General features: G+C 42.3%; 2 protein-coding genes across 2 annotated transcripts; both read right to left on the bottom strand.

Moving 5' to 3' along the window:
- Positions 1–47,894: 47,894 nt before the first annotated feature.
- CRISPLD2 (cysteine rich secretory protein LCCL domain containing 2) lies at positions 47,895–76,816 on the bottom strand. Its single transcript, XM_009981115.2, has 15 exons — positions 76,794–76,816; positions 72,374–72,699; positions 66,915–67,033; positions 64,128–64,260; positions 63,884–63,999; positions 61,923–62,023; positions 60,258–60,416; positions 59,356–59,416; positions 58,668–58,734; positions 57,602–57,732; positions 57,414–57,457; positions 56,416–56,488; positions 54,824–54,899; positions 50,072–50,205; positions 47,895–48,025 (listed from the first exon to the last, which is right to left on the bottom strand). Exons 2-15 carry the CDS (start codon positions 72,614–72,616, stop codon positions 47,971–47,973), a joined length of 1,512 nt encoding a protein of 503 aa, XP_009979417.1. The 5' UTR covers positions 72,617–72,699; positions 76,794–76,816; the 3' UTR covers positions 47,895–47,970.
- A 7,767-nt stretch (positions 76,817–84,583) lies between these two features.
- Positions 84,584–139,649, bottom strand: USP10 (ubiquitin specific peptidase 10). Its single transcript, XM_086620986.1, has 14 exons — positions 139,574–139,649; positions 118,935–119,003; positions 115,936–115,981; positions 110,022–111,044; positions 104,220–104,311; positions 102,445–102,554; positions 101,950–102,005; positions 100,443–100,546; positions 99,573–99,672; positions 98,092–98,272; positions 94,344–94,509; positions 89,305–89,449; positions 88,041–88,106; positions 84,584–85,690 (listed from the first exon to the last, which is right to left on the bottom strand). The coding sequence occupies exons 1-14, from the start codon at positions 139,592–139,594 to the stop codon at positions 85,503–85,505; spliced, it is 2,367 nt and encodes a 788-aa protein (XP_086477112.1). The 5' UTR covers positions 139,595–139,649; the 3' UTR covers positions 84,584–85,502.
- Positions 139,650–144,179: the final 4,530 nt, after the last annotated feature.

Genomic DNA, 144,179 nt, shown 5'->3' with positions numbered 1-144,179 from the left:
TGCTCTGAGGTGGTCTACCAAGTAATCCCTGCAGGTGAGATAGCATTCTTTTATGGTCCTATTACTAAGTTTGAAACTTCCAACTCCTCAACACTGTCATATTTTAAGCAATTTTAAGGTCCCAGACACTGGTATTTAGCTGTTTCAGAACATCTACACGTGGAAAGTTAGACTTCTTTGGCAGCTGAGCATGGGTTTTGAAGCTGTAAAGTTTAACTAAGCCCCTTTAGGAGTGGTAAGATAGGAGTAATTCTTCTGCCCCAGCTTAAAGTAACTTGGCAGACATTGCTTGGGCAGCAGACAGAAAAACAGGGAGCTTGACACATCTCCCACACTTGGCTGAAGACCTTGGTGCAAAAAAGACAAACTCCCCGTTGACCTTATTGAGTCTGTGCACTCTCCACATCATGAACAAGAACACTAAAGTCGTTCAGAAAACTACAGATCTACCTACCCTCGAGGATGATTTTTCTTGTTTAATTTGACTGCCCTAAAATTTGGAAGTGTAGCTGCCGTTTCAAACTGGTAATTACTTGGCAACTAAATAAACTACAGCATTGCTGGACCCTGAAAAGCGACTACCATGTGAGCTTTCATTATATACTTTGTTCATGCCCACATTCTAGAGAAAGCTCCCAAACTTGAAATAAAACCAAAGGGAGAGTCAGCATGTGGAGAAAGTGCAAACTAAGTGCATGCTATTTTTTTACTTTTATTTGCTGCATTATGGGCGAGAAGCCAGGAGCAAATTATTCAATAAACATCAAGCAATGTTATGCTTTTGGTGTCTCACTACAATGATTTTCAGACATAAAATAATCCCACATCAAACCATAATCAAGAAATGTGACATGTTGGTTTTAACCGTTTATGATGTCTCCCATCAGGTATGGTCCAAGAGAAGCAGATATGGAGGAAGTGGTGAAAGGGAGGATAAGTCATCTAGCCAAAACCCACTCCCAATTCATCCAGTTCATTCCAGTGGGTAGGGAAGATTATTAACATCCGTACCTTGCCACTGAGCGATATTTTTCAGGATATTCTTCAAGCAAAATTCCCAAAAGTTCGCCACTGACAGAAGCATTCTGTTGTAAAGCAACATCAAAGAGCTGCGAAACAAACTGGTTTTCCAAGAAGATCAGAAGCTGAGATGGGCAGGAAGATGCTGCAGATGAGACTTGCTGTGCTGAAGATAAGACCCCCAGTAGGAATTACTATTGCTCAGAGGCACAGGGATGTAAACTGCATTTAGATGTAACCAACAGAGATTGACATTGACATTGCTCCTCTCATTGGAGGAACATCAGACAAGAGTATTCCTGCAGGTCCCATCAGATCATCGACTAATCCAAAATTCAGGTGATCAGGGTTTGACAGAGTGGCAACAGAGAGAAGAAAACCGAGGCTTTGGGCAACCTGGTGTAGTGGAGAGTTTCCCTGCCCATAGCAGTGGGGTTGGAACTAGATGATTTTTGAGGTCCCTTCCAACTCTAACCATCCTATGATTCTGTGATTCTAATTGCAGGACAAGCCTCTATTCACTTCACTATGAGAAAGCAACAGACACTTTAAACCCTTAGAAGTCCATGACTAACACTTTGTGACATTAAAAATCAGCTTTCATGTTCCCAGTTGCAAAGACACCAGTGGTCTTCTGTTTGTACTAACTTTTACTCCAATGATATAAACAAGAAAGAGTGGCTGGAAGCATTAGGCTCCAGAAAGCTGTGTTTAGAAACAACAACAAAAATGACCCACCTAAAAAACACTGCGGAGTCTCTTTTTCAGTTGTTGGCTTTCCAAACATGTTGTGGACAATGAACGTGGTTGATAGAATTGCTACATCTGCTTCTTGACCTGTTTGACTGAAAAGTTACTTAAAAGAACTCTGAGTCTCTTTATTCCCACTCATTCTTTCCCAGTATTAACAGAGACCTATAAATTACAAATGACCAATTTTCAACTGAAGCACAGAGGATGAAAAGAACATATTCATCCAATGGTATGTTACAGGTCAGATCTTTAGGGCAGGCTAAATCTCTCCAAAGTCCTCCACTTCCAAAGTCAGATTTCTGTATTTGCAAAGGATTTTTACTCCTTTAGCCATGACCATTAAAATGACCTGGACCTGGACCTCCTGACCTGGAGGTACTGATTCAGAAGAGGAATGTGAATTCCAGTAAATATCAATGGAAGAGCAGAATTCCTGTCCCACCCAGCTGTAGGAGACAAAAGCCAAGCTGTGTCTATTCCAGATAATCGTTTCAACACTTCTAGGAAGCAAGTTACCCATAAAGTTAGGCATGACACTACGACATTCACTTCCATCCTGAAAAAAAAAAATAACAAGAAGGAATTTCTTGCCTTACCTTTCCTGAAATCTGAATCGCTGTTAACAGGGCCTGTTGAGCAGCAAAACCATGGTCACACCACACATAATATCTCTGGCTTCAGCAGAAGGAAGAAGGAAACCTGTGATTTCTGTCTCCAGAGAGGTGTTCACTTCTGACATTCTCTTGCCAGCCACAGGATACACCATAATTCGTGTTCTTCACCACAGACCTTTTAGGAGCAAAGGAAGATGTTTCTCCAAGACTTGTGTCTTCCAGGAATGAAAACATGAGATCAGATTTATTCAAGAGGTTCTTCCAGGGATGGCAAAAAAAAGAAGGAGAGTTGGAAAGGAGCGAGCATTCCCAGTAGGTGAGGTCCCTTCTGAAAGGTCCAGCATAACACATGTCAGTATTATCCTAATAACATAGCTCACATTGAATACTTCCTTTTAGCAACGAAACTGAAGGCTCAAATCTGAGCTCTCATATCCCTGCAAGCTTGAATGCCAGAATAAAAACTCAGCTCTACACCTGCTCTTTTTTTTTTTTCAGATATGAATATGAAATATGAAAATTTGAAATTGCAACCAAAATGCTGACCTTACTCTGCAGGTAGCCTTTCCTCTTTCAGGTGTAGAAAAAAAGGAGTCTCCCTGGAAACCTTCCATTGTCCTAACTGCTTGAAGATAATCTAGCAGACCACCTCCCTTTCCTTATTCCGGAATTTTGTCCTATGTGGCTGGTGAGCATGTGCCAGGGCAGGTCTGAGGGTTGTTCTGCTCCAGCTGACATGGAGGACTGTTGTAGCCGGTCTCATTGTAGTTTCATACCTTGCATGCTGCATAAGAGATGTGCCCTCCTTGGTTAGCCCATGTCCTCAGGTTGGCAGGTCTCCACCTCATGACATGGGCTGAAGTTAGCAGCAGGAGCGTCTCCTAGCCTGGGCGTTTCTCTGCCAGGAATAACCACTTAGCAGAGGTGCTTCTTGGGGTTAAGGAGCTTTTTGGAGCAGAGAGTGCCTCTTTTACTGCACAATGGACAAAATGAGTCCCAGCTCTCAGGAATCTTCTAGCCACTACAGGCATGCAACACAGTAAATCCTTCATGTTATTTAACCTCCTCCGTGGGGTGGCTGGAGACAGGAACAAGAGAACCACAGTGGGTGTGCAGGAAGAACAAAGTGACCTACAGCTCTTCTAAGATGGGTGTTTATGACCTTCCCAATACGATAAAGCTGAGTTCAGTCCCTTTCATGCCAGCACTAGTGAACTATTGTTGTTTCCTGCGTGTGGAGGTGGAAATGTCATACTTTAGCCCTGATTTGCCTTTTTCTTATTTTGTGGTTTCCATGCGCTAAAGCTAACGAAGAGGACTAATACGTCCCCTGTAATGGTGAGAAGCAGCTGCTTTCATGTGATCTCATAGCCCATTAAGCAATGCCAGTCTTGAAGGTGTTATTGCAGGAAGCATTTTTATTGCCAGGATTTCTCGTGTCTCGGGGGTTGAGGCACCAGAGCAGACTGTTACCACTGCTCCGAGCATCAGCAAAAACCTCCTCGCAGCTATTTAGACCAAAACTGGCAGAGTTTCATGTTAAAATGGATTCGTGTGCCTTTATGATCTGCATGGGATTTTATCACAGCATGCAAGTCTTGGTTTTCTGCCCTCAGTGCAGAGAATTCAAACCCAAACACACATCTCCTTGTCTGCTTTGTCTTTCTGGAGCCAGCGCTGGCACAAACAACTCTCTTCCAGTACTTTCGTTACCAAACCAGTAACTTATACTCGTTTTTTTTTCAAACCAGCTGGCTTGGGTTTGATTACAGTAAGGGCTGATTAACCCAGCACTCACTGCTCTGCACTTCCTAAGGGCATGAGGCCAGCAGTGACATATGATAATAGCAAGAGTCACCAAAGAAGGTCTGTGCAGAAACCAACTGCCAGAGATAAGATTTCAAACCTCAGCATCAAAGTTATTCTCCTGCAATACATGGAAGTAGCTTCACGAATCTGAGAAATACCACACAAGGGAGAGCTGGACGACGAAGGCCCTGATCCAGTGAAAAAAACTGACCAAGTGTGACATTATAATGACATTAGCAACTATTATGACTACGTCAGTAGTTTTACTACGGAGATGATTTCTACTTCTCATCATGACCAATGCAAAAGGTAGACTTCAATTTATCTGCTTTCAGTGACAAACATCTCTAAAATGGCAAGACCTTCAAGGACACAATAGATAACCTATTTACACGTACAAATCACCAAGAGAATGACCCACATCTGCACCTTTACATAAGCAATTACACAGTATCTGGCCAGCCAAATATCAGCTAACCTGTTATCAGCACACCTTTGCTCTCGGTGGATCTCCTATGAGGAAAGATCAGACAAAAAAGGACAAGTCTGGCAGTATGATTTCTTTCAGATGCCAGTCAAACTTGCAGTGGGGACCAGTATGCACAGCAACAACAGGAGAAAACCCAAGGGCTTCACAATGCAGCCACCGTTGCCCTGATATAAGGTGAAATCATCTGATGGAAGAGAGAAACCCAAGCGACTAAAGTCCTTCCTTGTAAACTTACAGCCCAATTAGGGGAACTCCAGGGAGACAAGACAGCTCTTCCTGGAAGAAAACCTAGCAACTAGTAAACCCCCAGCAAAAATTACCAGACTTTCAAAGTCATATCATGTAATTTAAAGCATCTGTTTGGATACTGAATGAGGGAAAATCTTCCATAAGAAATAGATCAGGAACAACTTATTTGCTGCTTTTTAGAACTCTCCAAGGAAGAGACTTTCCTAATATTCTTAATTTTTAGAGTATTATATCCTCATCAAAAGCTAGAGTATTTTATCTGGAAGTTTATTTTTCTCCAAATAATGATTTAAAAAAAAAAAAATTAAGGGAAGAATTTTATATGCCTAATTTCTGGCTGCTTTAGTTCCTTTAGTCTTCCTGAGATGATATTGCAAGAGTGGTTTACATGTCCTTTAGCATCTTCTAGAAATACGAGAAAATCAATAATCTGCCTTCCAGGGTTGTTGTTTTTTTTAAGCAAAACCAGAAATAACTCCACTTTGCCCTCTACTTTTGCCAAAGTACTTCAGAAACATAAGGCTTCCTACAAGCCCAGATGAGGTGCTAACAGCAGAAATAAATAGAAGTGCGTTAATTACATCGCAAACCTAAATCAAACAGTGACTCAGTGGTGGCCAAGATGTCACCAGTGATGGGCAAATCTCTCAGTGGCAGCAGAATCGATTGGCTCATATATAGCACGACATGATGCAGGGCCTGAAGTCAGGACCAGCGCGGTGTGGCACGGTGTACCCTCGAGCTGTGGCACGGTGTACCCTCGAGCTGTGGCACGGTGTACCCTCGAGCTGTGGCACGAGCACTTTGAAGGCCACCCAGGCAGCCCTGGGGCTCAGAAAGGGCTCACTGCAATCAATGCAGCCCCCATCACTTCTCAGGCTGGGCCCTGTGCCAGCACATAGCTGAAGTCATTACCTGTTTAAACTACAAGGAATTTCTCTTGGTCCAGCCAGGAGTGCTCAAATACTCTTTCTTTTTTTTTTTTTTTTTTAATTTTTGGTCTGGAATTCCTCAAGAAAAACTTTGCAATGACAGAATGTCTACGGGAAAAAAAGAGTCATGCCTGTTCCTGCCAGGGCTGAGGGAGACCTGAGCAGCCACTATGGTTGTGAGGGTTTCTGTGTCTTCTCCCCCTCCTATGTCTCCATACATCCCCATTTGGGTCACCTCCTGTCGCAGGGACACACACATATAATTCCTTTCCCCATGCACTGGAATGCCTATGGCAACTGTCCGTCACTTTCCAGAACCAGCAGGTTTAGGAGTGTATGGATGCTGTTCCTTCAGGAGCCAGAGATCAGGGATATAAAATCTAAGACCACTTTTAATTGAAAGAGTTTTAAACTAAAGTCTCATTTCTGCAACTAGATAAATTAGAAGTTCTTAGGGAACAGGAGAGGGCATCACTATGGTCCCTTCTGGAAGCCTGGCTAGAGACAGTGTGTCTGTTCGCTGAGACACAGCCTCTTCCCATCCTCTGCAGTTTCCCTGAAATAACTCCAACCAAGCAGTAATTCATGGTTCTTGACTAAGCTATAGAAAATCTCATGGGAATGTAGGAGATAAATGGCCTTTGGTTTTCCATAAATAGAAGTGATGGAAACAGAACGTTTATGTTGCCTTAGACACTGCCAGGAGGGTTTGCAGCTTCTCTGCAAATCTGTAGGATTATATTGCTCTGTGCCTAAAAACATATTTACACTGGGAACAACAGACTATGTGGAAATGGCATCTTTTTATACTGACAAACCACTGGAAAATTAAGCCACAGTCCTTGATAGACTTTTGGATCACATTGAAAAGTAGAGTTTCGGAAAACATGATGAAACCTGAATTGACAGCAGTAACGGTGAAAACCTCTGGCTTTGTTAGCAAGTGTCTCTGAAAAGCAGCTCCTAATTGTGTCCAACCTCCCACAGCCCATTGCTTTGGTCTCCTCCGATTGCCCCCTGTGGAAATCTGGTGCTGAAAGGATAGAAGTCAGATATGACCCACCTCTTCTCTGCCTATTTTTATCTTTCTGGGTAATACTTGGATTATTCCAGCTAGGGAGGCTATTGGAGCAAGGTTAAGTCTATTAGATACAACTGCCCCTGTGGTTGCTCACAAGATGGGATTGCTATTGCGTGAGCAACACTTCATCCTTGTTGCTACAGCCTTAGGCTTCCTTTCAAATTCACTATTTGGATTACAGACACAAAGGATGGTTTTCCTCAAATTGCAACATAATTTCTGTGTACAGAGTACATATTGGGCAGAGATTAGTATTAGGTCTTGTAGACTATGGGAAGGTCAATGTGTGCAACACGTAAGGGGAGCAATACTCACTTTTGATTCAGTGCTCATGATGCTTCACTGACCAGCCACACCAGATGAGCAAATGCTGCATCAGATGAAAACTGACTTCAGGTGACATCTATGTCTTTGGATGGTGACATGTAAAGGAGAAACCTGTGCAAGCAGCAGAAGACCGATGGTGTTATCTCCCCTGACCCTTTGTCAGCAGTTGCAGTTATGTGAAGGATACAAGAGGTAATAAATCAGATCCTTCCAGTCCAGAAGCTAAAACAGAGAGCTCTAGTAAATAGTTGCAGCTCGTTGATCCTCAGCACTGATTCATGCATGCAGCCTGGATGTACATCAAATCCTCCACTGAAAAAGCTGTATTAGTCATTGTTTCCCGAAAAAATAGATCTTGCAGCAGACACCACAACGTACCTCTTTCCTTCTGCGGTTACTCATGCAATCATTACTTACAGTCTTCATTGGCTGATTTTTTGAAAAATTCAAACATGAGATTAATTATGTCGGTCATTAATTACCCTGATCCTGGACAAAACTCCCACATACACAGCAAAGGCTACAGAATCTTGTCTGACATGACTGGGGGAGTCTATTGCTCCTTTATAGGGTTATACAGCTCTCCCCAAGGAAAGGGGTCAATCTTTCTCCAGGGGAGGGGAAAAATACTTGGCACGAGGGCAGGAAACACTGGGTTTTCTTTTTATGTCACATCCCTCTCTCTGGGAACATTTCCCCTCTTCCAAGGGCAGAGCTGACAATGTTCAGCCTCCAGGTTTCAGCTGTAATCCCTCTTTGAACAAGCTGCCATTACCCTTCACCAGGACTGTTCTTCCTGACACTGGTAACATTTATTTGTCATGGCTGAGGAAAAGAAGTGAACTGAATCACACATATATCCATTTCTAAGGAAGGCTTTTAAAACCCTCCAAGACGCTTTCCTCTAACTGTTCATATGTATCGTCTGAACAGCTGCCAGACCACCAGCCATGAGGCACTATCAAGTGTAACAACTCTTTTGTTATTTTATATATTCCTCCAGTTGGAAATAATCAAATATTGCTAGCGTGCTGTGGAAAAGCAGTCTTGAAACATTAGTGACGCTTTAAGAAGGAATTAAGACTTTCATCACATAATAATGGGGAAGATCATCTTTACATCTGTCATTCCTGCCACTTTTCCTAGAACACCACTGAAAGGAAATGAATTCAAATTCATCCTAGCTGGACTGGATATCAACACCACCTTTGCTTCCATCACTGCTGGACTTGAGTAATGTTTTTTCTGTAAGTATAGCTAACAGAAAATAGGAAAAATGCAAAGATATTCACAAATTCTAAGTGTTTTGGATCGCGTGAGCCCTTGGACCTTGATAAACATGCATAGGGTTACTATTACCATGACAAAAGCATGCCCAAAACTCCATCACTGCGGGGAAGTAGACACTGCAAAGATCATAATTTTATAAATACGTGCCTATTTCCATATTTTTTGGTTTGTTTCCACTTGCATACATTTTGCATACATATTTTACCATTTCCTCTGCATACCTCAGAGGCTGCAGTCACAACAGCTCCCATTCCAGAGCCTCTGCTTTTGGCTACCAAGCTGTGACAAGCTCAATGAAATCAGTATGAGAAGAGGTAGGTCTGTTATGAAGATCTCATCCTCATCCAGTGCAGGATACTGCTGATTCAATACTGCATTTGGATTTTCAGGTCACCCAGGTGCTCTGGAGAGATTTCTTGGATGATGGACAAACCACAGGAGTCTCAATATGTTTGGGCATTTAGTTGGTTCTAGCTGGTTGGAGAGACAACCAAGAAAACATCCAATGGTGATGGACAGCTGCATAGCAGAGAGCTGAGGAAGATCAGGTTCTCCTGTCCTTAAGTCACACTCTTCTTTAAAATGCAAACTATTAAAAGCCACAGTTTCTCTAAATGTGATCTTACATTGAGCAGAAAGTGCGTCTGCTGCTTTCATTCCTGGTCTTCTAACTCAGATTAAGTCAATGATATCAAAGACTGCCAAAACGTAGCCCTCTTCTTCACCCTGAAAAATTTACAGCTTAAGCTAGATTAGGAAAAAAAATTTATGAAAAGAATGAACAAGACAGATAAGATAAGCAACAATTCCTGGGGAGAACGTGAGAAGATTTTTAGAGATGGTATTAAGAGGAGATTTGAAGGAAAGGAGAATATACAAGGTATTACAGCTGTTAGGGAAACGAACTGAAGACATTTCTTCCCGCTGCAGAAAAGGTTACCCCTTTGTTGAAAAACATAAAAATGAAAACAAAGAACCTTTTGTTTTCAAGCTGTGTCAAAAGCACTTTCACTGGTTTTGACAACCTTGTGAGGAAAAGGTTTTGACAAATCCCATGCTCAGCCTAATGAAGAGGGATGAAGGAGCAAAGGAGAGCAGAGGTGCTGGGGTACGACACAGCCATTAATGGGGGGCAACAGTGAGTTGCTGCAGAGAGACAACACCAGGAGGAGATAACACTGAGTTCCATGTGGCCTAGATCCTGGTTTTCCCCCAATTTTTTGTCTTTGGAATTTGGAAATAATCTTAAATCCTCTCTCTTTTGCATTTTAAGAGGTGAGTGGTAGAAGGATCCCCCCAGCATCTATTCCAGCCACTCCACCAGCCTACAGAGCAAAGAAGCCCCTTAGTCCAACAGCTCAAACTCTCACACACAATAATGCAGCATGCCACAGGAAAAAAAAAACAACAAAACCAAAACCAAAACAAACAAACAAACAAACAAAAACCAGAAAGGGAATGGCCAAGTGCTTGGTTCCTCACTACATGGAGATGTGAAGGTCTAAAAGTCAGCTATGGGGGAAGCCAACAGGGTTTCCCTTTGCTGCTGACAGCCCCATCACCAAAGCAATGTGAGGATCGCAGGAGACAAAAACAGTCCTTGCATCATGGCTTTGATAAGAGGTAGTGAGAGGATGGACAGGCAGCATTTTGGCTGCTATAAAGAGCACTTCAGAAAGGGCAGGTTTAAAGAAATAAACTGTTTCTGAGGGTGGGTGCAAGATAAATCAGCTGAGGGTGGGTGAAGAAAAGCTGTAAGCTGCTCGGTGTGCTACTTTTCAGGTTGTAAAAAGAAATACGCTGCACATGAGAATTTGTTCTTACCTCTGCTTCATGAACAGGCACCAACAGCCTTAAAGAAGTCACTGTTGTTTTTATAGAAAGAATATTTTCTATCAAGACGTTCTGTCCTTAAACAGAGGCTGTTCTCTGCATCCCTGGGCACCTGATCCCCAGAGCCAAAGCGAAGCGTGTGGGACTGGAAAACAAGCAGAAGAACAGCCATGGCCTCCCTGTGGCACACCAGTTGCCAACAGGAACTGCTGAAGTGGACTTTTGTCTTGTCAAACACAGCACAAATCTCTGCTCCTGAAACAGCTCCCTGAAAATTGGCTGTTTGTACCCCAGCCCACGGGGCCCTGAGGCAAGGCAGCAGGGAGCATCGCTGCCAGGGACCAGGTCCATCCATTGGGCGTTGGATACATCTGCCAAACCATTGACAATGTCCCTCCACTGCTGCTACCTCCAAGCTCTCAGCTTGGAAAACAAGAGTAGCCCTCAGGATAAACTAGGTGCTTTCCCATGCAAGAACACTTTCTGCCTCGGTGACTACATCAGGTAAAGTGTTGCTGGAGTCCAGCCAGTCTCTCTCCAGCCACCATGTGAAGGGCTGATGGACCCATCAGGAGATTAATTAACCCAGCAGGTCTCAGCAATGTGCCTATCTTTCCCCCTGTGTGAAGGACAGGAGACGGATTATTCTGCTGCCAGGCTGTAACACGGGGTGTTAACAGGCTGGATGGCCTGCCCGGATGATCGAGGCATCATCCCTTCCTCCCTCTGGGTCAGCCACTCATTTCCTTGTGCTGTGGGTACAGCCAGCATCCTTGCAACACCCCTCGGAGATGCTTATTCCCCTTTTAGGGATTAATAGCCTAAATTTCCACGCTCAAGGGCAAGCTGGCAGAAAAGCCACATCCTGTGCATCAGGTTCAACAGTGCATGTAAAATGTACAGTGACCTTGTGATTACATCAGCTGTGATGTGATATCCTGGGCAGAATCCTCCTGCTTCTGCATGTCCCATGTTTATGAATATGCCAAAAGATAACACTGTCCCAGCAGCCTTCGCCAGACCCTGTAAGCTCTTCAGAGTTTTGGAAATGCATATAAATACACTTGTGTTCGTTCAGAAATAAATATAAATAAACGTGATGTTTTGCTTACTGTTTCTGGCTTTGGCATGTGTAAGACTTTCGGGTGGTACAGCGTGATACGAGGACAGTGATGGGACCGTCCTGTGGGACCCATCGGAGACAAAGCATCAGCCAGAACATTTGGGCAAAATCTGCACTTGTCTCCAAGCCATAGCATTTCTTCAAAGCCCAGTGTAAAGGTATTTTTCTTTCCAACAGCTCATGATTTGTGCTAGATTATTGTTGGCTACTCTGTATTTGAAGATATTTTCACATCTGTTACCCTGTCAAGAGAGACATTGTTCTCTCCTCTCTCTGTTTCTGTAGGTGAGATTGTTTTGGAAAGGACACCTTGTAGGTTAGATAAGCTTCACCTTGACCTCTAACCATGTCAAAACTCAGGTGGCCAACATAACATATATATATGTAAAAGAAAGAGCCAGTTTCAGTTTTGGAATTTTCAGGGATACCAGCACTTTTTTACTGATGTCCATCTGCAGAGTCAAAACCCTCTTGGCCATTTTCACCAATTCTCTGGGATGACCAAGAGCAGTTCAAAAATGACAAGAGCAAAGGCACTTTGACTGCAAGATGGCTTAATTTTAACCGGTAGAAGTTTCAGGGGGAAAAAAAAAAAAGAAAAATAATTTGGTGACATGAAGCATGGGGAGTCACTCATCTAGCATTGTGTAAGGGCTATAAATCTGTCTGGAAATGAGGCATGAAATGCATCATAAAAAGTCTATAATCAAAACTATAAGATCAACATAAAATTTATGGCAGGTAACTTATGGAGAGCATTACATGTCTGAACTTTCAACCAAATGTTCTTCAACTGTATATTTCTGCAAGCTGTTGTATAAAACACTTCTCTCTTCTTTCCCTTTACTTGAAATAAGCCTAAGCATTAAAAACCTGATACGGTTTTCTATAAATTCAGCAGTGAAAACTATGTAATCTAAAAGACAATACAGAAAGTTTCAGTAGAAAGTTTCAGTAGAAAGCATCACTGATTGAAACTTTGGGGAAAAAGGTCATTCAATAACATAAAAGAGAATTCATCCTCTCCTGCAAAGATTGACTCAACTCATGTGTCTCTCTATTTTACTTATTACTTTAAGATGTTCTTCTGACCTTTATATCCCCGCTATAATTATCTTCTTGGTGTTAGTTTCTCTCTCTTCCTCTCCCAGAAGACTACTATTGTCTTTCTGTGAGCAGATGAAAACCAGATGGGGAGAATAGGGAGGAGATACTGAGATCTGGGCTATCTACCTGAATTTTGCTGTGCTTGGTGAGTATGGGTAATCATTATCAAAATTAAATTATTAAATTACTCTCTAAAACCTACTAGAAATCTTTCCTTTGGTTTTAATATTGTGCCAAGGGAACAGTAGTCATGATCCTTCCAAAGTATATGGGGCCAGCGTTTTATCTCATCTAAATTTCTCTGCACCACAAACCAGCCAACAAATTGCCCAGCACAAATATACAGGAGATTTAGTCTGCAATGGTTCACCAAGAAAAGGCTGCAGCGAGCAACGCAGGAAAGATTCTCCCACCCATAGAAGAAACACAAGAGCAATTTCCAAAACAAATCAAAGGCTCGTCTTTTCCAGCTGATATCTGTTGTAGCTAGACTTCTTGATGCTTGTCTGGTAATTCTGGAAAGATTCAGTGAACCACAGTCCTTACACCTGGTACATGGAGAGGTTCATGGCAGGTATAGAGAGAGAGAGTTATGAAACTGTTTCATCTAGATGCTAGTTGTGACGTATCTGGGATGCTCTTTGCCTTTTCCCTGCTGCTTGGCTCACGGGGAGATAGTGTTGTGCAATCTTTCACGCGCAGTTACATTTCTGCCAGTTATAGTGGAAAAGTTTTAGCAAGGAGAAGTTCCTTGGCTAGACACCAAACACACTCTTAAAAATTAATCTCAGGGTTTCGCTGAGGCTCAGCACCGGTGGTTAGAAAGAGCTGATGTGCCTTAGATTTCAGTGCACCAAAGGAGACTGCTGACACCTTCATCCATCCTTCCTTAGACTGTCTCACCATGCGTTTCTCTGCAGGGGTTACCCCCTGTTTGCTTCTGTTCTCCAGAAGGCTACGAGTGAAGTCTGGTTTTGGTTGAGTATTTCCTTACTTCGACAGCTAATCTGTACCTTACAGTCTGATGTTACCTCGCGACGAGTTTATGGTCCCGTTAGCATCATGTAACAGCATCTTCCAAGGAAACAGAAAGGTCCCTTCCAACCTGGTATTCCATGATTCTGTGATTCTAATCACCATGCCAAAGTCAGGTTTGCAAGACAAAGAGGAACACAAAAGCCTCCACTAGACAGCATAAAAACTTTGTGAGTAAGCTAATTCTGCGTTCCAAAATGAATACCCATGTTTGAGTTAGACAACATGAAAGCTGATAAAACCTGACCTATTACGAACATGTAACATATGAAATAAATTTTGCTGAGTAGTTCCAGAATAAACTGGACACTGCTGCCACTGGGCAGTACAGATGGCCCTTAGGATTAACAAGCAATCCAATAAGTAGAGCAGAAATTTGGAATTTATAGATGAGTAGTAAGTCCTGTGCAACCACTGAGGAAGAAGATAGTGTGTAGTAGTGGTGGCTCAGGAGCTGTGTGATCCCAAGACTCACAGGCTGGTGCTCAAGGTCTCTCCTGGACAAGGTGAAGAGGACCAGATATTACCTTCATCCCTTGCTCAGCTGCACTGGTGGGCTTCTCAGTCTGGATACAGAGGTAAAGGCTTCTCAGCCTTCGTCCACCTCCAGCTACACATGGGAGAAACCAAAGTGGTTTCCCAATGCCTCTTCTTCCCACAGCTGTGGAAAAATCTGGATAGAGGAGAGACAAATGGCCCTGTGATCATAGAATCATAAAATCATAGAAAGGTTTGGGCTGGAAGGGACCTCAAAGGTCATCTAGTTCCAAACCCCCTGCCATGGGCAGGGACATCTTCCACTAGATCAGATTTCTCAAAGCCTCATCCAACCTGGCCTTGAACACTTCCAGGGATGAGGCAGCCACAACTTCTCTGGGCAACCTGGTCCAGTGCCTCACCACCCTCTGAGTGAAAAATTTCTTCCTTAGATCTAATCTAAATCTCCCCTCTTTCAGTTTAAATCCATTGCCCCGTGTCCTGTCACTACATGCCCTTGTAAAAAGTCCCTCGCCAGCTTTCCTGTAGCCCTTTTAGGTACTGGAAGGCTGCTAGAAGGTCTCCTCTTGCTTGATACAAAGGTTATCCTCGCCAGGCCCTGGAGAGAAGCCGGCATGGTCAGCCAGGGTCATAGCAAGTTTTGCTCTTCTTCAAAAGACCCAGGAAATACTAAAATAAAGTGAAGATGAAACATAGAAGAAAAGCACAGGAGCACAAACAGGAGGCAGACTCAGGGGAAAAAAAAACCAAAACACCACAAAAAACCAAACAGCCACTAAATTGCCAAGAGTGTAGTCTGTATATCTTTTTTTACAGACTCATTACATTATCCCCTGCCATCTGCACCTCACACCCTGTCACTCACTCTCTACAGATTTACACGGGGGATTTTCTCCTGAACGCTTTTGGCGTTCGGACCGATGGGGCGACAAGTATTGATCTCTCTGGAGTGACTCCTGATTCCAGGACACAATGTCCCGCGCTGCAGTCCAAGGCTCCGGCTGCCTCTTTTGTTCCACTTTATCACTGATGTCTTGGCTGCATCTTCCGCCTTTTTTTTTTTTTTCTTTTTGCACTTTTGCCTATTTCTTTTTTTTTTTTTTTTCATTGAGCTTTTCTCTAGAAATCTGTTGAAATGAATAACCCCCCTGCCGTTAACGTCAGCTGGAATAGCGTTGAACGTGGAGCTGCGATTTATACGGGCTGAAGGCTCAGACAGTTGTTTGGGATGGAAAATTTTAACCTTCAGAGTCTGACAGTTGATTTTAAGCAAACCTCTCTCTCGAATCTATTTATATGAACCTTCTCACTGCAGCACCTTTACATGTAAATCTTGTAGATGTGTTCACCAACAGCCACAGCACTAGGAGCTGCACAGACTAGCAGCTAGGCTGGGAAGTTGAGGCTTGAGCCCGTTGCTCTGCTGGCACCACTGGCTGTACCCTCCCAATGCCTCAGTTTCCCCACAAGGTCCCTGAATGAGTTTGGGGCTGGATTTTGCTGGGTTCAAGACTGTCCACAACTTCTACAAGCATTTGATCTGCTCAGGAAGAAACCTAGCTCCAAGGTGTGAGGTGTTTCAGCACTTTACAGCCAGGTTTTGAAATGGCTTGAGATCAAAAATATTTTTCAGGTGCCCTAATGACAGCAAATACTTTTCAGTCCAACCCAATGCTCACCCGTCACAGTCATATAACCCTAATGGCTGCAGCACTGGAGATGTCCCTGGGCCCTTCATCTGCACCAATCAAACCCCCTGCAGAAAAAGGGGACCCACTGACGTCACTTCTCCTGACCTTTCCAGGCACCTTGGGACCTCTGGCATGTCAGGGTAGCCCCAGGTTCTGGGAACAAATTAGCTGACACTTGCTGGTTTGATTTTGGGTTGTTTTCTTTCCTTCCAAAGGATCTTCCTTGGCTTTAAAAGAAAAATATTAAAGAAGGGAAATTAATGTTTCCCCAGGGAGAAAACACTGTCTAGCAAGAACATAGAAGTTATTAGATGTTAAAAGAGGTTTACTCCTTAAACCTTTCATTTGAGGGCTGCAATTGCTCTTGTTATGCTCAAAGGTGGAAACAGCAGGCTCAGAAAATTCAGAGTAGAGGCAGGAGGATTAATGACTTCAACTCTCTTCTCCCAAAGGGGTATTGCAAAGCTTGTTTACCTTTTCCCTCCTTCTTTCTTAACCCAAAGCACTTGAGGTCACTTCAGCAAGTCTGAGTCGGGTTGGATAGGAGGACATTTGCAGGAGAAGAGCTCTACACCGGTCACAGGGGAGAAAAGTTTAAGTAAATGGATTTACTGCTTTCCAGGGAATGAATGGGGCTGCAAAAAAAGGACTGGAGGAGTTGTCACTTGTCTGCCCCACTCAACGGCATGCGGGTCCCACTGCATGCTGCAGAGCACAGGGAGCAGGAGGCACCCTGATTTTGGGTGAGGAATGCCTCGGGGGAGCTTGTTGCAGGGCCTTGAAGGAACTTCTCATGTTTGCAATTCCCTTTGCATGAAATAAAAGGCATCAAGACTGACTCTGGCCTGAGCTTGGCTCTTTGCCTGTGGAAAACATAACAGTATGTAATATTCCTGATGCCAGTGGATAGCCCAATAACTATTTTAATTACTGTTTATGGTAACTGAATCGCAATAGAGAATTCAATAGCACATTTTTAGGTTTTTAACTCATAGTCAATACATTCCTCCTACATATCCTGGGTAGGATGCTGTATTCAGGACTATGCTGGTTCAGAGACACTTGAAACAGTTATGTCTAAGGGTAGTCGTGGCACACTTGCCCAGTCTTAAGCAAATTCTACCCAAGATCCTCCCAAATAGTTCTGGTTAGTTTGAAGGGCTGATGGGACCAGAAGTACATTGCAGCTCCAAGCTTTTTCAATGAGCACAAAAAGCAACCACGATGTTCTAACAACCCCTTGAAGATCAGCAGAAAAATTATTTTAGAAGGATTGTGGAAAGCATGACAGCTCTACAAAACTAAGGCAATTATGTGAAGCTCTGGTGGGGCTGGTGAAAAGGAGATGTGAGGCAGAACTACTGCACTGTCCTACCACGATTGACTGTCAAAGCCTGCACAGACACAGCCATGGTTGACAGGTTGGTGATTAACAGGCAGCAAACAGAGGACTTAGCATTACCCACCCCTCCTTTCCTACCACTTATCCTCATGCTTTCGGGTTTTAATGTTGTCACCCTCTCATTTTAATTAATTAGAGCCAGCTACAGTGCAAACTTTCCACCTATTCCCCTCCAACTGCAGTGAGAGTCCATTAGTAACCAAAACACAGGACACACATGAGCTTTCCAGCAATGAAACAAAAGCCTAGGAAATACCTTGATACCGTTGTCCCAGGGAACACTGACTTTCATCTCTGTTCCTTTCTCTAACATCTGGTATGAGTTGCTGGGGAATGATGCTCCGTTCAGCCTTGGACTCCTTCCACCCTGTGGGTTCAGTAGCAGAGTCAAGACACCTGTACCTAAAAGCAAAGCCGTCCAAGGCTGATCGGATATGCCGCGGAGAGATATTATTCTTTTCAGATGAGAGGTAACTATTAGGCCCTGGCTATACTGGGAAGACAACACTATTTCTTGCAAGAACTGGGATATTAATTTCTGGCACAATTCAGAGTCAGGACATTTTTTCTCTCCTAAAATTCCCCCACCCTGAGTTTACAGTTGGTGGTATTAATCTTTATTCCCCCACCAAAAAACACAAACTCAGCTTCTGTTGCCTTGCCAGTATCGTCTGGCTGTACAGCCCCAACCCAGAGTTACAATGGTGAAGGAATGTGCTGCAATGCCGTGTCTTGCCAAGCCTGAGGTAGGATTGTTCTGGCCTCTCCAGGCCTTTAAAAACACCCATATTTTGCTACCTACCCCACTTTCCTGATGAAAGCGACTCTGCAGCAGGCAGGAGGCCACGAGCTCCCTCAGATGTGTTGCCAAGAAGGGGATATATGCTGCACCTCAGCTGCTGAGGTGGTAGGACTGATGTCCAGAGAAGGTGGGATGGCAGTGATGGATCAATCCGTGCATTGGCACAGCTCAAACAATACACATATTTTTGAAGTCGCTGTTCTGGGGGTCACCCTGGGCTGTCTGCTCACTGTAGACCCAACGGTGGCTGTTGTGGTGGAGTAAAGACTAAAAAGAAGAGACACGGCAGTGACAGCTCAGGTCACAGAGCATCTGTGATGGAGGAGCTTTGGCCACAGTCCTAGACAGGTGGGATCATGAGCTGAAGCTGCCAAAGCGACATATTTTACTGATGTAATATTATCACCACATAAATAACGGTGCAAATAGAAAACAACTTCATTTATAACCGTCAAAAACGACACTCTAAATCTCAATCTGTCTCCAAGTAAAACCTCTCAACGCCATTGCTCAGATATGCGCTCTCCACCGCAGGCTTTGTCTTGCAAGAGCTCAGACTCAAATAAATACCGCTAACGCCAAGCTCACAAAGCGCGTCTTTCCAGTCCGAGGCTTGGACCACCCGGGCCAAAAGGCAAAAATCATCTCAGGTAGATCTGAAACGCCTACAGGCATCGAGCAAATGGCTTTGCAAGAGCTGAGCACAGCAGACAGAGCTATTCATCATAGGCGGGGGCCAGACACGAATGAAGTGACCTGTAAAACCAAACACTTCTGCGGCTCTGATTGAGAGCGCGCAGGATATTCCCGTTCCAGGATCCGACACAATGGCTGTGTCTAGCCGGACATGCCTCGAAGTGATTGAACTCAAGCTCTGTCTGGGCAAGGCGTCAAACTCCACAAATCTCTATCCAAGCCTCACACCTGATGGCACTTTGAGCTAGTCCAGACAATAATCTGGAGTTTATGTTCCACTTCTTCGAGCCCCTCCGTCCCCACTGCCAGGCAGCCTCAGCGAGAGCGGAGGAGATCAAATGCAAGCAGAGCATTTCGAAAAGCAAAGAAGCCCTGTGAAAAAATCAGACTTCTGGCATCGGTGCAGATCTGAGACTGCGGAGGTGTGAAACCATGCGGCCAGCAAGCACCTCCTGGCTGCAGGAAATACAGCGTCACAGAGCAAAGTGGGATCAAAGGGGCCTCTGGTGGGATCAACTCCCTGCTGAAAACAGGGATAACTTCTAAATTACATCAGGTTGCTCACGGCCTTCTCCATCCAAGCTTTGAAAACTCCAAAAATGGGGATTTCACAGCCTCTCTAAGACTTTGTTCCAGCATCTGAGTGCACTTGTTGAGTGGCCTCCTGTCATTGTTGACTCTCATGCGGATGCAACAGCATCAGTTCCTGACGATTCTTGTTCCCACTGGACATTACATTACGTAGAAATATCAGCACTGGGCATGATCTCTAGGGAGAGAGAATTATGTAAAATTTGAAATGAGGCCTTTATTGATGGACTCAAACTATTCAGAAGTCAAAGATATGCTAGTTTGGTCATGATGACTCTTTTGGAGGTTCCTTCTCTGACATTACTGAAGTGTCAGGATTGCCATCATCTTGGCAATAACACAAAGTCTACAAATCACTGTCACTGTCACTGCATTTAGCAGAGACACAGGGCTTCAAGGTGAAAGGAGGAAAACACAATTTCCCTGTTGTCCCATTCACCTCAGAGATATAAAAGAAAAACTGAAGTCCTGATTCAGAAAAAAACATTAAACAAAATCAGCACCTAAGTTGCTCCTAAGCAACCTGCTCTTGTTGACCTCACTTTGAGCAGAGATTCCCTCCAACCTCAACTATTTTGTGTGATTTTAGTGGAACGTCAAATAATTTTTCACATTGTTTTGAATTTAACTGTGTTTAAACATGCATTTATGTGCATTCCTGAAATGCAACATCGGTGGGTAACTTGTTGATAAAGCCATGGACCAAAACCAAGACCTTTTTTTCCAATCAGATTTTATGTAACTCCAAGACTGGTCTGGAAACAAATTTAGTTGCTTTAGCATTTTTCTGCGTCAGCTCCCCAACTCAATGTGTTTACCAGTGTGGCTGTATGGATTTCATGGGAGCAGTTATGATTTACATTCTCTGAGACACTGACCCCACTTTGTTATGCCCACGCTCGTGTTGTCTCCCTACCAAAGCCATGCACCTTCTTTACTTAATTTTTTGCACCAATCTCTGAATCCATATAACTCCCCTGGATTCTTTCTAATGCCTTCACACAGCTGACTTTCAGCAGGAAAAAAAAAAAAAAAAAGTCAAAGAAAAGGAAAAACACTCTTCTCACTGAGGAAGAATAGCCTGCAATCTTATATATGTGGCTTCCAATTTTTGGCAAAAGTAAGCACACAATTTGCATATTCTAATCTGCATTATTTTGATAGTAATTACACTGCCTGAGGTGCACTTTGAATGAGCCATCCTTGGTGTCCTGACACAGTGAGTTTCCAGAGGGAAATGTCTGTTGTATCCCCAGCAAAAGACGACCCTTAAAATGTATGAAATGTTGTCTAGACGTTAAGTTCTGGGAAGGGATGGAGGTTCAGGGAAGGGTAAGATGGACACGGATATGGATTTAAAAAGGGAGAGAGGAGCAGAGGGTGGGCAGCTGGAGGGTCTGGGCATAAATGCACAGAGTGCACAGGTAGTGTTACTGTACTGGGGGACATCATCTGCCCTGTCTTTTGCTCCAAATGTCCCATCAGTCCCACATTTAAGTAAGTTGCAGACAGAAAATGCTAACATTTCCAAAACCTAAACCCTTCTGCAGCCCAGCTCATGCTAGAGAATGATTTGGTTCGGGAAGAGATGGGAAGAAGATGGCTCACAATCAGAAGGTCATCTCAGCCTTATTGTTAGAAGGACTACAAGGCAATAGCTTGTCCCTGAAGATAATCAAGTCCTACAACTATGACAAAAAAATGGGAATAATGCTGGCAACAGAACAGACAGTCTCTTCCTGGGGACAAAAGCCAGAATACATTGATTTATGGTAAGAAGAGCAGGGGTTTTATTTTATTTTTTTAACCCAGCCAATCTGAATCATTGTGGAAGCAAGAACTTAAAAATAAAGGCCAGATCCCATGTCCTTTTCTCAGTTTAATTGCAGTCGTTTTAACAGGATTTTGTTGGAACAAGGATGCCTGATATTATGTCTACCCTGAAAAGAAAAAAATGTTTTTATTTCAGTTTGGTTAGCCTCAGTGAGCTAGCCCGGGTTAAAACAGAGGTAAAAAGACTTCAAGATCACAAGAACATATGGACTGGTTCAGATCAAAGGTCCGTATGTACTCAGGGAGGAACACATAAGCTTGGAAAGCAGTGACTATTTCCCATACTATATTCAGCCCTTAGAAATCCATAGTTTGAGAAATGGTTGAAGTCAGAGGTCTCAATCAATGGACATAGAATCATAGAATAGCATAGGCTGGAAGGGACTTAGAGATCATCTAATCCCTCGTGGGCCTGTGCTTCATATGACGGCTCAACCTTCTCAATATCCCACAGAAATAAGCTCCTCAGTAGGGTGATGGATGGTGGGACAAATCACCACTTCTCAATTGGTTTAAACCTGCTGTGTGGACACCCCAGCTTCTTCAGTTATAAGAGTCAAGGGGTGATTTGGGGTTTAGGTTGGGTTTGAATTCAAATTGCTGAACTGAATCAAGGCCTATGATATTTTTCCTCCTTTTCCTTCACCCTTAGTTTCATTACTATTAATTAATATGAAATGGTTAACTGGTATTAAAAACATATTTTTCTGTTTCTGCACGTGTATAAACATTCCTTACATTAAACCAGAATCAGGATCCAAGCACACTCTAGGCTCAAGGAAAGCCCATGCTCCAAACTCCATTTTCTGCTTGAAATCGAGAAAACACCCCAGAAATATTTGAGATTAGTGAGAACAGTTTTTTAGTCTACCTGGTTTTTATTTTAGCTGAGTCTACATGATTGCAAGAAGGATGAATGATTGCTTTATTTTTTTTTTTCTAAGGCTCCAATCCAGGTAGCATACAACTCTTCATTTTTCTTTCTTTTTTTTTTTTTTTTTAATATATTTTTGGCAAATAATTTCCTTTTCTGGCTTCTTACACCATATTTTGTATATGAAGGCTAAGGACATGCCTGGCTACATGAAGGGGTCACCATCCAGGTTACAGATTAGGAAATAGTACAGTTTGTCAACATTTGGCCCTGACAAACTTTTAAAATATAAATACAGATGGTTTTATTTAAAAGAGAAAAAGTCCAAATTCTACTAAAGGTTGAGGCTTGTTTTCTTTCCGATCTCATTTTTTTCCCCTGAATGTTTAGTACATTGTGTTCCATTGTTATCAAGTTTAATCTCATTTATATAATAAAATGTAATTAGGAAATGGAAATAGAAATTGAGAGTCCTTTGGTTTTGTGGTTTATTCAAGAAATTCCTAGCCCAAATTGAGCAGAAATCATATATGTCAGGCATTCCTGGGAAGGTATTCCTATGTGAGGAGGGAATACAAGCCCCAGTAGATGAAAAAGGGTATCTCACCTAATTGCTATATCTGTGGACCAGACAATTAGTTCCCTTCATTCAGAGTTTGACTCCGAACCGCCGTGGCTGAACCACTCTTCGTGTGAGCTCTGATCCTGGCCAAGTTGCACAGTACCTCGAATGCAGTTCATGTTTTAGCAGTTCTTGCTCAGGGAGAGATTTCTGCCCCAGAAAATAGAAACTGAAGCCTTTACACTCCAGCTCTGCAACATATCTCTCTGCATCAGACTTCACAGGCTGACAGTGGGGTCCTGAATTACCCAGCGAAACTGCACAATGAATTTTGCATAACAAGAACAACCTCTCCACCAAATACCTATAGCTCAGGCCAACATAATTCATGTTGATAACCTAACAAAAGGCTTTCAATAAACCGTGTGACCCAGCTCTTGAACTTCAAGAAATCAGTCTAACATGAATCTCATGCCTGACACTTTCAGTGACCTTTGGATGCTACTACTTTAAAAATACCATGTCATGCAAACTTCATGCCTCAGGGCTAATAATCCAATAAACCCACATCTTGTCATTGCTTCCTGTTTTGTTGAAGCTTTTCATCTCTCTCTCCCCTAACAAAAGCAAAGGGATTCATTCGCTATGTGAAGCTCAGAGTAGATGATGGGCCTGCGTTGAATAAAGTAAAAAGTGTTATTGCTCAAAAAAGGGACACATTGAGCAGTACAGAATCAACATCATGAAGAAAAGGTCTGGTTTAAGACCACTGCTTTTATCAAGAGAGGTGAAAAAATATGGCATTCCTTAGCTAAGAGCTACATAACGTTCATAGCAGAACACCAGCAAGTGTGAAGCAGAAACAAAGTTTTGGAGATTTATTTCCCTGGGAATCTTACTGTGACTCTGCGTGACATTTGGATAAGCTAACACGGGTAAATGTGGTGGAGACAAAACCCCTTTAACATGAACGTGAAACTGATTAAAACATCCTGCTCAATTTTATCAGTTCAGAGTCAGGTCTTCAGGGTAGACGCATGAATCTGTTCTAGGTAGTATTTGTGCTCAGGACTTGGATAAAGAAACAGAGAGTGAACTTGCAAAGGCTGAGATTGTATCACAGCAGGAAGGTTTGCAAGAGATTTACCAGCCAAGATTAAATTCCAAATATTCTTGGCAAACTAGTAAAATGGCCCGGAATGAAAAATCACCGAATCGCACAAAGAGAAGAGCAAAGGATTGTACTTGGAAAGGAGAAATCAAGTGTGAATGGGGAGCTGGTGGCAGGGGCTGTACTTGGGTGTGAAGAACCCAGGAGCGAGGTGAAGCCTCAGACCTGGTGAGTCAGTGGGATGAAGCTGCTTGAGACAAAGCCAACCTCGTGCAGGGTTGCAGTAATGTGAGTGGTCCAGGGTCACTCCATCCTGCTCAGTGCTACTGGCTCTGAAACTCAACCATCACCTTCATTGGGGAATGGGAAAAGTGATGAGAATAAACACAAAAGAAGACAGAAGAGAACAGTTGGGGAAAAAAAGACTTTGGAAAACACAATGTATGAACAAGAATTTAATTTGTCTAAACTAGAAAAGAGACAACAGGAGATGGGAAATGTGTGTTCACAGCTAAGCACATAACGTTATCAAGAAAAGAGCACCCAGCAGGTCTCCAAGACTGCTGCGAGGAGCGCACGAAGCAGTTGGCTTTCTTTGCAACAAACAATACTGAGGTTGGGTGGCATAAAACATTGCAGATCCTAAGAATAGCCGTGGACAGGCTCAACAGTGACAGATACCTGTCCAAGGTAAGTCAGATATATCTGATCCTGCCTCAGAGCAGAGAGGACCAAGCAGCATTTTGCCACCCTCCTCAGCCAAAAACATATTTCTGGAATTTCTCCAGCTGTGAACCCTGAATGTATCTTCAGATTTAAGCACTGTATGTAATTGTTACTTTGATGGGATTTTTTTTTTTTCCCCTTTACATCAAACATCCTGAAGGCAGCAGTAAATATATATTAACAACATGCTGGCTTAGTCATCCCTCTCGCAGAAAAGCTGGAAAAACTTCAGTTTGGCACAGATGCAAAGACACTCCAACCTCAAGAAGAACGTGGTCTTTTTTGCCACGAGGACACTTTGTTTTCAATGCAATTTTTGTACTGAGTCCATAATAACTATGATACCTGTCCCCTAGGACCAGTAGCTGATGGAGCAATGAGTTACACATTGAATTTTCTGTCATCAACATATAAAGCTGGTTTGTGTTATGCAGAATGCATGGTCCAAATGCATCAAGCAGCACAAAGCAGGAGCATTACTTCAAATTTTGATTAAAATACAGTTTTGATTCTCTTCATGATTTTGAGACCTCAGTTTTAAAGAAAATTAAAAGAAAAGTGGATCGGAAGGGGTAGGAGGCAGCACTTACTAACCTGCAATTTGGAACTGGAATGTCAAAAGCAAAAACTTGTGTTTCCTGTTAATGTGTGAAGAAACATCAGGGTTTGTGATTCAGCTGTGATTGTGCCATCCAGTCTGGAAAGAGTTATTTATTTTTTAAAAAGTGTACAGAACTGGAAGCCACATTTGCTGCAAGAAAGGCTAAAAGGCACCATGACAACCCTGCTGCAGCCAGTGGGAACAGGGTCAGTAGCAATGTCGGCTGGAAGGGCATGTAGTGATAGGACACAGGGCAATGGCTTTAAATTGAAAGAGGGGAGATTTAGATTAGATCTAAGGAAGAAATTTTTCGCTCAGAGGGTGGTGAGGCACTGGACCAGGTTGCCCAGAGAAGTTGTAGATGCCCCATCCCTGGAGGTGTTCAAGGCCAGGTTGGATGAGGCTTTGGGCAACCTGGTGTAGTGGAGGGTGTCCCTGCCCATGGCAGGGGGGTTGGAACTAGATGATCTTTGAGGTCCCTTCCAACCCAAACTGTTCTATGATTCTATGATTCTAAGTTATTGTCCCAACCGACTGTGGGCACTGCCTTTTCCTTCTTCCACTACCCTGCCCCACATCCTGCTAATGCCCTTGAGGAGCACAATGACATTAAGGCAACATATTCACCCTCACTATCTGAATGGAGACAAAATGTGTCACTGAAACGAGCTGAAACTCCCCTGAAGCCTCAAAAACCTCCAAAGCTTCCTTTGCACAAGATGCATCTTCCCCAAAAATGCTCATTTTGTCCCTCGTTGCAAAATTCTTGCAACACCTGCTCTCCTGCAGCTCCAGGCAAACCTCAGGGGACATTCCAAGCTCCCAGCATAGTTCCTAAATAGGTTGCAAACAATCAAGGTTTGACTCCATGACGTATGATCGCGTAGGGCAATGTTTCCCGAAGCGATCTGTCCCCCGAACCAGACGGGAGGTGCTCTAAAAGCTGACAGATGCTGCAGCTAGCAAATCATACTGGAGATTTAGGAGACTGTAGAAAACATTCCCGAAGCTTTCAACTCCATGTGCAGCTGCAGCACGGAAGGCAAACAGGATATCGGTTGCACTGATAGAGGAATGTAATATAATTGAAAAGATTTGGTTATTATTGGATGAGGAAATGATAAGATCTTGTGCAGAGTATGGCTTGGTCAAGAAATGATATGAGAAATAAATTATATCAATTCTCCAGGCTTAAGACAGGAGAAACATTCAGGACAATGGGCTTATTCTCCTTTCTAACAGATAGACCAGCTATAATGTTCAAGAGAATGATGGTTTGTGTCTATTTGCTTTGTCCAGCTGCCAAATGTGAAGAAAGCTTTCAAGAAAAGTCTCAAAAAGTTTCCCATCCTGTGTCAGCACAGCTCTGCAACCACACACCCAGCCCCACCAGTGCTGCCAGAGCCCGCTCCAGCATCCAGCGCTGCAAAGCACCTCTACCCTGAGCAGACTGCAATGCAACGCCACCACAAATAGTCCCAAGGACAACCTCAAAAAAACAAATACAAGGAAGAAGCTGTCTCTTAGCATAAGGTAACACTCAGGGTCACCTCTGGTGACGTGACCTCAGACAACTCTGGTTTTCGTTTGCAGATGTCATGCAAGGGACTGCTCTCCAAAGATCTCTGACGCGGCAAAGCGTTGCCAGCTTGGGCTTCACCTGGAGCTACATTTCACGCTTTGCCACATGCAACCCAAATATTTTGCAAACATTACTTCAGCAACTCACCCATGCAAGAGAGGAAAAAGAACAAAACAACAGCAAATGACGTAAGGTTGATTAATGAAAGAGGGGATTACTGCACCATCGGCCTTCTGTGAGGTCAAAACCAGAATGCGTTTGTTGATATACCTTCAAAAATAGATGTAGCAACAAGAACAGATGTACTCACATTCATGAAAATACAGTTGGGGACAGATGTTGGCTTTGCTGGGTCAGCCGCACACGATGATTTGTCAACCACGGCTCTGAAAAAAATTCATAAAGACACATACTTCAACCTGTACATCTCTAATAAAGGCAGAACAGCTCTTAGGTTTGGTTATGGAGAGAAAGCAGCAATGACGACACCTGGAGATATCAAATCCCACTTTTCAGATGAGATGACAGGACCAGGAAGGGCTTGTGGGATCCCTACAAACTCTATATCTCCCTTGGGGCTTCTCAGACAGCCAACTCAAACAACATAACCTGAGTGGTGACTGCCCTTAAAACCAGTTTAAACTGCCTTAGCCTCCTTGTTCCTCCATAACAGAGACTTTCCTTACCTCAATTAAGAGGTGACCTCTTAAGGACAAGTCTTCAAGCAGCTTCTAAATAATGAGAGATCCCATGTAAGGTAATGAGCTGTCCTCCTTCTCTGGTCTCTCAATCATCAATGGAAGACCTTTGGGATCCCCAGGGATGTTGGTCTTTCTTCAGGGATGCAGAAGCAGACCCAGATGCTCAGCATAGACGTCCCGACTCTCATTAGGTACCGGAAGGATGTATGACCTCATGGATCCCCATCCAGGCCACCAAGCCATAGCAAGCCCAGTTATAACACTGTCCTGGAGTCTTTGGTAATAAATGTTTGTGCTATTGAGTTCACTTCAGGGAGGAAAGTCACCAAACTGTGCTCTTCTCACTATTATCGGGCGTTTTTTTAAAAGGTTTGGTGTTTCAGTGAAAATGCTGAAGTTCAAGCAGCTGTCTAAAACTTTGTGTCTACCAAAGCTTTATTGGGTGATAGGTGCCAGATTTTAGATCCCTTATTTCACCCGGGAACACCTGACAATAATCCATGGAAATCAGTGGAAATTATCATGGTGTTGTCTACTGCTTAGTGATGTTGTAATCCAGTTAAGCATAAGAGTAAACTTCATCCTCCTTCTCCATTTGACTTAAGCACAACTACTTCTTTTTTCCTTCTCTTCCATATTTCAGTCCCTGTTTAGATGATAAAAATGGAAAAGGAAAAAAAACCCAACTCAAAAACTAAAAACAAACCCCAGAAGTATAGGCAGAGACACAGAGTTTTCTCAAAGCCTCAGTAGGTTTTTTCCTTACTTTTACTTCTTCTGCCTTTTACATATCATCTCTGGTTCTTTTGGAGTTTACCATGATTGCTTTACACATTTTCACAGTAGCAGAGATTTTACGCAAGCAGCTTGTGTTTTCCAATATCTTCCAGAAAAGAACAAAGAGAAAACTATCCGTGATTTTTGAAAGATTTCCTTGTGCTCTAGTTTTGCAAAAGACCAAGCCAAATTTCTGCCAAAAAAAAAAAAAATCAGCAAATGGAAGAGATTTGAAGGAAACTTGAAAGTGGTAGAATAGAGAAAGAAAATAAATTAAGGAGATTTGTTTTAGTCCATTTTTTCATCCCCCAAGTCTTATAAATGAACATTATTTGACTATAGACATAGAAACAGCGAATTTTTTTGCTAGAGCATTGAGCTGTTTATCTTTTCTGCTCTGTGCACCATGATATTTCTGGCCAGAAAAAGGCTGTATATCAAATTCATACCTTTCTACTCATTGCTTAATAAAAATCAGCTAATTGCATCACCTTCTTTCCCTGCCAAATGGAGACTCGTTTTACTTGGCCTACTCCAACTTGTTTTCTGTAGAAGTCATGATATTTCTGGATGTTTCTTCCTCATTTGAGAAAATAAACTTTGCAAAATGGCATAAAGCTTCCACAAACACAAGCTGATTTGGACCTGAAAAATGTTCAGACTGGGACATTTCTACTGAGGCCAGTGGAATTATTACTCACTGTTTGCCAGTGACACGTTAAAAAAAAATAAAATAAAAAAGGCACATGTTTAATTCTGTCTAAATCTCCTCAACTTGTATTACATTGGGCTTCAATATACTGCTTCAATATTTCAATGAAGAAATTGAGTAAATGGAAGTGTTCAAGGCCAGGTTGGATGAGGCTTTGAGCAACCTGATCTAGTAGAAGGTGTTCCTGCCCATGGCAGGGGGGTTGGAACTAGATGGTCTTGAAGGTCTCTTCCAACCCAAACCATTCTAAGATTCTATATGGAAGTATTTGCTGACTCAGTAGATCTTATCTTGCAGACCCACCACATGAATTGATGCAAGCACAATCGTGCTTCAGAAAAGAACATCCAAACTTGGCTAAATGGCTTCTCAGATTATACAACTTTTTTACCTCTTCCACACAAAAAACACACAAAATATTTTGTGTTATCACTATTACTTTTACCCTTCCAACTAGCAGAAAGCCATGTTCCTTTCTGCATCTCAAGGCTTTTGGAGAAACATTCATTAGAAGAAAAAGTAGTCTTAGAGGATGGGGTTTGCCTTGTACCACCTTACGAAGGACACCTCAGCTACCCCTGATTTGTTGCTGCTTGAAGGAGCACAAAGTGCTGCTGAAAGACAGGCTTTTGCATGGACCACCAGAAGTACATACGCATGTTATCTGCACGTGTGGCTTCTCCTCATGGCTTTTCAGTCCCTCAGATCACTACCAGAAACACAACCATTGCAGTCTAATGATATAGTTCCCTATGAGCAACCATCAAGCCTGACAGACATCTTCAATTTGCCATGCTTGATCTTTCGTGTTGGCTCTTTTTTTTCTAATTATTATCTCTAATGCTGACACCTGCCCCACATGAAACATGGCAGACACTTACTGCACATTTGTATTTGATGAGTATCTGTTCTGGGAGGCCATCCCATGACTGAAGTCTTCTGCAACTTCTACATGAAATGGCAAGACAAAAAACAGTGGCCATACTTCCCCTGCAAGGCGCTGAGCTGCTTTATTCAATTACACACAACTGCTTTGAATAATGTGGTCCTGCTTTTTCCTTTGGGAAAGTCTGGTCTGCCTATATCCAAACAGGAACCCTTTGATGCTCATGAGCTGCCATGGCTTTGAGGCTGCCAAAACCAACTGTCGAAGTGCAAACAAGAATAGATTCACCCGTCCCACCACAGTGCCCTGTCTGCAGATGTTGCCCTCAAAGACACTTTCTTTGGGCTATGCTCTTCCCTCGGTTACACAGCCTGGAAGAGAAGTTGGTTTGCCCACACAAGGGCTGGGCAGCAGAGGAAGGCACCATCTCCCTCTCCTGCCATAGGGCTGGTGGTAGACCCATACGAACCTCTCTATAATTAAATCCCACTAAAGAGAGGCAGGATAAGCAAACCCTCAGCACAAGCTGAGTGGAGGTTAGGCTGACTTCCCCCTTGGTATCTCCCTCAGGACCTCCACACAGACGTGAAGGGCTCCCACCAGGCACAGAGCTGCAGTCCACACTGATACATCCTCTCTGTGTCTATCCCTTTGGTTCCCAGCCCTCTCAGCTGCATCCTGCATCCTCATGAACAAGCTGGAGGACACCTCATTAACACTTCAGCAGTAGGATCCAAGTCCACAGACCCTAGTTCCAGGACAGGTTTCTTTCTGCAGGAAGATAAGAAGAAAGAATAACAAGAATGCAAACACCACTCAGCACTTCCAGTGATAATGGAAGTATCCACTTTGGGGATAAAGCCTTTCCTTTCTAACCCAGACGCTGAGAGGCTGAATATGATCTGCTGCTGGGAGTTCAGCCTGATTTTCTAAGGAAACAACAAATCAAATACTGCAAAAGGCAGTAAAGGTTGGCTCTGGGGTTGTGTGGGTGTTTGGCTGCCTCTGTCTTCCCCTCTTTGCCTCCCTCCAACTCCAATTTCAGCTAACTCCAACAATGTGACCCACGCCATCTGCCCTGGTTGCTCTTCCAAATTACAGTCTGCTTGCAAATATGCTTAAATTCTACTCTTATTGATTGGCAGTGTCCAAAAGCTTATTCTGCAGGTGATCCCTGCACCTCAGCATGTTCAGCTCACCTCCATGGGCACCTCTGCCGCTCCCAGCCAGTGGAGCATCCCAGCACCAGCCCTCATGTTGCTACTTCTTTGTGCTGCATACTAGCAAGAGGATTTGGCCCCAGAGTTTCAGCCAAAGCAAAACTCTGTGCAGATGCCCAGAGTGATGAAAAACACAAATGGTTTGCATTGGCCTGCTGAAACGTTGGCCATGTTGTATAATTGTACCTTTGCACACCAGTTTCCAAGGAAAAAAAAAAAAAAAAAGCAACTATGTGCATTTTATTGCTGAGGTCAGGTTCCTGTCTTCCCAGTCCTGTTTCTCATTCTTTAATCAAACCATTACTCTTAATATGACTAGTTCCTAAAAGCCTGTTTTGCCGTAAAGTGCTTTAACTTTAGGATCGTATTTACTATGACCTTAATTGAAGGGTTTATTCAGACTTAGTCTATAAACTGTTCTGTGTGATCAGCCAACAACTCGAGATCAGCAGCAAGTCCTGGGCCTAGAAATCAGCTGTGCCAAGCCCAGCCACTCTCAAGGTGACCTTAAACTGGGTTGAAATAACACTCTTTGGAAGTGTAGAACAATACAGTAGACTACAGTACATTTTAAAGAAGCCATCCCAGCTACAGCAAGAACAAAAAAGCCTTTCATGAGGACGTAAGGCTGACCTGGAATAAGTTGGGTCCGGACCACCTCACTTTCAGATCTAATTTTTCAAGTTCTCTCATGGTGAAGCCAGGGAGAAACCCACCTCTCTGCCTCGCTTGGGAAAAGGGACCAAGTATCAGGCATGCACTCAGAAATTCTCCCAGTGAAAAGGCAAGATCTGATAAATAGGAGCTTTTTTGTGATGATTTCATGCTGCTGGGAGCAACATAGCAGGGACATTGAAATGCTGTGCTCTGGTCACCCATTTCTGAGAAACGATCATCACGAGAATATCTTACTCCGGGCCGCTGTAGTGCATCTGAAGGTACGATTCTTCCCTATACATCTCAAGCTATTGGTTTGATATATGAGATGGTTTTTGCTGAATTTAATAAGAAAGAAACCAGATTAAGTCTCTCGTGCAAGTGGCCTTGCAAGGTTCCAGTGTCTTTTTACAGATCACACATTGGTTCCCATATGGAAGGAAGCTCTTACTCAGCACGAAGCATTCAGCATCATGAACAGTCACGTCTTTACAGTCACAACTTGAACTTTGCACAGCTTACTTTAAAAAAAAAAAATAATTGTGCCCAAACTTTCATGTTTGCTAGAAACATTTTGATTTTTAAACTATTTGGGTACTCTGAAACAAGAAAAGTACTTGACAAAGAAGAGCTGTTTATTGAAAGCACTACTTGATTCATATTTCAAAGAGAAAATTGAAAACACTTACAAGGGTGTAGCTATTTACCAGTCAAGAGTGTTCTTATAAACAAAATAATATAAAACACATCCTCTTTGCTGTTTTGCTGTTTAATATCTTCCAGTGTATCACCATGTAGAGAGCAGAACAGAAGAGAAAATAGAGTCTATTTCCAAGAAGCCGTGCAATGGTGTGGTGGGTTGACCCTGGCTGGGCACCAGGTGCCCACCAAAGCCACTCTGTCATTCTCCTCCTCAGGGAGACAGAGGACAGAAAATAAAAGGCTTGTGGATCGGGATAAGGACAGGAAAAGATCACTCACCAATTATCGTCACAGGCAAAACAGACTCGACTTGGGGAAAAACAGTTTAATTTATCACCAATCAAATCAGAGCAGGATAATGAGAAGTAATAACTAAATCTTAAAACACCTTTTACCCACCCCTCCCTTCTTCCCAGGCTTAACTTTACTCCTGATTTTTCTCTACCTCCTCCCTCCCAGTGGCGCAGAGGGACGGGGAATGGGGGTTGTGGTCAGTTCATCACATGTTGTCTCTGCCGCTTCGTCCTCCTCAGGGGGAGGACTTCTCACACTCTTCCCCTGCTCCAGCTTGGGTCCATCCCATGGGAGACAGTTCTCCATGAACTGCTCCAGCTTGGTCCGTTCTATAGGATGCAGTCCTTCAGGAACAAACCGCTCCAGCATGGGTCCCCTGCGGAGTCACACGTCCTGCCAGCAAATCTGCTCTAGTGTGGGCTCCTCTCTCTCCATGGGGTTACAGCCTCCCTCAGGCAGCCACCTGCTCCATCATGGGGTCCTCCATGGGCTGCAGGTGGATCTCTGCTCCACCGTTAACCTCCATGGACTGCAGAGGCACAGCCTCCCTCACCATGGTCTTCAACATGGACTGAAGGGAATCTTTGCTCCAGTGCCTGCAGCAACTTCTCCCTCTCTTTCTTCACTGACTTTGGTGTCTGCAGAGTTGTTTCTCTCATGTGTTCTCACTCCTCTCTCTGGCTACAATTGCTTTTGCACAGGTTTTTTTTCCCCTTCTTAAATATGTTATCTCAGAGGCCCTACCACCATCACTGACTGGCTCTGCCTTGGCCAGTGGCGAGTCCACCTTGGAGCTGGCTGGTGTTGGCTCTATCAGACACAGGGGAAGCTTCTAGAAGCTTCTCACAAAAACCACCCCTTTAGTCCCCCAGATAGCAAAACCTTGTCATGCAAATCTGGCACAAATTGATAAAAAGGGTAAAGGACTGTAGCATGGCAGCGATGTGTTTGAGCTTTATACGCACAGGAATCACAAGACATGAGACAGATATCAATTTTACACCAGGAAAGCTGAACAGACTCTCTCATTACACCTACCTGCAATTCCAGTTGGGTGCATCAGGAAAAGTGAATAAACTTGAAGGCCAAGAGGAGCTGAGTTCATCCAATGGACAAATGCGTGTAGGAAATCCTTGAACTTCTTTGACAACCTCTTCGGTGAAACTCAGCTCTGGAAAACAGAAGTTCATCATTAAATTATTCTTGTTAAACAATGTTTCCCATTTTATTTACAGCTGTTATGTTCATTGTAATTGCTCTACTCACATAATTTTGCCCACAAAAAGTCCTGAGACTATGAGAAATATATTCATGCCCAAAGCCTAAAACACATCTCTCGCAGATGGGTTTCCAGCAGTGAAAGCATGGGGAAGATATTTGTTCTTTCTACTGGGGTGGAGAGGCTGTGACAGTGCTTAAGAGACTGCATGCTGAAGTGAAGGAGCTGGTTTGTTTCAAAACCAGACAGAATCAAACGGCTCTCTATCATTTCACATCTGTAGAACAGCTGCATTTACCCAGTGCTCCATCCAACCATTTTATCAGGTTTCTGTTCTTTGTAAAAGAAGCAAACTTCTAGAAATAACATTGTAGTAAGTGAAGAGTGATGCATTTGCTGACGTTGGTCTCTTGATACACCGTATACCTCGGAGGAGCGAGCAGTCAGTCAGAAGAAACGCCGTGTGAAGTTTATTTCTGTTTCCAGGCCCGTGTGATTCCCTGGAAGAGGGCAGCTCTGCCTGAATCCATGCAACCTTTCCAACCATAACAGGAAACCGCCGTCAGCAATGGCATAATTCATGACTAAGACTTGCAAGCCCCACCAGGTCATGTTCCGAACCTCGGAGAGTGATGAGATTGCTCTTAGTCTAACTGCTCTGGAGTATAGGGTTGGGTTTAGCATGCGTGACATTATATATCTTACTCTGCTAGCAGCCACAGTGTGTGGGTTTTGGGGCTGCAAACACCCACAGCCCAAATGTGAAGTAGGTCCATCAACTGCAGTGAGGTCGTGCCAATTTACACCACCTCGGGTACTGCCGACGAGGGCTCACTGTGCCTTGCAAAACTGAGTGTCCCATTCAAACCCTGAACAAGTCCTTTACAGTTTCAGTCTCATGCAGAATTTACAGGCAAGAACACAGTCTGAGCCACGTATTCAAGTGCTGCAAATCCAAAGCAGAAAACTGGTCTTCTTCTATTAGGGAAAAGGAATTTCTAAGATTAAACTTTCCTTTAAGATTGTCATTCATCTGGCTAAGAAGTTGGATTACAAATCCTATTTTTCAGATACCTGAGACAAGTTATACAGATTCTCCAAGACATCAAAACAGATCAAAGAAATTATTGCAAGGCAGAGAAATTGTGTTTAACAAGGACATTCTCCTACAAAAATCAGAAGTACCCCAGTAGTAGTAGTAATTGTCAGAGCATAATGCAAGACCTCTCTCTCCTACTGTCTGAATCCATACCATGTGATGGCAGAAGTCAGGCTGACACGTCTACAGGACAGATTGGAAGGGTTTTCTTTAAGGCAAGAGAGCAACACACAGCAACTGCCCACCAGCTTCCTGGAGCATGGAAGAAGAGTTTCAAGCAATATGTGACTTCCTCTAGTATTTAGATTGGGCATGCTCTCATCTTCCTCATGACAGAGATAACTAAAATTTTCTGGAGAAAAAGTCAACTTCTTACTTAAAATGCCACAAAATTCAGATGTTAGAAGTCCAACTTTCCCAACAGAAAAATGTGAATCAGAAAATGGCCATGCATTTGACCAACAATGGTAAAGCAGGCACCAAAGCTCTCCAAATGACTTGTGCATCTCTGTTCAGTATTATACATAGAATCATAGAATGGTTTGGGTTGGAAGGGACCTCAAAGATCATCTAGTTCCAACCCCCCTGCCAAGGAGTTAGTAGCATAGAGCTACTGCATGCTCTGCTGTCCATTGACAAAAACCCAGTTGCTTTCTCAGGGCAAATAGTTCACAAAGGAGAGCATAAAGATACGCTTACCTGCTTTATGTTCAAAAGAGTGTCCTGAGTTAATATATTTTTTTGGAAAGGTACTAGACAATCTTATCTTCATTCCAAAAATAAATCTCATATTGATACTAGTGGACATTGTGTCAAAGAGGACAAGACTGGTGGAGTAAAATGTGCAATATTGAACTGTTTGCTGTTTGTATCCTTTGATGACTACTGATAGGAAGTTTTAGTTGGAAATCATCCAGAAAAGAAACTTGAGAGTTCAACGTGGTGGTTTGGGTGTAGTTGCTAGCAGTTGGCTTTCTGAGCAGGCAATACCTATTTCTCTTGTTCCCGAAGCCATGAGTCAGGCTGTGTACTGGGATCCAACACAAGTAAAAGCACAATGAAGGAAAATCCAGTAAGCTTCAAAACATGGCTGCCTTTTCTATGTCTCAGGACATGGCTCTAGTTTCTTTGGCTCAAAAATCTCATGGTTAAGATTAGTTCCTCTGGGTGAACAAGGATGCGAGAAGCTCTTGCTTTTATTGTGATGAGGCACAAATACTGGAAATCTTGAATCAGTAATAACTTCTTTGACGTTACTGGAAAGATGTTTCATGTCTGCCTTCCTTACTCCTGGAAGGGAATAACTGGCCTCATTACTAAGGAGACAAGCAACCTTTCTTCTTCCCAGCCCTCCTGTCCAGAACCCACATCTCACTGACCCAGAGCAGTACGGGCTCCTGCTGACAGGCAGTACTTGGAGGCTGATTTCACCTCCTGGCCGTTTCCCATGGCACATCATGAAGACCTCCACGTCTGCTCTTGATAACAGTCAAGAACTACAGTAGTTATATTACTCTCTTGAGACTTTCTTGCTTTTCTCATACATATTTCATCAAAATGAAAATAGTCTCTCAAAATAGTCTCTCTTCCTAAAAGTTCATTTCATTCCCTCCTACCTTGTTATTGGCTACCCAATACAAACAAATCTATACCCATGTCTCTAGAGCACTAACTCTAAGCTCTGCTATGATGAGTTTGTGGGCAGCTGTCCCAGCTGGCGTGAGACAGAAGGGTGACTGAACATCTAAGAGGATGCAACCAACTGTCAGACTCATCACAGTCATATCCTGTTCCCTGAAGTCAAGGCATACTTGGAAATGTCCTTCTCACTTTTGCTATGCACCACAGGTCATCTCTCACAATGCCTTGATTTTGAATTTGGAATAGTAAACGCCTTTCCTGCCCCGTAACTGCCGCTCCTGCCATAAATCAGGTTAAGACACCAGAAGCTCTTGTTGCACTGTGCACTGGGGCTGCAGTGTAAGGTATGATGCCATCTCATCACCTGCTGACTCACTTGCCTGAGGGCTGGCTCCAAGCCACCCCGCTGCCAGCAGACTACTAGGGCTTAAGGAGGGGTGCTTATGTTCAGGAAGAGGAACTACCATGCCTAGAGGGGACCGACTGTGCAAGACACTCCATTCACACACCAAATGATGCAAGACCTCCACATTGCTCCACATCAGCCCACCAACACTCTGCAATTGTTTTAACGATGGGCCTAAAGCAGACCTCAAAAAAATAAACGAGGAAATGAGCATCAGGACAGTTGGGATTTAGTCACAAAACAGCGCATCACGTCTCCGTGAATCAGAGCAGCGGAGTTTGCAGGCTGGGATTTACGCAGCTGCGGTTTGAGTCTGTGGTCTTCCTGTGGCACCTCTTTTTTTTGTCATGCAACATCCTCCAACAAATTTTGAGGACCACTCGTGACCCTTAAATTAGAAAATCCATTGGTGAGTCTGTGTCGCAAAGCCCTTCCCACAGCCCTGTAGATTCCCACAGGAGACATTGCCCATACCCTTTTCTTAGTGCCAGCTGTAACAGCACAGCCATCAACAGCCAGAGGCATGGTTCAATGCCGTCTCCTGTCCTGCTTCTTCCATGGTGGAAATCATTTGCTCTGTGAAGACATCCTCACCAAGATTTAGTTCCACCCCTCCTGCCATGGGCAGGGACACCTTCCACTACATCACATTTCTCAAAGCCTCATCCAACCTGGCCTCGAACACCTTCAGGGATGAGGCATCCACAACTCCTCTGGGCAACCTATTTCAGTGTTTCACCACCCTCATTGTAAAAAATGTCTTCCTTAGATGTAATCTAAATCTACCCTCTTTCAGTCAAAACAGATGTTGAAATCTACAGTAATTTTCAGTACACTCATTAAAAAAAAGAATCAGTGGTTTAATTTTGCTTCCTCTTCTAATAGTTTCCTTGCCACTCTGCTCTCCCAGGAAGAATTTCTCTCACTGCTAACGTGACGCTGTACTCTCAGCACAGCCTGTGCCTACAAGTTGCTGCCTCTGCGGCCCCTCTGTGCTCAGCACAGCCCCACCTGCCCCTCTCTGCCATCGGGGAAGGGAGAGGGAATGCAGAGGGGGTGGAAGTCCCAGGGGTCTCCAGTCTGCTTTTAATTAAAGGTGGAGATCATAGAACACTAGACTGGTCGGTAGGCGATAATGAGAAGGGACGGGAGAGCTCAGCACTTTGATGAGAAGTTCATGTCTGCCAAAATTACTGTGCCCAGAGGGCTGGTAGGTAAAAGACATTGGTGGGAAGAGGATTTCTCTCTGTTTTGCACGCCTCAGCTGTGGGAATGACTCCTTTACCTATCTACCAAAAATGAGATGCTCCCACGGATGGGACGCAGCTTATTGAGACACAAAGCCTTGCTGTGCCCCAGTAAGGGAGCAGATCAGCATGCTTAAACCGGGTCTACAAATGAAGTAGTTACAAGGGATCATCTGCTTGTCAGTCATCAAGCACAAAACTAATGATATCTGTCACTGACGTAACAGCAGAAGTTGGGTTTTTGTCCAGGCTTCTAATCCTCAATAGTTTTCCTGGTTGCATGTGTCTCAGTGCCATTTGGCCAGCTGCATTAGCTGTTCCACGTCATTTTCTCTGGGAAGCTATGGATACGAAGAGGTAGAAACAACGTCCATGTTTTCTGCCCACCCACCAAGCTGGAAAACCATCCATTTCTAGAAAGTCCGAACGCTAGCTCAGGAAAAGCTAGGCTGCTTGTGTCTGTCTTTTCCTTGTGAGATATTTCCTTTACACTGCATTTAGCTGAAGTGAAGAGTATCGTGGTCTGGTATCTCACAGAAGATGGTTTTCCTGGAAGAAGGCAGAGCAGATAGTGATACTCTTCCATGTGCTTTAAGGGGAAGGGAGAAATGTGATTTCTCTGCATTTTTTGTCCGCATTTGTCTGCATTTTTTGGACAATTTCAGCATCATATGAGACCTTTCAGTAGAAACCATCCAGAGCAAGTTTGGAAGACATGGACTTATCCCCTGAGACCCTCAGGCTAAGATGAAAGAGGAAACTGGCTCCATGTGTACTTGCTGGCCTCTCCGTGCCAATACAGCTCTCAGCTCAGTAACAAGTATTTTTCCCTAGAGCCACAGTGTGCCTTTTCTCTTTGCGTTGGACCAGATTCAGGGTCAGAAAGCAAAATCTGAAGAGCCACATCCATTCTCTGTTCCCGTAAAGGGACCTCCACCTGCACTGCCACACGGCATCAAAAAGCTACCACCAAGAGGTGCTGACCTTCAAGCTAATGAGTGTGCTAATTAATGAATCAGCTGCTCAGATTGAAAAGCTCTCACGGAGTACTTGTGAAGCTGAGGTTTGGCTTAGAGGAGTTGAGGAACAAGAAACAAGAAGCAATTTGGGACCACCTAAGTGGCAGCAGGCTCCCCACCGCCGCGACGGACCAGCTTCGGCAGGACGGCAGAGCCAGGGCACAGCGTCATTAAATTAGGCACCAATGATGAAACTGAGTCTTTCATAACTGGCAGAATAAAACGCTTTTCTTTTGGGGAGGAAGAGGAAAATGTGTTTGTGGCAGTTCAAAGCATCGCGATCACCTCACATCCTGGTTTCCACTCACCCCTCTGGTTTCTGGGGACTGGCTTTCGTTCAACTTCCAAGGCAAAAACCGCCCTTAGGTCTGACAAAAATAAGGCCTTAGACTCCAGTTTGAGTCTTCATCATAGCCTCTTGCTCTTCACTTCTCCTTTTGCTCTATTCTTCCAAGAAAAGCTTTTCTCCTTCGCAGTTCCACCTGGAATCTCTTTTTTCTTTTTTGTTTTTTTCCAGTTGACACTCTTTTTCAATTTCAACAAAGAAAATTGCTCCCTTCTTCACCCAGACAGCTCCTCAGTCTCCACCATGAGTCAGCAGATGACAGTTATACACCATGGGAAACTGAAAAAAAAAAAGCCAAACCACCTAATTAAAAATTTCCATTAGTGCTTTTCAGTGCCAGCAAACATTTAAGAAGCCATGCTTTCAAACATGAAAAGAAATGACTGAAATAACTGCAATTTCACTTTTTAAAACTCTATTTTTTTTTTTTTTTTCATTTTGATCAACAAAACCACTTTTTACTTAAAACTGCCTCACTAGAAAAATGAGAGGTGGCTCTCACTCAATTTTGTTCCTTAATGTGACAAACGTGTTTTGGGGGATTGGGTGGTTGCATAAACTTTGCATAAATGTGGTTGGTTTGGGCTTTTTTTTTTTTTTTTTCCAGAGGTCAGTCTGGCAATGAAAAAAAACCTCCTCATATATCTGCAATATGTAAGTATGGAGTCAAACCCTCCAGTTCTCCAGAAGTGCCCCACTAGTGACCCATGGTCAAGGAGAGCTGCTCAATGTCCTCCCTACTTGGACACCTTCAAGGCAAGCTGCTCCCCTCGTGGGACTGACACCAACCATCTCCGCTGACCCAAGACCTTGGAGCAGCTCCAAGCCCGCATCTCAGATGTGAAAGGTTGGCACAAGCAAGACAAAAAAAAAAAAAAGAGGAACACATAACCAATTCTGCAATATTGCACGTAAAAAGACCTGCCTCACAGATCCTACTAATATTTCTGTTCCCAATGTATGAATTATTAATATTTAGTATCTGAGACTCACTAATATTTACTTTAGGAAGTATTTTTATAAAGTTTGACTGGTTTTCTCAACGTAGAAGCTAATGGAGGCTCCTGCTGTCACCGGCCAGGGAGCCCTCCCTGAACAAACTTTCCTGGTCACTGTTCAAACTGGGCTGCTGGGCTCTTTTATGGCCCCGAACCTCGAACGCCGAGCGCTGAGGCTGGCACGAGTCGCTGCCGATGGCTCTGCCGAGACACAGCTAATTTTAAATCTGGATCTCACAGCAAGGGAAAAAACCTCTTTTTTACTGGCAAAACTGTCACAGTCGAACACTGTGTTCAGATTACGGGAAGCGACTGCGAGAGAGAACACACACAATTCCCTTTTTTGGGTACTTGGAATTAATTTTATCTGAAGTCAGGGATTATATAAGAGAAGAGCAGAGACCTCACACAAGCATCTTCTGCGTCAGCGCGGGACACCCGGGGGAGCCGGGAACCCCCTCCGCACCGAGCCCGTGCCATGCACATGGCCGAGGGGCCAGTGCTTGACCACTTTTCCAGTAACTATCCTAAAAAGAGGATCACAAAAATCTTCTGGAACTGCATCCTGAGCTGTCCACAACATCAACTAGAGTCGGCTTTTCAAGTCCTTTTCTTGGTCTAGACTAAAGGGTTCCGAGCTCATCAAAACTCAAGCGTTCTCCTAATTTTATTGCTCTCATTAAAACGGTTGGCATGCAAACAGATTCCTATTCAGTGCTTTGGATTTACAAAAAGTCATGATTTTCTGATAAAGAAGCTGTTCCTCAGAAAACTGTTGACCAGCAATAGGCTACTTAACGCTGTGCATCTGTTTTGCTGTAACGGTTTAAGGCAGCTTGACTTCACTCGTGTGTTTGGAAAGGGGAACGCAGCCTGCTGGGCTGGCCGGCTGCCCTCAGATGCCTGAGATTGTTTCATGACTCTGCAGATGAGAAAATTTCCATGGTCTCCATCTTCCCACCGAAAGCCTGTCCTCAGATGGTGCTACATGCCTGGCACTGGTACGAGATGCCTCCTCCGCATTTCAGCGGTCCGTGCTGCTCTGCAGCAGCCAACGCTCAGTCTGTTACTCTGCTCAGTGACATCCCCACTGGGATGCCCTAAGCCACCCCTCGCCAGCATTTCAGATCAACATTTTTCCAGCTTTGTCCCCAGTACTTTACCTCAGACGTGGCAGGAGGTCCACAGGTCCGTCTGCAAACCCACCTCAGGATCCCACAGGACTCTCTTGTCTGCACCATCCATCCCTGTGCAGATTTTTAAAAAGCACAGTCTTTATTCCACCAAACAGATTATTAATAAAAAGATCGGTCAGAATCAGGCTGAAATTTTGCCTGCAGAGGACAGCTCCCCACAGATTTAAACAGATGGAACAAAACTATTGAGAATTACTCTCCAGATAGTCACAGTTACTGATCCAGTTTTGGAGCCCCTTTGCATTCATCTAAACCATGTTTTGGTCACAAGTACTTCAGGGAGATGGTACCAAAACCTCCCCTACAGTCTATATCAGGTTTTTAATCTCTTTTTCCTACTCATAAGGCCTGTTAAGCTGGTGGAAAAGGAAATTAGCCTGCTTTTAAGATTTATTTCTGACAAACTTGTCCTCTGGTCCCTTGGCATAGTTCACAGATGGTGTTTTCTCAGCTTCCACGAGTGCTGGGAAATAAAAAAAAAAAAAAAAAGAAATAAAAGCCTGAGGATCAGTATCAAGCAGTTCTCAGGACAGCGTACGTGTTGGCAGGTCCTCTCTTGGGGTCATGGTCACCCACAACCCAGAGGATCCCCAAGCCTGTGAGAAGCAACACTACTTGCAAGGCATTCTTAAGCACTGAATTTATTTGACAAGCCTGTGCTCCCTTCTCCTTCAGCTTTCAGCTATAACATTCCACCTGAGCCTCCTGGCTTTCAGCCCACTATAAATAGCCTTCTATTCAATTTGACACTCAATAGCACCACGATGTGCTCGGCTACGCAGCAGGATGATGAGGGAAACTGCTTATAGCCCTTGCCTGCTCACATGGCCCAAAGGGTGAGGAGCAAACACTGCAGAGAAGAGTCCTGCATAAGGGAGACCTTGTCTGTTGATTTAACTCCATAACTCTATTTGAACCACTGTCAACAAGATAGAAGGGTGGTTTCTGTTTACACTGAGGCTTCTTTACACTGCTCTGTCCACACCCGAAAGTGGCATAAACGTCTTCTAAGTGCCTTAAAGTAGGTCCTTAGTATAAATGAGAACTAACCCCCATGGTTTGCAAAATGGTTTTGAAAACATTGCCTGGGTGCATCCTATAAATGAATGTGGGTTTTTGGAAGAACACCCGTCCCAAGGTATGCCCGTGCTATACATAGCCTCTGATGAGCTCTGCATGGGATGAGGAGCAGAAGGCAGAGCAACAGGCAACAAGACTTTTCTCCTGAAACAGCGAGCAGGGAGAGCCCTGCATCCTGCTCATCCCGGAGGATTACCAGCAAAGTGGGAAAACAAGGTTGTCATATCCGTGCCTTTTGTAGGCTGCGTCTGCATTGGTTTCTCTTTCCTTTCCACTCTACTTACATTCAGCCTTCCAGTTTTTATATCCTCTTCACTAAAGCATGAACCTGAATCGCACCCCTGGGGGAAAAAAATAAAAAATTAAATTGTGCTCCTACCTCGTTGTGTGTTACTCTCAGTCTTCATTTACCTGTTCTGCATATCTGCTGTATAGAAAGAAGACACAGCTTTGTCTGCAATGTTCATCACCCACAGCACTCCTGATAACACTTTTTTTTGTTGTTGACAAGCATAGGGTCAAGTACATGGCTCGAGCAGGAGGAGGCAACAGCTAGCAAAACCACAGCCAGCATCAAAGGGATGGAAGCTAACACAAAGAACAGGAATATCAGCCTTGAGTTTTGGGTGTTATGCTATTGTCCTCCCTACATCAACCAGGACCCAAATTTTGCAATAGTATTTTGGGGCATTTTGTAGTGCTAGCAAATAGGAAACCAAGTAACTGTTGCAATTAATAGGACAGTCTAAGCAGCCTCAGCATGACCATGAGCATTAGTCTGTATATCCCTCTCTGCTTACTTTTAAGCTTTGCTTTTGAAAATCTTCCCCAACATTTTCAGCAAGGGAGATGTTTTTGCAGCAGTGACAGTGAGGAAAATCAAGCACAAATTGGGCTTGAGTAAGTTCAAATGTGCGGTTTGTAACTGTAGAGCATGCGATAGCTGCAAAACTTTCTGTTTGCAGAAATCATTGGCTGCTCAATAACCTTGCTACCATGTCAGTCCTTGGTTTGGGTTTTACAGGAAAATACTGTTCGACTATAACTGCATCAGGCCAGCCCTGGAGTAGTAAAACATCTCTGTATTTTATGTTGATCATCTTGTATATGTAATGGAAAACACAAAATTTCATGATCTTCCTGTCAATCAAGACTCCCTCCCGTGGCTCAGTCTGCATTTCTGGTCAAAAGCCATATGGTGCTCATTGCTGGAGGCTGAGTTGTAAACCTCCTTGTCATGCTGCTCCTTTAACCAAGATGGTGTTGAATTACCATGAAACAACTCGGTTTGATTTGTGGTGCTGTCGGCAAGTAGAAGCTTAGAGAAAATTTCAGAGGGAATTAAAAAAAAAATCTGTATACTTTTCCCTTAAAAAAAAATAAAATTATACATTTAACAACAGCCTGGTCAGGTGAGGAGGAGTTCATCTCAGCTGTATTTTGCAGCACTACTTCATTAAACATTTTTTCCAACCCATTAATCTACTTCAGTCCGTATATTGCAGGGGTTTAGAGACAAATGCTGATTTTCCCTTACTCTCAGGATGTTTCAGGGAAGGATACTTCTTATTCTTGATGGGCATAAAGGTTGAGTTTTAATGCCTGGGTACTGCCCAGTTGTATTTATTTGTTTGTGGAACAGACTCTGCACATCCCGATCTCGCTTGGGCTCTCCAGGGGATGGATACTCCAGGATTAATCCCAAATAGCTCTTCTAAATTCAACCCCAGCTCTGGCTGAGCATTAAAGACAAGGGAAGTATTCATTCTGGGAAGGTTTTATTTCACAAATAATTCAGAAATCAAATTAAAATGGAAGGGGAGGGGGAGATATCTTACAATTCTGTATTTAGAAAAAAATTATAGTTTATAAACAAACACACGGCCCCTTGAAAAACATGCAAAGGCACACAAAAATTTACAAGAAACTTTTATACATAGGAAGTAAAATACATCATTTTTCATAGAAAAAAAGCAACTCTATGAACTGGCCCTAAATATTTAGAATGGACAACTGACCAACTGGAGATTCCTTGATCAGTTGTTGGCTGAACGTATTAAAATAAAGAAATTAAGGAAGCCAATGGACTTGACAGCACACTGGCCGTTGAAGTGTCGTGCTTTGATTTTAGCATTGGTTGTGTTTTCTGGAGATTTGGTTATGCTGAGCCAGATGTTCTGCAGTGGCAGTGTCTGCCCTGGCAGTCTTGGATTTGAAAATGTATTTACTGGAAAAAAAAAAAACAACCAGGCAGCACTGGCTTTCCTAGGGCTTTAACCAGATGCTCCAGTAAGGCTACACCTGGGTGCTTCAAGTTGGCACGTGCTTACTAATCTGCTGAGCTGGAGTCCAAGAAGGAATGGATCTGGTGATATAAAGACGTGCTGCATCTTTAAGCTGCATTGAAACATGTTAGGCTGAGAAATGGGTTGGTATCAGAAATAAAATCAGTAAATATTAGGCTAAAAACTGGTACTGTCCCACCTATATATGAATAGCTAGCGCACACGGTTGCGAATAATTGATATATCATGACTGCCTTGGAGGACCTGATCACCCCTAATTCTGGTGGAGGTATGTTTAAATTAATAGCACCCAGGACCTCAAATAATATTTGTGTAGTAAAGTCACAATTTCTCTTTTGTACAGCAAATATAAAAATAGACAGATACAGACTTAAATTAACATCGGTTTCTAAAAATCCAAACCAGTTGGCTGAAGATAAAAATATGCAATCGTAACTTGAAATAAGCGTTTTAGGATATTTCTGTTGGAATAATAATTCTTCCTTCTCCCCCTTTCCTTCAGGTAGATACATCCCAAGCTGTTTGGATTTTTATGTGCTCACGATAATCCCCTGGACTTTTCTTGAAGAGTCCTCACATTTATTTCTACCACTTTACAGCATATGTAATCGTCACGGGCAGCGTATCAGAGGTGGGATCCTACGTCAGCATCGAAGTGTTTTAGGTGCTTTTGCAGTCCCCATACCCGATTGCATCTCCTACACCTTCCAATTCGGTATATAGCACTGTGGCTACCATTTGGCCCACGATGGTCCTAGACTCATGCTGCAGTATTTCAGGGGTTTGAACCAGACCATGTATAGCACAACTGTTCACAGAGGGCAGAAACAGGGAAACCTTATCCCGCTGCCGTAATCTCAAACGCTTCCAACCAGCAGCTTTTCTAAGATATAGTCCAGCTGTTTGTAACATCAATTTACCTATTGAGAAAACAAAATAGCTCAGTTTTCCTATCTGAAGCAAATACTGTACACCTTGGAAGACGATACTATATAAACAGAGACGACACATAGAGCCATTTCTCTCTATCCACCTCAAAGGTAGGTTTGCTGTGCAGCACTTTTGGAGATGATGCAAAGCAGCTCCAATTTCGTCATTTACAAAAGGGCTCTTTCCAAATTCAGATTTCACAGAGAAAGAAACCCCATCGGTGAGACAAAGTGAGTGATAAAAGTAATTTCCTTGCTGATTTCACGGTGTTCGCAGAATTAAAGAAATGCTTAATCATATAAACGTTTTTGATCTGCGTTTTGAAACAGTTTGAAGAAGAGATGGCTTTTACATGTCTAGATTAAACCAAACATAGTCTGACTGTGAGAGCAGCTATGAGACATCTGTCAAATAGAGGGAAATATATTCCCATTTGTTATACAATATTACAATCAAGTTACTGAGCGGAAGGACTATGAATTTAAAAGAATTGAAGAACTAATGTTTACGTTGTCTTTTCATGAGCAATGGACGTATGTGCATCAAAAGACAACCAGATTTGTGTTTAGACCAATTCTAAAAATTCATTTCCAGAGAATACTCTCCTGCCTTAAAGAGCAGGTTGTGCTAGGCTCTTCTCTTGGCTTTGAAAAGCATCTGGATGTATGTTGAGACATAAATAACAAGATATTAAACAATGTCATTACAACACCACGGGTTTTGCAAAGCATACCATCCTGGATGACAAATGCTCATGAGTACAGAGTTTAGACTGGAAGCTGGGATCTGTTGATGTTACAAATTGGACAGGAAAAATTCATCTACCTCAATTTAAGCCCTGTCTTTAAAGTCTCAGAGCTGCACACACCAAAAAGGACTTCACGAAGATGAAGTGAACGTGCCTCCTACGGATGCCACCATTCTTAGCAGAAATAAGGTTAACTTTATAACTACTTAACTACTACAGATAAAACAACCAGCACTGCTGTATAAAACAATACACTGCATTTAACTGAAATCTTATTTGAAATGACGGGTAGCATAGGTGGAGATGTGCCAGCACAGGAGCCCCGATTCACTGACTTCTCAAAGGTCGCCAGACTTGCAAAACACCTGCCAATGTTTGACCAGCAAACATGAAACCTGCCGTTTGGATTACCTGGTGGCCTCATTTTCTGCAGCAAGGATCTCTGCCACCACTTCACACGTACTCCAGTCCCAAAACACCTCAATGTCCAGCCGACAAGAATGTCCTCTCCCCAAACACGACACCATCCTACAACGTAGCCTAGCGCGATGCCCCAGCGCATGCTGCCTCGTTAGGAAAACACCAAATTTCCTCTTCGTTTGCACAGAAAACATCAAACATACACAAAAAACACTCTACCAAAGCCCAGCCTCTCCTCAAAAGACGCAAATTTTAAAACAGTTTCTCATCTCAAAGAGTCCAGCGCCTGGACAGCCGCCCACTTCTGAGCCTGCTGGGCAGTGCATGTCCTCACGCCCACCGCAGTAGATGCTTCACGCCCGAAAAACGCCGTCCAGGGCCAGGCTGAGATCCCTACGGCTGCTGTACACGGAGCCACCACCGTTCTGTGTAGCACACCTCTTGTAAATTGGAAGTTAGAACAGTTTATCTTTGCTGAATGCCCCTAGAGAAAGAAAAACACGAAACGGGAAGATACAACGCTGAACGGGTGCGATGAGATGCGAACAGCTGAGTCAGAACCTGGTGTCTTTTTTTTTTTTTTTTTTTTTGCTTTGTTTTTCTTTTCTTTTTTAATTCCCTGAAAGAGATTGGCAAGGAGGGTATGGTCAGAGCTGATGCTGTTGGAGGAACCTTCCTGTCTCTGGAGATCAACAGAGCCCTCTCCCAAAGAATCCTGCACCTTCCCTGGGAATTTACTGCTTCACAGCAAAAATTCGGAAAGCGTTTCCATCTGAAGGATTCTTCAAGCTGCAGAAAAAGGAAAGAAAAAAAAAAAAAGAAGAAACATGTAATTAACCAAATGCAGGCACTGCAGGACCCAAAGCGTGATAGACTTACAGGTAACTCTGAATTTCTTTGCTGTGCACTGCCTCAGCACGTTGGCTCTGTGCTGATGTGGCCTTACCAGGAGAAAGATAAAGGAAGAAAAAAATCCACAAAATCCACGAGTTCACTTTTGGTTTATGCTTTCATCCAAATCGACAGTGCTAATGCCAACAAAAGGAGCTGGGAAGCAAAAGCCTCTCTCAGAGTGCCAGGTTTTATCCAAGGAACACTGTGCTCCCTTACGCAAGGATTCAGGCACAGAGAGGAACGTGCTTTCCTAAAAACAGTTGTCAAACAGGCTGGCAGGTTCCCAGGGCCTGGCTGGCCAGTCTCCTGCTGCTGGCAATGGGAGCAGCCGGATCAGCTCATGTTAAACGACAATAAATACAGATATTTGTTTCAATCTGCAGAGGTGTCCCCAACAGCTCTGACTCCAAGCTGCTGGCTATGTGCACAGAGACAAGGGGTTATGTCTGTTCCCAGCCCTTATTTCTTCAGCCCTGCTGGGCTGCGAAACCCCAGGAAAAAGGCAAAATTTCATATTCCTGCAAAATAAACATTCCAATGAGTGTAAAGATTCAGTAAATCTCAAAGGCAACATTTTCCCCGTACCTGTTTGGTTATGCATCTTTACCAAAGGTTATTTCCCGTGTCCTAAAGGGTAAGGTTTCACCTTGATCTTTGAAAAGCTATTTCACTGTCTGGTGGATCTCACAGCACGAAGGCGCTCCGTATTGCTGAGTGTAAATAACACCTTCCAAACCTCCATGCTCATCCCAAACGTCTTTGGTTTCCCTCACCTCCTAGATCAGCACATGGTGCTCATCTTGCACGTCACTGCTAGCAGTAGAGTTTATTCTCGGGTGGCAAACTCTGCCCTAGCTAAGTAAAAAGTTGTCTGGCAGTATAAAAGATGAGTGAAAGCAAGACAGAGAGAGAAGAAAACTCAAACGAACGGGAGGTTTGTCACCTAAATCCAATCTACCGAATTGCAAATCACACAACTGCAAAACGCTGACCCTGATAGATCCATACTAAATAAACCCATAGATAATTCCTATGGCTTTCCTACAGCTTTCCTGTCTTCTCCTATTTTTGTTTTCTGAGATGCTCTACAGCATTCTGGGATATTCTATATATTAGAATAAAACCAAGAAACTTGCTTGTATTTCTTATAATAACTATAAAACAGGAACCACATAGAGCAGACAGAGCCATGTTAGTAGTGGCCAAAACCTCGCACGATAGTGGGAAATTCTATGTTTGCAAAGAAGCTCTGAGAAATCAGTACCATCACACCAATATCTGAAAAAAATACATCATAGACTGAAACAGAAGTTTCAAATTAGAAGGGATTGAAGGAGCTGCGACTCCATCATTGCAATCACCTGGAGGTGCAGGATTTGGGAAGCACTGATTTGCAATTGTACACTGAAACCAGCAGGTTAGCCCAAAAGAAACTACAAAAAATTACAGGCGTGGCCATCCCATCTTTGAAAACTATTTTATCTCTCAAGAGGTTAATTTACTCACTCTTCTTTCGAAGAGAACGGAGGAAATTAGTTCACAAATACAAACGCATCCCACATCCCAGAAGTGAATGGAAATCCCAGTTATAATCCTCAAAGCATGGCCCAGGCTGAAAGCTGCAGAAATACCTGTGCTTATCTTTTAATGTGATAAACACATTAAAAAAAAAAAAAGTATTTATATCGGCCTGTATTGTAATAAAATAAAACAAGGCTTCACAATATTTCAGAGCTTTCACACCAATCTGAAAGCAGAGACTCACTGCAGGAAGGTAAGAGCAGGACAACACGCTCTATTTCTTTGCATCCCAAAATTCACAGTGACGCTGTTAAGTCACGTATTTCCAATCCACCAGCCTTTCTGGCTGATATCTGCTGACTTTGACATGCAACTGAACACACAGTCGAGAAGAGGAAAGTACAAAGAAAAAAATCCCACCTCTCAGACTGGACTCCGTTCTTTAAGGAACCAACATAAATTTTCTTCTTTTCTACAGGCATCACGTCCACAAAACCACCTCTTTCATCTGGAATGACTCCTGCGTGCACAGCAGTTTTGCAGATACTGGAGCTCTGAAAAATATTTGATTATTTCAACTTATAAAACGCCTATATTTTATATCTGGAGATTTACTATTTCCATCAGCATCAGGGAAAACCAGGGAATCAAAAAAAAAAAAAAATTTAAGAAAGGGTGGAGTGAAAAGCTATGAAACAATTCTGTTGTTCTTATGGACAGACAAAGGATAAAAGATGTCATGGACCAAATCCTGCGGGTATGTCATAAGCCCTGGCTGTAAAAAGATCCACCACCACTGCAGAGGACAAGCTGCCTTTCCACCACTCCCTTCTGCGGTGGAGCTGTGCCTGGGAGATTATCCAGGGCCAAAGCTGAATCGAGGACAACTTTCCAGCCCATGTCTCTTGGGTTTGCACCAGAGAAACCGCTGCAGTGAAACCATTTGCTAGTGACCAGTCACCTCAGCAAAGCTGATTCACCCAGTTGCTTGAAAAGCAGATGCTTTTCCTGAATTAAGGTAAGTGACCACTGGTTATCCTGGACAGTTCACATCCTTCTTTCTAGGAAAAACAGAAGGACTGCACCTATCGAGTGGTGTAGTTTTTGGACAGGTGTTACCCCATAAGACAACGCCGAGAACGGAGGGAGATTAACGTTCCTGAAAAGACTAAAGCTTCTCTGCTGCACGTCGCGCCGTTACCCCCCTCTCCGAGATGTGCAGAGTCAGAAGAGCTGGAGGAACCCAAAACACTAACAACTGGTGACTAAGCTCCCTAGGCATCCAGAAAACAGATCAAAAGCAGAGAAGGCTTTAAACCTCTACACGGTATAAACTTGGCCATCAACCCTCTGGAGGATTTACATACAGCAAGCTGGAATAACAAAAAGCAAAAATCACAAAAGCCAGCTTTGCACAGGGAAGTGCAGCAGGTGAAAATCCCAACCCCATAAGCTCCCTGATCCCTAAAAATCAAAGTACCACAAAACCGGTGCCAAGGGCAAACATTCCCGTCGCGTGCGTACGTAAGTTACGGATCGTGCTGTTTCATTCTCGCAGCCATATATGGCAGGTTTGCTTTGTCCCCTATATATTTATCACCGTGGATGGCCTATCTCTTGGCAGCCCTCTGAGGTTTGGAGTGCCAGTTTGGTATTTTGCTTCTATATATGGTCAAGGGAGCACGGGAACGCTGCGTTTGGAAGATACGCTGCGAATTCCTCCTTGTACGCGGTGGGAAATCTGTATATCTAAAATTGGCTCGTAAAACTAAACTGTCCTGAATCAATTTGCAACACGCTCCGCTGGGACACATCCTAAAAGATGTTCTTTTCAAGGCATTCCTGTTTTTTTTCCAGTACTCACTGTTCTGCCGCTTACTCAAAGCTTTGGCCAACGGGCTTTTCATTGCCTTACTCCAAACCTCCCTGTATCGCTCGGTTGGCTTACAGCCCTCTTCTATCCCAGGCTGGGCTCTGCTTTGATGGATTGATGACAGAGCTTTTGGAAAACGAGACATTACGAGAATAAAGGTCTTGCTTGCCCTCACATTCAGAAATACAAGAGCTGTCTGGGCAGTGGAACAGTTTTCCGTGGCGTAGCCCCTTGGGATGCTCTGAGAGCGTTTCCTGACGAAGTGGGCTCTGGGTCATACATCACAGAACGACGACACGTTTTATAGCAATAGTCTGTGACTAGGAGTTTAACCACCCATCATTTCCTCATTAGCGTGTGACCGGTTTAATCGCTAAGTTCAGATCTCCTGAGAGCTGAGCCACTTGACTTGGTTTGCTCTGACGATAAACAGCTCCCTCCTTATGAGGGTGATCTCTCCTCCTCCAACTGATTGCCATAAAATTGTGGATAAAAGACCTTATCTCAGAGCAGAGAGCTGTTTTCTCTCCTAGCTCGACAGGGCTCCTGAGCCGGGATGGGGACATGTCTCCCTTGCATTAAGAACCAGGCAGAGCAACAAATAAGTGTCTTACGAAACTTAAAAACTCTTTTACAGCCTTGATAAAGACCCGAGGTGTTCATGCAGCTCCAGCATCACCCCAGAACGGGTCCTGTCCACATTAGTGAGAGCTGAGTTTGATTTTCTAGGTATAATCATGTGTTCATAGAATTTTTATTTTTTTTTAATTTTTCCCCTCAATATGTCACAAGGGAAAAGAGGCAACAAACTTTCCGTTCCCCGATCAGGTGCTTCTTGCTACTGATTTCAGCGCTGGGAGGATGCTGGATACATTTCCTGCCCCTGTGCCTCCACGTGCTGCTTCCATCTGCAAACCCTGCACCCGGGCAGTGAGTCCGTTCTCACCCAAATGTAATGCTGTTCAGTGGGAAAACCTGGGATTTGGGCATGAACTTTTCCCATAGCATATTTTCTTGTTAATTTATCCTAAATTTTAAGGGTCTTCTATGTCCCTGTTCCACAGCCTTACTAATTTCGCCATGAACAATTTCCTGCACTGATTTTTAAAGCAAATGTCACCAATACCTCTTTGTGCTTCAATTCACCAGGGGTATCCAAGAAAGATAATCCAAGATAATTTGATAATGATGAGTAAAAAACCTCCAACCAGAATGCATTTAAAGTGGGCGAAAATCCCTTAACATACACCGAGATAGCGGCGCCTATGCCTCTTGAATAAAAATCAGGCTTATCTCATAAAAACTGCCAATTCTTCATGTCACAGCTTTGTTCTTCAAGGCAAAACAAATTTTCACGTGCCTTCCTGGCATCATGCAAATATGAACACTGTCTCAGGTCAAAGCATGGTGAATCAGCTCCAGTTATCCAAACTAGCCAAGCATTTTTGTCATCCCAGCTTGCACTATCAACTGTTTACTTGCCAGAGCATTTAGCAAATGGACATTTTGGAGAAGGTACTAAAAGGCCAGAGGGCACCTTGCAGGGAGGGAGACTGGAAACAGGGAAAGATGCTTCATTTTCTTTTAGATAACTTCTTGAAGAAGACACAGTTGGAGCACAAGTGCCCCCAAAGCCATGAAGGTGCCACTCCAGACGTGAAGCTGAAAGCCCTCTCAGAAGACTAGCACTTGTCTCATCCAGCTTATTCTCTGCTTTAATCATTCCTCGGGTTAATTACCAGCATTTCCCTCAGGAGAGCATCCTGCACAGCCCGTGTTCCTGGGAAAAGCCTTTGCCCAAACTCCCCATGCATGGCACGCGTGTTCCTCTTGCTGGCTTTCCCAGCCAGGGCATTTCTCAGCATGGATACCTCTGCCCTGGCAGTGTGTTCCACAGCCTCCCCAAACTCCTTCTTCCCAGCTGGTTTCACCTCCATTGCTACCAATCTCTCACTCTCCCAAAAATCCTAAACGCTTCCCTTACTACACCCGCACCACGCTATTAGTACAGTCAGCCAGACAAAAGCTAACCAAACCCTCTAGGAAGCGGCCAAATAATTTTTTTTTTCCTTATTTTATTTTCCTCCAAATCACAGCCCATGCCCCCATTTATGAAACAATTCCCAGGGGGTACGGTAGGAAACAGAGCTTGCGATTCATTAAAGGACACTAATCCTTCTGCGTCAGTACGAATCGGGAAACGATGCTGGTCCTCGCCTAATACCCTTGTATTTCCCATTTCCTGCAGGTTGGAGCATGCACAGAGGTACCATGGGGTGGCAGCTGCCCGAAGAATTTACACGTGAGCTAGTCCAGGCTGAGCCGTTTGTTTAGCTCTACCTTCAAAAAAATGGGTTTCAAGTAAAATAAAAAAAAATTGAGGGTTTAAAATTTGCTTTCAGAATCGCTCGCCCCAAATTAACATTTGATTTCTCCAGGATGTTTTTTTTCCCCTCGAGAATCTGCAAAGCTCCACACCAGCCTCGAGCTGGGGGGTCCATGATCTGCTGACTGCTTCCCCCCAGGCCTTCGGAAAGCACGTTGCTACACGCTACGCACCAGCCAGGGAGCTGGTGTTTCTAAAGACAATCTCTGACAAAAACAGAAAGGAAAAAAAAAAAAAGATTTAAAAAAAAAAAAGAAAAATAAAAAAAGAGGCACCCACAAATGGAAAAATGTTGAAACCCAGTTTTTAGAGGCCTTATATTAAGAGATTTCAAAAAAATGACTCTCTGCCTAGTTTTAGCATCACGTCTCTGCTCATCGCCATAAGCAGAGTTTAGAAAAACAAACCCACGAAACCAACCCGCGTGCTTTCTTGCCACTGCTCTGCGCTGCGTCCCAACAGCTCAAAACCTCCGTTCAGCTCCCAGAAAGAGGTGGACAGGGGAGGGGGAAGAAGGTCTATTTTTGCCAACTATATGGTGTGATAGTTTTTAATAAAAAACCCTTTGGTGTTCACCTGTAGATCCCAAAACACTTGGGGATCCCAAAGCGCTAAGGTCCTTTCACAGCTGTAGCCCCTAAGGCACGGAGCGGTTAAGTGACATGTCCAAGTCCACAAAAATAGGTCAGTGTCGGAGCGTGGAAGGACTCCCCAAGCCCATTGACCCCAGCCCGGTGTCGTAGCTGTTGCACTTTATTGGTGCTACTTCTTCCTTCATCCCCGTTTACCCCATCCCCACGTCACAACGATCACGGAGAGGGTCGCTGCCTTCCCTCAATCCCGGGATACGACCCCAGCTCTGCGATACGGACATCGTGACACACGGGGGCAACCGAGAAAGGAGCATACTCACGTCTGCATAAACGTTTGTGCCAAACACTGGTGCCCAGTACGACGGCTCGTCTTTACAGTGGGCTGGACAATAAATCCTAGAAAACAATTTATTCAGATTTATTCTCTATGTCAAGGCTGAACAGGAAAGCGAGCTGCATTCTTGGGAGATTTCAAGTGCCTGCATCTGGTCTGCAGGTGGCAACAGTGAATTTAATTATTCGTTCCCCTCAGATGACATTTGGTAGAGAGGGGTTTAGAGCAGGAAAAGAGGGATTGGACTTTTATGACATTTTCCAAGGGGAGTACCTATATTTTTGCACGATGCTGTGCACGTAATTATTTGCATGTGTTTGTGCCCCCCCTGCCCTGCCATGACTTGCACCTGCACAAAGCAGCTTTCTAGAATAAACTTCTTCAGTTCTTTTAAGGCAGAAGGGAAAACCACATCCAAAAAAGCAGCGAGTGCAGGAGAATAAAGGGCGAGTGTGAAGTTGCACACTTGTGCACAGGGATGTGCTGAAATGGGATCGTGTAGCCTGACTCACGTGTTGTGGAAGCAATCTGAAAACTTAACATGGATCTTCTATCATGATGGGATCATGTGCACCCTCAGCACATTTGCTGATGACACCAAGCTGTGTGGTGTTGTGGACACGCTGGAGGGAAGGGATGCCATCCAGAGGGACCTGGACAGGCTCAAGAGGTGGGCCTGTGAGAACCTCATGAAGTTCAACAAGGCCAAGTGCAAGGTCCTGCAAAATCCCAAGCACAAGTACAGGCTGGGTGGAGAATGGATTGAGAGCAGCCCTGAGGAGAAGGACTTGCAGGTGTTGGTTGAGGAGAAGCTCACCATGAGCCGGCAATGTGCACTGGCAGCCCAGAAAGCCAACCGTGTCCTGGGCTGCATCCAAAGCAGCGTGGGCAGCAGGTCCAGGGAGGGGATTCTGCCCCTCTGCTCTGCTCTCATGAGACCCCCCTGCAGTGCTGCATTCAGCTCTGGGGTCCCCAACACAAGAAGAATGTGGACCTGTTGGAGTGAGTCCAAAGGAGGGCCACAAAGATGATCCAAGGGCTGGAGCACCTCTGCTATGGAGCCAGGCTGAGAGTTGGGGCTGAGAGTTCAGCCTGGAGAAGAGAAGGCTCTGGGGAGACCTTCTAGCAGCCTGCAAGGGCGTGTAGTGACAGGACAAGGGGAAATGGCTATAAACTGAAAGAGGGGAGATTTTGATTAGATCTAAGGAAGAAATTCTTCACTCTCAAGGTGGTGAGGCACTGGACCAGGTTGCCCAGAGGAATTGTGGCTGCCCCATCCCTGGAAGTGGTCAAGGCCAGGTTGGATGGGGCTTTGGGCAACCTGGTGTAGTGGAGGGTGTCCCTGCCCATGGCAGGGGGACTGGAACTCGATGATCTTTCAGGTCCCTTCCAACCCTAACCATTCTGTGATTCTGTGCCAAGAAGAGCACGGTGGCAGGAGGACACACATCATTCCCAACCCCCTCCTCCATCCATTCCCGCCAGCCCTCAGATCTGGGGACCTCAGCACCCTCCTCCCTCAGAGCAGAGTGGGCTGAAGCTGAACATAACAGGCTCGTGCTGGTGGCACGTGGTTACCTGGGGCAGTGGGTCGCCGGCTTTTTGAACTGGCACAGCTCAGCTACTGTCGTATAGCAATCCAGCGTCTGTGCTGTGGGAATAAACACGGAAAGACAAATTACCAGACCTAATAGCTCAGGCAGCTGCAGAAAACACAAGTCACGGTCATGCAAAGCATCTGGTGAGACCCACGTCCAGCTGAGGGTACCAGGAGGAAGGCTGCTCGCTCCCTTACCAGCAGCGTGCAACCCAGGAGAGGACAGAGCAACTCTCCAGCAGAAGTTCTGCTCCTGTACTGCAACGTGGCCTTTAAGAGGTCATAGTTTTCAAAAGAGAAAAGCAGCAGACCCACAAGATGGTGTATTTTTGCTCCAGCTCCAGATGGAGACTCCAAATAACCTGACACTTATAGTTTCCCCTGAAAGTGGCTCGAGTGGATCTATTTGAAATTACCATTATATGGAGGAGAAATTATTCATAGATATTCAGAAAGTGGGAATTGTTTAAAAAGTAGAAGTCCACAGTACTTATCTATATGCTCATCATAATTATGACAACTGATTGTTATAAACTAATTTTGTATGTATGATGTGTTTCATCATACTATTGCACTATTATATCAGGTGCTATTTTTTTTTTCTTACAGTGTTCACACTAGACTGAGGCTTTCATACAAGGATGGCTCATCTTCCACCACTTTATTATCAGCAGCTTGTGACATTGCAGCTGATGTCTGGACCCGACTGTGATCCATCACCAGGAGATGCTGCTGGAAATGGCCCGTTTAAATCTTTTTCTACACCATCCTCTTATATCCTCACAGAAAAATGAGGTGGTTGATGGTGGAATTGCCCATAGTGGGTGACGGATGACCACGCTAGGGTTTAGTTGTGGTACTGAACCCTTTGACATGACCACTTAAAATCAAAAAGAGTGCTGTAAGGAACGATGTTTTCAATCATCCCATAAAACTCTAGCAACAATGGTTTCTTCTCAACTTTTAAAACTTAACTTACTTGTGACTTTGGAAACCATGAATGCATTCGAAGGCTTACTTTTCCTGCAAAACAAGCAAAGACATTTATTAAAAAAAGAAGTATACTAGAATTACTTGAATCACTATGTCTACCTATGAGTAACAAAGACGACTGAACATCTGCTAATATTTAACTCAAACACAAAACCGCTGTCGTGAAGGTAGTACCTAAAAGACTCCACACCGTTCCTGGTAGACTTCACAAAAGTTGTTTCCCTCCCCTTCCTCGTGATATCCACCAGTCCTCCTTTATTGTCCAGGATGCCGTAGTGAATTGCAGCGCGACATATGCTCGACGACTGACAAGAGCACAAACACAAACAGTACGTGAAATAAATCTCATTCACAGAGCAACGCTCACCAACCGCTGTGCAAAAAGTGAAGAAGAAATTAAACCACCACCAAAGTGTCAAATGGAAAATGAGCTGAGTACACTCCTTTGGAATCTGGTTGTTAAATCTTACTCCTACCAGCACAACCTTATTCTATTATTATCATCATCATCATTTTAAGCACTGCCTGGTTGAATGGCAAGGGTTTTTTAAATAACAAAACCAGACATTTAGATACGATTTAAAAGAAAAGCAGCATTGGAAATTAACAACTAGTATGAAATATCTCCAGTTCTCTACAAAAATCTTCAAAATATTTCTGCTGAAACTACTCAGAGGAGGAGACTGTCTGCAATGGCAGAAGTCGCAGGGCGAAAGACATATCATGGGCAACGTGAGGATGGGGAAAGCAAACACATTTTTACACTAAAACTCTTAATTTCAACCTTTCTTCACCCCAAAAGAAATTTAAATGGGAAAACAGCACCATGCTTTATTTACAAATTATCTTTTTAATTCCAGATCGAGCAAATCAGCCCAAAAGATTATTTAGTTACAATATTTAACAGTGTTTTTTGTATAAGGTTTCTGTTCAGCATGACAGCTGCCCATGCTAAAGAGAGCTCTGTAAGAGCTGTCTGTTGATCCCCATCTCTCATTTTCCATGGATTTCATTGCACATTAAGGGCATTCATGACGAAGCCAAGTCTGGAAAGACAAAGTCTTTTTTTCATCACTAAGATGAGGAAAAATACAGATAATCTTTATTAGCACCGTTTTACAGCACCACAATCACAGAATACGAAAAGCCAAATTACACTGGAATTGTTGGCATTTCCCATTTCTGTTATTACCGCTAACTCCCCACAAATCACATCTAGGAACTATTAAAAGGTACTTACACTCTCATAAGAAAATGTTCCAAAGATCTTTCCCTTACTGTGTAAGCAGCCAGCTGGGCACAAATACCTGGTAAAGATATATATCTTTGAGGGTGGCGAAAAAACAATTCAAGAAAAACAGACTTCGACTCTATTTCATTTAATAGTCATTCCATTCATTTCACGTAACTCTTCCATTTAAAAAACATGATTGCAAAATAGCTACTTTTTAAAACAGTTTCTCCACCCTCCTTAAAAGCCTGACCGATATTTAGATTCTGTGGATTTGGTTTTTCTCCAAGTGATAAACTGTCCTGTTCTTTGCAGAAACCTTAACCAGAAGTTCTCGACTGGCTGGGAGGGGACAAGCCATGAATTATTGGTCTGACTTAGACAGCGGTGGAATGCATGAAAAAGACTCAAAAATGACTCTTCCAAAATTTATTAAACTATTTTGGACACCTGGAACTGTGGGTCATCACGGCTGAATAAAATAAACTGAGTCACCTTATTGCTAGGCTTGGCTGAAGGCTTTGTATTATGACAAATTCAGGCTTTTTTTTTTTTTCTTTCTTTCTAAAAAAACCATCTACCTAGATAGTCACAAAAAATACACAGTATCACCTATCCTGTATTTGCAAGAACCGGACAATTTTTAGACCGCTTTTTCCCGCAGCGCTCCAAGAGGTATCAATAAATAAACCACTACCTGTTGCATGTTGAGCCTCTGCATTTGTCTCTCATCTTGGTTTCACAGGTAATGACTTGTGCTGGGGAGAAGAAATAAAATAAATAAATATTTTACAAAGAAAAGCCTGCTCTCGAGCTACGGAGATGAGCAACCACCACGTATCTTTCCTGGAGGTCTTCGGTGCAGCGAGATAAAAATCTTATCATAGACCAAGGCAGCCTGGAGCAGTTTGTGCCTCTTTAGCCCTTCACCTGAGACAGGTGTCTTTGGAAATATGAGCAAGGAAGAAACATCTGGCAGCTGAAGGCTTTGATTTACAGCCCGAGGTCTGCAGCCAGAGCTCTCGTTTCCGTTTAATTACAGACTCTGGAGATGCTGGTAGATAAACTTGAAAAGGATGCGTTGGCTTGCCTCACCTTGTTTTCACAATGAGTCTCTTTTAATTAACAGCGATTAGAAAACAACTGAGGAAGTACTACCAGCCCCACAAATACCTTCAGCAACCTTCCCAAGCAAAAAAATAAAAAAGAAATAAATTTTTTAAAGCTCCAGAAGCCGCAAAGGGGGTAAGTGCTGAGTGCAGAGTACTTTAAATGGGAAATAAATCCACCATTTCCTAAAGCTATTACTCATCTGGGGACCTTCACTTCATCAATACTTCCCTGAAACGGCTTAAAGGAACAAATAATTACTGCAGATTGAGCTGCAAAAGGCATGAGAAGCTTTTGAAAGCTTTGCTCCCCGCTTCTGGCAGGCTCCTGCTATAATTAACAGTGAATTTTTGCACAGATTACCTCGCCCTCCACTCAAAACATCCTCCCAGTTAATTTTTCACCGAGCCTCCTCGTTGCTTTCTACACCTTTCCCCATAAAGGTACTTTAAAACTCACAGGAGCTGAAAAAGAAAGAGGCTGTCTTACTCATGTAGGAGTCTGGGACGATTTTCTTGGGCTTGATGGCTCTGCTGGGCTGGCTTTCCGGAGGGTAGAACCGCACTGGATTTTGCTCCGCAACCTGCGAAAGCTCCACTTCGTTAGTCTCATCCGTCTCGGCGATGACGGGATCCTCGTAAGGGTAATCTTGTTAGAAAAGGAGATTAAAAATAATTACAGCCTGTTCGCCTTAACGAGGAAGTCAGACAGGTTTGTGTTTTGAGGGAGATGGTTTGGTTCGACCAGGATCTACTTATTAAATAGTTGGAAACTCAAAAATGCTCCTTAAAGGCAGCGCAGGGCTATTGCCAGGGTGGGCACGGCACCGGGAGGGGACATCGCTCCTCCGCGCACGAAGTGGCGTTTAGAGCATCCTACAACAGAGGTTTGAAATGATGCCCACCAATTAGCAGAAAAAACCCTCCAATATTTCTTCTCCTGTTTCCCATACGGCTCTCTCTCTGGAGGAAAACACAAATTGGCTGAAGGAGGGATGCAAAAAGAGGGTCTTAGTATTTGGGAAGGTGGTGAAACCTCTCCTCCTCCCACCTGGGTTTGGTTCTCCAAACCACCCCATCAGCACAGCTTCAGCCGCTCCTCCAGCATGGCCCAGTTCCTGCTCCAGCGCCAGGTTTATCCCTCGGCTTTACCTCCGCCGGAGAACAGGCTGCCTGCTGTTACAGCCGGGCAAAGGGATTTTGGAAAGGGTGCCAGCAAAATTCATCTTGCTTGGCCAGTCCTACCTGAAACCCTGCGCTGCTCTCCTCCTCGGCAGTGAGGAGAGGAACGAAGGATGATGCACACAAAGGGATGATGATGGTGGCTCTAAGGGTTTTCTACCACCAGGACATCCCCTCTGCACCCCAGGGACCTCCCCCCGGACCCACAACCCCAGGCTAAAAACATTAAATACAACGTCGTGGCAAAATAAGGCTCCGCTTTGGGCGAGTGTCCAGGGAACCTGAAGCAAAACACACGGGAGAAGAAAAAAAGCCCTCAATGCATGACCCCAGAAAATCCTGCGTGAGGCTATAGAACAGCTTCACCGGAGAGCTTTCAGCATGAAGGATATATTTTAGAAATTTTTTTTCCAGGAAAAACCATCCACGATTCCTCTCCTCTCCTCCAAGAGACACCAATCGCTACATTCATCCCGCAGCCGTGAAAACCAAGGTGGGGAGAGAGGGAAACGCTCCGTTCCCGGCCCCTGGAGGAGCGGGGCAGGCGGCCAAGCTCTGCCCACCCACGTCGCCTCGGGTAAGCGCCGGAGAACATTCCCTTCCCAAACAAACCCCGCGAGGACGGGATGGCTCCTACCCACAGCCTCCCAGCACTCAAAATCCTGCCGGAGCTCCGGAGCCAAACCCACAGCAGCTCAGAGCAGCTTCCCCCAACCCGAGCGCTCGCTCTCTTGATTCCACCAGGGAAAAAGTGCCAAATTCCCCGCTCCAGATTTAAAGGAGTTCGGGGCTTTTCGGTTCCAGCAGCGGCCACTGATTTACCACGTGCCGCGATGGCGAAATATTAAGGATGGCTAATTAAAAGGCGCGTAAAGCTGCTTCTAATGCAAAGCTTCCAGGCAAAAGTTGGCTCCAGCCTTTTCCCCCCACCCAGGGAAGTGCCAAGGAGCCCCCAATTTCCAACCCCACGTACCTTTGTAGCAGAGGTTGTTCCGGCAGCCTCCCCCGTAGCTCGGCGGGCACTCGGAGCAGGGGCGGCCGGCCTTGTACGGGGCTTCTCCGATCCAGTTGCCCCTGCAAGGACAGGAGCGACGCGCACCCATCAAGACACCCGAATCCCCATCCAAGCCCCCGAGACCACCTGGCACTAAGGGAGTGGGGAAATGGGTGTTTCTGCCATGCTTATTCTTGGATGGAGGGTTGTACATGGGAAAAGAAGGCTTATCCCAACTCTTCCATGCCCATGCTGCCTGTTGTCCTCCAGCAATAGCTCCAAGGGCTCAGAGCAGCCCTTGCCATCTGAAAGCTGCTCCATTTTCCATCTGGAACCCACCAGAAATACATGGACCATCACGCCGGATAATCTGGGAAGTGGAGCAGCACTTCACGCTCTCCGCTCATCCGTCCTGGCCATCCTCAAGTCCCCAGTTTTGCCTCTGAGGCCACAAAAACATCATCCTGACCCACAGCAACTAAACAACCAGCCCAGGAAAGTCTTGCAAGAAAAACATTCCTCCTCGTTTCACCTCCAAGACAATATTTTTAGGGGTTTTGCTTAAATAAATTGCGTGCGATATGGCTTTTACATTAAACTCCAACATAAATACTGTGATCTTATGTAAACAAAACTAAATCAATGGATTACTACATTTCCTCAAGAAACTACCCAGAAACAAAAGCCCTTTTTGGCACTCTGTGCTGCAAAATTTAGGTGCTGAGGGGGCTGATGGAGCCGGAGTTCAGCTCGTGGCTGCGAACCTTTCGGTTATTGCTCTTTCAGCTGTCTCCACCTAGAAGGCTAGATGAGGACAATGGTCCACTGACGCCAGAGAGAAAAGATTAAGCAGAAACTGCAGAAATAGAGTATTTTTCCATCCATCAGCCCTGAACGGATGACGTGGTGCAAACAGCCCAGCCCTGCTGTGGGAGCTCCGTGGGAGACGGCGCGATCCCGTACGAGGAGCAGGTTATTAAACCCCACCAAACCACAAGCATAAGGTGCTCAGCAGCTAAAATAGGGAGGGGGGCTTAGACAACCCACCCGTGGGGCTCTGCCTGGATCGCGCCATGAGCTGCCGGCTCTGCACCCACATGTCTCATTTCTCTGCGTTACTCTGCCCTATGATCTCCAGAAGTCCGACGCTCTCCAAGCCGCTCCGTTTGCACATGGTGACCTCCCCATTTCATTTTGCTGCTAAGATTTAAATGGCTGAGGACTCAGAGTGGGAACGTTTCCTCTATTAGCCATCAAAGGAGAAAATATTAATTGCCATTGCCAGGGAGGAAACTTCTCCTGGATGTATGAGGCAAGAAACGTGATTTTTGTTTCGAAATTTAGTCGAACCATTGAGTTCACTGCATCAGTCGAGATTTCGCTATTTCACTTTTTTTTTTTAAACCCGGGGGAGCTCACTGGGTCTGGGGTTTATCTCTTCACAGCTCCCACCAGCACCCGCTGCAGGGCTGGCTTTGCACGAAGCAGCCTTGAGTTTAAACCAGCAGATTTTGCAGGGAGGGGGGCAGTGGGGGGTGTGAAAATGTGTCGCGATACCTCAGCCTACCTGGCTGGGTTCGGAAACTGCTGCTGGAGCGGCACCCACCGGCGTTAATCTCCCCCCATTCCCTCCCACCCTCCCAGCAGCAGAGAGAGAGCAAGGCTCGCTCGGAAATACACGCCAGCTCCATCCTGGCCATCTCCTGCTCCTCCTTCCCATGGCAGGAACATCAAAGCTCCAGCCTGGCCCCGGCCCCTCATTCAGTTTTCCAGGCAACACTCAGAAGTCTCAAACTAGCTCCGTGCTGCCGTCTAAAGCGAAAATTTAAAGCCACAACCACCAGTCTAGACTGCCTGAAATCTCTTCCCCAGACCCCGGGCTAGTTAAGCAACCTGCCAGTTTCAGGAAAGCTGGAGGGAGCCCAGCTCATCCGCCTTACTTGGGCGAGTAGTTGCAGACCAGGTAGACAGCGTTCTCCCAGATTTCTCCCCAGACGTTCATCTGCTTGCAGGTGTTCACGGCACAGCCGATCTTGTTCGTCGTGGCCCAGACTATCTGCAAGCACAAGGCAGGCGTTGAAAACCAGCAAACTCGCCCTGTTGTGGGCACACAACACAGTGACAAGTGGGACACGGAGCGGGGACGGAGGGTGTGGAGGTACAAAAGCCCTTTGTCTCCATTACCTGGGTGTAATGCGTGCACATGGCACCAGCGCATTGCTCAGGGCACCACGGGTCGCACTGGTGAGGATACGGGTACGTGTAATCTTTAACTTCGTCGTACCAAGACTGGACGTGGAAAGCTGGAGACCGGTACCTGAAGGAGCAAAGTTTAAATCATGAAGTTCTCACAGAAGTTTTCAAACAAAACCTGGAGCCTCCTGCCACATTGTAAGCTTAGATTTTTTTTTGATGCAAGTTTTGCTAATTTTTATATAAAAGTTTCTTAAGGCAACGTGCGCTGGTAGCCCAGAAAGCCAATCATATCCTGGGCTGCATCCAAAGCAGCGTGGGTAGCAGGTCCAGGGAGGGGATTCTGCCCCTCTGCTCTGACCTCGTGAGACCCCACCTGCAGTGCTGCGTTCAGCTCTGGGGTCCCCAACACAAGAAGGATGTGGACCTGTTGGAGCACGTCCAGAGGAGGCCACGAAGATGATCTGAGGGCTGGAGCACCTCTGCTATGAAAACAGACTGAGAGAGTTGGGGCTGTTCAGCCTAGAGAAGAGAAGGCTCCGGGGAGACCTTCCAGCAGCCTTCCAGTGCCTAAAGGGGCTACAAGAAAGCTGGAGAGGGGCTTTGGACAAGGGCGTGTAGTGACAGGACAAGGGACAATGGATTTAAACTGAAAGAGGGGAGATTTCGATGAGATCTAAGGAAGAAATTTTTCACAATGAGGGTGGTGAGGCACTGGCACAGGTTGCCCAGAGAAGGTGTGGCTGCCCCATCCCTGGAAGTGTTCAAGGCCAGGTGGATGAGGCTTTGAGCAACCTGATCTAGGGGGAAGTATCCCTGCCTGTGGCAGCAGCGTTGGAACCCAATGATCTTTAAGATCCCTTCCAACCTAATCCATTCTATGATTCTAAGTTCCATTCATCGAGAAGGCATTGCTTAAAGAACTCAGTAACATGGTCTAATGATTAGGAAAAAAAAAAAATCATTGAAAACGTTAAAGATTATTTTTTCCCTAAGATTCGCAGCCCGGTCTGACTTCTTTCTGTATTATTTATAGGTTTGACACGCTCTTCAAGTGCCACTGACCTGAAATGTCCTCCTGCCTTTTCCACTCAACTACAAAAAACCTTCTAGTTTGGCGCAAAGTTGTATTTTGAAAGTAAACAGCAGTTAAGGTTTGCCAACCATCTGAAACCGAAAGCCATCCTGTACCTATTTTACCACCAGGCAATTTGCTAAATCTGGAAGTCGGCGAGCAGCTCACACCATCAGACCTTTGGAAGCAAGTGGGCTTTTTCACACTCACATGGCACCAAGAGTTGGTACAGAATAGCTGGTGCCCTACACACGGCCCCCACCTTTCATTGCAGCGATTTCCCACTGCCCCAAGCCCCCACGTACTTTGGGCAAACTACGCACCAGATACCACCTGTTGCAGCACTGATGCTACTTGTGGTGTCTGGGGCAACACAAAGGGTGTTAAAACTACCTGTAGGAATTCATAGGTATTTTGGATGCTACGTCCATGGTAAGGGAAGAGAGCAACCTGCAAGCTCGGTACCAAAGCGGGGCAGTGCTTCAGACCCGCTACTTTTTATTGCTCTCAACAGCTCACATGAAGCGAGTGGCCAGAAATACAAATGAGATCATTACCAACTGGAGTTTGTTCTTCAAGCCAGCTCTTCATTAAAAAAATCATTCATTAGAGGCATTTGAAAAACATTAATCTCGTGATGCCATTAAGTGAATACTTTCCGAATCCCGTTTTACAGGAGAGGAAATCGAGGCAATCAAGTTATGGCCCGTTCCTGAAAAAAACTGAGATAAATCTGATTTCTTTTTCCTCTCAGTGACTGCAAAGGGAGCAAGATTGGATCTACGTCCATCAGTAACCCATCTCGAACGCTTGTAGGAGAGCCAAGAACAACCCCATCTTTTGACTTTGTTTCCGATGGGTTAACCAGTCTACTTTCCAATCGTTATTTAATTCTGCCAACAAAAACGGGCCTGATTTTTATATCAGGCCAATTTCACACCAGCAAATTTCCATTGCTTTCAAGCAAGTTCTACCTGATTTACAACAAGGATAACGGCATTTCCACCCATGGGGGCTCCTGAGCACATACAAAATGTTTGCTGTAAAAAGCAGACTTCACCTATCACAGGCTTAATGATAGGGGTTTAACAATAAACAAATTTCACCGTGAGATGGAGACGCAAATCCATTTGGAAGTCTTAACATCAGCTTTCCTAGCTGGGTTAACAATTCTAGGTTAAAAATCTTCCCAGAAAGTTGGAAAAAGAGAAATCTGTAAAGTAGTTTCAGTAAAGAGAAATTAGGAGCTGGATAAATATTTATGGGAAATACAGCAAAAGATAATTGAAAAGGTTTGCAGCAATGAGTTTGGAACTCGCAGCTGAGTCCAGACATTTTTCTGAGAAGCTTCAGCTTGCAGCCAGAAAAATCACCCGGAACAGCAGATCTAGGAGCAAGGATTATGGTTTCTGTAGCTGTTCTCCTTAAGGAGTGAGAGTGACCTCAGGCACCTCGCAGCTGCAATACCCGGAGACACGGATAAATGGAGTAACCTACATCGATGTTATTTTGCTGGGAACAGTCAGCTGGAGATGGCTGCAGATGTTACTGCAGTAACCAATGCAATACCAACCACTGATGTTCTCCTTTTCTCCCATCTCCCCAGTGCTCTAAGCATCAACAGGGCAACCCTTTCCAACTGGCTCTAAAGAAGGATCCATAAATTGCTCTTTGCAACGAGCTTGTAGCACCCCAACTCTTACCTGCCCCAGTGAACCGCCAGGTTCTGTCCAATTGACCTGATGAGGGCACTAGGCCCATGGTCCCAGATGCACTGCTGAGCCCACGCGTGGGCTGATCTTTCCAGCTCATCATCCCAGGTCTGCAGGGGGCGGGGAAAGAAAAGAACAGGTCAATTTGTCATCTCAAGCTTATTAGATCAAGAGACTTAACCAACAGCAATCAGAGGAGAAAGAGAGACTAGATCACAGCTCACCCTGGTGCCTGTCCTGTCCTTGTGAAGTCAGCACATTTTAATGATGTGCCCTGACCTAAAACTAGTTTCTCAAGATGTCTCCCGGCCATGGAAACATGGGGCATTAAAGAGTCTATCATTTTTCCCTGCTTGACACCATGCTTCTAGGAGATGCCTTGCATAGGTCAGCAGAAAACAGACCCGGTAGACCTCAAGAACCCATCTAGACTATCCACCCTAAAACACAACAAGACGTTCTTCACAGGTGTTTTTCTAATCTGTTAGAGAAAAAAAACAAAACATGAAGGATGGAGATCCCAGTACTTCCTCGTGACACCAATTTCTGAGATCTGCAAGACTTCTAACAAGCAGTCAGTGCTCAGTAGTAGCGGTAGTTCAGTGGTAGTTCAGCACCACTTTCCGTCCATCATCTCTACTATCAGGACATTTCCAGGTTTTCCCATCAAGGGGGACTCCAACAGCAGATGTGCTCCTGCCTTCCACTACCGACAGAGCTGGAGAGTTTTGGCCCAATCTCTTAATCAAGAGGTGTGGGTCTGAGTCTCCTGATCCCATCTCTCCTTCTCCTTCCAGAATAACTGCCGAGTCCACCGATGGGTCCAGTCAAATTTGACAGAGGTGGCAAAGTCCCAGAGCTGTTAAGCTAACATCCCCCTCACTGAAACAGGCATCAGGTTAGAAGCGACAAATCCCGTTCACGTTCCCGCTGAGGGAAGGACGTTGGTATGAGATCAGTCCTCACTGAATGCCATCCAGCTGTCAGCCAAACGAGAGCTCAAACACGGCACAAAGGCAAATAGCAAAGCAGGCTCCATTGGCTCTGCTGCCCAGGAGTGTGTTTGTTTTAAAGGCCAGACTTGCTGGACCCAGTAGACAGTGCCCTGAATTCATTGTGTAATTACTGGCAGATGGTCTATTCAGAACAGACCTTAGAGGATAATTCATTGGGATTAAAACATTACCGCACATTCCTACAAATAAAATCAAAGCGAAGAGAGGTCTTGTAACGTGTCTCCAGCCCATCCACGTGCTAGTGAGAGATTATTTCCTCTCTGGACATTCACCATCACAACCAGCTGGTCTTTCTGAGTCCTGTCTTCTCCAGAAGAAAAGCAACTCCTGATCTCAAACATACCAAAGGACACGTCAGAGCCCATTTGAAGGACTGGAGGGCACTTAGGCTCTCAAACACATTTAAAAAGCATCAAGTGCTCATTCCAAGTAAGTATCTGAACACAGTCTTGGGCAGTTATATCTGGGATGGGGAGGGAAAGCATGTCCCTGGCTAAGGCGACAGGAAAACGCAGCGTCTCCTGGAACTTGGTGTGTCTACGCTATCTTCGTAAGGCAAACATGAGCTCATCTAACTGAGCTAACAGCCCAGACCTCTGAGAACAGCTTATCATTAAGCATGCTCAGCAACCCAAATTCCAACAACATCCCAGAGCCGCTCTGAGCTCATCGGCTTGGCTTTGAACTGACCAGCGGCTGAGCGAATTCATGTCAGTCTGCAAAACCCCGTGCAGACACGGCTCTGATGGAGGGAAGAAAACCATTTTCCATCTCAGCCCTCCAGCTCCTTGAAGGTGTATGGGACCCGCCTCGCCACACGCACGTTTCCAAACCTCTGTTCAAGCAGACTGTTGCGATTGTGCCTAGACACACAACTTCTTGTGGTCTCCCACTTTCTGCACCAGGCAATGACCAGCCACAATCCACCTTCCCATCCAACACATAAGCCACAGAAACTCTCCCAAGACGTTACGTGCTGCTCATACTTCAGACTTTCTAGCAGAGCATTATTCCCTGCAGCCCCAAAGGCAAAGACGTTCCAAACCTCCTAATTTAGTGCAGAAACGTTATGAGCAATAGGCCATTAAATGGAAATTGATGTGAACGTGTGTTACGTCTTCCTTTGATGCCTACGGATAAAATAAACAAGCTTGGACAAAAGATACTCAACAGGCAATTGGGAATGAGCTACATCTTTGCATGGCTTTGTGCTTGAGTAGAAAAGCTCATTTCTATGAGCGTCAGATTACAAAGCTGTCCCATTTAAATTAGAGCAGCTATTTGCCTCTTGCTTCTCAGATGTGAACACAGTCAGGAGGCTGGAATTATTTCAGAACAATAAACATATAAAAAAAAAAAGTTATTTCAGACTTTCCCAGCTACACTTGCAAGAATTCTTTATGCCAACATTCAAAGCAGTATCTAGGAAGACTACTGAAGCCAGAGGGGCCAGGCACATCTATGCTCTGTTTCCTTCTCAAGCAGAGATTGAGAAGCCTTCGGATACGTGCCATTCCAAGCGCTTTAACACATGGACTCTCTTTTTTACTCCTGTAGATTTGTAACAGCCTTTCAAAGTACAGTATACACTGTATATGGCATACACACGCTGTACTACAATACGTAGGTTTGGATTGAATAGGTGTATACACCACAAAGAGTCTACTTACTCAGCCCAACTAGTTTGTAAACCTAACCCTATACCCCTGAATCGTAGCAATCAGGTTACTCTCTCATTTCTCTCCCCAGCTTAGACTCTTCGTAATACTGACAATTTACTCTTAAAAGCGGCATGAGAGCCCAGGACTGATGTACTGGCAGAAGCTCAGATATTCTTTGCTAACCCACACGGAGATACCATCCCATCCTGACAAGGAAAGTCGCCACCCTACAGTTCAGGGGAAGGATTCATACCTTATACATGAAAACAGAGTATTTTCCTTCCAGTAATTTGTACTGAGAACAATTTTGGTTTACCCAGCTGTCTTTGAGGAGCCTGCAAGAGGAAAGGTTTCTCCTTTCATCACTCCTGAAAGCCACCTGACTACACCACCTTAAAAGGTCGAGATGTCTTAAGAACTATTATATCCTTTTTACTTTGGGTTCATTAACGAGGAGTTTGTTGTGGTCTTGGCACCCATCCACTGCCGTGACCACTGTTACAGAGTCCAAACACACACTGGAAGTGTTGGTCACGAAGCTGTTAGAGGGGTTAAGGTAATTCTGTGCTTGACCAGCTTTGTCAGGAAGACACATGCTGCTCACTCATTTTCCATTAACACTGAACACCTGTGCTAGCTTCCAATTCATTATACAAACCCAGCAGCAAAACCATTTCTTTCTTCATTTCTTCACTCCACTTTACCTTTAGCCCATATGTATATAATTCTTTTGATCTCCAGATAAATCAGGACTCCAGGATAAATCAGAGGACTCACCGTGTTATTACCTTCTTATTAACACTGACTAATGTTCAGCCTGTAGAAGATAAACACATCCCTTTCTTGGAATACATTAGCCCCCCTTGCCACTTTAGATCGCTTAAATACATCAGATACGGAGCTGGGAGAAAGGACTTTCACAAGGCAGCTTTGGGAGGTGGATGGGCAAGAACAAGTTCTACCTACTTGTCCTTAAATTCACACCGCACGTCACCAGTGACGCTCCACACTGGCACGAAAGGAAAAGGGAAAAGTATCTACGGTACTAAACACAGACCGTCCTCTTAAACGAGTCCAAATAAGAAAAGTCCTGCACAGAACAAAGGATGAAAGTGAAATTCACGTTCAGAATACACGCAGCGCTTCCAAGTAACACTGGGTAAACACAAATACGTGAAAGACCAATTATAGCCTTTCCAAGCAGCACCATCTTATACTCAGCTCCTTTCTTCACAGCACACAAGGCCCTTTCATTCACCCTCAATCGCCCATAAAAACCACTAGAAAAGCACACTGGGCAAAGGCAAACACGAAAGCGTAACCACGCTGCAAGCGTAAACAGCGGTCGGCCGGCGGATGCTCCTCAACGGCAGCCCTCTCAGATCCTCCAAGCCAACCAAAACACGTTTGGCTTTCTCATGCTTTGGGTTTGCTTTCTGGAAATCAATCAAGTCACCTCGTCTCTGGCAGCCCGCAGGGTAACGGCGGAGCCCGCTGAGAGAGACACAAAGCGCCGGTTCTTAGAAAGGCACGAGATTTCCAACAAAAGAGGGATGAAAGGCCAGGGGTGTGAACCCTAATGGGGACCAACTGATGGGACAGTTGTCCTTCCGTGCTGTCCTCTGCTCTCCCTTCTCTTTTCCTTTTCCCTACAGTCACAAAAGGCAGGATTTTCCATTTGCGGCGCTCGTTTCAGCACAGCTGGCAAACGATTTTATATTACATGGAGTGTACTCTCAGCCTTTTAAACACAAGTCTTAAATTATTAATCATTGAATCTGTCAGCAGGAGCACACAGTTGAAGGCAGGATAGTTTCGGTCGTAACTATATTTGCACATTGGGAAAAGGCACCAAAAAAATTAATTATTTGCCTACATCGTTTTTGGGCCCCGCAATATTTTGATGGCGTGTCAAAAATAGCTCAAAGTGGGGTCTCTGGCATCAGGTGAAAAAAACTATTCATCTGAATTGTTGCTGGTAAAGGCATGTTTCGTACTCCTACTTTTAAATTCTCCCTCTGAAGTGGGAGAATACATTGACCAAACTTTTATTTTGGCTTCTTGAACTATGAAAAGCCAATAGCACTGACCCATCCACCCACGAACTCCCAAAGTCTTTCCAGCGAATTCCAGGGACTGAACTTCTCTGCAGATGAAGCCACGTTCCTCAAGCCCTGTTCCTCTGCGGTCCGCAGCAGATTCCCAGCAGCATCACGGGCACTTGGCTCACATCGATGATCTCTGGTGATCAGTGTATGACAAAAGGACAGACACTGCCTCCAGCGTTGGGTGGTAACTGATGGCAACCCAACAGACCATCAGAGGTCTCTGAGCAGGTCGTGGTGTTCCAAAACACCAGTCACAACGGTCTGAAAGCTTTCACAGGGAGAATGGGGGTTAAACACAAGGGAAAATTTGATGCTTTTATGACATTAAGGTAATGGAAGAACCTGCTGAGGCAGGCTGTGGAATTGCCATCACTGGAGATGCATCCAGGGCTGGGCCAGACGCTGGTTTATGAATAATGGAACCAGTCCTGAAACTATGCAGCGGATGGACTCGATGACCTGTTAGCGGCCCTTTCCAACCAAAACAGTCCAATGATCTAAAGCATCTTTCACTCCGGAATGAAACTGCTCCAGGAAACCTCTTGAGAAAAAACTTACTTGAGAGGAAATTTGCTACACCTCTTGCACAGCAAGGAAAATTAAAATAAAGTAAGAAGAACAAAAAATCCCTAATAATAAAGTTAGGTATCAGGAGCTGGACTCACCATGTATTCCATGTTAGAGGCTGCTGGGTACACTTGGCCTCTCAATTTATTGTGGAGCATCAATATTTCTTGTCTATCTGAGAATAAAATGGCTCTCTTGGATCTGGAGTGAGTTTCCCCATCCTGATATTTACTCAAAAGGCTCTCCAGGTGACTCGAGTTGGGCAAGATAAAGCACTCGGCTGCCTTTGTCAGGAGCAGTAGCCATCCAAGAGGAAGGATCCAAGGTGAGGCAGGACTCATTCCTCCTCCTCCGCAGCCAGCAGAAGTGGGGACGAAGATGCTGGTAGGTTTTCTTGCAGGGACTCCTGTGTCTCAGCGCGGATCTGGATTTTGGGGAGAAACAGGCAGTCAGAGCAGTGCAGAGCAGCTCTCCGTGCATCCCACCCCCACCGAGGAAGCCACGCAACCCAGATTTTTGCTTGAAAAAGAGTGATGCCCACGGTCTAAGCGATTATCGTTCACCCCAACGACAGCAAGACCTGAACACCACCGTAAGTGATGGGAACTCAGTTTATTACACCAGGGAACTCTGCTGATATCATGCTGGGAGCGAGCACGAGCCAGGCAGCACCCAGGCATGGCAGTGGATGCCCTCTCCTCCAAAGATGCCAGGGGTGCAGGTGTCACCCAGCAACACCCAGCAGCTCCGAATAATCCCAGCTCCATCCCTTCACAGGCAGGAAGGGGAGACATTTGAAGCCATTCACCTGAAGAGCAGCTGTTGAAGTGAAGAATGGATAGGAATAAAAGGGAAAGTGAAGTTCCCAGCAAGCCAGATGGCAGAGGTCAGCCATCAGCAAGAGCTATTCCGGAGGCCCCGCTCTGCCAACCGACTGCAGCAGAGCAGCTGCCAGACACTGTGAAAGCGGCTGTTTATGGGAACCGTCACCGTAACGTCGCACACCCCAAATCCCCGCTGGAGAACGACGCTCCGGGGCGTTCGCACTGACACGTCACTGTGCGACGGGCAGGAGTGTGGCCAACAATATGAATTATGGCAGATCAGGAGAGGAGCCGGAGCACCCGTCCCCCCCGGCTGGATGAGGTGTTCCCACGCACGCTCGGTAGCCACCAGCACCGAGGGCTCGGAGAGATGGTCTCCATTTGGTCATCGCCGGGTCTGAACAGCTTCATTTAATCCCAACCCCCTCCCTTGCTCAACGGTGCTCCCGCTCCAGCTGCTATTTCCAAACTCTTCCTGCCTTTCTCTCCCTCCCTCCCCAACTTCTCTGTCTGATGAACCTTGTGTGTCCCGGCTGGTTTTATTTAGATCATGAGCTATTCAGGGAAGGAAATATGTGCTGCTGCATGGCTCTGCAGCACCCAGTGCTCTTTAGGTGGGATCTAAGAGCCACCAGAGCTGGCTTAATCCATCAGGGGCAATAAGCATCCAAACAGATGGTGCAAGCACAGCATCCTCTCTCCTTAAGGCTAAATTTCAGAAGAACGCTTCCCCATCCTCATCTTCAGCACTAGGTGAGGAAATGGTTTTGACAGCGTGGTTAAAAGCCACGCTGAAAGCATTCCTACGCAGCATCAGGAAATAAACCCCAAATTTCAGGAATCATTGGAGAAGTTTCAGCCCAGCGACATGGGATTTGGACACACCGAGAGAGGATGAGTTGGAAACCACCCAAGGCAGGGAAGCACCTTCCAGCTCCCAGCTGGAAAAGCCACGCTCGAGCACCAAGTCCCAAACCTCCTTTCTGCAAACCCACCACAACAGCATCTGCGGAGGACAGCAGCAAGCACAGAGGTGCTTTGCACAGGTGGGGATCCCAAAAAAAACCTGAGGCCATTGAGAACCCCTGAAAACTTGTTGGCTGTCTACACAAAATAGCCTAATTCCCTTTTTGAGGCTTGTCCCTTGTACTGCATTAAGGCAGATGAAAACCAGCTGCCCTCGGTCTCTCTCCAGGCAGAGCATTAAGCCTTTGCCTCAGCAGGACAATGTAGGGACGTAATTTGCTCAGTTTAGGTAATGACTTCTCATTATTTCCTGCTCTGCTGAGCAAGTCAAACACATGCCTTGTCCCCAGCTCCAGGCACACCTGAAAGACAGGACGTTCGGTGGCATCGGGACAAATATTTTTTAAGCTCATCCTCTTCTCAGCCCCCCCGAGCAGGAGCCCAACTTTCTAACCCAGCTACGGAAGGTGAGAGAAGGCAAAACAAGCTGTTGCTTTTGTAGACCATCTGACCCAAATTCAGGGAACAATTCCTACTTTGAGGCACTTCCCGAAGAGTTTAAAAATAGATGCTCTGCCACAGCCGTTTACAATGTGGCCATTTAGCAGAAGCAATTTTGACTGCAGCCTGCCCCGTAGGTAGAGCGGGCAGGAGCAGCTCTGCCAACACACGCTGCCCTTGTACCCCTTCGTTTGGCCAGGTGCCCTCTGCTAAATAGTAGTTCGTATCCATGACCCATTTAAGGCAAACACTGAACTTACAGAAAGGGCAGCTTGGGGGGGGGAAAAAAGAATAAATAAAAAAAGATCAGCTGTAACATCTGAAAGCCTGGAGGAGCTGCCCCACTCCTGGCGGCGAAGCCAACGCGTCTGGTTTCGTGCTGGAGCCAAAACCTCGCAACAGATGGTACCTTATTCCTCGGGATGTTCTTCCCTGTATCCTGTTTGAGAGCAAGGGGATATCAGCACCTCTCTAAAATTAGGGCACTTTGGCACTGTCTTCTTTTTCACTTGGGCTGTGCAGGTCCCTTCCTCTGCTTTGGCTGGAGGTGGGGAGCGCTGAGCATCCAAAGGAGGGATGAAGTGACCACAGAGGGGCAGGGAGCAAAGAGCTCCACGGCCACATTGATTGATAGCAGCAGAAAGATGCTCACGTTCCAGCAAGCTCTCATCGATTTCAGATGTCCATCCGTTCACCTCTCAATATCCTCATACCCAGGTGCAGTGAAGCACTGGGACACACGTTAAAGCTCGGCCAGCCCAAGCGCCTTGCAGAGCTGGGGCAATGCCTCGGGAGCTGCTCATCGGGGAAGATTGGAATCATGCTGCCTTCGAGTGGGATTTGACATGATTCAGAAAAAATTATCACCTGACAGTCAGCTGAGGAAGTCTCTGCTGTTGTTTTCAAGGGTTCGAGAGGAGCCTTAGCACAGCCTCCCTCGAAACGCACCAGGCCCTTGATACTGGTGCCAGGTAAACATCTGGGAGCGATCAGAAACGAGTGAGTCAGCAGAAAGCGACTCCTCCATCTGCTGTAAAGCCTGTCCAAACTGGGGACAAAGGAGAGGCCTTCTTCTGGGGTCTGAGGAAGCTAAAAGGCAGCCCTGGACTTTGGAAAAAGATTATTTTTAGAAAGCTATTTCCCCAGCTAATGGATGGTGTCTGCGCTTCGCAGAAAGCAGAAGAGCCGGTAGCGCCCGGCGCCTGGCACGGCGCTGCCTGCGAAAGCCACGTGCAGGCTGACTTCTGCGCCTCGGCGTGTCCTCGCCTCACCTTATTCCCCACGGCTATGGATCGTTAATTGCCTTCCCAGTAAAGTATACCAGTCAGGGTCTGCTCCTTGGTTACGGATGACACTGGCAGGTAAAACATCCCGGGACCTGCGGGGTTATATGTGGAGCAAGCTGACAAGGCAGGAAAATGCACGAGTTCGCAGGAGATGCCAGCAAAGCATCTAAAACAGCAAAGCAGGAGGGAGTTAGCGTGGGATCAGCTTTCAACCCGAGTTGGCCTGGGGTCAGCTTCTAACCTGTGCAAAGAAATCCAGCGGTGAAGCCACAACACACTTAACACATTAAATGCCAGGTCACCTGTTTCACTGAGACACACACGTTTCAAGCTTTGAAGAACTGCCTTGGCTTCAAAAGAAAAGTGGGGTGACAAGTCCCTTGACACGGGGCTTTACACGGTCTGCACAGAACACACCACGCATTCAGCATCTTCGAGGCCATGGGCCAAAACATCTGGATCTTCCATTACAATCCACTTCCACAGAAGTGGAGCGGGTGAGTTCCTATGCAAAACCACACGGAAAACCCACTGGTAACAGACACACCATGTGGCAACACTGCGAAATTCCTTTTAGACAGGACTTCAGAGAAGAGTTGCATAAACACAGGCTTCCTGGAGCAGACTAGATGTGCCCATGAGTAGTCAGCTATTAGGGACTGCTCCAGCATCCCTTGGATATTTTCTATTTGTGTAGAAATCCACTCCTGTACCTGCAAACTCCTCCCAACTCATTCAAGATTCATTAATCTTGCATTAACCTCTGCAAAGCACACACAAGGGAAACTCAGACAGTATTGTGCTGTTTTATACCTTGCAGGCAACTTTTTGGAGAAGTTACTAAAATTGTGCCTTCTTAACAGAGACATGTCTTGCACACACACACACCCCCCTCCCCCATAAACCACATTTCAGAAGCAAAGACCAAAGTTTACACTCACCTCGCCGAGTACTTCCAAGTCCCCAGGAAACTGCAGCTCCTCCAAGCCTGCTTGTGGAAAATAAATCGTAGATCTGAAATATTTCAACTAGGAGGAGGCAGGGGGTTAAAAAAGCTGAAATAAGCCTTAGGAGGTGCGAGGAAGGGAAGGTCTCAGCTGAGCAGCTCCTACCAACTGCAGTCGCACAGAGCTCCCCAGTGGTATTTATGCTCTCCAGGCAAAGAGGATAACCCTGGATCGTCCTGTTTGGCAACGGGCCTGTAGTAATAACGAAAAAGTCGGGGGGGGGGGGGGGGGGAGAAGGCGGGGAGGAGGGGAAAAAAAAACCCAAAACCACGGAAAAAGGGGCAGGAGGAGAGGGATCTGAGCAGTTTGAAGATGGCCATTGGGGCTCAGCGAGTGAGGACCACCCTCCCAAAGGCTGTAACCCAACACCCGGGGCGGGGGGAGGAGGAGGAGGAGTGCAAGCGGGTGATGATATAAAAAGGGGTGTCTCTGCTTTCCGCTGCAGGCAGTGGTCGGGCAGAGCTCGCAGCCCGGCGGGTTCCCGGGAGCATCCTCCCCCCCGCCGCGGTGAGGGGCTCCGGTGATGCAGGAGGGGGGAATCTCACGGCAAAGCGGGGTCCCCCGGGCTGGCAGCGGCGTTCAGCCCCCCCCCCCCAACATGGCAGCCCCCACCCCACCCCCAGAGCTGGGTGTCCGCTGGGAAAAGGCAGATTTATCGCTCCGTGCTTTGGTCCCAAAGCTCGCCCAGTGCTGCCGTCCCGCCTCGCTCCGGCCCCGCGGCTCCAGGAGTTACAAGGAACAAGGAAAATCAAAAGGGAGTGAGGCGTCTAAGCGGGGCTCACCTCTTCTGCCGGGTGGGCCAGAAAGCCCCGGCTTTCGCATCCAGCTCCGTGCCCTCAGCCCCTGATGAAACAGTTTTACTCGCTGAGAAAGGAAACGATTGAGCAAAAGATGAGTTGAAAGTTCCTCTTTTTTTTTTTTTTTTTTCCTCCCCTCAAGTAAACAAACAGGAAAAAATAAACCAGCATCATGAGTAACAGCATGAGTGTATTACAGCACCTCTGCTGCTGCAGCCACAAGCCCGCCGGGATGCTGCAGTTCCCAGCGCCCGGGTCCAGGCACTGGCACCCACGGGAGACTCTTGGGGTCCCATCCAGCAGCTCTGCGGGGTGGGCACATCTGCTGGTCCATACTCGGGGTGACACAGCACAGAGGGAGGGGAACACCCATCTCCTCCATGTGGCATATCCAAGCAAAGCAGCTACGATTTTTTCCAAATTCCACTGTCTATTCCTTTCTCCAAAGTTCTTGGGGAAAAAAAAAGTCCTTCCATTCTTCTAAGCAGTCAATGTTTGTTTGGCGTTTTTTGAGCAAAACACTAATCAGTTTGATTTACTGTTTACAAGAAGGGAGCTTACAAGATCTGCTGCCTCCGAGAAGCTTGTTTAAACCCAGCGGTGCTCAAAAAGCAGAACGACATTTATCAAACTTGTTCAACAGCGCGCGAGCAAAGCAGCAAATATTGGCAGCTGGTGGAGCAACTCCACGAAGCAAAGATAACAACCCTTCTGAAGTCAGCTCCAAGACATATCTGCTGATTTTAATCTCCTACACCGTTTTCCTGAGATATTTTTTCTGAGAAGTAGCAGGTTGTCATCACCTGGGGTGTATCCTCAGCACCGTTCCTCATCTGCGTCTTGTGAACCGAGTCGTAGCTGGGGTACGGGGAGCCAGTCCTCACCAGCCAGTCCCAGTCCTGCAGCCTGGCACAGCAACGACACCCTTCCTGGCTGCCTTTCTCCACCAGCCACATTCTCCCAGCTGTATTTACAAAGAGTTTCTATTTACTTCAAAACAAACTCTCTATGTGAACCAACAACATATGGTCCATCATTTGGACCTGACTCTTCTACCCTGCCAAGAGCCATTCAGTGCAATTTGGGCAGCTTGCTCCCAAAAAAAGGCTCAGGAGCTGCCTCCAACACGGGCAATTCAAAGACCACACAGAACTGGGCTGACAGGAGGTTCTGCGCTGCTTTACTTTAAAAAAATCACTGTATCCTCCTTTTTTTTTATTATTTTTTCTTGCTGCTCTGATTCACTCCAGATCGACGAGTTTGTTTTATTTGCAGAAGGGTTATTTCATCAGCTGAAAGATGCTGATTTTCTAATTTCCCTGAAAAACGAGGGCCAACAGTGGTGAACCACGGTGCCCCCACACAGGCTGCCACCCCGAAACCACGCAGCTCCCCAGCCCTGACTCACGGGCCTCAGGTGCTATTCACCCCAATTACCAGAAAGTTGAATTAACTCATTTTAAATCTCACGTACCGACATGCAAATGATTTCCAGATCTCAGAAATTCAGTATTTTGTAATCCCCACAAATGTTCCTATGGGAAATTAATCCCTGTAGGATGGTCTGGGCTGTCTGGCTTCTCCATCAACCCTGCTGCTTTACAAAGATTTGATTTTAAAAATACTATTATTTTTTTATATACACCAGTATGGTTTCACTGTACAAGGCATACACGGTGCACAGTTGTGCTCAGGGATGAGCACAGCCCAGAACGAGATTTTTATCCACCTCGTTTTGTCTCGAGTCAGCAGTTTCAGGTCATACATTCGAGCAAAGCCAAAACAATCAGAAGTTACTTTTAATCATTCCGCATTATTACCGCCTTGATTACAGCGTCTCCATTTCGTATGTGGTAAAAGCCACATAAAGCAGGCTGCATATATAAGTATATATTAGGAGAGAAGGCTTTTAATGTAATGGCCAATGAATAGGAAGAAACACAGATTTCACTATACCCTCCTAATTGAACACGCAGACAGCACGTCTTGATTTTCAACTTCAATTAAATTCCCCTTTATTTCGAATTCAAACAGTTTCTCAGCAATAACAGCACCAAACACGAGCAGGGGCAGAGCAGAGAACGGGGTGAGAGGCTCAAAGCCAACTCCTGTTACTATCCGGTTTTGACTCCTGCTCCAGCACAGAGGGAGCACAAGGGCGATAATGGGGACGAAACAAACCTGGTGACAATAACAGGGTGATGTTATGGGGTAGAGGTGGCCAAGAAACCCGTTCCACGTCCATCATGCCCTCCTGCAGGGATGGGATGGAGATGCCCCAGACTCTTGACCCTACAGCACGACGCTGCCTCGGCATTCTACAGAGGCTCCTCCAGCAGATGAACTAACAGCGCGGGGATGCTGGATCGTTGGAGTGAAAGCCAGGCACCTGTAAGATTTACTCCCAAATATAACTAATATTTGGCATTGTGAACCTCTAGTTATTCTTTCTCGCTGCTCCCCTGTTTTGAAGCAGCCTGGACTGCAAGCAGCTGGGTTCATCTGTGGCTTCTTTTCCTCCTTCTCATAATAAAGCACATTTTCCCTAATGTTTAATCTGCTGATGATATGCAGGGAAAAAAAAAACCTCCCCACAAAACTTCCCAAAGCCTCTGCTGTTTTGTCAGTGATCAGGTAAAAGAATTAGGTCAGTAAGACAAGGAAATAATCGCACAAGCAGAAATTTCAGAAATTAATTGCTGAATTTTGGGGGCACTGCTGACCACTCCAAAAACTACAACCCCCCTCACCTTGTTCTTGCAGCTCTCCCCATTTCCTGGTTACACGTGTGACAGCAGATGCTGAAACACATTTTTTTAATAATAAATAACCGGTACAGATCTGCAGACTGAAACAGTTCAGGAACCTTAACCCAAGACACTGATCTTTGGAGATTTCACCCTGAAACAGAGACGGTGAACTGCAATCACAAGCTCCGCAGCCATTACGTCTGGTTATTTGCTAATACAAATTCTTTCCAAAATCCTTTGGGTCATTAGAAATAGCCTGGAATAAACCGCCCCGTCGCTTGAGTCCCCAAACATCTTGGGAACATCCACTGCATGTCAAAGGCGCCTTCTTCGTTCCTATTCAAAACAAGAGAGATTTATAGCGGATTCATGGAGATAAACCCCTTGCCGACAGCCCGGGAGCTCCCTGAAGCCCTGGCAGCAATTTTGGCAGCAGCTTTAGAGCTGTAACACCACAAAACTCCCGTGTGCCACCACTGCCCTCTGCTGCAGCGCGGCTCCGGGCCCGTCCCGCCTCGGGAGCAACATCGTCTCAGGGGGATAGTCTGGAAAACCACACAGTTTCTTAATTAAAAAAACCCACGACACCCTCCCCTGCCAAATACCTCGTGGTTTTGAGCATCCTTCTCCCCCCGCCCCACCAAACCATCCCCCAGGCTGACCCAGCTCACAGCGTAAGATTTTTGTAACAGCCTTTTGGACTCGCACGTCCAAAGTTTCCAGTTTTGAAAACTTTAGGTCTTAACGTGCTTTTTCAAAAACGTTTCTTAAAACCTGGTTTAAAAGTCAGCAAACAGCCACCAGATTTATGGTGTGTTGGGGGGGGGGTGGTTGTTTTGGGTGTTGTGTTGGTTGTTTTCTTTTACATAATCACTCACAGACAAAGCAATAATCAAAAGGCTGCAAAATCCCTGTTTTGCAACAATGGGAGGAGTTTAATACAGAAAATAAAAACTGTGGTTATGTGTTCACATCAGACTATTGCCACATACTCTTTACTTTTTTATTTTTCCTTTTGAGTAATAGACTGCAAAAGACAGATTTTAGCAACAAGTGCATTTGTAATATCCTCAGTGAAAAACCAAAAAATTAATACCATCTGAACAACTTCCATTTCATACTAAGAGGGGATTTCAACACTTGCTTACTAAACCAGCAATTGCTCATTGCCTTTTCTTTAAAATAATTAATAACACTTGTAACCTGCTCACATCAAGTGAAACGTAGAACTGACTATACAGGGTCAGAGTGAACTGCATCGTTGCAGCAGGAGCTCCTCTTGCCATCTTCTCCAATCCTGATAATTTTTATTAAGTCTATACATTTATGAACAGGAAAGGTTTAGGTTGTATACCAGAACTTGAGTTCCGCTATAAAATCATTTTTTTTCTTTTACCCCAGGGGATAACGCACAGGACATAGGAAAAGCCCTTGGAGCTTCCACAGCTCCAAAGGAACGCAGAACCATACATCTCAACACCAAAAACTTCCCGATAGCAAAAACCATCAAACAGGATGTTCTTAGGGCCAGACTATATTAGGTAAAACTATATTAAATTACTAAACTGTAATTTAAATACTGTAATGTTAATCCATCACGTATGCAGCAACTCTAAGCAAACCTCAGCTAAACGAAACAACACCAAAATCTCATTAATTGCACAGCAGTTCTTTCTTTCTCATCCTACTCTACATTTCTTTTTCTCCTCTCTTCTTCACTTTACCCTTTTCAAGCTCTTCCGGCTGTGCTGGGCTCCACTCCAAACCAGTCATCACAAAGAGGCGTCCGCTCCCAGCTGAACACCGCCAGTTCTGAGCTTGAAGAGTCACCTGTGACGGAGAAAACTCGTTTCGTGATCCACAGCGAGACTGAGACTAACACAGCGCTTCCTTTCCAAAAAAACAGCCGAAGACAAGATTTCAGGTAGCAAAAACTTGAACTTCACTTCACTGCACATTCCCAAGCCCTGGGAAAGCCTTGCAGGGCTGCTTGCAAGCAGCAACCATTCCCCAAAATAAAGTTTAAGTATTTTCTCACACCTGTATTTTTAAGATACCTGTATTACAAACCCATCCACAACGGGGCAAGATATCTTTTACTATTTAAAGCTTTTTGCTAGAAAATTCCTCACCATTAAGAGCCCTGTTAGCGCAAGAGCAGACCAACAAGTCCGGTTTGTTTCTATTCAACATACCTGACGTCCTACCCGCAAACTTGAACCCGTAATTGTTGAGTAATGTGGGTCAAAACTCATCAGTTGACAATCTTGTCCAGTCAAAACCAAAGTCAATCGCACAGGACCTGATATCAGGGAATATATTAACTACTGATCATCTGCAATTTTATCTGGAATACTCTGCTAAGTTCTACATTATCAGAAACATACTTGTTCACAATCCACTGGAGGTACAGGCAAAAAAAACACAGCCACAAGAAAACAAAAAAGAAAAAAGGATTTCTGCAGCGCAGAAAACTGCTTCAACCGGGGCGCAGAAACAGGAGGTGAATAATAATCAGTTTCAGTTCAGAAAAGTAATTGCAAAATCTGGTTTCTTTCCTATTTGGAACAAGCCGCCCCTCTACTCTCCCCAGATTTCAAATTCTAAGCAGAACCAATGTCTCGCCAGCACTGGCTCTGGGGTAATTCCCATCACGGTATTGGGAAACCCTGGAAGCCCCAGCCCTTCGGCAGCCCCAGCTTCGGGGCACCGCACCCAGCAAGCAGCCAGGAGTTGAGGTTTTCCCTGCAACTGGCCAAAATCAAAACAAGCTTTGGACAGAAAATTGTTTCAGAGTTGGTGGAATATCACCAAAATGAAGAACAGTGTCTCAGTCGCAATTTTCAGATCAGAAAATACCAATAAAATTTGCTCATCGACAAAAAAATAGCTAAGTTTGCATATTCAAAACAACTGACAAAATACTGTGAAACTTTCTCACCACCAGGATCGTGGTAGTGATAAAAAGTTAAAGCTGCCTAATATTCAAGAATGGATCAGAAGATCATCCATCTGAAGATCACCCAACTTTGAGCAGGGAGAGTAGGTCCACCCCAGCCACGGGGCTGGAGGCTCCTACTTACTGCTGGATCCCGGGCAGTACGCTCCCTCCTGGCACGGGAACAGGAACGATTCACGGGCAGGAAAGTCCCAAGTTCTCCACCAGCCGGTGAGAGGGTCAAAAAGGCAGAAGGTCCATCAGCAGGGCCTTCTTCAGCAGCTCCTACTGCTCTTCCGACAGCCAGGCCTGTCGCAGGAATTTTGTTTCCACACATCCACCACAGCTGCCCTACGCAGTTAAACGGTGCCAACTGCACCGTTTAACATCTCCACCTCCAACTCCCTCCAGGCAGCAGCCATGGACCGACCTTCCCCTCTTCTGTGAAGTGATGTGGGCAGAACACACAAGAATTAAGCCCGCGTCGACGGGCACGTGCTGAAACCCAAGGTCTTCCCAGGGCTCCTTCCGTCTCTTGGAAAAAGCTAACGCTGCTGTCCAGCGCAGACCTGCGCCCATCGCTGGGGCAGACGGGCCATCCGAAGTAACGCGGAATCGGCAGTTTAAAGAAATGCTGAAGGAATTTATTGGAACACTGACAGTCTGTGCTAAAATCGGCCCCGTTCCACTGGCCTTGTAAGACTTCTCCAAGGATGCAACAAGCACGTAACACCACTATCATCGAATTCAAGATTAAACAAGGTATAGATATTTTTATCATCTTCAGCAGCAGGAAGCTGATCAAGGGAATACTTTTATGGAACATTCCACTGAAAATGTCAACAGGCTAATAGAAGGGAATATCTTAGTTAAAAGCAAACAAACCAACATCTACCTCAAAACCAACCATGCAGGGCTTTCTGGTAGGACACAGAAGGGATTCAATTCCCTTTTCTGGCCAACAGGCATTCAGCCCTGGGACTATCACAGGTCGGGTGTGGACCCAGTGTTAGACCTGTAGCTGGTCTGGGCTGGCTGATCTCCTTCCCCTTGATATTCAGTTCCATCTCAATGCTGAACGGAACATTTCTGAAGTTTCAAGAAGTTGTAGAAGACAAAAATCACCTGCCCATCACCTGGGGAACATCACCTACGCCTTGTAAAAGTGCCACAGAGCAATTTTTCAAGTTTCTCAGATAGAATTTACACTGGAGGAAAAACAAAACACACACACACACCTTAAACCAACTTTGTGACTTTTATTGATGGGCGACAACTTTATACTTCTAGATATCACTAAACTGTGTACAATTAGGAACTCAACATTATAGGAGAGCAGACAGCAAAATTAAACAAAGCAGACTTAAAGAAATATCAATCTTAATTATTTTGCCCATTTTTTTTAATTTCATGTACACAGAAGCATAAATGCAGTTTGAAATTTCTTAATAGCAATAAAGTTACAATCACCCATCTATATAGACTAACATCTTAACTCCAAATATTTGATCTGCAATGTGTACTTAAGCAGTTTCTCATCGCACAATTATTAAAATGTGTCTTCCTATTAGGAACCAGCAACTCTGCATTTCGTACGTTCGTACATTTTTTGAAGCACATAGGACCATCTCCATCTCATACACATCGGCTCATATTTCACCACTTATCAAAAACTATTGGGGAAGCAGAGAGCGCTTTTTCTTTTTTTTTTCTGTTTTTTTTTTAATTTTTTTACTTAAGTAAAGATAAAACATTTTCACAGAAATCTACAAGTTCTGTTGCTGGTGCAGGGTTTTCTTCTACTATGCAATTAGAAAGTGGGAATCAAACGCAAATCCCCTTTTATTATCTTAGGATTCAGCATTAACTCAGATTAATTTTTTTTTTTTTGTATTTTTGTGATTGACGAGACTGAGTCTTTCAACCAAGTGACTTCATTCCACAACGTCAAAAGTCAACACAAACTATGTTGTGCACAAACCCAGGGTAGTTTCCTTTATCACTCTATCTCATAATTGCAAGGGAAAAAGAAAAAGAAAAAAAAAAAAGAAAAAAGATTCACTCAAGAGAGCATTTACAGGAGGAAAAAAAAAAGTTAGTGATAGCTGGCGTTCTACATAGCAGGAATCTTGCACACAGAGCGTGAAAGGGCGAAGTTTCACAGCAGGTCGACTCGGCGGTAGTACAGGAGGTAGGCTGTGCGTTCTGCAGACGGCTTCACCACCTGGTACTGATTTATCACTTTGACTGCCTGGTCATCGATGCGTAACCAGCCGTTCAGACCAATTTGGAAGACGTCCGTAGTGTAGTGGCCACCAGTTGCGCTGTTTCCATGATGATAGACAACTGCAAAGAGAAATTCATGATGCACAGATACCCTACACGTAGATAAACATCCGCTGCAAAAAGTAAATCAAGGAAAAAAGTCACAGACTGCTTTCTTCGAGCATACTCATGGTTTTGCAGATGGCTTGATCTACCTTAGGCGAGAATCTTTTAAGAGTTCAGTGCCTGCTTGCTTACATTTGATGCTATGTAATGTTAGTCATGTTTCTCCAGCATACCAAATCTCATCATTCTAAAAGGAGGTTTAAGATAATGAGATTTGAGTAAATTAAGAATCAAAAGCATCAAATTGATTTTTGTAACTTCCTAGAGGATTTTACGGACAGGATTTGCCTCACAAAGGTCATCTGCAACACTGTGTCACACCCTTCGGCGCCTCCAACAGGTACTGCCACGCTTGGTGAGATGTTGTAAGCTACACATTCGCTCTGCCTGCTGACGACAGCAGTATTTTATTGAAAAGTCTTTGTAAAAAAAAATAAAATTAAGAAGTCATGTAAAACTATGTAGTATATTAAAAAAAATTCAGGTAAAACAATGTAGTAGTCTAAAAAAAAAAATCAGGTAAGGCTTTTCAAACTGCATTGATTACAAACGTAAGCCAGTTCCTCCCCTCTGACCATTTTTTTTCATTTTATTTTAATCATAATTTTATCCTGAAAACAGGTTCTATGAAGTACAAATCTACAAGTTTCACATTTATCAGTTCTCAGTAACCTTCTTAACAAAACCAAGAACTAACACCTCTGATTAATTGCTAATACTGCCACTTCCAAGAGACTCAAACTGGCTTCTCCCCTCCATTATCTCTGCTGTCAGAAGTGCTCTGCAGAAAAGACGTCTCAGCTCTCCATGCACAAACCAAACCCAAAGCTTACTGCCGAGCTCTGGTGCTCGGTGTGGCAACTGCCTCCCAACGGAAGAGATCTTTTACATATGGAATTCTAAGGATGCGTGTAAGAAATTGCATTTTACTGCTTCTACGACCACGGGAGCCCTAGCCACATACTTAAGAAAAACAAACAAAAAACGGAAGGAATTGCCATATTTGACACAAGAGCAGAAGCATATAATTATGAAATTGTTTATGTTCTTTCAGATTAGAGTCACGCTTCAAGCTTACTCAGATTTTCATCACACTTTGATCAAAACAAATGTTGAGCAAAGCAAAAAGGCAGAATATACCTCTCTACACATCATTTTTTTTTTACAGTAGCTTATACTTGAGTTATTGATGTTCTAGAATTTATTGTTAGATAATTAGGCAAATCCTGGATGGTGTCCAAAAAAGTTCTTCAAAAGTTCATTTTCGTAATTTAAAATCCAGCTAACAAGCTCAGTTTCTGTGGATGAAAAGTCCTAGGCTGACAGAAGTATTGTACTTTTCCATAGAAGAAGTTAGAAAAAGTTACAGAGGTAACACATTTTCTTCAAGCCACCTTAAATACACTGTCTAAACTTGTCCCATGAAAACCACTATTAATTAAAAAAAAATTCACACTGCCAGAAACAGTCCTGAATTTCCACAAGAGACAGGTATGTTATTTCCTTCTACAACCTCCGTGGTCACAAAACCGGATCCAAACCACCGAGTCACGTAAGGCCACCAGTACTGGCACAGATTTGCTGACGTAGAAGTTAAGATCTCCGGTTCTCCAGTTTATTATCTTCTCCTGACGCCAACACAAATAAGCAGGTGCAAATTGTAAACTGTGCAGGAGTTTCAAACTTCAGGAAACTCATTACTGCCCAGAGACTGTTTCGTTCAGTATTAAAACGTTGCTTCTGAATTCTTACATGAGCTTCCAATCTGAATCACCAACTTAGGTGTTTCGTGTACATCCCAGACACTCTTAAAAACATCATTTCCTCACACAAAAATCACCATCATCTCCAAGTGAAACTTTTCCACCTCCTCTATGCTATTCATACCTTGCCAGCAATACTCATCTTGAAGGTTCAAAGGGATGCAAAGCCAGCACTCAAATAGCCATGTCAAAAGACATTTGAAACATTATTCTCAGAATACGTGGTGGATTTCAGGCATAGTTATATTACAACTGCATTTCAACTTCTGCTGATTTTTTTCAGGGTGGATTCATTACAGAACTCTTTTAACCACAAGCTTCAAGCTCGATCAGTCAGATATGCAAATACAGATACAGCAATATATGTTTATATGCGCACACTCAGAAATCACTAAATACAAGAATCCGACACCCGCAAGTTACTTCAGTGTAATTTTGAAGAAAATTATCTTATATAATCCAGGAAACTCCAGTGTTTCTAAAATTCTATATGCAGAATTTGTATTTGCAATAAAGGGACTAGAAACATATAGACAAAATACCTGCAAAGAGCCGGTAGGTTCTTTGGCCTTTAAAAATTTTACTTTTCACACCAGGAGATAGTAGCTCTGGAAGAGGAAAAAAAGGCCACAAAGGCAATAGTTAGCAAATTTAGGAATTCAATTTCAAAGGGATCAATTATCTCTAAGAGAAACCAACACTACCATAGTTTAATTAAAATGTCTTCGCTGCCTTTAAAGAATGGTCAAGGTTCCGATACTCGGTTTGCTGACACTAACGTTCACAAACAGTTTTGAACCACCACAAAAAAAAAAAAAACTGAGGGAAGGATTTAAAAAAAAAAATATATCAGACTATTCATTTATTTTCCTTGCATTTCTGTTGTCAGACAATGACAAAAATTGATTTCAGATTCCAAGTCATACTAAAAGCAGTTTCGTCAGTCAAGGCAAATCGAACTAGTTCTACAAATATCCATTCGTTAAAGAATTTTAAAAATAAAATATTAAGTAAAATAAAAGTGTACTGTCTAACAAAGTACGTACTTACCCAAGACTTGAGCAATTATTATTTTTATTTATTTTTTTCCTATTTGACCTACGGCATGGCTAACAGCCCATTTGTCAGATCAAAATAAATTGCATTTAATTTGGCCAGCTTCAGATGCTGGATTACATGAAAGCTTTCACGCTTTGTAAAACCGGTATCTGTTAAGACACTCGTTAAAAAAAAGAACTTTGTTGTTTCACCTCCGCACTACAGCTTACTTGTCTGCCTTCAGGCTGCGTTTTCTATAAAACGCCAGTTTCCTTTCATCAGCCACCGTTTGTTACAATAATTTGCCACTTTTCTGAATGAAATGATGTAAAAATATCTAGTACTACTTGGCAACAGCCTTGTGCAGGGACATACTCCTCATCTGAATGTTCGTCCTCAACAGCCTATAACCTTACTCCTGAAATCTGCATGAAGCTCTGACTTGGCCAACTCAACGTCTAGGATGTGCCAAAGGTTTTAAGATCTTTCACCGTAATGTTCTTCGCAAAACGGATGTCTAAAGTCATGCACAGGGAAGACTGAACCCAGAAACTCAAATATATTCTTTTCATGAAAAAAAAAAAATCCTCCAACAAACCCAAAACCCCAATACAAGTTCATCCAAAACACTAAGTTTCTAGACAACAACAGCAAAGAAATTTTGTGCACAAAGCTGGGAATGAGGAAGAAAACTGAAACACATATTCCTAGGAAACACAACATTACCTTTTCCCTAAAGAGATAAAAATTCTGTTCAAAAATCTTTACCTTTACTAATTTCCAGATCAACAGGATACTCAATATTCTTGATAAGCTTCTGACATCCACCAGTCTTCTCGTATACAAACCGCTTGAGGTGTAAAACAAGAACAGGGGGCAGCTCTTCTAGTGTCACTCTTCGACTGATCTCCACCTAAAACATACACAGAAGATGAAGAAAAACTGTAATTTTTTAACTGCTCAAAATTACCCCATTAAAAGAGGAATAAGTATTTAGTTTTAACTAAGCTAACAGAAAAAAACCACAAAAAATTATTTCATTAATATTAATTTATGATAAACAGTGCAATTTATGACTTGAAGCACACTGGATCTTCCAAGTGGTGTCTTAAAGGAGAAACTGAGTGCCTTTTGGTAGAATGGAACACATTACAGTGAGCACAGATATTTAGGTACCACAGTATTAAAAGCACTGTGCTGGAGATCCCTTGAGAGAAACTCCTCACCAAAGTTTAGTGATTAAGAATTCTTAGCGAGCTATTATACTCTAATCAAAGGTCAGTAACTCATAACACAAGCTGCTGAATTCAGAGAACTCCAAACTGCAGAAGACAAGAGCACCACATCCCAATACCTGAGGCAAAAATTTTCATTTCCAAAAGCTGACGCTGTTTTACAAAAAGCTGAGTAGAAGGATATACAAGAACTAATCCAAATCACTTAACTTTCAACATGGAAATTAACTATAATCAAAAAAGAACCTCTATAAAACAAAGGCAAACTACTAAAATAAAATATTTTGGTGTAGACACCTAAATCTACGTTTACCTTGAGAAATTTCATTGAATGCTGCAGAAATGCAAAAGCAGTATTGCAACTGCTTTGCTAAAAGGCTTCAATGCTGTGTCACTCTGTGCTGAGCATACCTCACAATCCCCACTGAAATACCAGTTTCTACAACAGACCTCTCCAGTTTCAACTGGTACTACCTTTATTCCTCCTTTTTCTCATCTAAAGAATCCTAAGACGCTGTTGAAAAACACCTTCTCACAATGGTATCATTAAAATAAGACATCTTTTCACAGGGGGGATAGCTGGATTCTTGAAAAAGGTTCTGAAGAAAATTCTGAGATAAAAATATGAGTTATAACATGTTTTCTACTAAATTTGCATTTTTCTATAGTTATAACAAAACAATCCACAAAGTTACTGTCTGAAAACTGGAAGCTAAACTCAACTGAAGAACAAAAATGTTTTGTGGTCCTAGAAATTATGACATAAAATCGTGACATATTTCTCAAAATAACTGCTTTAGGTTTTTCTCTATTTTATTTTACTGAGAAAAATCTTTTTGTTTTAAATCATCAGCCTAGTATTTTTCAATACAAGGCCTGATTCTGCTAGAATCTACTAAGTGTGGAATAGAAACTCATGGGGAAAAACTATTACCTCTTTCCAAGCTCTTAGGACGCTGAAGCAAGCAGTAATTCTACATGTGAAGCAGAAATAGCCTCGACAAACTGTGTAAGATTTCACCTGCATCTTAAGGGTTCAAAATATGCCTTTCTGCATCCAAAACCCATCAAACCCCTGGCAAGAGCAGCAGCTTCACTGAGCACTGAGAGGACTGTTTTGTGTTTTGTTTGTTGTTTTTTTTTTTTTTTTTAAACTAGCAAGCTAAACAGGACCTTGTTCTTTTCCATTCAACAAGCACGTGCCTGCTCGTGCCCACCTCCTCGATTTCCAGAAAATAATACGCAGAATAATAAGTTAGAAGGCAATCTCTGAAAGTAAAGGCAACAACATGAGGTTCACACAATTCTCCCATGAACTCACGAGAGCATGCACCATCCATGAATCTTAGCATGGAATAGCTTCTGCTTTTAGGGAGCAAATCCAGAGAGGCTTTATATGGAGAAAAAAATATGCACTTGATTGACCTGGTTATTACTGACTCAGGGTTTTCATGCACTGAGTCTTCCAAATATCAAATCTGAAGTCTTTGAATTCAGAGTTTTGTGCAAAAAGAACTTAACAGCTCCCAGCCCAGCCTAGGAACAGAGTGATGCTGAAGAAGGTCCCTGCAGTGGTTTCAGCAGTTGCGTTCTCCAAGCTGGCACACGGGAACAGATGCCTGCACCTCGGCTACGCGGCTCCGTGTTAGCTTAAACCACGGATCAAAGCAGTTTTCTGTTACGGTGCCAGACTGAAGAGCAGCAGCTGAGGAAGCTGTGCTGACTGCAGGAAGGAGCCTCCATTTCTGGCAGCAACATGACCAGCTAAAAGCGCCACAAATGTTTGTTTGGTGAACATGAGTCACAGTCTCAAGAAAATACTCGTAAGACGCTCAAGGAGCAGTTTGAAAACTCCAGGGGATGCAAAGACTCCTCCTAAGGAGCATATGGAAGGTAATCCAGAAAAGTTAAGCGAGGTAAGGCTAGTTTATTACTCAAGAGTCTTCAGTGAATTTTGTTAGAAAACATGAGCAGGTCTGCAAATAAGAATAAGAGACTGAAAAGAAAAACACTGCAGTGAGGATAAAAATTAAGCCTTTTTTTAAAAAAAAACCCAACATATTAACTGTTGAAATATTCAAGATTTAACAAACTGATCTGCAGGATCAGAAGGAATCAAACCAACTTTCTTCAAATGCTAGTGAGCAAGTGAAATTGAGTCAGAAACAGCAAGAGAACGCCACTCCATTTTAAACACCTATTTTCATTGAAAACGGCTCTTTTAAACATTGCACGAAAATCTGACTCATTTCCTGTTTATATTAATACACATATAAAATTCACAATCAGCTCAAAGTGCTTAAAACCCCAAACTTTAAGAGAAATCATTCACATATATATGGAAGGTAATTCTTTTCCTATCTATTGTTTATGCCCACAATTTGTAAAGAACACAATCGAGATTAAAATAATCAGAAGACAGTAATAATTTAATAATATAATATGATTTTTAGCTTTATCAGTAGTCCTGAGTTTCCCTTCTGCAAAATGGAGATCAAATACTTCTTCACAATACATTTTGAAAAGTACTATCTGCAAAGTTCTATGCTTGCTCTACAGCCAACGTGATCAGTGTTTCCACTACAATTTTGATACAAGAACAGCTATTTCAACCTGAATTTCTTTTGAAAAAAGATCTAAAAGACATTGTAAATGCTTGTATTTCCATTCAGACTCTAAAACGTAAGCCAGACCAAACCTCCAGCACCTAATTTGAACACCCATTTCTTCCAAACCCCATAATTGAACACTGGGTTGTCAGTAAAGAAGTTAAAACCATCTGCAGTAAAAACTAAAAAACGAATGACTAGCAAAACAAAATCTATGTGGTAAATCATGATGAGCTTGCATTGCAAATGTTTCTTTCACACGGAAGACAACTGGAGAAGTAAATGTTCTCTAACACTCCCACCGAGTATAAAAGGCAGACAAATTTCAGCTGTCCTTCTTTAGCTTTTCAAGGAAAACGGTCCATCCTTTCTTTATCTAACCATATTCTCATTTGGAATATTTAGAAGACTTTCAGGTACAGAAATGAATGTCCGAGACAACATCTACAACTCAACTACAACTTTCCATCCTGGCCTACTGAAAGAAGCTATGAACAGTGTACACAAAATTTCCATCTGAGCAACCCACGCACACCAGAGATGACGTTATTTACTAATGCACACCTTAAGAAGTAAAGCAATACCTTGGTGGGGAAAAAAAATTAATTTATTATCCTATATCACAAGTTTTCAAACTGTAATGCCAAAAGCACGCTTTTCTTCCTGTGCAGTATTTTTCTATTGCAATTATTACCATGATGTATTGTATTATTTGAAAAATAAGCTAAAAAAAATTTGCAGAGCTGCATGAGAATACAGAATAAAATGTCCTGGTACTTAAAGTGACCGAGAATCACAGGGCTTGGAGATCTCAAAAAGTCCTTCATTCCATTCCCTCTGAATCAATTGTAAGGATTTGTGTAAATCCTGACTGGTGCTTCTCCACCCTTCTCTTAAAGCAATGAGGATAACTCCACAAGCACCCCAGGTAACACCTGGTCTAGGTCCTATTCTTATTTACTGTTTGAGTATCACTGAGAAAAATAAGTCTCTCCCTTTTCAGACATGACTTTGACATATTAAGTTTTACATCTGGTTCCATCACTCCTCTTCATGTTTTTTCTTCTTCATAGAATCATAGAATTCTTGATGCTGAACAGCTCCTCCCCTTTATTTGTTCCTTGTACATCGTAACTTTTATACTGCCATTCATTTTGTTTACACTATTCCAGATATTCTCCAACTGTGAAGAACATTTTTTCTTGAACTGATGACATAAAACTGAATACAGTATTACTAACAAGTTGTTTTTTTAGGGCTGCGTACAACAAATCAGTCAACTATGCAGTGCCAAGGACACTGACTGGAGGTGTTACTTGAAAGGATTCAGATTATTAATCTAGAGAGAAAGACAGTGATCATGAGATGTTTTAGTGAGGTTCTAGATGGACTTCTACCAGGCCTATCGCCAATGAGTATCTTCATTTTTGATCTGTGAAATGTGTATATCAAAATCCATCAAGGAGAGCCACAGAGACCACCGTGCGAGTGTTCTGCTACAAGAGTTTTCTTCTTAAAAGAGCTTTCTTCTTAAAGCTACAGCGTGCTTTCAAACGATACTCTGAGGAGCTGCTCCTTTACTAAGAGCATCTGGCAATCCCTAGGAATCAGTAAGTTAAGATTGGATAAAAGCCATTTTACTCATAATAGCATGTATTATTACCACAGTTCACTCTGTTAATTTAACATACACTCCAGTAAAATCTCCAACCAATTACTACACCAACTCAGAAAACCTACCTATTTACAAGTATGGTTTTGTTGGAGAGCTAGTTCTCTTCCTTTCAGTGTCTGTGTTCAAGTGTAACACATTTAACCGCTGCAGGACTCTCTGAAAAGGTTAGTACCTCTTGTGTCAACAAAAGTAACCGTGTTCAAGTAACTATTTGTAAAGCAAGAGCTGTATAAAAACCCTTTTAAAAAGTTTAGTATTTGACTTTAAAAAGGGGTCAACAGAACACACCTCTTGCTTGGTTTTTGTGGTATAACCCTGGACAGACTCTCTTGCCACCAAACTTTCCAACGCATCCTGAACTGTGCGTATCTTGTCTGACTGGATGTCCAGTTGCAGGGTGAAGAAAGGTTGCAGTGTAGCAGACTCCTTAGAACTCTGCTGGTAAACAACAGATCTATGGAAACAAAAAAAAGTTAAAATGTAATAAAGCAGAGTAATTTTCAACAATACAGAAACTTAAGTAAGAAAGGATTGAAGTCTATTTTAGTAACTCAATTTCTAGTTAATGCAAAACACCACACACAAACACAAAGGTTAAGTATAAGTTTCAACAGCCTGAATCCACTTCACTGCAATTTAAATGATTTTCACATCCCACTGAATGGGATTATACTTGAATTGTTTTGTCTATGCAAGGATTAAAAGTTATTGAATAAGCATCAAAAGTAACAAAAAAATACTGAAATTTTTCATAATGCATTTGAAAAGATTCTCCTCCAGACTCTTTTCACGTTAGAGTTTTGAAATTATGTTTTCCAACAGATCTTCAGAAGTGCAAAACAGTAGTGTTTATCTACCTGTTCTACTGAAACAACTACAACTGATTCCGGATAATCCAGTAAAAAACCACAAATTTTTTTAGCCACTTCACTAAGACTAATTTCACAGTGATTTTAAATTGTTTGCTTAAATCTTGCCATAGGAAATATAAACCATGCTCCATCGAGGACTGGCATTTCCTTTTCCTCCCATCATTTTCATTTTCTGTGTCAAGACTTTGTCCATGTACTCCTTTGTACATAAACTGGAGTCTTTCGGAAAACTGGCAGAAGTAACAACCTAGGGCATGAGAATGTGTTTCCTGTTTTTTGGGATTTTATTTTTGTTTGAAGTGTATTCAGTTGCAGCTTTTACGTAGCCTGGCTTGGTGATCATTGTTTTGTGCAATGAGACAGTACGCTCTTCAGCCACAACGTCACTGCACTAAGTGGACTCTTCCTGATTTTCATTTTTCTTAAACTTCGCTGAAAACTTAAAACCATCAAACATGGCTCAAGAATTTTTTTATTTTGAAAGCAGTACTTAAGTTAAAAAGCCCCAGCTGCTACAAAAATGTGGCTTTATACAGCCAAAGGAATCATTCATCGTATCGTTACGCTTGTTACAGCGCCTTACAAAGCCTGGAAGCGGGAAGATAATTAACACAGCTCTAATCCATGTAGCCACACTGAAAATTTCTCCAGGTCATGTACAAAATGTTAACGCGCAGCTTTAATGTCTGCACTGCAAACTCCTAGCAAGAGTCCCTCTGACTCAGGCAAAGCACCAACAGAAAGCCAATGCATCTTTATGTTGGCAAATATATATCCCTTAGAGGAAAGGGAGCGTAGAAAATACAGAAGTATCTTTATTTCAGCTTAACACTTCCTCCTTGACTATATTTAAGGACAAAACCTTCAACACATGGCAAGCACAGTGTTTCAACAAACAAACCCTTCACTGTTAAGTCTTGCTGCTTTTGGATACGCTTCCCAAACCTTTTCTGAGCTAACAATTATTTAGTGCAATAAACAACAGAAAAACGCTAACTCCTCCAACTGTTTCCAAGTCCATGCATTAAAGATTTAAATAAGGACACAGGTAATATTTTGAAGACAAATGTTAAGGAATTTTTTTTTTTTTTTGTATTAGAAATTAAAATTGTAACATTTCCTAAAAACATTTTCTTCAAAAATAGATTTGATAGCAGAACCTTTGCTGGGCTATGACTTTCTGTAACAATATTACTTATTAGAATAATTACAAACTTCACTTGGTCACAGGAAAACACATCATTTTCAATGAATAATTATTCTCAGATACTGTAAGAACTCTACAACAAGAATCTTCCAAGAAAATAGACACTGCCTATTGCTACCCTGCTTAAACTACAATAATGCAATTGATGTATTTTCTTCTAAAGTAACAAATACATTTGAAGGGAAAAGTTGGTACTACTTACGGAAATTTTTAGCAGACTTCTAACTGGCTGGTGAGCTAGCTTGTGTAACAAATATGTGAAACGCACACGAGCTCAAAGTCAAAAGGGACTCCTGCACATGAACAAACCAGATCCTGACAGAACTGTCAATCTTCACACTTACACATAAGCCTTGTAGTGCTTAAGCAAGACTTTTTGGGTTTGTTTTTTTCTTAAGCAATTATGCCTAAATAGGCATTTAACAGACAATTAAAGCCTCGAGAAGACAGCCTAAAGTTTCCCAAGCCAAAAGATGCCAATTCAAACCATGTTTTCCTAGCTGCTTTTTCCATTTGATTTTTCCAATTTCTGATGCTTTCATTTAGTGGAATTCTACTGGCAATTCTGTATTCAGTCCTTCCTATCTCCACCCTCAGCCTCAGAGGGTGAAGCTTTCCAACATCACAACATGGGATACTGTTTCTGCGGTAAACTGTATGATCTGCTTTGGAGGCTAAATCAAGTGGGTGTGGTGACAGCAGACAACAGATGTGGGATTGGACCCTGTGGTTCTGTTGCTCAGTGCAAGCTTTTGCCTTTTTTCAGTATTACCTTTCCTTTATGCCATTTTCTGTGGACTTCTACAGAAGACAGTGTTCTCTTAGTATTCCTAACTTAAAAACTAATGGAATCAGGTAGAGAGATCTAAACAATTCTGACCACAATAAATATACTAAAGGTATTAACAATACCTTGGCTGTGTGAACATACCATCAACACGGAATTTCATCAATACATACAATCATCTGCCAAAGTCTATGAAAAATATCATTTTATTTGCCAGCTGTTTGACTCAAATCCCAGAAGAATAATTTCAGTGCATTTCACAGGCAGAAGGCACTAGTCCACATCATTCACACCTCTAGACTGAATACCTGGCAACACAGGGAGTCAAACACTAGCAATTAAGTGTCTGTCTCCAATTTAAAAATAATTCTTAAGTCTAGCATTTTTGTTTTAAAATGTGTTTTTAGCAAGTGTTTACCTTGCTTTCATTTTAAATTATACACTTCTCCAAACAAACTATGAGGCTTCCTTTCCAAAAAAATATTCTTTCAGTATCTACTTTCTGCCTTCATCTGGTATCAGACTTGAATGTAAGTATGTTCCACATTCTTCTCATTCCTGTAACATCTTGCAGTAATTTACATTTTTCCGAACTTCTTTCGCCTTTAACATCTATTAACTATTACACATATGCTTCCCAGAGGCAGCAAAGTCAAGTGTCTAAATAACCAAAAGTTTACAATTTTTAATTTTATTTCATTCTTTCACTGACCAGATTTAACTGTCAGCAACTCTCGCTATCCTTAGTATCCTTATATACAAAATAAATCACAAAAATTAGGTAGTTCTAAAGTTCTTTGGCATTCTTAGACATTAATATACAAAGCATACATATTTAAAACTCCTTCTCTATATGCAATTCAGGGCTTCTGTTCTCTAAACAGTCTGTTCTTTTAAGACAAAATGATTCAAACTACAGTAAGTCATAGAATTATTTGATCATTGATCAATTCTTTGATCATTCTGGTCCATCTTCTGAACTCTCTCTTGCATAACAAATGCTTCATGGCAGAACGTTCACCTCTCTTGGCCTGAACAAACTGTGTAAGTTTCTTTCATCCAATTATTCAATAACAGCGAAAAATACAGAGAGCAAAGTAAAGAAAAAAAGTTATTTGTAAAGGCAAAGCAGTCTACAGTCTCCAGAACTTTGACGAAAAAGCACTGTACCTTATATGACCACCAAAAATATCAGTAATTGGAGTCTGAACAAAGTCAGCCTGTCGAGTGACTGATGATTTGTTGCGAGGTCCGACTTGCTCCCATTCATCCTCACTGCCTTCCCCTTGTTCATCTTGCTCCTCTTCTTCATGAACAGTCTGAGCCTCGGGGCCATTGGAAACTGAGAGTTCTTCAAGTGAAGAAGGAAAAAAAAAAGCATTGATTTTTTTTACAATAAAAGATGGATATAGATAAAGAACTTGGAAGGCAAAAAACCCAATATAAATAATTTTCGGAGGATAGAATGTTTTCATAGATCATAGATTTCAGAAAGTAAATGAGAACAAGTGTATGCCAGGCTCACTCATACCTGGACACATCCATGTACTAAGAGAATGTAGCTCATTGATGACTGCATGTAAACAAAGTAGTTTGCAAGCATTTTGATATATTTTTAGTAGTAAATTCATGGAGTAGAAAATTAGAAAGTCAAGGGTTTTTCTGGAAACATAATTATGGCGTTATTAAATACAACTTCTTTTCTGCACAGATATTTTACAGGGAACCCAAGGCTTAGCAAATATTTTCTTTGCAAGTGCCAAAGTCAGGAGGCTATAAACTGCACGCAGCTGAAGAACAACATATGGAATGATCCTTTTGTACCACAAAATTACCCTACTAATGAGAAACTGGATAACTACTGATCTTAATTCTATGCTCCGCTAATATCTGGCTAAGATTAACAGTGTTTTGTTTCATTTTTAATAGGGGACTCAAACATAAAGTCACTGTAAAATAAAATGGCATTTTATCCTGCACACAAATTCTAATACTTCTTCCAAAGAAAATTTTTCTCCAACTTTGTCAGTAAGAATTTTAAAACAATACGTTCTGATTTATATTAATTAGTCATTACTCTAGAAATTTCCACTTCGAAAAAGGATCTTTACAGTGGTTTAAAGATAAATGAAAAACCACACTGATACATTTTTGAACTACCATGGATAGAGCCAAAAGCCCAGTAAACAACTGACATTGCAGGATTAGAAATGGCAGACAAACATGCCTATGCTTAAGACACGACTAGTCAATCTGAGTTAGCCTCAAATAACGCTCAGGTGAGCTCAGTAAAAATTTGTGATCTAGAAATTTGTTGTTCAGGAAGATCAGGTATATGATTTATTATTATTGCTATTCAAAGTATTTACAGAATGATAATGCTTTTCCAAATACCCAGTAGCACTTCTGATCATTCGTAAATTTGACATAATGGACTCATTTCATCCTTTGGACAGATTTTAACAAAAGATTATTTGTTAATGTCTTTGAGTGTCCCAAAATATGGCATCCTACGCCTATCTCAACATCTACTCCAAACATTTCTCTGTATTACAGAATCATCAAAAAAACACCAACGGAGAGTACTGAGAGCACTTCAATCTGAAAGAAATTTAGTTTGCCATCCCCCTCAAAAAAAAAAATCCACTAACTTTCATTATGTGGAGTGAGAAGTTTCTTTAGGGTCAGCATTTCTTCATGTAGTCCATTGAGGATAAATCCCAAGTATTCTTCAGCATCCTCTTGCCTGCCCTGAATAAAATTGTTTTTTCAATTATGATATGACATCTTCATGGTTTTGTTTGCTCATGACATTGAACATCTAGCTTTCTCCTATTAGTTTAGCTAATTAACCAACTACTCAGCCCAAGTCGTAAAGTCAAATAAAGTTTAAATTTTACTATAACAACTCCTCCTTTTTACCCATTTCAAAAAAAAAACATTCTAAGTGATAACCTGCTGTAAGCAGTAAGTACACACAAAAGCTTAACCTGGAAACCAGCATTTCTGCATTCTTAATACAAATTTGTTTCAACATGTGAGTTGGCAATTACTTGTGGGGTTTTTTTATGTCTTTTAAAAGTAATACTAAAAGTTGCTGTCAAATCAAGGGCAAATCAAAAGACAGTTTGAACTATTATCTTTTCTTTGAATTGAAACTAAACCTGAAACGGTTTTTTGAAGTCTCTGTGGACCTTCAAACATTCCAAGCTGAATCCCAAGAAGAAACAAACAACTGCTCATTTCTCAAATACAAATCATGAGCTATCTTCCTTATAAAAAGGGATGTTCTGTTCCAATAGCAATTTTTTCACTATTCTGACAAATCAAACTGCCAAACTTGTAATTAAGATCTTCCCATAATTTAAGTCCCAAGACAGTCTAGGTTCATTATAATGAGCAACCAGCTAATTGATTTTAGTGATGTTTAGGCACAGAACCTGGTGCATGGCTTTACACTGTTTTCACAACAGTGACTGCCTCGCAACGCAACTACAAAGTCAAAGATTTGCAAGTCACACCTTTTCTGACAGACTTGACTTTATAACCGTCAGAAGTCTATAAATGTATGTAGGTTCAAAGGCAGCTCCTGGTCGGATATCTCGCACAATTTTATCACCTAAAGCTGCAAGGCAAAAGAGAAGTACACATAAATAACAACATATAGAAGTTTTTCTACATTATACCTTAACATTCTCTATACATATCACCAGATTTTGGAATCCAAAATTATTTTTTTACTTATAGTTTTATTACAATGTTAGTGACTTAAGCTCAGAATTCGTAAGATCCAACTCTTATCCACAAACATTTCTTTGAAAGCATCTTACATCACCCTACATAGACTTACAGATGGTCTGGAAAAGTCAGTACTCTCTTTTTACATTCAACACTCTGAAGATTAACAAGAATATCCACAGGCATCACAAAAGAACAATTCTAGTTCTGTTTAATTTTTTGTACTTTTGTATTCACAGAACTCGTCCTGAAATTTTTTCTATATTTGTAATTCTAATAAGATCACTTTCCCTCACTGCAGAAAAAAAAACAAAACAAAACAAGAAACAGTTTGACAGAATGTTCAACCTAATGGCAAAATAAGGTCTCAAACTATATTTGATAACTACACAATACAATAAAATGACCTAGAAGTATAATAAGTTACATAAGACAGTAAGATTTGTTTTACAGAAACAAAACTTAAGCAGCAAACCACAGAAATGTCTGAACTGTTTGGAAATCACTGGAACAACCAGCTCCTCATGATATTTTCTTATAATGTTACATAAACGCATTCCTGAAACTGCTTTTTATTTCTATAAGTTTGTAATACAACAGATTTGGTTTAGAGATTAAAAAAAAACAAGCAAACCTACAAGAGAATTTATTCACATCAAAAAAAACGTTCTATGCATCACTACATAATCATCATTGATCCTAAACACGTATTAGCAAAAATCAAACATTTCTAAAGTTTTCACACTGAGAAACTGCATAGGATGGGGAGAAATTAAAAGCCATGATAACATGCCTGCAGCCAATCTCTAACTGCAAAAGAGACCTTTTATGGCCCCATTTTGTTCCAAAGGAATGTGTTTAGTACTTAAGGAAGAATGACAGAATTGAGCAAGCTGATAAACCAAGCAACTGGAAATACGTAAGGAAGGAAACAGAGTAAAATACAGTGAATAACAAAGGATTTTGCTAGAAAGGGCATGTTCTTAGAAGACATCTTAACAATTAAGCTAACCTTCAATAAAAACCATTCTTATTGCACACCAAACAAGAAAAAATACAAGGTGCAACATCTATGACTTCTTGACATGAATCACCAATAAGAAAAAGTGTAACACTGGCAGAAAAGCAACAGCAAACTTAAGATATCAAGAAACCCCAAAAGTCCAAAGAGCCATGAAGGGGATCAAGCACCAGTATTTAAAGGTCTTCAGTACACCATACAGTGCAGATCCTTATCCCAAAGCCTTCTTATCATGATTTTCAGACTTTTCTCCCCTTATTCCCACTCACCTTGTTTTGCTTTAGGAGGTACAGGCATATTAGTGAACTCATTCATTAAACGAACACTGAAACAGAATGGAAGGAACAACTAGACATGAGCAGCAAGTTCAGACTTAGGAGGATAAATAATAAAATTAGATCATCATTAACTGACTGCCAAAAAAAAAAATAGTGATGAATATCATAATGAAGTCTGAGTACAGTTCAGACATAAAAATTAATTTCATCATTGCTAATGAAACCCAAGTGTTAGGTTAGTTCTCGCAGCTCTCACGGTTCATTTTTGCATATCAAACACTAATTAAAACTGATATTCCTCAGGCAACTGGTCAAGCAATTGTAAAATAGCAAGTTCATTATAAAATCCACGTATCATAAAAAAACAAAAAAACTTTTGGATACTCATCGACTTTCAACAAATGCAGTAAACAATCATTTGTTAGATATTTCTGAATGAGCTTAGTCAGATCACAGATATTTTATTTTTTTTAACAAGCTACTTACAAACTGTCTATCATTGGTGTTGAGGTACACGGCCGCTGGGATTTTGAATATATTGGAATGGACTTCATTAAATGATACATTGGAGGGCAAGCGACCAAGGCTTGCAGGGTCTATGCAGTGGTATTAAGGAAATATTCAGAAAATGTAATCTGCATATTAACCAAATATTCAATCATATCTCAAATTAGAGGCAAACCAAAGATAACTCTTTATTATGTCGACCAATCCAATAACTAAATTGGAACAGATGGATGGACTTTTATCATGACATTAACTACTAACGTACAGAAGTTACACTAAAAGACCCTGGCATCTTCTAACATGCAGTGGTTTCACTGACATTTTAATGATGTTAAAATCATTAATTAAAAAGGGGAAGGAAACATTGAGTTTAGGAGCAGGAGAGGAAAAGAACTTTCATAGGAAAGACTTTAAAAAACTACCAATTTGAAAATTGGCAAGTGATAACCTGTAACACTTTTTCTGAAAGGAACGGAAGAAGCCAGACTTCAAATTTAAAGGTGATGACACCCCTATAAGCAAATCAACCCAACCCACTGCAAAGTGAAACATTCTGCAGCCTGAAAAAGGGTTTGGAGCAACCAGTAAAACTACAGTGTATGTTGGGAGAACACGCTTTTACAGAATCACAGAATGGTTTGGGTTGGAAGGAACCTCAAAGATCATCTAGTTCCAACCCCCCCTGCCATGGGCAGGGACGCCCTCCACTACACCAGGTGTAGTTTTTAAGACATCAAAATCTGTGCTACTTGATGAGAAGAGTGAACAGAGGAAATGTACTAAAAGACCGGAGGGGCAGGGAAATGACAAAAAAAGGCAGGGATCTCGACAGCTAGAGACATATTCACTTGATCTCTCCGGTGCGCAGAGACTGAGGAACAAATTCCCATGTAACATCTGAAGACTGAAAAAAATAGGAGCCAATACACACAATCAGCTGAGTTCGGAACTGGTTAGGTACGATAGAAGTTGAAGTTTAAAGCACAATCGCTGGTCTGGAAATAGGTTATTAGGTTCTGCAATGATCAGTCTTGAAACCAGTCTTAACATTTTTCAGCAGCAGTACTAGCAGTTAGAGTAAAAGCATCCTAATTGTCACCTGCAGTGAGCCATTGCTAACACAGGCAATACAGATATATTAATAAAAGAATTATTATTAATAAAACTATCATAATACAGCACTGAAGGAGGAAGATTTCTGTTACCCAAGGCAGAAGTTATTTTTGCAGGAGAATACAATTCTAAAACATTAAGAGCGAGCTAATTTAATCCCATTGTAAAAAGATAAACACTGCATTTACACAGATGATATGATGGCTCAACAGAAACCCAAAAGATCCACTTACCAAACTGCCAAAACAAAACCTACGAGTAAGAACCATTACTTCAAGCACAAAAGAGAAATAACCACTTAAGTTGATGAACAGTCATGAGTAAACGTAACTAGAGACTACAAGAAGGTTTTCAGCTGTGAGAAAGTTACAGTTCTGAAATATTTTGACAGAGGTAAGGGAGACAAATCGCAAACAGGACCGCGCCACAAACTGCAAGGGAACCCTGGACACAAAGTTCAACCATCCAAAATACCCATAGATTTCTAGATGCTACCCTGAAACATTGTAACCACGGGAGCAGGACATGGGAAGACAAACACTTTTTACAAAATACTTACCAAAATAATCCAGAACAACTTTGACAGATATAATATACAAATTTTAACTTAAGTGTACTAATTTTTTCCAACGTAAGGATACAGCATTGATGTAGCACCAGTTTCCTTTGTTGATCAGCCCTCGTGGTTGCAAAGACACTGGTTTATGTATTAGTCTTACATTTTCCAGTATTTCTGCAGAATGAGAAACAGTAAATCAAGCATCAACGAAATGCACATGCTAGCCAGGAAAACAAGTATCTATTGATGCATTACAAAATAATTTAAATCCATTAACAAGATTCCTAGAAACTTCAGCAAATAAATTTTCACTCCACTTAAAAGACATCTCGTATTTCAAGTCAGACCTATTTCTTCAACCGAAGACATTCCGGAATTTGGGTCAGGAAGAGCTGGTACAGAAATCATTGTCATTTCAAAACTGAGAATATCTATTTGGTTTTATTTCTGTTTTCCTACAATCAGATACTTTTATTTATATAGATACATAGGTATAATATCTCATTAGCTGTAATCTCTTGCCACTAATTTTACCAAGTATTTCCCAAATTCTTCTGCTTTGAAGAGAGATGAAGCTGATACAGCAGTCTCAGTTTAAAAGTTTCAACATATACTATAACAAAAATATCTTAGTGCAAACAGGACAGACAGATGTTAACATGGCCTTCTGAACAGTATTTTTATTTATTGGTTTAAGACTTCCAAAATCTACAAGATAATAGGCTTACATAATACGTTGTCTACTGTCTTCCTGCTTTCAAAAGCTTCAGCAACGGCCCAAGTTTAAAAATTAGAAACCACTGCACATAAATAAGTGTCCCAGTTAAGAAACTGAGAGCAACAGGGCGAGTTTTTCCAGGAAGTTTGACCTGTTATTTAGTCGCTTAAATAAAAACTGTTTAAGGAAAATATTTGAGTTGGTATATTTTAAATTGGCAAAATAAGGACAAGAGGTATACAAGACAGAATAAAAAATGCAAATAAACATAGGAATTGTCTACCAAGGGGGTTATTTATTTTTATAACAAATGTGAGGGCCTCTGAAGTCCTTATACACTCCACTGCATAAACTTAAAAGAGTTTGAGCTGTTCACTAGAACGACTATTTAAACAGATAAGATAACACAAGCGGAAAAGCAGAGGCACAAAGCCGTAACTAAGCAGAGGAAGTGGCAGAATTGCGAACAAAATCCATATCCTTCTACTTCCAAACTACCTCAACCTATAAAATCATACTTCCTGCTGATACCACCAGTTCTAACCAAATAAAAATATGCCAAAACCCAGAAAATTGTTAAATCAGTCTTCTATTACATAAAGAACCTGACACCTGAAAGAGCAGACAGCAAAAAGATGTAAAAGGGAAGACATTACCACCTAGCATAGATGCAGATGAAAATTCTTCTGAGTGCTGAAATATATTTATGAAATTATTAATGCTCAAAGTATTTCAGAATATAGTGTTAAAGCAGCAAAGTTTGAAACATGTTTTGAATACAATCTTCCTGTTAATGTAACAAAGTACTGTTGAAAATTAGGATAAAAATAATGGAAAGAGTATTTATTTTTAGTGTCTATCAATAACTTTTTATGTTAACTGTATTTTTCCCCGTTTTTGTCTCATACTAAACAAAAATATTATTAGGATCTTTAGCATCCTCTTGTGGTCATAAAACTGCTTTGTAAACAACGTCTAGAGCAATTACAGTGAGTTTTGTTTCTTTTAACATACAGAATTATTTTTGTGTCGAGCAGTTACATTTAATACCATTTTCATCTCACATCTAACGTTTACGTTAACAACTAAAAGAATTTTTACAAGAGTATCAGAAGAAAATTACACTTACAACCATGAGAAAACTTCCTTAAAATTTCAAAACCTGTTATAAAGCACGTGTCACTAACCAGAAAGAATTCACGTTCCCTTTGGTGGATACCGAACTGTGAAACGCGGCCTTGATTTGAAAACAAATCCAGAACAATATTACCATGTTTAGAAAGTTCTGATGGTAACCAGGAAACATTTTGCTACAGTTGATTCACTACGTGGTGTTACTACACATACTTGTCAAATTAGGAAAAAAAGAGTAACTCCCCAATCAATGACAGTCCAAAGTTTAATGAAAGAAATCATGGGGATATGGTCTCCACGCTGAAGTTAGCAATTAAACATTTAGCTTGAGCCCATTATTTGGCAAACATTACGTATGTCACTCAGATCTTTTTTGTTGCTGTAGTCTGATACTACAACAGGCTACATTTCTGAAGTTATTTAAAAAAACCCAAATTTTGCACGCCTCCATTCCGCAACTACTTGCTCTAGTGCTCACCTTGCTTAATCAATAAAATTTTTTGTTATAAATTAAACTCGGTAATTCTTGTCTTGTCCACTAGTCTTGGGAGAGCAGCGCATCACCATCTTTATGAATATTTTACGTATTTGGCATTACATCCATGATAACTTCAACAATCTCATCTGAGGCAAAGTAAATCCAAATTTTCCATGTTTGCTGCAAGAGCATGGTTTTCAAATCTTACTTGTTTTCACTGCTGCACTGTTACACCTTCCTTGAAAAGCAATGCCCAAAGACTGGCATTTTTATCAAGTCCTCAACAGAATTACAGTTATCTTCTATCTTTTCCATGTAAATTAGTATTACCACACACTGGGAAAAAATAAGGACACTTATCAAACTCCCTAGAACTTCCAGATCCTTTTATTTTCTAATACTATTACCAATCCTTTGTTCTTCATACTGTATACTTGCATTTGATTCCTGTTCTGCTGTATCCTTCCATACTTGCATTTACTGGATTCCCCTCTTCCTAATTTAAAATCATTCCAGATTTAGTCAGATCTTAAATGTTCCTGTTCTTCATCTGAAATTCTGCCTGCTGCAAACAAATTTTACGTGCACTGTTAATTCCATCACCCACAATGAAAACACTGCAAGAAAACATGATTCAGAAAATCTTTTTAGATCCTCCCATTGAAATTTTTCCTAAAGTTATCAAAAACAGTTAAAAGTACTCAGAGAACAGCTAGTTTTCCAATCACTTATTTCCCCAGCTTACTTAGAACATATATAAGGCATTATTAACTATCATCAGGTGATGCAGAGGGTAGTAACTGAAACATAGCAAGTGAAGTCTGAGAAAGAGTCGTATTTTTTTACAAATATGGACCATTTATAACCTTACTATCCCTTAGATATCAAAATGTTTGTCCCAGCATCTAAATTAGGCTAAGGTATATAATTTGTACAGTTGCCCCTTTCTAAATATGCAATATATTTGTACTTCTCCACTATTCTGATGTTATCTGCCTGGAGTTTTGCCAAGTAAACATCAACGATTCAGAGTTTGCTTTGGAAGTCCCTTTAACTTCTTGACTAGTGTTGTCAGTAAAGCTTCTCACCACACCCCTTATCCACTAGCTAAAATTAACTATTTAGTATTTATTTTCTCATCAAGATTAACATGAAATTTGCTTGTCTGTTTTATTTATTTCCTAGTCTTGATCTTCATCTCCTCATCTTGTGTAACTTTTGTTCACATTTGAGGACTAAGAAACCACAGACCTTTGCTGGTTGGATCAAGTAACATCAAACTATTTTCAAAGTTCCTATGAACCATTAATAACTTGTAATATATAATATAAAATACACATATAATACATATAGTTTTGTAATAATCGGTGAAATTCAGGCATGAACTAGCACTTTGTCCCTGGAAAAGTAACTTATATTCTTGTGTCCTGAGCACTGTACAGAAGATCCTCAGAGCTCCAACATTAATTCAGAAGATTTGCTAATTTTGCTTGCTAAACTTGAGATACTTTAGGTCTAGATTTTACCAGTGTTTAGCACCCTATGGCACTTGTGTTCAAAAATTCATTCCCATTGGCATGAGTCGAAACTGGCAAATTCCCAACAAACCAAACAACAGCATCTCAACTCAGCCACACAGAAAATAAGCAACACCATCAGCAGCTACCTATGAAAAACACACCAGATTGCTAGATACCCTCATGTGTGACACGAACCAGGGCAGAAGATTTGAAATGAAATATGTATGGAATGGAAAAACTGTATGGAAATCCTAAGTTGAAACTCATTCAGCACATTTTTTAGTGTGAGTGTATGAACAAAGCACTAATGTACCTACTTGCCAAAAAGAACAGAGAACATTAAAAAAGACAAGACAATGAAGAAAGTCACCTCTTTCCACACAGCAAAGCACTGATTACACGGCATTCAGATCATCAAGTGAACATTTGATACCGAAACCAGTAGCATCTGAATTACCAGAATCGCAGCAATATAACTCCTGCCAAAATCAGCTGCAATGAGAAGAATTCCTTCTCACTGGAAAATGATCTATACTCAGATTATTCCTCTGCAAAAACAGCTAGCTACTAGTGAAGGTGCGGAAAAAAAAAAAACACCACATAAAAACTACATCACTATTTTAACACATTAAAGACAAAATAAAAAGCTCTGCTCCCACCTGGTGGCAAAAAATAGTACAGAAACAGTAAAGTCTAGAAAGTTAACTCAAAGCTGAAGCAGCTTGGACAAGACCAAAAAAAGTTTTTCCTCTATGCCAAGCAGTTCTAGCTTTGCAGCTGTCACAAAATAGTTTTAAGTCAGAATTCATTACCAAATGACAACTTAAGATTTTCAGAGCACAACATACTCCACGTGTACGGATGGGTTCACACAAACCGCAATCACTAACTTACACACTTTGTTTTAATAGTCAACTGCATTTTCGACATCTAAGTGAAAAATACACAGAAATATGAATTATTCTGACAGCTTTCCTCTCATCAATTTTAAGTAACGAAACTGTTACTTAAAGGAAGGGATGAGAGGCAGCATATACTTCTGGGTACTCTGAACAGTAATCTCCTGGTCAGCTTCTGGTTAGAGTAGAAAGCTTTAACTTGAAGCCGTCACACACAAAACGCCATTGTACTTGTAAATCAGTTGTAGCATAAGCAGCAGGGCTTCGCACAAGTCTTTTCACACACAGACTATTTCACAGATCTAAAATAACCACTTTTGTTCCAACACTCAGGAGTCAGTGACACAAAACACAACCAACTGGATATTTTTCTTCATGTTTTCTGATTGAATCTGCAAAAGCGATCTCATGCACATTCCAGCATTTCTCATTAGAGTCACAAATATGACAGGACCAAAAGCCAAAGCCTCTCCTGATGTACCCTCTGGACAGTTTCTTATGGTTATTCTTGAACAGGCAATAGCTGTTCTGAATTGTTTCTGAATAAAATAATATTGTTTATAATGCTTAAGAATAATTCTTCAAAATTTGAAAGACAGACCTCTCAAAGAGCAAATCAATAAATATAAAAACTATTTCCTGAATCAGAATTTCTGAAGCAGGACCTACTTAGATGTTACATTTTAGCTACTGTAAGTGTCCAGGAATTTCAGCTACTTTGGCATAAATACACTAATACTCTTCTCCTCTTGTAACAGAATGCGTTACAAGGTCATAAATACTGGATAATAGAACACACCATTTTCCTAACAACCATTTCCACGTTCTCCCTACTACAGCAGCACACAGCTGAATGCAAGCAGCCTATTTAAAAATCACAGATCACTTAAACATACTGTTTGACAAGTAGCAATAGTTTCACAGGATAATGACGTAGTAATGTCTCATTGGAATGTTTACTCAGGGAGATCCAAAACTAGTTTACTTAAATTACATCTTTCATAGCACTGTTTGAACAGTCATGTTATTAAGAACATTAACAGAGGAATTTTCTCTATCAATATTGCACGCTCCTGTTTACAAGCAGAGTTAATACCCTTCCAGTGTAACATCCACTCGTGTGTATTAACTATACCTGCAATCTTTATGGCTACAGGATCCTCTGAAACTGGAACAGGTCCCTCTTTGACTTCAACCTGTTTTTCAGGGACCAGAGTAGATGTGGCAGGAGGGGTATACTTAGTCTCAACATAGACCACAGATGTGGAAGCAGAGGGCTTGGAATTGTGAAAAAGACTAGCCCACGATTTTGCAGGCTGATTAACAGGGACTGATCCTGCAAGCGGGACTGTTGCCTCAGTAGTAGGTGAAGCTTCCTCAGGCTTAGCTTGGTCTGAGTCAGTGCTTTCCACAGTGTGCAACTCTACCCCATTGGCAGCTGTGTCCTCCCCAGAGGATTCAAGTGTTTGTCCATTAGTAACACCAAGATTTTCAGTAGTATCAGTACCAGCATAAGACTGTACAACAGCTGTCCTTAACGGGCTATCTCTGCCAGTCTCTGAGGGGATGCAAAACTGTTCAGAATTAGTAACACGGCATACCTCAGGCTGCCCTGCAGTCCTGCTATTTTCTAGTGCGCTAGAAACAGAATCATCAGAGACAGCTTCATTAATGAAGTCCACAGAATTGTCCGGGCTGTTGCAAGTCCTTGGTGTGGCCAGGGAGGGTATGTCTGCCGCCAGCTCCGCATCCTCCGTGCTTATACTGTTTAGTCCCGACGAACTTGCATGGCCATTTACAAGAGCCTCTGCTGGAGCGATGCCATCGCTAACATCTTCCAAGTAACTGTAGTATCCAGGCGGTCTTTTTTTCTTCTTTTTACGCTCCCTTTGTCCAAGGCCTCCAGACAAGCCGTCGTTTTCAGCGTTGGAACCGCTGTCCAAAGCGAGGGTTGGATCACTGAACTGGCAGTCAATGGAGTTGTAGTTGGTTTCACTGAGACTATTAGGGGTTTTCTGCGCAGGTGCACAACTGAGAATGAATTCTGGAGCCTGAGGATTCAGAGTACTGGAAATACTGTAGTCGGTGTTATTTAGTACAGACGACTGCGTCTCAATAACTTCATTAACACCAAATTCAATTCTCTGATACTCTTCCCCTAGACAAGAGAAAAGCAAAACAGAGTTAGTAAATGACATCTAATCAAAAAGCTACAAAAAAAAAAAATCATATTCTCATACAACTCAGGAAAACAAACAACATTCTCTCAAACTAAAATAATTCTTATTCTCTATGTCAATCCTGAAGACCATTTCAAAACATCACTTTCTTAAAGACAACAGGGTGTGATTCAGGTTTTCTTAAATGTTTTGAGTATGTAATTTTCCAAATTACTGCACATAACACCTATTAAATTCACCTATTAAAAAAAACTATTAAAGTCCAAAGACTTTAGCAATATTCTGCATTAAGTTAATTACTGGATAATTACATACAAAATATGGTGCAATATTTAGCTCCACACTTCTAAAGCCAGTCTTCTCCATTGACAATTACAAAATCCAAGCCTTTAGCTGTTTAACACTTCAAAATAATTTCCACATGTGGAGTTTGGTTTTTGGTGGGTTGGGTTGGTTTGTTCTTTGCTGGTGTGTAAAGATTTATCATAATCATTGACAACTGAAAAATATTTTAATTAATTATATGGGAATGCTGCAATTACAACTTTTTAAACTCTAGGCTCGTCAATAACTTATTTAATTTTATGACAGTTGAATTTTTTACTATATGAGAATATGATGCACATGACTATGACTTTATGACAGAAAATACAATCGATATGTCTCGACACAAGTCAGTGTTCAACTTGTACATACAAGCAAAAATACTGAAAAATTTGTGAACAGGGTTGGGTTTGGGTTTTCTTTGGGTTTGTTTTGGTGAGTTTTTTTTGTTTTTATTTATTTATCCTGGAACTTTGACATGCTCTTTAAAGAAACACTAAAAAATATTCTCATGGCAGGCTGCACCGTCACTGAAAATATTTTGTGATAAAGTCCTGCAATTTCATGGAACTTAATCAGTTTTATAACAGATGCATGCTAACTAGTAACACTGAATACTTCAGTCAACTATTTCCGTAATTGTCAAATAAAGAGGTAAAATTAATGAAATAATCTCAGGAATGTTAAAGCTAAAGGTAAGCTCATATTTTAGTACTTAAAAGTTTTGCAGGTCTTTCTAAGATACGAACGTTACTGTTTCAAAGACATTAATTCTAATATTTTCTGTTTCCTCAAAGATGGGGGTCAAAAAAATCCCACAATTCAAATTTTTAAAGACTCTTACTAGAGAACCAAACAACACTAGATACTATTTCCAAAGTATACATCACTAAACTTTTGACCATTTTGTGCAATTTACATTATGTATGACACATCAACAGATGCACGTTTGTAAGTCTACTACAGACACTCACTAAAAATGAGTGGTTTTTTAAAACACAACAAAAAGCAAGCAACAGTTCCTATAGGAAAAAAAGTTATTCATACACCTAAGGAAATAATCCTAAGGGAGGACAGTCTTGTGGAGAATATTTTCATATGTAACTGCCAACATAACTGTTCTGAAACTCTCCAAATACTTTCTAGAAAAGTCTGCTGACAAAATTTTTAACTTTTAATAAAAAAAGTGACAGAAACAAGATCTACAAGATATGTTTGGGTTTTTTTTTAATATCAAATGAAGAGTAACAAAACATTCAATGTGTGTTGAGGTCTGACTTACACATGCAATACTAAAATATTATGAATTAATGAACAAAAATCAGTCAAGTAACATATGTTTTACATGGTTTGTAGCTCACACAAAATTTTGGAATATAACTTCATGCCAAATCACATTAAAAATGTAGATACTGATGTTAATTGCTCTTCTCTTAATGCTCTGATTTATTAATCTAACTAAATGAGAAGTAAACACATCTGACCTATACATTTCAATCTTGCTGCCAGTCAGACTAAAGGAAACTTAAAAAAAAACAAAAAACAAAAAAAACCCCACCACCACCAAAACTCTCCATACACATCTGATTTCTGTAAATCATGTTAACAAGAGCATGTATTACAAGTTTTCTTCACTCCTCCCCTATGCCCATGAGAAAGCATTTTATAACACCTTGCCTATCAATCCACCGTTCACCAAGTACTTCTGCAATCACCAACGAGCTATCACCAACCAGAAAAGAGGGCTTACTTTTCTTATTAAAAAATCAGCAGCCTAGAGGCAGGGAGATGGAAAGCTGCTGGCTGACACCCTCTGAAGAGGGAAGGGCTGGGAGATCTCAGGCATCACCTAACTGTCAGCAGCAACACTAACCAGCTACCAGTGCTGTGCACTGGATGACCTGTCAGGACACACACAGCTGGAAACCAGCCATGGCTGCAATGCAGGACACGGGGTTTGAAGGGATACGGGACTCAAATCCACAACAGAATTATTCTTCATCAGTTCATCTGCTTATGGAGCAACTTGTTAGCTCAAGCATGAACCAAGAGCTAGTTCTTTACCCTTTGTTACAACAGTAAAAAGCACAAGCAACAACTGGCAACATCTAATATTCCTCCAACCATGATAAGAATGAATTATTTCAAATCCGTATCAATTCAAAATAATCTGGGACTTCTGCTTCTTTTCCAAAATCTCAGTTTTTAAAAAAAAAATTGCTTTGAAACAAAGAAGGTGGTTTGCCTTTGCTGGCAAATTAAGTCTACCACAGCCAGAAGTGTCCTGCTCCTCCGCACTCCAGCACTTGCATTACTGAAAGCCAATCCAGAAAAAAAAATAATCCAAGTGAGTATTTTTTTTTCTGTTTTCGTGAACTTACCAGCTTAGTCTACACTAGACAATCGTAAGAGCTAACTCAGGGCAGTGGGGAGTAGAAAACAGAACACATCCCTCATAACTATGGCACAATGGTAATTTAGCTGAGAGTGCAACATGAACACTGTAGGCTAAAATTTTGTCAAGAGCATAACTGATATTCTAGCATTTAACATACAAATTAGAAAGTTACAGCTGAGGAATTAAACTTTACACCTTACAGTAGGATTAGAATAATAAATAGCAGTAGCTACTGTATACATAGTCTTTGAGATGACTGGCAGAAGCTCATTTGCCATAAGATCGTGTTGAGTTCCTTGGAAATAAACGAGAGGTAATTTTTTCTATTTGTTTTGAGTTTTCACTTTGCTTCTGGGCATCTGTTTCAGTCTAGATCACAGTGCTATTTCTGAATGGACTAAGCAGATATATCTGTCAGGACAAACATGACAACACATATTGAAACAAGTATCAACAGATGCTCCAAGGAGCAAGTCTATGTACAACAAAAGCTGTGAATACATAGTACTAATTAGTCTGAACAGAGTTCTGCATGTCAGAGCTTCAGCGCAATTTGATTACTCCCAGTATGAACAGCTCTTTAATTCCATAATAATATTAAATACTGAAGATAATTATAGGAAAAAAAAATCAGACTACAGGACAGGGGGGTGACAACATGGTCAGTGTGTGTCATCTCATTGTAATTATAAATATTCTGCACAAGTGTAGCATTTCGTTTTAGTTTCCGCAGCTTCTTCTGCAGCCATCACAGTGATAATACGATAATAGGCATGCACAGTACAGTGCAAGCTTGTTATAGACATTTTCAGGCAAAACCTAATGTGCTGTCATTACCTAATCTCAGGGCTGGGAGGGTTTCTCTCAGGGTCTAGGAATGATCTGAAAAACATTTGTACAAACCAACTTTCTGCATGGCTTGTGAACATTAAAATCTCAGTCTTAAAGAACAGAACTTAAATTCATAGTTAGACAAAGCAATATATGACTGTCATCAACCACAGACAATTTGTACCGTATGGTGCTTTGAAGGAACATTTCAAACTCCTACTAAAAGATACTCAGGGTCCTAAAACTGGCCTTGGACTAAATAAAGCTCCTGACTTTTCAGAAATATTGCACATCTGCTTTCAAATGGGACGACTTCTCCTTCTTTCTGACTAGCTATCTTATTTACCTTTAAATGGAAGGCCAAAGTCACTAAGTATAATGATCAGCTGTTCTTAAACATTAATATCATAGAATGGTTTGGGTTGGAAGGGACCTCAAAGATCATCTAGTTCCAACCTCCCTGCCATGGGCAGGGAAACCCTCCACTACACTTGGGTCCTCTTAAGTACTTTTGAGAAATGGCCAGTCAGACACTTGCATTATTTTGAAGGAGATCTGGATGTCATTCATATCATTCTCATTTAGACCTGAGTAAGTCTCAGCTTCCTTGCTCTCCCCTGGTTCAGGGAAAAAAACAAACACTAATTTACCTTCATGGCAACTCCTACTGAACTGTCAACTTTATGTAACTATGCAGTAAGGCCAGGTTGTAAGGTGTGTGTGTTGAGACAGAGTAGACGTGTGACTATTACAGCTTTAAAACAGGAACTCTGTAATGCATTTTTACATCAAGAGTCATACTTTCACCAAAAGAAAAAAAAAAAAATTCCAGAAGAATAGCTGAGCCAGACAGAAACAAGCCAAAGGGAACACTGAACAGAGTACTGCTTGCAGGTTTTAAATGCCAGAAAATACTCATGCTGTGGCTCGTACAGGAAGGCCAGCTGAACACCACACGAGTCACTTATTTCTTCAGTACAAGGTCTCTAGCAAAATTCAGCCCCCCAGATTTTTACAGCTACATCATACAATATTTCAGCAAGATGTTAAGATTGTGTGGCAGCACAACCAAGGAGGAGTAAGCATGTCCACCCTAATTAGTTGAAGTTCAATGCAGTAACTTCAAATACTCTCATGGATGTCATTCAATAAAGGTGTTTAAAAAACCAGCCTGCCAAAAATATACATATATACCTGTGGAGTAAGTATCTGAAGATTAAATTTAAAGAGAGGTTGTAGTAAATCTAAGGAGTGTCACAACCTTTAAGTTTAAAAAAAAAAAAATAATGTTGTTTTCTTACCATTGTGAAACTTACCTGTGGACTTAATACCACATGAAACTGTTTCATTGTATGGGGGGAGCTGTGCAAAAAAGAAATGAAACTTATTTAAAGACAAGGCATCTCTATTAACATTTGATATCACTTTCATTTGAAACATCATTATTAAGGTTTGATTTTCCAACAGTATGTCTTGAACTCCTTCTATATTTAACAAATCCCACACTGTAAGTTCAAGAGTTCTTGCAGATTACCACAATTACTGAAAGATAAAGATTATCGTGGTTACACACCATAGGCTCATCAGCTTCTCAAGCAATTTACCTCACAGCATCAGGATCTTCCTTCATAAACAGTAACTCACCACAATTTTTAAATGAGGAATGTATCTTTTTTTAGACAAAAACTGAAGATAGACCAAATTATCTGTGAAAGGATGAAACAAAGTTTTGCACACCTACACCTTTTGACTCTCAACCTGGTTCAGCTATAGCGTTGCCCTTGAAATGTTTCAGCTAAGGTGTATTCTTAACCATATTTAACAAAAACTTCTTTACCATCAGCCTAAGCATAATATAACGACAGGATATAGTTTCTATCTGGATTGTAAATATGTCCAGTATAAAACACTGGCATCATTTTATGTACTCAGAGGTTGATAGAACCCTCTGCTATTGGGCAACCACAAATGGGCCATTTCTAAACCCCCCTTGCCTGCCCCCAAACTACCCCCAGCAGCTGAAAGCCTTCTCCTGTGCCTGTATGAACTGGTAGCCACTGCAGTCCAACAGCTGCCTGGAGAACAGCTGAACTGTTTCTGCAGGGGGAGATAAAACTTTGAGAGTATAGTGCAGTTTTATAACGCTGTTGTAATTATAATGGTGTACAAATATCAAAGACTTCTCCATTGAAGCCTTCAGTTCTCTAAAACTACAGACACATATCGCTTGCTTAAAGCACTGTAGACAACAATGCATCAGAAGTGGCAAGAAAAATACTCCTAAAAATGCCATTATAAAAAAGTGCACAAAAAGAACACATACTGTAAATGCATTTATAAACCATAATACATCTGAATACATCAACTTTCCAGGTCAAAAATGAGACTCAACGGGTCACAAAGATGCTCTGAGCTGTTAAGAACATATCCATATTAATACTGAACACAGATTCAATATAATTTTACATTAGAGCTAGAAAAGTTACTCTAAAAGTCTACAGTAAACAGTGTAGGATAAAACTTGTAATTCTTGTTTTTCTCCCATTCAAAGGGCTTCAGAAAATACAAAGTAAAAAAAAGAAAATAATAAAAAGATAAAGTAGTCCACCTATTGGTTCCCTACATATCTGGTCAATCGACAGCACCTTTGTGAAGTAGATATTTTTGAGTTGGCCTGTTTCATACACCAGTGTCATCTGAATCTGCTCAGTCAACAGGTATCTGATAGAACACGTATTAAAAATGTCACGTAAAAAGAGACATTCTGGACCACTTTTACCTTTAACTAGTCCCTTCCCTCAGTCCACAGGTAAGGGACTTCAGAAGGACACCTGCATCAACGGATCCTGGGACTCCCAGAATTGGTACCACTCCCAACAGAATGTATGCCAAACACCACTGCAGTATTATAATCTCAGTCTTGTCCTTCTTGAATTTCATCCTATTTTTTCAGACCACTTTTCTCAGAAACATCTCCACAGTGTAAAACTAATAAGCATAATTTTTATTTCATCATCCAGATAATTAAAACATTGAAGTGAACCAGATCAAGGACAAACTTAGGGAACATTGTTCAACACGGGGTTTTTTTTTTATTTTGATAGCTAACTAGTAAGTAGTACACTTCAGACAGCTCCAAAATGAAGTAAGACTGGTTCGAATGCTACAGGCTCATGTTTCCCCAACTTACTTTACAAGAATATCTTTATAGAAATCAAGATATGACAATTTTCATCTTCCCCAATGTAAGCATTAGAACAACTGATGTAGGACACTTAAGGTGACACTACATAGGATGCAAATGTCACACTGCTACTACTGTATTTACTGGTGGGAAGCAGCAATAGAGACAGAAGAAACACGTATTACCTGAAGATCTATTCTGCATTACTTCCCACCTACCAGAGAAGATCCAAAGATCCAAAGGCAAGTAGAAGATATCTTTTCCTTCCTAAACTTCCCCTACTCTCTGCTCCACCCCATGCCCTTCTTGTACTTTTATTGTTTAGCAGTATATCTTACTAATCAGACTTGGAAAATTAAGCTACAGGAAACTAAGTTGCATTAACAATGGTTGTCAGATTTGTAAAATGTGACAAAAGGATTTCCCCAGGTTGAAGTGTTCATTTCCTTTATGTTGGGGGGGAGAGGACTGAAGCATGATTGAAATGTTTGAATGGAAATTTCTGGAGGAAAAACATGGAAATTGACCTAGAGAAAAATTATTTTCCAAGTCTGGAGATTAAGACAAAGGCATAATACTTTTTCCTACAAACTGTTTCCATTCTGTGGTTCTCACTGCCTCTGTAACTAGTTCATTATTGAATGATTTCTCAACGTTGCACACAGTCTTCCTCATGGGCACAGCTTTGATGGTCAGCAGTGCCTTACTTGTCAGAAAACAGTAAGGATCCTTGTGCCGCAAAAGCTCACAAGATTTAAAAGCCCACCTTACTTAAAACAAAGAGCACTGCTGAAAGTTTTCTCTATATCTCCCTCTAAAAAAATAAAAAATAAATCAAAGCTAAGGTAATAAGAGCCAGATAACTCACTTTTAACATCCTATCACTACAATGTCAGCTACTGCAGCTCGGAAAGATGATAAGCAGAATGTGGAATAATTAATTTCTTATTTCTAAAAATTGACTTAACATCCACATACATGGAAAGAAGGCTCCTGTTCAGTATCTTCAGTTTGTAAATTAGCAAGCTAAGAGAATGATAAAAAAATCATTGTATTGTTATATTTCAAATTTACACAAAAAGATAGAGCTTTAAGATGTTATTTCTAAAAGAAGTTTAAAGTAGACCTTACCTCAACAGAGCATCGTGGAGTCACGAAGAACTGATTAAATTCATCAGGGCTGAACTCCCCAAAAATATACTAAAAATAAAAGAGAAGGATCTTTTTTAAAGAAGCATTCATATTCAACACAATTATCACCCTAATTCATTCCCACTTCTTTAGCAAAGTACTTTAGGCTCTAAAACAATGCATTTTCCTTCAAATTTCCACTAGAGGTAATCACAGCACAAATTGTAGCCCTTCCCATGACCAGTTTTAAACCACTATGTAGGGTGGGAAGTTGCACCAGTTCATGTAAGCCCTAGATACAAGCTGGTTTACCTTCTAAAACAACACAGATACCTACCCTTCACACCAGAAAAAACAAGAATTACTTTTCCAGAGTTCCGCTAAACTAATGAGTTACACAAAACTAATGGTACTACTACCTGAGCGCACAAGCACAAGAACTGAAACTGCTTATGTATAGAAAAATAAACAAGATCTAAGTATCATTGATATATCAATCTCACAGGAATTCTGTAACCCCTGTGCCTGAAACTCTGCATAACAAACCTAAGATGAAATGTCTTTTCCCAACGTTATATTCCCGCATCCTTTAAATATTTCTACAGAAAAGAATAAGCACCTAACAAGACCACCAAAAAAACACACTAAAATGAGAGCTTGTATTTAGTTTACAGAAAATTAAACATTCCCAATAAAAAGACTTGACATGTTGGTATTTCATAGCATCTGGAAGTTTCTATAAACTTCCACCAGCAGCTGTAATTAGCTGAACAGCATCTGAACATTCAGGACAGCAGAGAGAAACTGGGACAGAAAGAAGCTGAACAAGGAGTTGAATAAACTGACAAAACAGACAAAAGGATTGGAAAATACCACTACCAACACATTCTTGGCATGTGGAAGGATATTCACATTAACAGTCACTAGTCACAAACATGATGGCTACGGGTAAAAGCAGGTCAGTTTGGACCAGTATCTTACACTCTGATGGTCATTTAAGAGAAAAGCTGGGCAGACATCAGCTTTTCCTCCGTGTCAAGTCTTGCTCAAAGTCAATCCTTAGCTCGGCTGTAACAAGATACTACTAACTAGGCTGGGAGTTGAACCATAGAAAAAAGTTTATGAAATTCGAAAAATCATCTGTAGTGAAGTGTAGGCTGTTGCCACAAACTGTAGATAGAGTAATTCAATCACAGTTATTATTTTTAGACTTTAGGTGGTTTATTCCAACAAAACTCATGTACTTGCTGTTTGCATGACTCATAGCCATCTACATTCATAAATTTCAAAGCTTAAGTTTAAGCTAAATTCCACAGCAATTACAAAATGTTATTTTCTTACACAAAAAGTGATTTATACACATATCACTTACGCCTGGAGTTTACCATTTTAATACCCTTCAGTGTTTTTAAACAAACACTAATATAATCTGCTTGAATTGACAAACAATTCTAACAGTCAAAACAAACCAGAACATCTGTGATACAAACGTCTGAAGCACAGTGAAACAGTTAATGCTTTAAATAACTTTCACATAAACAACTGCCTACTACCAGCTGTGACAGTACAACACCTGAACAGAACAGGATCCCTACAATGTACTGGAGTAAACGGCTTCACAGCTCTTGGCACAGGCCTTCAACTTGGCTTATGCTCTCAATATAACCAAGTCATTTTTATTCAGTAACATACCAGCTAGAATTTATCATATTCCAAAAACATGCCTAAGAAAAACACTTGCTGAATCATAACTAAACTGGTTTTATAAGATATTTTGATACATTCATGCAACAAAACAATAATCTCAACTATAGACGAAAAGTTGTATAAATCCAATCCTTGCTCCTCCATATAACAACACAGAATCACAGAATGGTTTGGGCTGGAAGAGACCTTAAAGATCATCCAGTTCCAACCCCCCTGCTGTGGGCAGGGACACCTTCCCCTACACCAGGTTGCTCAAAGCCTCATCCGACCTGGCCTTGAACACTTCCAGGGATGGGGCAGCCACAACTCCTCTGGACAACCTGTTCCAGTGCCTCAGCACTGAGATACCACATCACTTTAGGAGTATAATAAACTCTACAAACACAGATGCAGATGCAGAGGAGGGGCAAGCTACTGCAATGTAAGCAACTTCACACACAGTGCTAGCTCCCTGCCTGCTGTCGTCCATCCGTCCCACATCCCCATGAATCAGTGTGCCTGGCACTATACGAACCATCTCTGTGTAAGAACATACTTGATTTTAGCTGTGAAACAACTTTCAAAAAGACATCACTGTAGTACTTAATCTGAACCATTAACTCAAATTTAAAAGGTTTTTCTGCAACTGAAATGCCTAAGTAGTAAGCATTTTCACCCAAGAGAAAACTGGGATTTTAAAAAAACAATACACTTTTGCAAGAAATAATCTCATCAGTATGAGCTTTTGGGGACCTAGCTTATACACTCGAAATTATTCTACATAATTTCAAAAGCCTCAAAGTTAGGGTTTTTTTCCAAACTGACAAATGAAATCAAATACTTGGAACAGTGAAACAGAAATTTAATGAAATTATTTACACAACTGCTACACAAGCTGCTCACAATCAGCATTAATTTACTCCAGACTCTGTAAGTAACATTTAAAACACAGTGGAGATACACTAGCACACGTTAAAACTTCGCCAAAGTCGTTTCAGACTATTTCCATTCCAATTTTAATATTTTCAGGCGTGCATTTGCGTAAGAACCAGACATACCCATCAGGACTACCTCAAATTGATCCCTTCAAATGCCAAACTCAAATTTTCCCTGCACTGTGTCAATCTCTAAACTTGTATGCACATCACAGTACTCCAAGGTCCCAGTTATGAATAACAGACTGGGACTTCACCATACAACCTCTGAAGAAGCTCTTCACAAACAGTGAAGAGCTGTTTGTCATGTCGACCATCACCGTACTGACCATCACTGCAGACGTTAGCAAAATCCATGCTTGTTATCATCAATAATATACAAAGTATGTGTGGCAATGTACAAACCCAAAATGTTAGAAAAATACTACCACTGAAAAGCTGAAGCTTAATTAGAGCTCTAAAAAAAAAAAAACAAAAACACCACACACCACAAAAAAAACCCACAAAAATGTTTTAAGCAAAACAAATCAAGCTTTAAAAATACTGTTTAGCATTCAATTACATATTTCAAAAATTAATTTTTCTGTATATCCTCAGTCAAAAAGCATCCGCTTGAAATGCATGCCAAATAGCAGTCAATGGTTTAAGTGGTAACTCACAAGGTAGAGCAGTAATGATGCTTAGAAGAGAGAGGCCAATCTTACACCAACACTGGATTTGGAAGAAAAACTCAAAAGAGGATACTGAGGGGAAGTTTTGAAAATTTCTGATGGTAATAGTATCCCTAGACTTACTTTTAAAGACACATAATCCCTTAGAGGATACATAAGAGAGGCTTAATTCAGTGTCAAATCTGATCTCCCTCTGCTTCTCAAACCATCTCTGCAACCTACATAGAAGTTTTCCGTTCTGGCTCCTGGAAAAGAATCCTCTCTCACTTTTCTGGAAGCAGGTATTTCACACTGCGCTTCTCCCGCTACTCCCCAGATTATTTAACTCCACAGAGCAACCCCTAACCTTGCATTAAGTGTTTGTAAGGATCCCTTAAGACACCTCAGTCTAGTGAGCTTGATTTCTGCCACAGATTAAGAGCAATGTCAAAACAGTATGACATGAATTTCAATGATCTTCCACTTGCAGCCGTATTAGAAAACCAGATGGAAAATAAAAGTCTCCTCTGAGGGGGAGGCAGAGGCATGGGGTTGTGGAGGGGACAAGGCTTTGTGGAATTCTGGAGACAAAGAAAGAAAAAAAAAAAACACACCACACAAAACACACCAAAACAAAAAACACCCAAACTCTAACTCTACTATCTTCCCACCTTCTCATCAGTGTTTCCAAACGTCTCCTTTGGAATGGAAAAACAAAACAGTAAACCCAAAACATATTAATGGATCTATTTCATTTTGTAATTCACAACTGTAACCCAATTTGACCATTTACCAGAGATGTACAATGTTATTAAACATATTAAAATTAACATGATTTTAACCAATGTGAGTAAACATACACCAACACAATGAAATGCCTTTCTTACACTGCATGATCAGAAATTGATGGGGATCATCTATTATCTTCCATATTGAGGTTTAACAACCAATCACTTTGAAAATAGAATTATTCACAAGGGTTGGCTTCCACCTTTTTTAAATGCTAGTTTCAAGATAGACAAGTTCTGAACTTCTGGGTGTTTTCAAAGATGCTCACATCTGTGAGACCAAGGATGAAAATAAAAGCAAACAATGTTCGAATAAATGAGATAGCATTAGGTGGGATGGTACACAACATACACAAAATCTCTTCTTTCAGATACTGATACTAACTAGCACATAAATAAAAAAAAAATCAATATAAAATTAAATATACTTTGTGCAATTCTAAAATGGTATCTCTTTGTGCAATTCTAAAATGGTATCTCTTTTCACATGAAGCTGCTGGTGGCATGGGTGCTCCAATTTTTAATAAAACTTTCTTACATTACCAGTAATTCGGATTTAACTTACGTGTCTTATTTCCACATATCAAGACTTTGCAATTGAAACCTGGGGACTGAATTCAAAACAGTCTCATACAGCTTTGGAGAGTACCAAAAAAAAAAAAGGTACAACTAAATTCTTGAAAATAAGTTTGAGAACCAGATCCAACTGTAATACAACTGTAGTTCTGAACTCCTTCCAATGTGACTGGAGAGAGGACATCAGAAGACCTGTATCTTTGCCTTCTTCTTGAAGAACTCAAAATTGTGAGACTAAAATACTATACAAAAGCTCTCCAGATGAGAATTTTTTTTTAAAGTATATCACATTTGCAATATATTTTTTCCTATAATACAAGTTAAGAACAGTGACTGAACGAGACTGTGGAAGCTGGTTCAGTGGAAAGGACTTTCAGCCTGAGTTTCCAGAACTCACTAGTGTGCTGCTGTCACCAATGTTAGTGTTCAATCTGACATGCTGTAAGGGATCACATTTCCCTGTGTCGAGTATCTGCCTCCTAATCTTAATTCTTTTTAAAACAATTACTCATGTTACATACCTCTCTTAGAGCAACATCCCAAACCCTCCTCATTGTCAGTGTTTCCAGTCACAACAGAACCGGAATCCGTTTCCAAGTTAATCTCTCTAACATGATGACAATAGCATAACATACGCCTGACTCCAGCAAATTCTACACCACTTTGAATAAAACATTTCATCAATGACATCACCTTTACAGTTTCGAGATACTAACTGCATCTAGATTATAACAAATTATGTAAAACAAATTAACCAAATAAATCCACACAAGAAAATTTTTTCTATCACAGGGGAATGAAAGTAACAATACTTTTATATTTGTACAATAACTCTTGATTACCATAACTGACCAAGTGACATCTCAGCTATGCAGACACAGGAAGCAGCAACAGAACTAATTCCAAGCAGCAGGGGAAAAAAGTTCTCTGAAGAGCCCAAAGGATTAAAATGCCTGACCTGCAAGGTCTCATGATGTCAACCGTTTTTTGCTGTGCTTTCCTTAACCATTTAAAAAACGAATGCCGATGTTACCCCACTGCTTGTAATGAAATCGCCACTGGTATTCCAGCCTAGCAACACGAATGCGCTCCTGGAGGAATACAAGGAGGAGGAGTACGTGTTCCACAGCTGCTTGTCCTAGAAAAATGGGTAGAAATAGCACTGCTGATGCATCATCATCTTGGCATCACCTGTGCTGCAAGACAGCCAGGAAACTGAGGTGTCAACTTCTGCTTTCAAGAAGCATTAACGTGGCTTTCATGTAATAACCAACAGCTTCAGATCTTCCAGTCAAATGAGTTTAAGCTGCAAATACTCCCACTTCAACCGCTCTTCCACAGATGAGTTAAAAACACAGCTTTTACTTGATGGTGGCACGGAATAATTCACCTGCTCTAAGCAGAAGGCCTAACAAGTCAGAACTAGCTCACAAATAAATGGAAATGATTTATGGGTTTGTGTGTACCGTAAGCCACACAACCTCGCTCATCGAGCTACTTCTACAGAGCGTACTTATTCTCGGAGCTGTCAGGATAGGCTGGAGTAGAGAACAAAACTGAACCATTCCCACAAGTCTGTGTTCTGGCGAGGAAAAACGGCACATGCATCTCACTGCACTTGGGTTTTATTAGCAGAGAAAATGCTCTTGCATTAGTCATCCCAGCAGCAAACAAGGTATTTTTCCCTCACTCTATTTCTCTTTCATTTTGTCAGGGTTTGTCAATTTTTTTTCTGGAAAGTGTAAGGAAAGACTACCTTCCCTCAGGTTCTCCTTCCTTTTGAGCTGAAATCCATCAAGTCTTGGAACACAGATGATACCTAATTTGATACAAGGTTTTCTAACTTCCAAATCCCAAGAAATTTATTGGTAAACTGCTTATAAAAACACAGGCAAAATTATGAGACTGAAAAACAGGTTGTTTTGGTTTTGCTGTGGGTTTGTTGGGTTTTTTTAGATTCTAAATTTGCAAGCGACAAGCCAAAACCAAACGCTATGAAGACCACTGGGCAAGTATCTACAGCCTAAATAGTAGTATTTTAGTCAAGTCCATTTCTGAAAAAAATCCTACGCTGATCTATCCTCTTCATGGAAAAATAAAGTCCATTTTTATAAATAAAAACATATGGAAATGAAGCTGTACTTTAAGGCGGAGTGGTTGCGTATTAAAGCTTTTAACAGTTGACAATGCAACGAATCACAAGCAAACCCTTAGTACAGCTTACAGTCTTTTATCACTAGCGTGCAGCTTAAAACTAGAACATTAACAAATCTACACAGTGCCTGGAGAAAGATCAGAGCTAGGTAAATGTAGGTCACCTAAGCCCATGAGTCAGTGCAACTCTGCCTGCCTACCATTTAAGCAATCAAAGGCTCAAAAATACAGTGCATGACTGTACCTTCCTTTTTTGTTCCCCTCCCAATTCAGAGTTTCTTCAATGTTATTACAGAATTCTTACAGCTGAAGAAAGTTAGGCTTTTCCATACATTTTACACGAATTAATCTGAGGGGAATTTAGACCATTAGGAAAAAAGAGAATGATCGTTCTCCAAAGGTCATTTTCTCATCAGAGGAAAAACCAGATGAGTGGCTCGTATGAAAGCCTAAGTGGGTGAAATTTCGGTTGCGGCCATAGCATTACTGGAAGGGCAGGTTTAACAAACAAATGGCCCCTACAGCCTGACACTATCATGGTGTTCAGTTCATCATGAAGATTGTAATCCAAATATTCACAAAAGCAGAGCAGGTTGTGCTCTTTCATTATGATGTTACATAATTGGCAAAGACTAATATTTCAAATAAGAGCAACAAACCAAACAATAACCATACAAAAAACTGCCAAAACACCAGCCAATTTCCTACACTCAAAAAATTCTGTTTATGTACTCTCTTCATTCTATTGCCAAAAGTGATATGCTTGTTGGCATTTTTCTATTTTAAACAAACAGCAGCTGCCACAAAGTGCAACCAGCCCAAGGAAGCTGTCTATAAAGTGCTGACTGTAGTTAGTAGAGGCGGGGAAGGGAATAGAAGAATAAAAAAATAACTCATCATCTTACACAGACACCACTGCATTTACGACTGAGGCACATACCTTCCTCAACTACAGAAATATTCTCTTATCTTCTGGTCTCCAAACCAGGATTGCCTCAGGAAAAAGCCCACTTCTGCCATTTCACATTTAAAGCTTTCCCCAATTGATATTTCATTTCTACTCCACAAAACTAAAAAAGAGCATGCCCAAAAACTGCCACAAATTTATTTCGTACACAATAATAGTATAAGGAGGGCAATGCAGCTGTATCACCTACATGTGATCATAAAGCAATGGCCCAGTGACAGAAGGACTGTATCTACATTTTATATACCTTTTAATTTGCAGCCTTATGAGAGAGCATCAGGCACTCTTGCTAAGCAGACATCTTCCTTGCATCTTCCACTGGAACTCAAGGTAAGAACGTAAGGACACACATTATACAAACAGGAGCTGCAGTGACGAGCAGTCATTTTGGGACTGGAGCAGGAACACCTGGGAAGTACGTTCCAGACAGCAACCAAGAGGGAAGGTAACTGAATTGTCCGAGCTGATTGCATCAAATCTTAGCTCTCTGGAGAGCAAAAGATGGAATTTCTGACACCTTTACACCAGCAGCTCCACCAACACAAGCCCACAGAACATCTGCCAGTGATTCAGAGAAGTAACATTTTCCAATCTATTTTCTTGCAATGTTAAATCAAAATAAAAGCCAAACAAAAATACTTTCTTATTACATTCTGCCAGCAGGCAGTCCTTGCAAATAGCCAAAGAAAAACAAATACTTCTAAAATGGGTAGATAGGTCCTCCCTCAGTTTTGAATTCAAGAACAGTGGTCGGTAAAACACCTATTGCTAAGCCTCTATCTTCACACCTCCAAAGAGTCTGAAAACACCAGCTTCCAGCTGGTTGCTCATAATTGAACAAACACATTTAGTTCAAGCTCTGCTTGCATGGAACTAGTTACTGAGTCTAATGTGCAAATTATAAACTCTTCCTATGATGAAGAACAAAAATAATTAAGACCTGAATTATTCTGATTTACTATAGCATGATAAGCACTGAAGAGAGAGAAGCTGGAACACGAAGTTACTCAAGAACGCAGCCAGTTTAACTACTATTTTATTATAGGTGGGGCAGGCAAAACAATCTCTTACTAATTTTATCTAATACTTCCCAGCAGAAAATCCTTGCTGTCTGCCCTTTTTTTCGGTGCCAGACTAAAATCATTAGGGCTACAACCTTTTGTGCCAGATACTTACAGCAGAACAAATTTCTAAGAACACAGTAGTAAAATCAGTTTTGCATCTGGAGAACACTGCTTTGGCCACATTAAGTAGGAAATTGTCTTTGAACACCTCGCAACAGTCCACCCAAATTCCAGACGCTGTATAAATCAGCATTTTTCTGAGGTTTACAAAATCTTTATTTAGCAGTTATTTCAGCAACTAAGATTTTGAAAGATTGCTTTCAACAAGCTTCTCTCAATTCCTCCAGGTGGAAGAATAGCACATGCAACATCTTTTCTACCATCCACATAGTTTGTAGTATCGAGGAGCCAGTACATTCCTACCTCGGCAAGGCAGGATGCTCTGGGCTACCAGAACAAAGACAGGCTTTCCCTGAAATGGCTTCCAGCTAGCAAGCTTCAGAGGTGCTCCGCAGTGTCCTGGCAGAGGAAAGCCTTTCTGCTGTGCTCACTATACCTGTGTTTACCTCATAGGCAACTTTTACCCATCAAATCCATGATTTAAAAAAGGAAAACTAATACACTTAGACTTGGATTAGGTTATTAAAAAGAGAGAGTACTAGGAAGAAAAAGTGCAACAAGACCCTAAGTTTTAAGAAATTAAACAAGTTTGACTGTAAGTACATTTTTAAAGTGGTTCAAGGAGATTACAATTGGCTTGATGAGGAACAGGAGTTAGATGAAGAGATGACACAGGATTTGAAGTTATTGACAGAGATAGCACAGGGGAAAAAAAAAAAGAAACGGAAAGAACTGGTCTGTGCCTGACAGATGAGTTTCCTCTCCAAAAGCTGAATTATCACCCAGAATCACATAATCCTTCTATGGTTAGTCAGAAGGCTCTTTAATTCAGGTACAGCAGCACATATCTCAGCTCCCTCAGTAATACTCCCTCTCTTGTGAATTGCTCCATGCGCTGGAATAGCAGCCGCCCTTTCCGAGTACGGAAAGGTGCTAACCTTGCAGATACAGCATGTGAGGTTCAGGATGGCACCCTACTATTTAAGATAAGGAAATTGCACTAAAATTATGCTTCTAAAACCAAGTAAACAAAAGCAAAGTTGCACAAAAATTAAGACTGCTTGTAACTTCATTGGATTCCCGCTAGTTTCTGAACGTTCGATATTTTCTTCTTTTTATTTCCACTACTCAGGTCTTCACAGAGGACTAATACCTCTCACAGGATCGATACAGACCCATCCCAGGGGACAATTCCACCCTGGGCAGTAAGGACACCGTTGTTTCAGTTTATCAAGCAAGCTGAAAGGTACACTGGAAGATAAAGAAAATTAGGAAAAGAATGGATAGCCTCTGAATAACTGTAGCTAAATGTTGTGGAAAACTAAAATCTATTCCTAAAAGCGCCACGGCTGGACAAGTCACCTACACAATGCTTTTCACAAGCGATTACTCAGGGCAGGATTTAAGATGGTTAAGATTAGGTGAGGTAAAAATTAGCTATCTGGACTCCATCCTGACAAGGAATACGGATTAGCACCTTCAGAAGGCAGTTGAGCCCACCTACCCATATGCCTCTTCTAAAGGCCTAACCTCACACCTCAACCCTAAATTTCAGAAGTGCTGAATGCCCAAAACTACAGCTGAGTAGTAAGATTTAACCTAGAAAGTTTAGTATTCATCTAAATGTGGTGCAAAGTCCTATCAAAACCATGCCAGCCACCAAGAATTAAAAAAGACAACGTGAAAACTAATCATGCCCAGAGCTTGTACAGGGGTAACCACCCTGGCAAGGCACCACACATTTAACAGGGACAGCAAGAGAAAATACTGGCTGATTGTTAAAAACAAGCACCACCTGCTCCATTCACCAAGGCCACACACTTTTTACTCTCCTTTTCCTCTTGCTGGATTCACAATCCCACCTCTTCTCCTATGCCATTTCTGGCACACACTGAACAGATCAGTGAGACGATTAAATTCAAACAGAAAAAATGATCCAGATAGTTTGGTTGGTTTTGTGTTGGTTTTCTGTTTTGTTTGGTTTGTTGTTTTTTTTTTTCCACTGGGAAAAGGAGGGTTTAGAGAAGGTGAGGAGCCAGTGTAGCGTAAAAGATGGAAGTAGCCTGGAGCAAGGAAGAATGAGACTTTCTCCTTTGCAAGTTGCGACCTGCCAAAAATGGATGATAATCTCATAAAGAACCAGCCAAAAATAAACCAGATAACTTGTGAAAAACAGAGTGATTGGTAATGACTCAAGAGAGTCACAGAAACGACAACTACCACCATACAATAAAGTCTCCTGTATTTTGAGCTCTGTAACTGCTGAATCATAGAATCATTAGGGTGGAAGGGACCCTCAAAGGTCATCTAGTCCAACCCCCCTGCAAGGAACAGGGATATCTCCAACTAGATCAGGTTGCTCAGGGCCTCATCCAACCTGGCCTTGAACGTCTCCAGGGATGGAGCATCCACCACCTCTCTGGGCAACCTGTTCCAGTGTTCTACAGCTCTCACGGTAAAAAATTTTTTCCTAATATCCAACCTGAATCTATCTCCTTCTATTTTAAAACCATTACCCCTTGTCCTATCACAACTGGCCCTCCTGAACAGCCTCTCCCCATCTTTCGTTTGAGAGTAATTCAACTCTCTCTGCAGGAACTCAAGCCCCTTCCACTACTTCACCACGTGACAATGGTGTATGCCGTGTCCCCCGGCAGACAAAAACTGAGGCTACCACCTATTGTTTTGATTCTCAGTACATACACAGCCATCCATCTCCTCCATCAGCCCGATGCGTGATAAGCAGCAGGTGGAAACCTGAGAGGATCTTGCACTGCCCACGACTGCAACTTTGTATTTTGAAGTGGCACGCAAGTCCCAATGAAAGTTGGGACACCTCACACATGCTACCTCCTCCTGAGAGTTTTAGAGCTGAAGTACCTGCAACACAGTTTTATACAGATGCAGACAGCCGTTAAAATGAAAGCACAGACAGACTGCTGCAACCGAAACACAGATAGTAAGCGTATTAAACAACCGTATTTTTAAACGGCAGCATTAAAAATTGGGTACGAATATGGTAGTAGGTTTACTGTTTAATAATAACGCTGTCGATTTTAACTTTTTTTTTTTTTTAGGTAGCTCACTTCAAAATAACACTGATAGTGGAGCTACTTGATGTCTTTCCTTATACAAGATCTTCTGTTAGCATTCAGATTTCTTTTGCACGTATGAATGAACAGAATGCAAAACTAGAGCACTCAAGACATTTCCCAACACATTTATGATATTGACGATACTGAAATTCTCCTGCTTTCTGAGGGCGAAAAGCAGCTATATCAGAGTATACTCTGACATACTATTACTGAAAAAGCCCACAACATTATGAGATCAGCGTACACAACCAATAGGTCATGCACGCCCTCCATCCAGGGAGGAGCTGGAGTCACCACTCCTTGGCCTGCACACCCAGCCATCTGCAAACACCAGCGTGGATACACAGCAGGGGAGACAAACCCAGCACGGCACCGGCTCCTCAGCTTATTCACTGCAAGGACAGAGGCAGAAGCAGCTGCTGTCTGCAGTGCCCCTGCTCACACCCCTCACCTCCACCAACATCTCTGCAAGCCCAGCACTTTCCATCCTCTCCCTCATCCACCGGCAGCATAAACGAGCAAGAACATTTTAGAGGGCTCCAGGTAAACACCAGCAAATCGCAATCTAATCCGTAATGCTGACAGGCTTGAGCAACAAGGATGAAACCACACCCTCGTATTTCAGCCTGCGCATTGAGAATTTGTAACACTCGCCACTTTCAAACAACACCAATTTAGGCAGCTTCTGAAAGAACATGCTTCTCATGTGGCTGTACTTTGCTTCCTTTGGTCCCAAATCCAATTAAAAAATCTTGCAAATAATAAAAACATTTGGCAAACGCAATCAGTCACTCGTTCAAAATGGCTGTTTTGCAAATAAAAGAGAAAATACAAACCAAACTAAGTTTCCAATTAGTGATGGTTGCCATTATCAAATGTTGCGACCTCTGGCTACTCAGCAAACACACTAGATGTGCTGGACACTCATACTTGGAGCCAGTCTTCAAAAATAATATAATAAGCAGTTGTTCGCTAATTACCAGCACTTTTGGGTTTTTTTAAGCGGTCATAAAATAAATTTGAAGCATAAACACACAAAATTTGGTATGCAAATCAAACAGCTATAAAATATCTCAGCTCTTAACGAAGCCGTAGGATTTTCGGCTAGAAAAAAACTGTGAAGAATTCAAACTATAAAGTCATGCTATCATGAAAACACCGTACGTGCCCACGCTACGCGGCTCAGCACACAATCGAGCTGCTTCTGGGAATGAGGGATCCCTCCAGCCCACCGCGACTTCTGACCACGGTACCCACCATCACTAGCAGCAGCACAAAACAAAGGAAAAAAACGTTCACGGCTGCCCTAATGCATCACTCCAGAGGTGAACACTGAAGAGAACTCGGGGAAATCTCTATTGTAAGGATGCAATTACATCAAAGCAGAAAACCATAATGGCCTTTACGGGACAATCATTAGTACTAAGCATAATGCATGTCCATCACCTTTATTCTCCCCAATTAAGGAAAATCAGGAGTCTTTAGCAACATCTGAAACATCCCGTGTCAGCATCTGGTATTTACAGTTGTGTTGACTCACAGCAACAAGAATGACCACTACAATTCAGTGGTGTGTTTGAACGAAGGTAAAGTTCAAAAGGCTGAGAAGGCAAACCTGTTGACATGAGCAAACTCAACAGCTTTACTCCTTCTGCTCGGAAAGTGACTACTCCTCTTTCACACTTGCATGATGCTGCTGCACTTACATTTTCTGCCACTTGCAATGCCAGGATGGTAACTTTATGCATCTCATTCTTGCTTGCTATGAAAGCGTATTAACAGCATAAACCCTTAAGTTTTGTTAGGGAGCTCTCACTCTTTGTGATTTGTGGAAGCTTAAACTTATTATTAAGGGGCAATAGCCTATGGGCACAGCCTTTGGCTGAGAAGAAGAAAATGAGTATTGGGAAGCGCCTAAATAAGTTGTCTTTGACTTTTTTCCAACTTTGTATCAATTAACTACAGTGCTCCACAGAAATTTTCAAACAGTGGCAGCTTTGGTTTTGTATCCCAAAGGCAGCAGAGGAACAGAAAGTGAGGTTTTCCATGCTTTAAGGACGTCACAGCACTATTTCTTACTTTTCTTTGGTAACAGCTAACTATTATTACAGCCTGTATGATTTAATGGATAGACTGAAGTAGACTAGAACTCCAGAGAACTTGATTCTTCTTGCAATTCAGCTGTAACTTGTGCTGACAATGACTCTTTTTCTCTCTGCTTTATTTCCCCTCTCCTTTTATCATACCTACTCATATTTAAAGTGACAAGACCATCCCATATTAGGTACTGGTACAGCACCATTTTTAACCAAATACCCTCTTACGTAGCATGGTCTAAAAGCACTATTTGAATATGATTAATCTAGTTGCCTGTTGCTACCATTAAAATTAGCAACTGAACTTTTTCCATTTCCCTCTCCATCCATCCTAATGCTTTTAGCAAGAATTAAAGGGATTATCAATGTTGCCTCTATCTCCCCTTTTTTTCCCCCGTCAGAGTAATTTAACTCCCACCTTGTAAAGAAGGTTAGCTTTGAATTAATTTCCTTCTTTAAAACTTACACTCAGCCTGTTCAAACAAGAGCCATGTGTAACACAACTCTGCTTCCCCAGACAACCAGGAGCAAGAATACCTGTGGTTTGATACCACGCACAGCATGTGAAGTCTTGATACGTTCACACAATGAAAGTCAGCACTTCTAAAGTCACTCTTGTCATCTGAGACCTGGTAATCTCATCTGTGTTCTAGGTATTTTCTATGCTGATAACAGGTGATCTTCAACCAACTTAAAACACGCGTGTATTGCTGCAATACAGGCTAAAAAGCAAATTACATCCATGTTCCTGCTAAGACAGGTATGTGCACATGGCAAAGCTGTTAAGTACTCATGAAAACAAGAACATTACCTTGATACTGTAAGAATCACTATTGGTAACACATTGTTACACTACCTACAAAGGAATCCCACTCCAACAAGACAAAACATTTTCATGACAAAAGCCTTCACTTCTGTGCATGAATGATATACAACTTCTGTATTTTAAGTTACACTGGGAAATCCATTGCCAGTCTGCAACATTCATGGGGAAAAACAAGGCAGGAAACCTGTGAATCACTACAGCAGACTCAAAATGTTGTATGAAAAAACACACTGCTGCACTGAGGGAACACAGCACTGCTATTTCTGCTAGTACGTGCAGTTTGGTTCAAACAAAACAGAGAGAGAAGTCTTTCATACACAGAATTATTTCAAGAAAATCTACTTTTTTTTTTTTTAAAGAACCTTTTCACACAAGCTTTAGAGATATGTGGTTCTTTAGAGTTGCTTACAGATAGGGCGTTCTTCTCTTCCACCTCAAAGCTGAACCCAAATCAGGGGGTTTAGTTTTTGAACAAAGTAAAAAAGTTACAGAAACCTTAAGCGATTTTGCAGTTTGCTTTAACACTACAGTCAATGGAAGCTGATCTATATCCCTTTCTTTCCTACTACAATTGCAATGTAAATAATATACAATCCTTCTTTTAAAACTTCCATACACAATATGGATTCACATACAACACTATAAGCAGCAAAATTCCCAAAAGCACTCTCACACATTTCCTTCAGTTTGCGTGGCATTAACACCTATGACTATCACAGGATCTCAAGAAAGTTGGTTTTAATTTTGTTAAACACATGCTTTTCCATCAGGTGTATGATTTAAATAAGCCTTGCACAAACACTTTGTTAGGGCTACTGTGATTAAAGCTGCCTTCTGCCTAACTACAGGTGAAGAACAACAGACCTTGTAGCACGCACCAAAGATCGATAAATCTTATGCTGTCAAACAAGGAGGAAAAGTTCTTACATGTATTTAAAATATCAAGAACATATGCAATTAGGTATTAGAGAGTCAAATACAAAATGAAAAAGATTAATGTACTTCAAAGTTTTACTCTATTAGAGTGTTAATGAATATATTAACATGAGCGCTAATCTAACAAAATCCTTTAAAGTGTTTTAAATATAATCAACATGGCACCATTATTGGGAATACTTAAAACACATAGTCTTAAAAGCATACGTTACCATTTCATAAAACAAACACAGGGTTTAGAATTGAAACTTTAATCAGACTACTCCATTACGGAGTGTTTGTGTCTATATATGTATATACACACACGTACACACACACACTTTTTTCCACTGTGAAGCATAACCCTTTGTTCCATAATCCCCAGTTGTATGTTTAATGATCACACAGAAAACACTTCCATCAAAAAGAAAAACCGCAGTTCTAGCATGTTTAATTCTTTGGAAGTGAACATCTCCATTGCTGAAATGGCATTAGAGTGACAAATGACTATAATCCAATGGCCCAAGGCCAGCGACTTCTCTTACAACAGATTTGGCTGTTTTGTACGACACAGCACGTCGCATGTGTATCACTAAACAGAAATCAGACTGCTTCGTTTACCCACCAACAAAACCTCACTCAACTTTGCAAGCGTTTTAACAGCTAGATGAACAGAAAAAGCAGTGCGTCTAAGCAACTGCCCAGCAAAACTGGATTTCTTAATAGGTAAATGGCTGGATTCATTTTAAAAGTCTCTGAATCACTGCCATAGTCTAGAATGCACAGAATAAATAGCAGTGATTCACAAAAACTGTGGGGTTTATTCTATGATTTGCATGCTACCATATCGTTCCAAATTTAATTTCTATGTCAGCCTTTCCCAGACTTCCTTTTTTAAGCTAACTAGCACACATTCACCCACTGTACTCGACGTGGATTCACCACTCATGTTTTACAAAGACAAGCGATACCTTCCGGCTACCTGAACTCACAGCTTCAGCTGCAGCCCCGATTCCCGCGGCCACGGAAGCCTAGAACAACTACTCTCTCCATCGGCAAAAGCTCTAGCAAAAGGACTGATCCAGCCCCTTCTGAGCAATCAAAGTGAGACTCAGAAAACCCAAAACAAAATCAAAAAAAGGGAGACAAATTCAGCTTCTTCACCCTTTTTGGAACACACAAGAGCAACTGAGCAGGACAGGGCAGAAGCAGCAGCTACGGCAAGATGACGCACTCAGACGCCTCTCTCCAAAACCACCCGTTGGCAGCCCTTGCCCACTGTCGGATTTCATTCTGTGTTCAGGGTGGTCCCCACAGTTTTCAGTGGATTTCAGGAACCTGACAGACAGATTCCACATTGCTCTCTCTCCAAACGCTTCTTTCTGCCTGTAAGGATACAGTCACATTAGACACATCTGCACGGACGCAAGCAAACTAGCACAAGAAACTCATCCAGCTGCGTAAACCCCTTTTTTTTTTTTAAAACATTATTCTGGAGACAGATCGATTTCCTAATCAAGGTCACCCACAAATGTCAGGCAATACACTGCAAAGGCAGCACCGAACAAATGCCTACAGATTGCTTTTTTTTTTTTTCCTTCCAGAAACAGCACTGGCTTAAGGGAACATCAAACTACACCCTGCCAGGGAGCACAACTCCAAGCCAGCCATAAAAAAGGTAGTTTGCAGTGCAGTATTTCAGGGAGTCAGATTGCATGCCACGTTCCGAGTTCCAGTTATTCTGGTTGCCAGGCCAGACACAGGCTTGGGTGAGGATGAGTAGCCTACCAGCTTGTTCAGCTCTTTCTGAACGCAGACTCTACTGGTTTTTACTTCAGCTGGGTTTGGGGCAACACAGTACATTTAAAATGGCACTAAGTTAATCTGACACCACAGTAATGGTGAAAGAACAAAATAAGCATAAATGATTCATTCTGCTATGGTATCCTTTCTTCTGCTTAACTTGTTTTCACAAGATTTATAAATGATGCGTTTGTATTAATTCTTTCTATGAAAAACAATAGGAAAAGTGGCTAAAACAACTGTTTATACAGTTCCTACAGAGTATTACTCTTTCCAATCAGGGAAATAGTTTTTAAAACGTCTGTCTTTTTTTTTAAAAAAAGATTTTTAGATGACCTTGATGACAAATGGTTTCAACTATATCCAGTGCTAAATCAGCTCAGCATCTGTAGTGTCATACAAAACCTGTAGTGATAAGACAGGTTTACTTCTAGCTAATCTTAACAACAAAAAAAAAATCTTACAGATTTTGAATATACTCAGAACACGCCCAGAAAATTAACAGCAACACTTAAATATCTCATTAAATGATTACGAAATAATGACATGGAATACAGAGGTACAAACGACCAGCAATATCTAAACCATGTCACCATACACTCATGTGCTTGCTGACTAGCTGGTCGTCCAAAATTAATCCCCCTTTGAAAATATAAGATACGGTCATGTTCATGATTCATTTGTTAGAACGTGCAAACTGACTGACGAAATACTTCTGCCCACTATTACATGAATCTATCAATTGGCAGAAATCTGACTATCCGTTTTGGCTAGGAGAAAAGTGTGATTTTCTGGAAGACTTTCTTTTCCCCCATGTGACAAAAAACATTTCAATTATGGTACACACAAATTACAGTCACACGGAAAAATTAAGCACTTTTGCCAAAGACTCTGCATTATGACATGAACATAATGACTAAATAATGTCATTTAGTCTTGTGCTCAGAACAGACAATTTTTACCAAAACTCTCTGATTTTTCTACTGATCTGCAACACTACCATCCCCCAACAAAAAGGAAACACCTACATGTAAAACTGCATCCCTGAACTTACTTATAGGTTCCCCATCCAAAAAAGTCCAAAGCATTGTTACTTCTCTTCAGCATTATAGCATCGCATTGCTCTAGAAGATGTATCCACATAAATCCCAGACAGCATTTAAATAAAACTGTTTACATTAGGGAAAAGAAATACACAAAACACGAAAACAGGCTGTGTTTAATGACGCGAACAAAGCGTTAACTGAAAGATATCTTAGAGATTTGCTTCCAAATTACATAAATTTAAACAGCAATCCTCACGAGACCTAAATATCTACCTTTACATATAGAAGGGGTTGATTTAAAATAGTCTACGTACAAGTTGCTACTAAAGATGATTTTACAGTCTAGCTTTAATTACAGCTATGCAATGCTTCACCATAAACTAAATCATCATCTGAAGTTTTTTTTTGTTTCAAAGTACACGAACTTAATTAAGAACAGACAAGGAATTGTCCTTAATTCTTCTGAACAAAGGAAAAAGCTGCAATGTAAAACCAAGTCTTATCAAACTGACCACATGCACTGCTGCCTAGTACTGAGGGGAAGGGAGAAGAGCAAGGAAGACAGCCTCCAAGCTAGACACTGAATCCTTTTCATATACTGCATTCTAACTATCATTCATTAGGGCAGTAAAAAAACGTTCAGAACTAAGTGATTTTTCCTTCACTCTGAAAGAAAAGTTGAAGACTACAAAATTTTATAACTATTTTAAACAAACTCCAAAAACTGCAGTCGCCCTCAGAACACTCACGTTAACAAAATTACATCCCTCTTTCTCTCAAACATAAATAAATCAAGCTGGACAAGGAACATCATAATAGTTTACAAAGTTTTCTTTAAGAAAAAAATCACTGTCAGTGCCACTAGTGCTCAGCTTCAGTAATATGTACCTTAACCGGCTTTCAGAAAAAAAAAAAATTACAGAATTCCGAATAAAGCATCACCTTGTTTAAAACATTTAAATTTTATGAAAGATAATTTTCCACCACAAGACACATGGTTTCTTAACAAAATCATCTTTAACACGATCCAAGTTTTATAAACTTTATTATTTGCTAAAACCAAAGTTGCATGAAGTCTCGCAAATAAATACCTCAGCGCACCGCACACACAGCCCGAAGTTTTTGCTTTAAAGCTTTTTGGGAGAAAAACCTTACAGGAAAGAAATAGCGAAGTTAACTCATTCAATCGTTTGCTTCAAGCACACGCTAGATTAGAACCCAGGAATGGAGCTTTTAACTTCCAGTGAAAAACTACTACGGTTGCATTTTTTTTTTTTTTTTTTTTTTTTACTCCGTGCACAAATCTTCTGGCTCATTTGGGAAAGAGGGAAACTGCACACGCATCCCCACGCACAGCAATCTTGCAACACTCAGCCCTTTGCACCCCAACGCACTGAGGTTTATTGAGTGTTTCGGCGCGGGGGGAGGATTACTTTACAAATCTCCTTATTCCCTTCTCGTTATAGAATCGCTTCTGCCTCTCTCCCCCCTCCCTCAAAAAAAAAAAAAAATAAAAAAGCAGTCCAAGCTCTCGCGTCTCTCCCAGCCATCCCCTCTTTGCGAGGGCTCAGAGCGGGGTGCAGCGCCGGCCTCGCCCCGCAAAGGGCCCCCCTGCAGGGCCGCCGCCTCTCCGCCCGTTCCCCCTCGCCGAGGCGCGGTGACACCGGCGCGACGAGGGGGCGAGCCCAGCACGCTGGGCCCCTCCGCGGGGCAGGGCGGCCGCCGGGAGCGCGGGAGGCCGCCGTGCCGACCGGCGGCGAGGCCCCTCCACCGCCCTGAGGAGACTCAATGAAGCTGCAGAATCACCCTGGGCCTACTCCCGGCCGCCACGCTCCCCCTCGCGCCGCGCCGCAGGGCCCGGCCGCCCCTCAGGGGTCCCCGCAACGCCGCGGGAACGCAGCGCGGAGGCGAGCGGTACCTGGGCGCTGTTCACAGCCATGGCGCCCCGCGGCCGTGGGAAGCTCGGCGTCTCCCAGGCGCCTCACGCCGCTGCCCCCGCCGCCGCCATCTTCTCTCGCACGCACCAGCCGGGCGGGCAGACGGCGCGCACTGCGCCTGCGCGCGCGGCCGCCTGGGAGGGGCGGGGCGGGGCGGGCACGCCTCTGCGCCTGCGCGCGGGCCAGGCGGCGGGGGCGCGCGGCGGCCGCGCAGGCGCGGTGGCGGCCGCGCAGGGGGCGGGGCGGCCCTGAGGAAGGGGCCGCGCGGCGGGAGCGGGGCGCGCTGCGCGGCGGGGGCGGCACGGCGGCGGGCGGGCCGCCTCCCTGAGGGGCGAGCCGCGCAGCCCGAGGCGGGAAGGGGGATGAGCTGCCAAAAAACTTCGTTTTCAGCACCCCCCCAGGCGTAGCTTGGGGCGGGGGAGCCGCCGTGAGGCGGGCGGCCATGAGGCGGGCCCCGGCTGAGGCGAGGCCGCCGTCTCCGGAGTCGGTGGCGGGAGCTCGGTCCCACACCGTGCAGCCGCTGATCCCGCTGGGTAACCGAGGGGTTAATCGCGGGTTCACCTCAAAAGTCTGTCGAAGGCTGCGTGGCAGGGGTCGCTCCCGCCGGTGAGGCGTGCTGCGTGGCCATGTGCCGGCAGAGTGAAGCTGTCCCGTGTCTGTCCCAAATAACGAGTGGGAATGGGTTCAGCGTTTGTATCTGGGGAAAAAAAAACAACAACAACAAAAAAGTGACTAAGCCAATCTCATGATTTTGAGAGGGCTGAGTCATAACTGAACAGTGAAACCCCCAGGCAAGAATCCGTTAAATTAATCGCTAATTTGCTCCCTATTTTTTCCTTAAACTACTGAGTCCTGCAAGTCTACGGTTGGGGACTGTTGGAGAAAGCGTAACGTCACTGCGAAAGTTGAAGAGAAGAAGGAGAAATGGAGAACTTCGTGTCTTTGTCGGCTCCGCGGGGAGGATCGCTGGAAGTACCCACCTCTCCACAACAAGGACATTTCCCTCTCGTTTTATGAAGCACAACACTTACCGTGTGGCTCATGGCCGCAATGGGAAGGAACGACAGTAAATGATTTTCTCTATCAGCTTCTGTCCTTTTGGTTGACACACCCTGCTGCCGCTCCCTTCCTTTTGCTTCTAACAAGTGTGGCTCTTCTGTCCTAAGGCAGAGACCTGGCAGTGAAAATGGCTGTTTAATATTAAAAGAGAGAAACAAAAAAGGGAGACAAACATATAGGCTTTTTGCATACAGCATTTCAGACATCTGAAACCCCCTCTCCCCTCGGGAGTCTAATTTACAAGGTAAATAACGGAGTGAAAGCCTGTGTGTAGCTCATGCAAAATTCCCTCCTGCCCACAATACCGCCTGAGTAAACTGACTGTTTTTGCTTGAAAAGCTGCCCCTTCAGATGGTTGAAAATACAAATGAGCACAGTGCCTCCTGCCTGGAAACCACTTAATTCAAACACCCTTAAAAGCCGTAGCTGATGGTGAAAACTGGTGTGGACAGAAAGGATGTCACTGTCTCGCGGTCCAGCAACATTTAAAACACTTTCAATTTTATCCTGTCTCAATCGTTCATTCGTTGTGAAGTCTGTTGTTAACATTTTACCACAGTATTTTGTAAACTGTGAGTTTTTAAAGTTTTACTGTAAAAGCTTTCAAGAAACTTACCTGCTGGAAAGGTTCCCCGTAGTTCAGTCTTACCATTCACTTTTGCAGTTTTTCGTGGTCTGTTATTGTGTTACTGCTCACTGCATCGCATCAGTTTTATTTTCCTCTATCCTTTATGCCAGTGGCCAGGAATTATAGCTCCCAAACAACATGTTGCTTTTTCCACTTTAAAAAAACAAACAAACGGTGCTGTATTTTTCTTTCTGTGTATCCATGTTCTTAAGATTCACGGAGTAATGTTCCTAACAACATGGTACTGAGAATTATTTTGTGAATTGATCAGCAACAAGTGAAGTCGGTGGCTATGGAAATAAGAAAGGATTGTCTGATATTCGCTGGTGAGCTGAATAAACTACACCAAGTTAACCACCTCCCAGTAACTATTGTAGTTGTTCTTATCCTAATGTAAATGCAAAGTGCTTGGGAATGGCTCACCCTTCCAAACCAAACTTCTTGTGATTTCACGAGATCCTGAGACCTGTGCTCATGACAGCGCCCAGGAGGGGAAGGATTTATACGTCTGACCTCTCTGAAGCAACCAGTGGGACCAACGCATGCGTTCCTCCAGGGGCAGAAGGGAATATCTTCCCGTAGCGTTGCAAGAACTGGCTGATCACTGCAGGAGGTTTACTGCTGTCCGTGCAAAGCTTCCTCCCAGTGCTAAGAGCTTCAGGAGCTCTGAAGACTTTTTCTTCAGACACTCCGAACTTTTATCCCTCTAGTTTCTAGGTACAATAAGGGCTTTGCTGCTTATCCAGTCATTCTGGTAATGAGATTCAACTGGGAAGAAAAAAAAAAAAAACAGTCAACGCTATACTGTGAAGAAAGAACAGAAGTCACTCTTGATGTTTTCCCAGCACCTCGTACTTCAGAGTGCCCTGAGTACTGAAACGAGCTTGCAGAATATCAAATTTCTAACTTTCTGTGGCCAGAATGGCAGAGGCCAGCAGCAGGGATCCCGGTGTTGTTTGCAAGGGGACGTCGGGACAGCAGCAGGGCAGGAATGGTTATGCAGGTGGAAGCGATGAGTAGCATGATGCAGTACACCAACAGGAGGTGTTCTGCTCCAAAAATGCATTAATGCAAACCTGACTTGAAGCTCCATAACCCTAAATTTGCTGAAAATTTGTAACAAATACATTTAATTTGTTGACTTAAAGATAGACTAGTTCGAGTTCACCTGAAACAATCTGGATAAGCCTTTAGTAGATCCTGTGGCTGTTTGACTCAGTGTGTTCTGTGTTTCAATTCTCTGTGCAGCCCTTTTGGCTGAATTATTTGTGGCTTATTCATCCTTCTCTCTTCTCATGCAATCATCTATTTTTGGGCTGCACCCTCAACCTCCAAGTCTCTATCCCACCTTCCTTTCAAGTTCTGTCACCGAACGCACCATGATAAAAACAAAGGTTCATTTTTCCTCTGGAGCTACTCTTGAGTTCCAGAAAGAGCCTACGTGATGCCAAAAACCCCATGTGGTACCAACGAGCCTGCTGCTGGGTTGTGTGTCTCTTCCTTAGCAGTGGAGTTACCAGAAGGAAGGAGGAAACAAAGGAGCTGGAGCTGGAGCTCCTCTCTGCTCTGACCCGCACCGCGTGGTGACAGAGCATCCACATCAGCAGGGGGATGCAGCTGCCCTGACCTGGTCCTCAGACAACTCAAAGCCATGAGTTCAGGGAGGTGTAATGAGCTGCCCACTCATTATTACATTAATGAGAACTGAAATACAACAAGAACCTGAAATAAAATAACAGATAAAGCCTGTCACACTGGCTTTTTTTTTTTTTTCTCTCCATACAAGCTTCTTGCTAGTCAGAGCTTCATTAAGACGTATCAGCAAGGTAAGAATCACGGTTAGAATCTGGACTTTTTTTCTGTGAGTTAAATTGCTTCTCAGACAGAATACTGAAGGTTTTACTATTTCCTCAAATTCCCTAGACATGAGACACTTTTTTGCTGTCACTTAAGAACGCTGAATCCTAACCAGCACATGGAAAATCCCCACTATTTGGAAGAAAGCGGTCTGATCTCTTACCGAGGCAGACAGACATGCATGCTTAAATTTTTCTCAATTTAAGATTTCAACTCGAGAGCAAAAACATTTCCAGCTTCTTTCTCAAGCCTTCAAAACAACTGCATCTCACACCGCTGTGCAATTTTTCCGCAGGGCTATCTCCAGGGATTTATGTTATCTAACGCCAGCGTTACAGGGAGCAGCTCCTTGACATGCTGATGCCAAGATCCAGGCACGGAAGTGTGGGAAGAGAAAACCTGAGGTTTTCAGGAACTGCTTTGTGTCACGTAAAACAAGCTTTCCCCAGAATTTGGCACTAGGAGCCTTTTTAAAAATGAGGTGGAGCAGTAGTTCTTTTCCCCAGGGCAGGAAGAGCGAGCTGTGCTTCTCGACAAGAAGTAGAACGTTTCACACGGCTTGCGGAGGAAGGCAGCGGCATGCAGGGGCGCAGGAGCCAGGGCGATTCCCGCCGAGCTCGGATCGGGAGGATACGTCTTTTCTCTACCGATCCTACTCGCTGAGAGGGCTGTTCAGCCCTCAAAAATCAAAACGGAAACCCACTCCTTTCATTTTGGCACAATTCCCGCACGCCGATTTCACAAAGCAGTTCAGCACTTGGGAGCTGAACTGATCTCCTGCTACCGCTTCCCGAGGGTGCCCAGCACCCAAAACCAAGGGGCGTTCTGCCAGACTGTGCTTTTCCCAATGCCTACTACCGTGAGCCTCCTAGGTGCAAACGATCATTTGTTCCTTTAGTAACGGAGAAATGGTTACGGCAACAACACGCAGGATAGCCCAGTGACCTCTGACAACACCAGAGATGTCCCACACTCACCTTCAGCCTCTGTTTTTGAAGGGACCATAAGTGGACTGCACGGAATCAAGCTCACTTTGATGAGTA

This window comes from Tauraco erythrolophus, chromosome 15 (assembly GCF_009769465.1).
Source record: "Tauraco erythrolophus isolate bTauEry1 chromosome 15, bTauEry1.pri, whole genome shotgun sequence".
In the NCBI taxonomy this organism is placed as follows: domain Eukaryota; kingdom Metazoa; phylum Chordata; class Aves; order Musophagiformes; family Musophagidae; genus Tauraco; species Tauraco erythrolophus.
Note: the sequence above shows the minus strand (reverse complement) of the source record. Positions and strands in the feature narration are given on the sequence as shown.

What these genes read in the sequence shown, in the direction of transcription:
- USP10 (XM_086620986.1), bottom strand. Translation starts at nt 139,594, where the DNA reads ATGGCTGTGAACAGCGCCCAG. An exon ending in TGTAGCCATAAAGATTGCAG is followed by an intron (nt 104,312 to 110,021) that starts GTATAGTTAATA and finishes CTCATTCTGCAG; the next exon opens with AAATACTGGAAAATGTAAGA. An exon ending in AGTCAAGTCTGTCAGAAAAG is followed by an intron (nt 99,673 to 100,442) that starts GTGTGACTTGCA and finishes AATTTTATTCAG; the next exon opens with GGCAGGCAAGAGGATGCTGA.
- CRISPLD2 (XM_009981115.2), bottom strand. Translation starts at nt 72,616, where the DNA reads ATGAGTCCTGCCTCACCTTGGATCCTTCCTCTTGGATGGCTACTGCTC. An exon ending in TGTGCACGCATTACACCCAG is followed by an intron (nt 64,000 to 64,127) that starts GTAATGGAGACA and finishes TTGTGCTTGCAG; the next exon opens with ATAGTCTGGGCCACGACGAA. An exon ending in GAACAACCTCTGCTACAAAG is followed by an intron (nt 60,417 to 61,922) that starts GTACGTGGGGTT and finishes TTTTCTAACAAG; the next exon opens with ATTACCCTTACGAGGATCCC.